This window comes from Setaria viridis, chromosome 3 (genome assembly GCF_005286985.2).
Source record: "Setaria viridis chromosome 3, Setaria_viridis_v4.0, whole genome shotgun sequence".
Lineage (NCBI taxonomy): Eukaryota > Viridiplantae > Streptophyta > Magnoliopsida > Poales > Poaceae > Setaria > Setaria viridis.
The window spans coordinates 20,551,096-20,671,570 of record NC_048265.2 but is presented as its reverse complement, the minus strand read 5'-3'; the positions used below and the strand labels follow the sequence as shown (position 1 = coordinate 20,671,570).

At 46.7% G+C, this 120,475-nt stretch overlaps 11 protein-coding genes, 1 non-coding gene and 1 pseudogene across 13 annotated transcripts; 6 read left to right on the top strand and 7 right to left on the bottom strand.

Moving 5' to 3' along the window:
• Positions 1-762: 762 nt before the first annotated feature.
• On the bottom strand, positions 763-3,169 carry LOC117850727 (uncharacterized). The gene has a single exon (XM_034732588.2). The coding sequence runs from the start codon at positions 2,898-2,900 to the stop codon at positions 1,128-1,130; it is 1,773 nt and encodes a 590-aa protein (XP_034588479.1). The 5' UTR covers positions 2,901-3,169; the 3' UTR covers positions 763-1,127.
• A 12,969-nt stretch (positions 3,170-16,138) lies between these two features.
• Positions 16,139-19,424, bottom strand: LOC117850776 (uncharacterized). The gene is made up of 2 exons (XM_034732642.2): positions 19,080-19,424; positions 16,139-16,937 (listed from the first exon to the last, which is right to left on the bottom strand). The coding sequence occupies exons 1-2, from the start codon at positions 19,218-19,220 to the stop codon at positions 16,617-16,619; spliced, it is 462 nt and encodes a 153-aa protein (XP_034588533.1). The 5' UTR covers positions 19,221-19,424; the 3' UTR covers positions 16,139-16,616.
• Positions 19,425-21,963: 2,539 nt separating this feature from the next.
• On the bottom strand, positions 21,964-26,018 carry LOC140222372 (probable E3 ubiquitin-protein ligase LUL2). Of its 2 annotated transcripts, XM_072292790.1 has the most exons (4): positions 25,354-26,018; positions 23,756-24,248; positions 23,535-23,662; positions 21,964-22,254 (listed from the first exon to the last, which is right to left on the bottom strand). In XM_072292790.1, exons 1-3 carry the CDS (start codon positions 25,788-25,790, stop codon positions 23,549-23,551), a joined length of 1,044 nt encoding a protein of 347 aa, XP_072148891.1. In that variant the 5' UTR covers positions 25,791-26,018; the 3' UTR covers positions 21,964-22,254; positions 23,535-23,548. The 2 variants fall into 2 exon arrangements, with proteins under 2 accessions (XP_072148891.1, XP_072148890.1); XM_072292789.1 differs by lacking the exon at positions 21,964-22,254 and having other exon boundaries at positions 23,393-23,662; positions 25,354-26,016.
• Positions 26,019-26,829: 811 nt separating this feature from the next.
• LOC117848881 (preprotein translocase subunit SCY2, chloroplastic) lies at positions 26,830-33,135 on the bottom strand. The gene is made up of 13 exons (XM_034730461.2): positions 32,577-33,135; positions 32,394-32,482; positions 31,694-31,773; positions 31,495-31,584; positions 31,042-31,133; positions 30,042-30,125; positions 29,724-29,865; positions 29,380-29,499; positions 29,184-29,313; positions 28,341-28,464; positions 28,129-28,235; positions 27,371-27,513; positions 26,830-27,296 (listed from the first exon to the last, which is right to left on the bottom strand). The coding sequence occupies exons 1-12, from the start codon at positions 33,040-33,042 to the stop codon at positions 27,424-27,426; spliced, it is 1,614 nt and encodes a 537-aa protein (XP_034586352.1). The 5' UTR covers positions 33,043-33,135; the 3' UTR covers positions 26,830-27,296; positions 27,371-27,423.
• Positions 33,136-37,015: 3,880 nt separating this feature from the next.
• Positions 37,016-40,830, top strand: LOC117847349 (uncharacterized). The gene is made up of 7 exons (XM_034728540.2): positions 37,016-37,380; positions 37,870-37,950; positions 38,280-38,314; positions 39,093-39,172; positions 39,612-39,695; positions 39,846-39,954; positions 40,372-40,830. The coding sequence occupies exons 1-7, from the start codon at positions 37,123-37,125 to the stop codon at positions 40,508-40,510; spliced, it is 786 nt and encodes a 261-aa protein (XP_034584431.1). The 5' UTR covers positions 37,016-37,122; the 3' UTR covers positions 40,511-40,830.
• Positions 40,831-41,743: 913 nt separating this feature from the next.
• On the top strand, positions 41,744-46,550 carry LOC117847348 (kinesin-like protein KIN-14J). The gene is made up of 13 exons (XM_034728539.2): positions 41,744-42,026; positions 42,136-42,273; positions 42,358-42,461; positions 42,669-42,762; positions 42,853-43,188; positions 43,318-43,594; positions 43,670-43,831; positions 44,251-44,466; positions 44,544-44,581; positions 44,884-45,047; positions 45,125-45,238; positions 45,333-45,374; positions 45,474-46,550. Exons 1-13 carry the CDS (start codon positions 41,948-41,950, stop codon positions 46,266-46,268), a joined length of 2,559 nt encoding a protein of 852 aa, XP_034584430.1. The 5' UTR covers positions 41,744-41,947; the 3' UTR covers positions 46,269-46,550.
• A 251-nt stretch (positions 46,551-46,801) lies between these two features.
• On the bottom strand, positions 46,802-49,859 carry LOC117847350 (cyclin-P3-1). The gene is made up of 3 exons (XM_034728541.2): positions 49,635-49,859; positions 48,291-48,715; positions 46,802-47,358 (listed from the first exon to the last, which is right to left on the bottom strand). The coding sequence occupies exons 2-3, from the start codon at positions 48,698-48,700 to the stop codon at positions 47,055-47,057; spliced, it is 714 nt and encodes a 237-aa protein (XP_034584432.1). The 5' UTR covers positions 48,701-48,715; positions 49,635-49,859; the 3' UTR covers positions 46,802-47,054.
• Positions 49,860-57,414: 7,555 nt separating this feature from the next.
• Positions 57,415-68,369, bottom strand: LOC117849258 (ARM REPEAT PROTEIN INTERACTING WITH ABF2). Its single transcript, XM_034730823.2, has 19 exons — positions 67,961-68,369; positions 67,702-67,868; positions 67,091-67,263; positions 66,890-67,010; positions 66,708-66,782; positions 64,628-64,722; positions 64,071-64,146; positions 62,505-62,612; positions 61,522-61,650; positions 61,286-61,354; positions 59,868-59,927; positions 59,653-59,776; positions 59,419-59,558; positions 58,857-58,920; positions 58,683-58,762; positions 58,460-58,524; positions 58,211-58,328; positions 58,003-58,127; positions 57,415-57,903 (listed from the first exon to the last, which is right to left on the bottom strand). The coding sequence occupies exons 1-19, from the start codon at positions 68,310-68,312 to the stop codon at positions 57,804-57,806; spliced, it is 2,241 nt and encodes a 746-aa protein (XP_034586714.1). The 5' UTR covers positions 68,313-68,369; the 3' UTR covers positions 57,415-57,803.
• Positions 68,370-83,303: 14,934 nt separating this feature from the next.
• On the top strand, positions 83,304-87,652 carry LOC117848295 (probable serine/threonine-protein kinase PBL7). Its single transcript, XM_034729641.2, has 6 exons — positions 83,304-83,945; positions 84,090-84,334; positions 86,188-86,600; positions 86,683-86,815; positions 87,004-87,093; positions 87,226-87,652. Exons 1-6 carry the CDS (start codon positions 83,591-83,593, stop codon positions 87,409-87,411), a joined length of 1,422 nt encoding a protein of 473 aa, XP_034585532.1. The 5' UTR covers positions 83,304-83,590; the 3' UTR covers positions 87,412-87,652.
• A 1,696-nt stretch (positions 87,653-89,348) lies between these two features.
• LOC117848298 (endo-1,3;1,4-beta-D-glucanase) lies at positions 89,349-92,661 on the top strand. The gene is made up of 7 exons (XM_034729643.2): positions 89,349-89,742; positions 89,850-89,871; positions 90,821-90,944; positions 91,600-91,690; positions 91,790-91,879; positions 91,968-92,068; positions 92,315-92,661. Exons 1-7 carry the CDS (start codon positions 89,592-89,594, stop codon positions 92,453-92,455), a joined length of 720 nt encoding a protein of 239 aa, XP_034585534.1. The 5' UTR covers positions 89,349-89,591; the 3' UTR covers positions 92,456-92,661.
• A 252-nt stretch (positions 92,662-92,913) lies between these two features.
• Positions 92,914-95,619, top strand: LOC117848297 (endo-1,3;1,4-beta-D-glucanase). Its single transcript, XM_034729642.1, has 7 exons — positions 92,914-93,064; positions 93,214-93,235; positions 93,779-93,905; positions 94,490-94,580; positions 94,676-94,765; positions 94,872-94,972; positions 95,204-95,619. The coding sequence occupies exons 1-7, from the start codon at positions 92,914-92,916 to the stop codon at positions 95,342-95,344; spliced, it is 723 nt and encodes a 240-aa protein (XP_034585533.1). The 3' UTR covers positions 95,345-95,619.
• A 5,662-nt stretch (positions 95,620-101,281) lies between these two features.
• Positions 101,282-101,420, top strand: LOC117851062 (small nucleolar RNA Z247). The gene has a single exon (XR_004639433.1). It is a non-coding gene; the product is annotated as a small nucleolar RNA Z247 (small nucleolar RNA).
• Positions 101,421-110,354: 8,934 nt separating this feature from the next.
• LOC140222183 (G-type lectin S-receptor-like serine/threonine-protein kinase At1g61480) lies at positions 110,355-117,122 on the bottom strand (annotated as a pseudogene).
• Between the last annotated feature and the right edge of the window lie 3,353 nt (positions 117,123-120,475).

Sequence of the window (120,475 nt, the reverse complement as noted above, 5' to 3'; positions counted from 1 at the left end):
CACTAGAAACAATCAGAGCTATTGAGTATGGGCATCTGTAGGGCACAATTTGACCTACTGAGCTGCACAAAATCTGAACATGCATTTCTCCTGCGTGTTTGAGAAAAAAAATCTGAACAGACTGAGCTGCACACATGAACTCCAGTTCATTTGGCCTTTCTCTACTCATCAATGTCGCTTCGAAACACCAAATGGAGCAAATATACAAACACCTAAAGCAATCCACTACAATAGTATTTTTACAAATACTTGCTTGTTTGCAGCTGAAGTCAGACAAAAAAGCAATGAAACAAGATGTAACATTACACTTACACGTCCATAATCTACAATCCGACCTACTCGGTTTGTGTAGTATACAATCTAATCAACTTAATTTGTGTATGCATTGAGCGGCCCTCCTCATGAACATGTCTTTGTTTGTCAATAATATGATGCTTTTAGCATGTTGCTAAGAGCTTCGAGCTTTAGATCAGAAAAGGTTACTTTCCAGATTATGGGACTGCGACGGCATCACAAAATCTGGAACAACACATAAGCTTTACTCTCATATTACTGATCAGCACTCTTTGCACTGTCAAGTAATTCCATTGTCTGTCCCTTTCTGCTTATCACATGTTACTTTACCTAAAACACATCAAACTGGAGCACACAGGGGAACATCTGTAACGCACTCCAGCCAGTTCGCATTTCTGTACTTGCATACCTGATAGTAGCTAACCACGTAATCACAAAGAACAATGAACAGAACTGAACATTGCTAAGTAAAGTAGCACTGAACAATATCATTTGACCTACTGAATTTGTACAGCATTAAGCCTCTTCAAATAGTCGTGGTATATATTTACATGTACCTGATATTTCCTCATAGGTAGCTCCAATCGAATTCTCAATCTTCCTCGCTTACTAGAGCAAGAACAGGCCAGTAACACAGCTAAAAGATCAGATGTCTAACCATACAAATTGCTTCAGCTAAACTCCAGCTCACATCTCTCTCCCCGCATCAGATGTACACATGAACTGTGCTACCGTGTGTCGATCTCATCTCGGCAAATTCAGCTCCCTACCAGCCTAACTACAGTTTACACAATTGAGCACCAGGAACTTACAGAGCACGGAACCAGCAATTCTCATCCATTGCAGATGGCATTGAGGAGCACATGGCCCAGCATCAGGTCCACGAAGTACTGGTGCCCAATCTTGCCGTCCCGCCACACCAGCCTCGCCGGTGCACGCCCGTAGTGCACACCGTCATTGCAACGGTTGTCGTAGTGCCATGGGAATGTCATGTCGAAATTGTCGATCACCCCACCAGTGAGCACCCCATGCCGCCTCATCTTCTCAACGAGCACGCCATTGAACGCCTCCATCTTGCTTGGATTGAATGCGAGGTCCCTAGCATAACCCCCAGTAGCGATCGTAGTACGGTAGAACACCCTCGGCGATGCGTGGACACGAGCACGCACTTTGGCCATGATTCCTGACCAGAACTGTGCTGCGAACTCAGCACCCTGAGCGTAGGCGCGGACACTGGTCCAGTAGCACCCGTCGTGCAGGCCGGAGTTCAGGATCACAACATCCGGGACGTGGTCACTGGACATGAAGTAGGACCGGATTAGCTGCCGGAACTCCCTGTTCCGAAGGGAATGCAGGCCGAGGTAGTTCATGCTCATGTTCCAGTGGCCGTTGAAGATGCTCGTGATCCTCAGAGTCCCCGGCCCGCCGCTGGGGTTCGTGAACACGGCGTCGAACCGGCGCGTCACGGCGGATGTGTCCGTGACGCCGAGGACGAAGGTGAGGAGGTTCCGGATGGTGTCGACGTGGTTGGAGTCGCCCCAGAAGAAGAGCCACTTGCCGTCCAGGCACCGCCACGCCGCGTCGGCGGCGAAGAGCCTGAAGGAGCAGTGCGCCGAGTACACCCACCCGTTGCTCTCCAGCGCGCCGAGCGGCCCGTCGCACCACGGCGCCTCGCACGGGTGGTCCGGCTCCAGGCACCGGTACCGGCCGGCGGCGTCGACCTCCTCGCAGTCGTCGTTCTTGGCGAGCCGCGTCCACCGGCCGGACCAGGCGTCGCGCGCGAAGTCCGCCGCGCGGCACGTCTCCAGCGCCGGGAGCGACACGTTGCTGTCCGGCCGGAACAGGAGGGGGATGCGGCGCAGCTCGGCACGGTACTTGAACCTCGCGGAGGAGAACTTGAGCCCCTCCCAGCTGCGGAAGAGGAGGACGACGGTGAGGCGGAACTCCCCCGCGGCGAAGCGGGGCGCGACCTGGAGGCGGAAAGAGTAGGAGCCGTCGCCGCGGTCCACGACGGGGGGCCGCGACTTCCACGCGTCCCCGGAAAGGTCGACCTCGAAGTAGTCCCCGCCGAGGCAGCGCCGCTTCCCTGCGTCGTCCAGGGCCCAGAACGTGAACTCGTGGATCTCGCCCGCGCGGAGCTCGGTCGCCTCCCCCCTTGCCGCGGCGCCGTCGAGGACCGGGACGGAGATGTTGGCCGTGCGCGCGTCCCGGCACGGGGTGCCCCCCGGCGCGAGCCACCGCGCGAGGAGGTCGTCGGTGAAGTTGGGGCGGTCCGGCACGGAGAGCCACGGGGGCGAGCCGGCCTCCACGCTCCCGCTGCCGACGTAATGCAGGTACTGGCGGCGCAGGCGCCGGTGCGCGCCGGCGCCGGCGAGGGAGGCGTCGGCGGCGAGGAGGACGATGACGCCGAGGAAGGACGCGAGCGCGAGCTTGGCCGCGGAGGGGCCGGGCTTCTTGGGGTGGTGGTGGTGGTGGTCGCCGCCGCCGCCGCCGAGGAGGCCGAAGCAGGAGGCCCGCTTGCTGGGGTCGGCCCCGAGGTGCGGCTGCTTCTTGGCGTCCCCGGCGGCGAGGGATGGGTGGTGGGGCGGCGAGAGGTGCGCCGACATTGCCGGGCGGGGCGGGGGGTGCTACTTAGGGCCGGGCGCGGTGTGGCCTCGCATGCGCTCCCGTTGGGCGAGGGCGAGCTGGTCGCGCGCGGGGAGCAAGGGGGTCGCGTCGGATGGGATTGCCGGATTGGGATTGGCGGCGAGGCGAGCGCGAGCGGCGGAGGATTTCGCTGGGTTTTTTGGACTTGGGGACTTGCCCTCCTCAAAGAGTAGAGGACGTCCCGTCGACACGGGGTCAGAGCGGACGTGGTGACAAGGCAAGGTGTGATCGCATCAGAATTATGGGATTGATTGCAGGATGGACGATTACAGTTGGGCCATAAATTCAGTGATTGCCTACCACGTACTCCATAGAGCCTCTCTGTCTTGAAAACAGGCGTGATGGCAATGGCAGGTACGATAGACAGTACCATGATTTTTTTTATTCATATTAATCTCGAAGCATTTTTCTAGGAGGTGGAAATTATTGTTCCAAATTTGAAGAAGTACAATTCAGCATGGATCTCACTATCTCAGCAGTGGCACCACGAGAAGACCAGAAAAAGACGGGTTTTCCTGTTTTGCATTTAGGATGTGAACTCCTCGTCTGAACTCTGAAAACAATGTGATGCATTCGTTGAATCGCGTCCGGCTAGTCAGCAGATCATCCGGACTCCGGAGGCCACGCTTCTCTTGTTCCCTTCCACCTGCAATGATCCTGGGAAATCAACCTGCCCCCGGGTACTGACGAGGGAATGATGAGTCGCTGGCTTGCTGCGGCCTCTCCCCTCGGTCCCTCCTATCTGCGGCGGGGACGCAGAGGATCCTATGCCATCACGTGGCGGGGCCCCTTCTCCTTTCAGCATTTCGAGGTGGTGTTGGGCTGTCTGTCCAGTCAGTCACCCCGTCCATCCCCAGACCCAAGCCGGCGGCGCGTCAATGGAGCTCGGCGCGCGGGCAGGTGTCGCCGCGTGCGCGTCGCAGCTCCACTTGAGCGGCCATTGCCATCTGCCAGGAAATGCGGCTCGGAAGTGGGGTGGAGCCGTGGAGTAGGTTTGGCACGAGTGGCTGTTCGTTTCCTTGCGAGTTCTACAATTTTTTTAGCTTCCGAGATGGTTTGGTCTGCTCGCATTCATGAGGGTGAATGTGGTTGGTTTGGGGTTGGTTGGGCAAGTTTCGGTGGTCGTACGGTGACAGGTCGGTTTGGTAAGCGCTTCTTGCATGCAGATTTGCAGAAAGAATGGAAGGAAAGGTTCGGGAGATCACGGTTGGTGTCTTGGTGACCGCAGTACGGTGATCTTTGTCTTCTCGGCGATCCCCGCTGTTATTGTTAATTATCGGTAGCGCTTGGCTCCTAACTATCGATTCAATGAATGGGAAATATCAATTCAAGTTTTTTTATAAGGATCAATTCAAGTTTTGAATGTGCCTAGTTCATATAGGTAAAGAAAAACGAGTAGTGATTTCGGCTCTGTGTTCCATATGTAACTTGCAATAGACATTCTGTTTGCCTTTTTAATGATTTTTTTTAAATACGTAGGAGAGCTACGTGTCTTTGTATTAAGAAGATGAAAAGAGTTACAAAATTACAACGTGGACCTACCGAGCACACGCACACGGATTCAAGATCACTTAGTACTTATACGAGTAACTAATACAACCAAAGAAGAAGCAGAGCTTAGACAGCTAGCATTCTTGCTAAGCTCTCTACCGAGCATCCCAGGGATCAGAAGACGTTGATCGCCCTCCTGCCTGAACCGCCATTAGGTCCGCGTCAGACAAGGCCAGTACCGCTGGGAAGATATCTCGGATCGCTGCGAAGTATTGAGCATCGAGAGGTCCTCTGAACACAGACGCAAGTTGGGGGCAAGTTGGGGGCGAGGTTGCCCCGGTGCCAGTCCATCCGCCTAGCAGAGTCCTAGCTTGTGCATGACAAGAATTTTCACCTTTCTTGGAGGCGCGCACCGTAAAGTTCAGCGGCTGGTTGGCCAACCGTCCACTTCACCGGAGGCCATGCGTAGGCGGCGTCGTGGGGATGGAGGCTGCCGTGCTCCCACTTCCCCTGGCTGGCATAGAGGCCAGCGGCACCTGGAGTGCCTTGGCTTTTTAATGATTTCACAATTATTTTCAATCTCCCTCCCTCACCTCTATTTTCGAGCCAATATTCCGGTAAAATTGGTAAAGGAGTTGTCTAGTTAGCGAAACATGCACTTCATCCCTCCTCCGTGCAACCACATGAGCACACCTTCTTCACCGATCTGCATATAATGCAATGCACGCGCTTGTAAGGGTAGATCTATAGCTGCAACTTAGGGGGCTTGAGCCCCCTCCCCAAAGTCAAAGGAGCATTTCATCGTGTTTTCAGATTGAAAAAGTTTGATGATGTTGTTATTTTTTCCAAATATCAAAAATCAGCCCCCTCCTTATATTTCTGTCCGTGCCTACCACCACGCGGGATATTTTTATTAAGATAATATGCTATACCATCGAACTAAACACATCCGCGATCATAGTGATATACCGGTAGTACACGGTAGTTCTTTGTACGGGCGCGTCGAGTTAGAAAAAAAAAAGAAACGGTGATGAACTTCTTTGCAAGTGCAGCACACTTTTGTAGCTTGGGGCGCTAATTTCTTAAGCTGGCCACTATAGAAAAGGATGCTCATGTTTTCGTGTTGTCAAACAAGAGGATGGCATCGAGTGCGGAAAAGGAAGAGAGCACTGAGTGGCGAGTGCCCACGCTCGTGTCAACCGAGGGTCGAGGGAATGGCATCGCCTCCCGATGCCCTAGTCGCGTGATCACGCCATTTTACGCGGGGATTATGAGAGAGCTTTATGCGGAGGAGCAAAAAGATGGCTTCGCGAAAGAATTGAAAGGTGGTGATGCGATGGACAGTTGAGAACCGGTACTGTGCTGTTTATGGCGCGTTGGTTTTGAAACCTGCTCGATCTGGACCACCACCCGTGTTATTTTACCTGAGAGTTGCCTTTGCGGCTTTGCCTCTGTGGTAGTCCTTGCATGATTCCTGTTCATTGGTTCAATGAATACGGCGCTGAGGGGTTGATCTGCTGCTATGGGCAATAAATAATGCCATGTTCTCTTCTCCCCCATACTGCACGTCATGGTAACCAGAGCGAGGTCTCGGTAGGATCTTTGCCTACCTACATATTTACTTACTGTCGTATACAAAAGCAAAAAAAAAAAAAATATCAGCCCTTAGTTTGCAATCTATTATTCCTGTGAGTTTTGTTAGGTTTTAGCCTATTGGAATCGTATTTAGCTTGCTTATCATAATTCCTTTGCGTGTCCTTTTGTGCCGTTCTTTATTTTGCTTATTTCATCGCGTCAAGTTTTCCATTCTGTTCAGTCTATAAATTTGAAAATAAAAAATAGTGAGCCAAAATTTATCCTTTAGGAAGTTGCTCGAGGGCTTTGCACATTATCATCTTTGTGAATCATATTATAAATCTGCTGTGTTAACCATAGTAGGAAAAAAAAGGAAGAAAGAAGAGAAGAAAGAAAAAGAATTCAGTAAGAAAAAAGTGCTTTGGTCACCACACTTATTACATATTTGCTGCTAATCAGATTTAATTTGCTGTTACATTGTGCAAATCTTGTAGTCCTATTTGTTAGTTTGAGCAATCAGCTAGCATCTCTCGATATCTTATGCAACGTGAGCTTTTATTTCCCGATTTCAGTTTGTATAGCTCGTTCCTTGGTTGCATCAATTATCTTTGCGTGTGAGTTGCTTATTTTCCACATATATCTTTGATCAGCAACTAGACATTGTGTTCTAGCTTGGATTATTACTTAACGAGACAATATCAAGAATACAGATTTGCTAAGATTAACACAGCACTCCAAGCTCCACATATTTACTACTTGTGCAATTACCTCTCAACTTTGAATTTACTTAACCGACACCTTTTGATTATATCACTGCCACCAGAAGTGTGATCTGTCCCTCATCTCATTGGAAGGGTAAGAACATCTATTGGTAAGAAGTGTGAAGTTGAGAGGATTCATATTTTCCCCATATATACTCATTTTAGTGTAGGAAATTATTTTTGCAACTAACCATGGCAGGTCAAAATTTTGTGAAAGTTCCATTCTACGGGAACACAATCAGTGACATGGTTCCTTTGTCTCAACAGACACCACGGCATGGCAGTTGCCGCATGTTCGTGCAATCGTACCGCACGTACGCGTCGGCCGTATACGATCATACGATGTAAAGTTTGAGCGAGGCGTGCCAACGATTAACGATTTGATCTAGATTGTCCAAGGACACAAAAAAGATCGGCGCCAAATGCCACTTGATTTGCGCGATCGACGGCCTACCACAACGATACATAGGTCAGAGGCCCTCAAAACGTGGAGCTGTGAATCCACCAAGGCAGACGAGGCAAAGCAGCAATAGGTGGATACATCATCACCGACTTGCTGGCTGTCGTCGTCTTCTCCCTTTTTATTTCGTTGCTATATTCCGATTGGGGCTCGCCTTTCCCACTGCATCCGACAGAAAAAGCCTCAGCTGGACACAAATGATCGATCGTGCCGCGTGAGGCGTGAACACGAGCACGATTCCCCTATCCATTTTGTTGGTACGCGCACGTGTGCGGCACTCGCCCGTTTGACGCGGCACCAACGTGCTCCGGCGGTGAGAACAAACAGCGCCGACGGACGGAGAGTTCATGTGGGAAAACTGAGGTGCCCCTGTGCGAGAGAATTCCAATTCAAAATGCGCGATCAACAAGCCGAGAAATGACGATCAGGCCGCCATTCGCAAGATTCGTCAATGCCGCCGACCAAGGGGGCCGAATCTGGGGCTGCAGAACAGATGTGCGGGCAGAGGGGAGAGAAATGATTAAGGCCTCGTTCGGCAGCAGGAACGGTTCCAGGCCAGAGTGGATCCGGCCCTTTCACTCATTCCCGACATGGAATGCTTCTAGGCAAGCAATTATCATGCGTTCAGCAGCAAAGGATTGGATCATGTCACTTCAGTTGTCACAATTCACTCAACTTCTAAAGTAAATTCCCAGAACCGCATCTTTCAGCCACAGATCTGTTAAACAACATGCGCATTACAGAGAAAATTGCTGATCTAGAACTGGAAGTCACCCTAACAGAACACGCTGAATTCTTTTGAAAATGCTCAACAGACGCTGGGAAGAACATACGGAGAAACAGCCCATCCTCCACATTGCTACGCCATGGAGCCAATTGAGCAACATACACCGCAGGGCCTCCCCCAAGAAACCAGAGCAAAGGGAGGGGAGAGAAGCTGAAATCGAAAATGTATTTCCAACGCGTGGAGCTGCGCTCACCTCTGGATCCAAGAGCCGAAGCAAGAAGAAGCGCCACAAGAGCAAGAGTCCGCATCTTGCTGCTTCTCACACGCGGGCCGCCGCTGCAGTGGAAAAAGAGCAAGCCCAGCAATGGCCGTCAATGCCGGCACAAATCACAACCACGCCATATCCGCCGCGCCACCGCTCCTCGCCCTACAACCGCAAGAAGCCCCTGGAGCGCGAGAAGACAATGGAGCCTAACATTTTGGCGGCACGCCATGGACGACACTAAACCCATGTGGAGGAATAGGAAGCCTGGCATCGGAAGGGAAGGAGGGGGAGGAGGGAGCGGCACCAAATCGTCTCGTCGCCTCACGCGCCGCTAGCCCGCAATGCCGCCACGCTGTCTCACGTCGGCGTCTCGCGCCGCCAGCTCCCGAGGATTCGTTCTAGAGGGGATAGGGTGGGGTTTCATTCGGGGCCTTAGAGTGAAGGGGTGAAATCGAGCCGGCCCAAGTTTGGTTTCTGTAACCAACTATCCTAATTAAACCATGAATAATCTTAAGTAAAGTTATTAGAGCCTAAGAGAACAGTGGCAGCTGTGAAACCAAGTAAAAAGACGCTTGTGCCCTCACAAGCTAAACCGCTGTTTAAAACATAACTCAAATTTTTGCTTAAAAACTTAAAAATTTGTCCAACTAAGAGTTGTAGAACTCAACTCTTCCAACAACTTTTATTTTCGGTGTTTTGTCTGAATCTGAGCAGAAGACCTTCAAAAACTCGAAATTTGAATCTGTGTCAATTTAAGAAAAACAGTTGAAGTCCCAACTTTGGGGCTCTTTATTTCGAAATTTCTAAAATAAGCTCAAGCTGAACTCTACAAAGTTTTAGAGCTTCAAGTCCTTAACAACTTTGACTAAAGAAGTAAGATCAAAATCTGCACAGAAAGCTTCCAAAACCCAGGTCAAATTCAGCCAGTTCGGTCAACCCAGCCTCAATCAGCAATATAGGCTAAGTCTGGAAGCAACTCAACCAGGCATATTGGCGTGAGCTTATTTCTCAAAAGTTGAACAGAACAGCAGAAAAAATCATTTATAAGAGTTTGAGAACTAAGTTTATACAACAACTTTATCAATTGGACTCTGGTCAATTTCGCATCAGAAGCTTTTCAAAAATTGGGCTCAAGTCAGCCAAAAACTAAAAAATTAGCCAAACCGTCGTTTTTGCCTAATTCTGAAATCCGACGTTCCTCCAAACTTTAAAGCTTTGTATCTTCAAATCTGCTATGATTTTGAACTCGGTCCAATTATGAAAGTTGATTTTGGATCTAAGGGCTACAACTTTTGTAAAGGGAGTTAAAGTTGTGCGGTTCAAGAATCGGGAGATCTTGCGCTTGGAAATCGGCCCAGAGCGCGCCACAGCATGCGCGCCACCGCCGCGTGGCGCAGCTTCACCGGCGAAGCTGTCTCACCCCGTCTACGGCCGTGACAGCACGACGCTTCGAGCGCCCCATGCCCGGTTGCGCTTCGCGCTCGCCCTGCACGCCCTGCCCGCTGCCTCGCCTTGTCTCACCTGAGGGCGCGCCTTGCCACGGCTCTGCCCGCTTGTGCCCCGCGACACCGCAGCCTCCGCCAACCGCCACCCTAGCCGTGACAGCTCCTCCTCGCCTCGCCAGTGACGCATCCTGGCAAAGCCGTTAATGCCGCGCACGCTTGCTTCGCCCGCGCCTGCACACCTCACCTGCAGCGCCCTTACCTGCCGCGCCACTCCCCCTCCTCTGTCCGCCAATGGCGCTGCCGCCATAAATGGCTGTCGCAGCGCCCCAACGCCCTCTGGTCCCATCCGCTAGCGCCGCTGCCCCCGCCTCGCTCACCGCTCCGCCCCGGCCCTATAAAAGGAGGCCCGACGCCGCCTGTGCCCCTTACCCGCTCGCCCTCGAACCTCGCCGCGCTCCCCTGCTCTCGCTCTCAGCTCCACCGCACACCCTCTCCCTGGAGCTCCCCCTTCCACACTGCCCCGCACCTCATCGACGCCACCACCAGCTTTGCCTCCCCCTCACGCAGCTCTAGAGCCCGTCCGTTGCCAGCGAAGAGTGCCGCCGCCGCCGGAACACCGCCGCCCGTAGCCACCACCGCCGCACGCCATCCGCCATTGCGTTCCACTCCCGCCGAACCTCCCTGACACCTGCAACCGCCTCAAATTGGTCGCAGGTGAGCCACCGCTCCTTCCCGGCCTCTCTCCGCCCCAAGCCCGCTGGCGCTTCGCCGGGATTTTGCCCGCCGCTCGGGGACCTGCTTGCGATTGAGAAAATCGAATCAGGGGCTTTAGTGCAAAAACTAGGGACCCCTACGCAAATAAAGTATAGACGCAAGTTAGATCGCAAGCTCACCTCGGTTTTTGTTTTATAATCGGCAGAAAATGTATTTAAACTTTGGAAATTCACCAAAACTCATAGTAAATTCAGAAAAATGTCAAACCAATTTTGCTAGACTCAGTATAAAGTGTAGTTTCTAATAAAATTAATTTTGGTACATGTCTCTACAAGGATTAATGTTATATGATTTAATCCTTGTTTAAGCTAATTAAATCATAGCAAATCACAGAAAAATGCTAAAAAGGTAAATCCAACTCTCAAGTGTTTATTTCAGAGAATGGAAGCTTATAAAAATCATGTGGAGCCTAGCTCAGATGTTTAAATCTCTATTTTAGTTTTATCATGGAAATTTAAGGTTCCTCTTGTCTTTTTGCACAATAATTAAACCAGAGATGATAAAACAGTGAAACCAATTGGAATAAGTCAGTGGTATAGATTAGTTTGTAGGAAAAATATGGAATCTAATCAGAAACAGAAAGAAAAACCACTTTCCTTTTTAGGGAAGAATAAATAGGGTAAATGTATGGAAAAAGATGCCAATCACTAAATATTATGAAAAATTCACCAAAGGTTCTGTATCACCCCTATAACTCACTGTTAAAAATTCATCCCCAATTTCATTATGGTTTCTGTTTTAAAAATGCTTAAGTGTATGCTACCTTAGGGTAATAAAGTAATTCTAATTCTTTTTATGCACCTCCAGTGGACCTTAAATTTATGCAGTAGCTTATCTATGACAAAGTTAAGTTTCTGTCAAATTTGTGGCTTCATAGCTTGCTATTTGAAGATGGAAAAAAAATTTGGAAGATGAACCTAGCTAAGTGAAAGAAAGAAACCTTGAATAATGATAAAGGTAATTTTTGGAAGAGGTACAAAAGAACATTCAAAAATAGAATAACTTTCCGATCTAGAGTTTAATAAAGTTAAGTTGTATATATGTACACAATCACCATCAAATCCACCCTAGGTTTTGTACCACAACACGCCTTACCTTATGCAGATAAAGAAGGTGTACAACTTTGTTTAAGTGAATGTGGTCATAATGTAATTTCTACTTCAGTGCTAATTCATGTTTTACATCCTACGAGAAAGCTTGGAAATTAAACTTGATGCATTTGCATTTCGTGTAGAGCTGAACCTCGCTAACAAGACATACGAGCTTCACCCGGCGCTAGAGGAAGGAGCTGTAGCTGATCTACAGCCAGTCGGAGCCGAGCCTGTGCAAGAGCAAGCCGAGGACCAGCTAACTAACTCCGAGTTTGAAGGCAAGCCCCGGAGCATGAATTCCTATTTTTAAATATATGCAATATGATTAATTACTTTGGTTGCGCATTTATGTTTCTAGGAATTGATTGAAACCATAGATGCATGACTTATTACCCTTTGATCTGAACACTAGTGTGTTAAGTCAAGTAGTTGCAATGCTTAATAGGACTCAGTAAAAGTCGAGTGATTTCCTGTCACTCGCGAGTTATAGGAGTTGATTGCTTTACTTATGTTGCAACTATAAGGACGATGGATGGGGCCGGGCTTATGTTCGGTACTCGATGGTTTGCCCCATCTGTCTACATGAAAGTGGACTAAGGTCGAGATGTGATAGTGTTCGTGATCAAGTGTTTGAAAGTATTGATCTCATACCTAGTATGGAATGGGGAAGCCTAGTACCTGATTGAACCAGGACGTGAGCGGATCGTTCCACTGTCTCTGGAATGAAGTTTCCTTGCGGCCGCATGTGGTGGCAAGTGCGGTCATAGAACGGCAGAGGCTGGGTCTATGAAGCCTTGTACCAAGGGAAGTGGGCCCGATACGGGTCTGGGAATTGATGGGGACGGCAGACAGAGGAAGCGACCCTTCGCAGTGCGCGGATGTCGTGGGATTAGGTTCACCATGCATGGTTAAGAAATTCGAATCGATTCGTCTGCCTCTCACAGTTTGGGACTGTTTGATCGCTATGCTACACTGATTAAAAATGAAAGATGATGATGATCTAATATTGTTACCTGTGTTAATTGCTTGAAAACTATGCTTGGTTTAGTATAGTTGTTAACTTAGAATGGTAAACAACAATAGAACTTGTAGCTAAAATGTTGAAAGTAAGGACCTACACTAGTCGCTTTTAGCAAAAACAAACCCCTAAGCCAAGAAGCTTGCATGTCTAGGTGTTGGTGGAGTAGTACCACCGGTCGGTTAAGTCTTGTTGAGCGTAGTCGCTCAGCCTTGTTGTGGCACATCTTTTCAGGTGATGTTGATGCCTCTGAGTTCGCTGCAAGTGGCACTTGGCCTCCCCAACTTACTCCTGGTTGGATGGTCGAGTAGGATCCCTCCTCGGATGGTGAGGGTCGGGATCATTGATGTCATGATCAGCTTAGTCATGATATCCTGCAACGACGTTTAGCTTCTGCTCAGTTATTTCGGTTGTTTGAGAACTCTGCAAACTTTGCTTGAATTTCGAACATGAAGTTGTAATAATTTAATGCACTTGTTTAATTATGAAGGACTGTTGTAATCTCTGTAACCACTCGCCTTCGTGCGAGTCTTGCTTTCTCAATCCTGAGGTAAGTGGTCTATCGGATGAAATCCGACGGACAGCCGAATTGACTTGATTAAAGTACATGATCGCGTGTTAAGCGGCTTAAGTGTGCTCTAGCCAAGTTAATTTAGGCGGTTCCGCCACAGTTTTGAGCCAGACCAACCGAACAGCAATTTCCATTGAAGCCTGACTTCATTCCGGACCGGATCAAACCATCCGGAACGAGCCTTGTTCCGGGCCGTTCCGGCCGAAATGAACGAGGCCTAAATGATCTGCGAAGCTCCTTGCAACGGGCAAATGCACGAAAGAATTCCGATAGCAATTGCTGCTGCTCAAATCCCAGTCAACCAAAGGTCACCCAACCCAGTAGTGGCCTCGCGGCGATCTAGTGGGCTGAAATATTCAGCCTGGTCCGGAGGTGCCTACTGCTAGCCAGCAGCAGTGGGCGGGCTGCTTAGAGATCTCATCGGATCACTAACTATTTCAGTCTTTGTCGCCTTTTCGGCCCAACACATAGTAGCCGGACCATTCATCGGCCTCAACACCAAGTGAAATTAGGCGCGAAACAGGAAGAAAGGAGGGAAAAAAGGGCTGGGCGGGCTCTGGCTGCGCATAGCCCAACTACTTTTCCATCGGAACTCCGGAAGACACGACGAAGCAAGGAACCGACAAATCTATGGCCAGTTCCAACCCACCACAGTTTCTACAGGTAAAGTCTATCCTGCCAAATCAGCGAGACTTTTTCATTGGAAAAAGTATCACCCAACCTAAAGTTTCTTCAAGTGGGCCCGCATCAAATTCCTTCAACATTCTCTCCTATCATCCTTCTCCCGTCATCTCCCTCCCGTCCTCTCTCCCATCACCCCTCTCGGTCTCTCCGTGCCCCTCCCTAATCCAGTGCAAAACTCATTAAAATCAGTTGCAATGGTGGTGGATTTCATCGTGGAGCAGCAGTCGTAGGTTGATTTGGTACCGCAGGTCTTGGATTTAGGTGTGGCATCGCACAAGGAGTCTTGCGCGGTGGGCGGCAGACTCCGCACGGTGGGGAGCTTGTGGAACGGGCACTCCGCGCCGGCCACAGCGGCAAGCAGGCAAGGACTGTTCGCAGCGCGGAGCATTCATGCCATGTGCAGGCGGCGAGGATGTGCGCCGACCGACAGGGCCGCAAGCAAGTTGTAGCTACGTCCACCGGCGTGCTCGAGGAAGAGTCCATGGCGGGGATGAGGCGAGGGCGAGGCCAACAGCGGCCAGGCGCGGACGGTGCATCCCGTGATCCCGTGACCCGTCCACCTATGCTGGCTACAGCAACCAAGGGTGGCGAGTGCACGTGGGGCGACACCGTGTCGATCTGGAAAGGCGGCGAGGGGATGCCAGCGGCGCAGGAGCATCTGTGCAAGTCCCCTAACTTCCTATCCTCACCTCCGTTTTGGGCAGCCACGAACAGGCGATGCGCATGAGCTGTAGGTTGCGCCGCTTGCGCATGCGGGAGGATACGCTACAACCGACGGTGCGGCTCACGGCGGTCAGCACCGGGCAAGCTCCTCGACCTCAACTTGGAGAGGACGGCGTCCGGGGCAATACCGGCCGGCCACGACGAGCACGTGGGCGGTGGGGACGAGGGCGCGCGGCCACGGCGACCTCGCGGGTAGCGAGGACGAAGGTGGGGTGGCTACGCTGTGCTGTCCGGTGGTGGAGCACTGGAGCTGAGAGTGAGCAGTTGCGTCGGCGACACCGGCAACCTCCCGATGGAGGGCCGACAAAGCGTGTGAGGAAGAAATCAACGCTCACCCTATCGCGATTTTGGCCGTGTCTTCGTCTTTAGAGCGAGTGTCGACTCAATTTCTCATCTAAGAAACCGCTTCTCTCTTTTTTCTTAGTAACTCTCTCGTCACATCACCAATTTGCTGATATGATAACCTATTTAATGCTATGAAAACTATCTGACTTGGAGGGTTAGGACTGCTCTAATTCACACAACACATGGCTGCTGCGGAACCGACCCAATCACGCATCACATGCGCCGAGCGGCGGAGCTTTGCGCAAAGGTAGAGAAAAGGCCACGTACTCCGGTACTCTCACATGACAAAGTGCAGGTGGTGCATTTTGCTGCAGGATACATTCCCCAGCTTCGGAGCCGGTGGTGGTCGTAAATGATGGCTGCTTCCGCTGCTCATACTCCTATTGCTTACGGTTTCCTTTCTCTCTTTGGGCCCATTCTCTATGTACTCCATTTGATAAGAGGGTGGACGCCTTCTCTTTATCAGTGGTAATCCTTACGGTAATGACCTGCTCATGACAATTTCCCAATACCCTATGAAATGAAAGCTCGCCTTGATTCCGCGCAAGATGCAGTTGCTGCTATGCATGTCATGTCTATCAATTGCCGGCCCGGCGTCGACGGATCAACATGTGTAACAAAACGCCACACGAAGCGTCCACCAGTTGGCCCAGCAGCATCCGGGGCTTCCCCTCCTCTGCCGCCGCGCTCTTGAGCGCAGCCGTCGTGCCGCCCATCCACCGCGAAAAATATCAACCGCCGCCGAGGGCCAAGCGCCTCCACCTGTACGTCGCTGCACGCACGTACGTACCAATCAGGCCTGTCCACGTCCTTGGCGCCCCCGACACCTGTTGACCTCGCTCGGATCCCGAGGTCCCCCGCCGGGATCCACACTGCACCGGCACCGACCACGACCCACCCGCAGATCTATCCATCTCATTCGTTTCCACCTAGCCTAGGCTACACACTGTGCCATGCCCCCTCGCGCTGCGGCGCTGCTGGTAGCCTGGACCTTTGGCAGGCCGCACGAGCCGAGACGCCCAGGCGAGGGACAGCAGCAGCGGAGGTCACCAACAACCGCCGCACTGACTCCCATGTCGCAGGGGGGCGGCACCAGGCACCAGCACTTGCGATTCCAGATCTGGATGCGTCCATGTCCCAAGAATCCACGCACGCACGGCCTGCCGGCGCGATTCCATTCCTTCCCGGGCCCTCCGGTGGAAACGAAAGAGACAGAGAGAGAAAAAAAAGAAACGAAAGGAGATCAGCACGCAGCGCGAGGCATCAAGTAGCACCAATCACTTGCACATTGACATTTCCATTCTCTTACACTAGCACTAGTACACCAATCGAATTCATTTCTTCATCATCTTACAAAAATGGGCGGAAGAAAGAAATAAAAAAGAATAATTAATAAATCGACCGAGCCAAGAGAAAAAAACTACGGCGCCACCAGCCACTCACTATACACACGGATTATTTGTGCGGTGGCGCCCCCAACCCATGTTCCCTCCCCTACCTAGGGCTCACATTATACATTTTGGACCCGGTAGGGGAGTAAACCATGGCTTATTATTTTCCATATAAGAATAGCGGCAGTAATAATACCTTAAATTAATTAATAATTAATTAAACAGATTAACTAATCCTGCTGATCCCGCTGGGCACTTCGTTTCAGTTTCAGCACTGTTGCTGTCGTCGTTGCACTGCATCTGAGTTAGTTGTGCTTTTTTTTCCTTTTCCTGTTTGATTCATGAGAAGTTCAGATCAGACGCGTTTCTTGGCGGGCGCGCCGGCGGCGAGGGCGTTCGCCGCTCCGGCCCGCGCGGCCTTGGCGGCGGCGCTGCCCCTGTTCTTGCCCTTCTTCTTGGGGTGCGCGGCCCCCGGCGTGGACCGCGGGATGAACACGCCGGTGCCCTTGCTGCCGCACTGCTGCTGCTGCCACGCCGCCGCCACCGCCCTGGCGGCGCTGTCCCCGCCGTAGCTGGCGCCGTGGTGGTACAACGTGTAGGGTGGTGGCGCCAGCAGCGAGGACGCGCCTCCCCCCTGCTGCTGCCGCGGCTGCACATGGGCGAGCGACGTGAACCCCTGCATGCGGAGGCAGAGCCCAATCAGTCTCAAGATCGTTAGCTGGATTTTCGTGTCGAGGTGGGTGGTGTTCGCACATGACGTGATGCGATCACGGCGAGCCTTTATTTACAAAAATTGAAAGAAAACAATGGAAATCGGTGGCCGATAGCTGTGTAGGATCGAGCAACTAGGTAGGCAGGGCAGGCAGGCAGGAACATGACTTCCTGGCCACTTGCGTGCATGCAAAGATTTCGGGACCGGATCTTGTCACAGCCGGGGAGGATTAAACATTTAAACAACAGGTCAACAGCATCAGGCTAACAGTTCGGCGTCGATGGCCATGATAAACACTGCTGCCAGCAACAGTGACGGCCGGCACGGGTCGCATGCATGGCATGATGATGACGAGGTGTTGTGTGCAAGCAATAATAAACGTTGATCCAAGGCTCCAAGCAACAATCGATGGGTCACTACTCGATGGGGGCAAAATACTACTCGTCATCATTCTTTTTCTATAAGAAAAACAAAGTGATTATCCTTGGCGGCAATCATGCACGGCGGAGGGGGTACGTGATGACGACCAATAATTAACTTTACTAATCGGGTGCTTTGGATTGGGCCCATGCTAATTACAACAACTAAGCGCCGTGCCCGTACGGGAGCGGGAGAGGGGAGGGCATGATTAGCATAATTAAGCAGGGTGATTAACTGGAGGTTTGGAGCCACTAAGCACGGGGCGCATGTGCGGATGAGGGATAGCCTGCAGCGACGCGGGCGGCGGACAGCCATGCGTCGCGGTGGAGGTGGAGGTGGTGGTGCCGTGGTGGGAAGGCGTACCTTGCAAGTTTCTAATTCAGGATCGGCTAAGGAAAGTGACACTGGCCGGCTGCTGGCAGCAACGCCTGTGCACGTCACGGGTGCTGGGTTGCTGCTGGGACTGGGCCCGGGCCTGGCTAGCTCATGCCTCGGAGAAGATTAGCTGTGCCCTTACAGCTGCTGCGTGCTACTGTCATTGACTCGTTGCGATCAATCAGCGTCTAGTTTGTAGCAAAACATACAGTGTACAGCAAGCTGCTGCTGCTGTGCTCCGAGAGAATTTCTGTGCTGCTACCAAGAAATGAATACGGCCGACTCGAAACATTTCCTTTTCAGCCCACATCCCTCGAGATTCGGATGGAATTTGCACAAATTTTGCTCAAAAAGCGCTTGCACAATTTCCACCAGTAGTTCACTATCACAACTGCTGACTACTGCTGATGATGATGAGGCGGGCGGGCGGCGGCCCAGTTGAGACCCTATCTATTTGAGCTTTCTGGTAGTTTCTCAACGTAAAATGTTAAAAGCTTAAATAAACAATAAACTTTTCGTGTAGCTTTCGAAAAGTCAGAAGCTCAGAAAAGTTGAGTTTATATGGGAAGTAAAACTCAGTTTTCCGAGTTTTTCGTAGCTTTTGAGCCAAAAATGCTAAACACATCTACTAAAATTTAGTGTTGTTTTTTTAGAAAAAAAGCCAACGACAGTTTTTTTTAAATAAAAAACTGCAGCTCAAACAAACAGTCGCGGTAGCTTTGGTTGGAGTACCTCCGACCGGTCAATTTTCACTGAAAAGGCGTTTTGTTTTGTCTCGCTAATTCGTACCCACTGACGTACTACCATTACACGGAAGAAAGATACACCCTGCGCATATTGCGAGTAGCTCTATAGCTCCCGCGTGAATGCTTATCCTCCGAAAATTCTGCGCGTACGCGCATGCGCAAGTGTCCCCCTAGCTAGATACTCCAGGTATACGCTGTGGTGTTCGGATGCTAATTAACCGAGGCCGCTGGAAGCCTGGAACCACAAGTACTAGGCCATGATCCAGATGCCCCTCTTCTTCTTCTTCCTGCTCTGCTTCGGATTGGGTAGGAGAAACGAGCGGTCATGGCGTTTGGTTTGGTGAGGTGGTGTGTGAGTGCATGCAGGCGTGTGTTTGTGGTCTCCAACAACCAACTAACTACCGAGAGAGAAGCTCCAGGAACGCAACAGAAGCTAGCTGGCCGGCCTGGGCCTGAAGCCCTGAACCAACCCTGATGAGCTAGCACACGTGCATGCACATGCCAGGTGATGGGACGGGACGGGGAGGGAGAGGAGGAGGGAAGGGGAGGGGAGCGGGAGGCTCACCGGGAGGGGCGCGGCGGCGGGGATGAACTGCGCGGCGGCGGCGAAGTCGGCGCCGTCGTCGTCGTCGGTGATGAGCAGCGATATCCGCTTGCTGAGCTCGGCGAAGAACACGTCGTCCTCCAGCATCGCCTCCACCTCCATCTTCTTCTTCCTCCTCCTGCTGTTGCTTGGCTTCTGCGCCGTGCTATGCTGAGGCCCTGAGGCGGCGGCGAGGAGGTCGGGAGAGCAGTGGCGGCAATGGAGGAGAGGTCAGGTGAACTGGTGAAGGAGCAGAGCAGAGGCTTTTGCTGCGGCTGTCTCTCGCGGCGGCCTCTGGCGCTGCGCTCGGCCGGAGGGTGCGTTTTAATAGCGGCCGCCCTTTTTCTGGTGTAGTAAGCTCGGGGGGCGTGGGCCCGGCGGAGCAGCTGGCCAATCCCTGCCCGGAAAGGTCGTGGGTCCCACGAATGTGGGAGCGCGGCCCTTGCACATGTTCGCAATCCGCTCCGCTCTCCCCGCGGTCCAGCCCCAGTGCGCGCCCTCATCCCCGCCACACCACTGGCCGGGACGAGACCGCGGGACCCCACCCGTCAGAAAAGACTATTCCTTCCTACTATGATCATCTTTTATCCAATTTTTTCTCTCAAGAGAAATGGGAAACGAGAAGGATAATGAGCCTGGGAGAGCCTATCGCAATTTTCTGACTTGCTACGACTGACTGAGCCTATAAGCGGCCCGACACGGTTGATGATAGGCCGGTTGCCCGGATCACCAGACGAGTTTGAACCGCAACCGCCCGATGCCGTCTGATCTTCTGCGCGATCGGGATCGCATGATGACCGGACCCGTCTTTCTCCAGCAACCTTCGCCGGGAAGTAAAAACCGTACGTGTAGGACGACGGCATGAGTGCATGGCATTAACCACTCGCGATGGATGATGTCCGAGGGAAAGGGATGGGTTGCTCCGGCATCATCCCCTTGCGAGTGAAAAAGAAAGGCGGATGAGGCAGCTCCGGCGCGGAGTCGGCCACCGAAGCCACCAGGTATCCTGCTCCGTCGTCGACTCGACTCGTCGTGGAACCCGCGATCGGGGGCCCGGGATCTCCGCTGCCCACATGGGTGGCCCGACGGCCGGCCGCCAGGGTGGCCGCGCACCGCACGGAGGCAGCGGCCGGAGCCGACCCCGCTCGGCATCAGCGGCGGGGCCGGCAGCATGTTCGTGTAGGCGACGCACTGACAACCATCGACTGTTGCGAGCACAAAAGGGCGCCCGTGTCACGTCCAGCCGTGCCGTCAGCAAAGCAGCAGCAGGTGGTGGCGGTAGTAGCAGCAACTAGCAAGTACACCTCGCCAGAAAATCGCATGTCGATCGATGCGCGCCGTGCCGTGTCTGTCCGCGCTGTGGCTGCGCTGATTGGCAGCCGATGTGGTGCTAATTATTGGTGGCGCGCCCTGGTGGAATGGAATCCACCGGAGAGCACCCGAGGGACGGACGGGCATGTGCTGCGATGGTGAATCTTTGGCTAGAATCACCGGGAATCCGGGATTAACCGGCCGGTGGTTGCCATTGCCATCACGGGCTGGGGCGACGGGCTCTGCCGCCGCCGGCCGGTTGCTGGTTCCTATCCGGAACGGAATCCGGGAGTGGATTGGGCGATGGCCGATGGGTTTGTTCGGATCGGTGGATTAGTAAACGGGGGTGCAGGCAGAGGCCGCGAGCACTCCACGTCGACCTGCTCCTCCCTCCCCGCACTGGGCTGCGGCGGAGGTCAGCGTCAGGGGTGCAGCCGCGGCGCAGGCCACCCGCTTCACCAGCCAGGGAGGTGACCACTTCGGCTCGGCGCGGGCGTGAGCGGCGGCTGTGTGTGTGTGTGTGGCTGCCGTGCGCCCGTGCGTGCGTGCGCAGTGCGCGGCCGGGCTCGCTGGTTGGGGTGGACAGCCGACGAGCCGGTGGCCGCTTGTTCTATACGGCGGCGGCGGGCCGGCCGGGTGACGACGAGGGACAAGTAGCGGCCAGCGAGATGGCTGCGGCCCGGGCGCAGCTCGCCGCTCCTACTGGTGCTGCGTGACTGTGATCGGCGACGGGTGGACGCCGCCAGTTCTGAGCCGCTCCGCGTACGGATCGCTGGTGTCGTCGGACAGGAAAGAGCTGTTAGTGACGAGGTGACAGACAGGTGCGGGTGTGCTGAGCGACCCGCGCACGTCCGTGGACCGTGCACCCCCATCCGCTGCCCGCTGGTGTTCCAGCTATCCGCTGCAGTTGGTGGTGGTGTTGCGCGGCGTTTCGTCGGCAGCCCGGCACATCGGAGCGGCGGTCGGCAGCGCAGAATTTCGTTTCGGAATGTAGCCTTCTGCCGAGGAATGTGTTTCATTTTTGTGTGCCGACGGAGAGTTTCGTGAAGGGGCTGTTTGGGAAGCATATGCTAAACTTTAGCCCCTGTCACATCGGATGTTTGGACACTAGTTACGAGTATTAAATATAGGCTAATTACAAAACTAATTACACAACCCCTAGGCTAAATCGCGAGACGAATCTATTAAGCCTAATTAGTCCATGATTTGACAATGTAGTGCTACAGTAACCATTCGCTAATGATGGATTAATTAGGCTTAATAGATTCGTCTCGCGATTTAGCCTAGGGGTTCTGCTATTAGTTTTATAATTAGCTCATGTTTAGTCCTCCTAATTAGCATCCGAACATCCGATGTGACAGGACTAAACTTTAGCCCCTGCTATCCAAACACCCTCGAAGTTGACTAGGACTTGCTGCGTGGACGTGTGTTTTCAGTACACCATTTGCAGCTAGTACCTCTTTCTAATATACAACTCCCAACTCTTTTGGCGCCCAAATGGCGCTCTTAAAACCAAAAGTACGAGGAATCTGCCAACAGTCTGAAGTACCGTGTCTTTGAAATCTACAAAAACTTTGATCCAAGTTCCATTGTACGTGCTTCCCAAAGGGATTCAACCCGTTGAACCATTGAAACCTTTTGTTCAACCATATGTACATAAAATCTGCACAGCTCATAACACTGTACAAGCGGCCAATGAAAGTGGGTGCTATTTACATCGTACACGGCGAAGAATTTAGCAACTCCTTATTTTTCAAAGACAGGCGACACGTCAATACGTCTGAATGAAGAAGCCTCCCACACGCGCCATCTCAGCTCGTTATTCAAACATCAACATGCCCGGCAACTGGAAAAATAAGAAACAAACGGCAACTAGGAATAAAAAAGCTGGGACGATTCAAATTCACTCCATTTCTGTTCATGCGAGTTGTGACCAGGCAATTTTGGTTTCTACACGTAGGCATAGGATATGCAGCAAAGTACACTAATTATGCCAAAACTTTGGTGGTACTGCACTAATCATATCTGCCAGTTATATGCTTTAGTGGAGATTTATTCCATATTCCATTGTACTTCACAAAGAGTTTGGCAAAACTTCATGACAGAGTAATGCAATCCAGGGTAAATATGTATGGCGCATCAAATGGCAACTTTGAGTGGTTTAGATCTTTCATGTTGTTTCTTCGTAGCTTAAACTTGAGCACTTGACTAATGGAGCAGTCCACCAATTTCATTCACATTTTTGTATCACACACTAACTCTATGCCACAACCACAACCCTTTGGTGGAGCTACTTACTGCACACAAACATCAACTCAGTGTCTAGATGGCACATAGCTTTTCAAGTTCATTGCAAAATATGGGTATGGATGCAACAGATCTAAAAATGAAGGACCTTAGCATATTTAAGCTAGGCCCAGGAGCACTAGTGAACTTCACTCATCTTTTCACTCCACTAATCTCAGCACAGCAGGGGACCCTATGCAGAATAGCAATGCTTTTGTTCAAACATAGCACACCACTTTTAACTGGAACATAGCACACTGCACACCACTTGTAACTCCCAAATTCAATATCGATGGTCTACCATGTATCATGAGCAGTACCCGGGTTGATATATCGTGTATCATGTAAGCAGTACACAAAAGGTTACAGTATGTAAAAATGCTTTGTTATGCACACAGAACCATCATATGCAACTATTAGGATTTGCCACCAGATAGATTGGAGTATTGGACAGAAACATCACCAATGCTTTGCCAAAAGGAAAGACAAGGATGGGCATGGAATATGGAAAGCCATGGCAAAGTCTGTGCAAGCCAAGTATAAAGATGACAGTCGACATAACAGGAAAAACGTGTCAAAATTAGCTTCGTCAAGGTACAAAAGTATGACAAGGTTTGGTTTCAGATGCCAAGGTTTGGTTTCAGATGCCATGTTCTAGATATAGTATAACAAACAGAAAAAAAAAACAAGAGATCAAGTGCCAAGTGACGATCTTCACAATTTATTACTAGACCGCATCATCACAAGTTCACAACCATCACAGAACTGTACACTTGAAGACCCATGTTGTTTACAGGATTATGGACAATATTAGATAACATTATGCAGCAGCAGCCATACCAGCAAAGTCTCATTTATGGTTCAGGACCTCTAACTCTGATCTCCATTAGTTTTTCAACAGGCTGTCGGCATATGGGGCATTTATTTGACTGAAATCGTAGAGTTTTTGCACATTCACTGCACAAACACTGACAAGAAAGGACCAATCAGATAAAAACTTTAAGGTAATGAAAGCCAGATCTACCAGAGAAAAAGTGTGATACAGCAAATCATGTACTCACCAAATGTCTACAGGGCATAACAGCAGTGTCCCTTGGCTCTGTCAAGCAGATAACGCATTCCTTTCCCGTGTCATCAGCATCAGCATCGGCAACATCCGTTTCTGTGGAGTTGACAAGACCGAAAATTTCCTGAAGCTCGTACCTCACTCCATCAATCCACAAGATTTGCTTGACAACTTTGACTCGAAGATCATCGTTATGCTTCTCCAAAACAGCAAGAGTAATCTGTGCACGAGTGGAGTTTACTGACGTGCCACCTTCCTCTGGAGATGGATATGCTTCTGCATAAACTACCAGAGGGAATACTTCCCCTGATGAATTTGAAAGCTCATCAAGAGAAAAGAATCCCAAGTCAACACCAGATCCAGAGGGTTGAATGAACCTTTGGGCCAACCCTTTCTGGAAGGGTATTTTTGTTGGCGTCTGTAATTCTGGGTATACTGAAGAGAAACTACAGCCTTTTCCTTCCTTGGCAAAGTAATATATAGCCACACTGCAAAAGATAGGATAAGTTCAACCATAGCCCCTGATCTATGATGTTAGATGTTAATTAAACACTCATATTAACAATGTTGAGCTCTTGAACTATCCTAGCATAATGCCCTTTCTTCTAACAATTGAAAAAATGTTTCACCCATGCTGCATTACTTTGGTTTGGTTGCCAAAAAAAAACGTTTTTCATTAGTCTCCTGAACTATGGCTGGGAGGTGGTTACTGGCCAGTTACATGCCCTCCTAATTTCATTTTTCTATCAAAATTTCAACAATCTAACTGGCAACAAGATCTAGCAGCAACTATATTTTTTTTAAAAATCATCAACAGGACATACTTGTAGTTCCCTGAACCCATTGGAACTTCCAATTCCTAGCAGTGAACACTGGTTGCAATAATAAAAACAAAAACAAAATGTTGTAGTTACAGGGTTGAACATGAAGCGGTGTGATCTGTAGTACCAGATTGCAACTGCTCCACATTTCTACAGAATATTTAGTAGATCATTTAAATTCTTGCTAACCCTTTAAGCTACAAATAATACCTCCCATCATCAGAATATCCTTCCGGTTTAAGCATACGATAAACCTGAAGAAGATGTTTTTGCCATTTAACATTATGGACAAATCATTAAACTTCTGGGAGTAGTACACTTTAGTCATGCTTAACTATTAGTCTTCTTCTTTTTCTCCCAGTGATTTATTATGAAAGTGGAAAATAAGTTACTGACCTATGAGATTGAAAGCATATCCCAAAAGTTTTAATGTCTAAGTCTCCAATTGTAATGAATCGCCTATACTTTTCTAAATGAAAACAGATCCATCTCCACAATCCACATAGCTCCAGTTTTTATGTTCTCTCTGTAAGCTGCTGGATCGCTACTGTATTATGGGCTTTCCACAAAAGCTAGGCGATGAGTCTTGTCTAAAGAAAGTATGCAGACCATACTAAATTCTACTAAATTTTTAGCACCCACAACCAACCGAACCCTACATTTCAACTTCCAGCGGGAAGTAGCTACACAATTCAGGTCAGCCAAACAAATCCAACACCCCCATTACAGTGTTTTGAGACACAGAGCAACAGCAGCGAGACCAGAAACTCACCTGCCGTCGGTTACCGCGTCGAAGGTGAAGGCGACGAGGCGGCGGTCGGGGTCTGCGGCGTCGGGCTCGAGCCTGATGGTGTCCTTGTGCAGGTTGACGTAGTTCTTCACCTTCTGCGCCTGCTGGTGCTCCACGTACTCGGGCGGGGGCCCCGTCAGCGCGGGCGGCTGCGGCGGCGGCGGCGGCGGCGCGGGGGCCGGGTGCCACGAGCCGTGGTACGCCTGCGGGGGCGGCGGGTGCGGGTGGTAGTAGTACGAGGAGGAGGGCGGCGGCGGCGGAGGGGGTGCCCGGTGGTGCGGCGGAGGCGGCGGGTGGTGGTGGTGATGGTGGTGGTGCGGCGGGGGCGGGGGCGGGTAGGAGGAGTAGTGGTGCGGCGGTGGCGGCGGCGGCGGCGGGTAGTAGTCGTCCCGGCGGCGGCGGCTCGATGAGGCGCCCATGGCGCGGCGCGGCGGAGGCGAGCGAGGCGCGCGGGGAGTAGCCGAGCAGGGGAGGAGGCAACCACGCGTCCGGGGAAGGGAGGAGGGGGAGGTTACTTAGGCGCGTCGCGGGGGCAGGCGGAGCGCGTCGTCGTCGGGGGCGCGCGGGCGGTGGAGTCGTCTGACGCGAGCGCGACGGGGGAGGAGGAGGACGGGCAGGACTTGGATTGACTTTTCACGGATGCTACCCACTGCGGGGGTGTTTCCGGGTGCGTTTCCCCCAAGGTTGCGCGTCGCAAGCTGCCCCTGACGGTGCCCGCGAGGAGGACCCGCGGCGCGGCGCGGAGGGCCGAGGGGAGTCGTGAACCAGAGCGGCCGTCTTGCTTGGCGCACGCGCACGGCAACGGCGACCAGTAAGTACTCCAGTAGTAACCTGTCGTCGCGGTTGCTGTTGGGGTGCTGTCTGTTGGTGCGCGTCGCCGACGGTGACCGACGGCGAGGAGGCGCGGGCAGGAGGGTGCTTGGAGCTGCCAGATGGGTGCTGTCCACACGTACGATTCTGGCGAGGGAAGTGTAAGTAAAACGACGCAGTTGACAACGTCGTAGCGCGTTCTTTCGCTCGGCGCGGTTTGTTTGCCTGCAATGTACCGGTCACCCAACAAACCGCGGCTGTGCCGCGCGTTTCAGCTCAGCGAACCTATTTTTCGCAGGCTCATTCTGCCTCAGTGGAGATGCACGGGACAGAGTTGCATTGAAGTTCTAGTATTAAACGAAGACGACAGCCCAGTAACAAGACCGGTATAAGCTTAATGTGTTAGGACGTATACCATTGACTAACCGTTTGCACAAAATGCAACAATCTCCATCCAACTACAGTAACAGCCAAGCATTCGTTCTAGGCTCGTAAATTTTTACTATGTATTTACGTATACACTGTATCTAAATATGTCAAAACGACCTACAATTTGGAATAGAGGAAGATTTTGGCCATTCGCAGGCACAACAAGCTTCAATGAGCTGCTCTTTGTCGGGAACGATTCATCTTCTTCACCTCTAGGCGTACACGAACAGAACAATCAACTATGCACCATTCAACAGTTTATGTTCACGTCTGCAAGATATTTGTACCGTGGAGAAATTACAAATCCAAGTCTCCAGTGAACAGATTAGCAATGCGACCCGCCCCCGAAATTCATACAGCATGGCAAACAGGAACCTGATATTTTCTTTCACTTGCAGCAACGGCTCCTGACGGTGTACAAATGCATGAAAGCGGTTATCTCACCCGTTCATATTTCCTACACTTGAAACAACACCTGGACGTCCTTGTTGCTTCTTCAGTTCAATTTGTCAATGAAGCCCGGTGTAAAACCACAATCCTTCCGTTCCAATCCAATCAATGAATCTAGCAGAAGTTGTGTAACCTTCTCATCATAGTGCGCTACTAAGTGTTCGCATTGGCACCATTTGAGGTTGCAACACCACGAGCTGTAACCCCAGGAGACTTTCCAATTCATGCTCTTCTTTCTAAAAGACCAAGAGAAGATGCTACAGTTAGCTTCAATTATTGATAAACCTTGGCAGCAGAGTAAAAGAAGTACCTATTGGTCTAGTGGATGGAGCTATCATCACCAACATATGTGCTTACATATGCTTAAGCACCATATCTCCTCAAAACTTTGCTTAGTGCTGGCATCACATTGTATGCTTGATACGACCTTCTCAGCTCAATAATTGAGCCCACCTGAAATCACCATTTTTCATATAATTTCATTATCCTAAGTGCATGCCAATCATGTTAATAATTACCAAATCCAAACTTATCCTTAATGCCTAAGTGGATCCATTCCAGTTTTCAGTGCTAATGCAACAGTTGCTAGTAATGATCCCCCAAATCTCCCTGTTGCAAGAAACCATGCTTCCATTGCATGAATCTGGTAGTTGCCCTTCAATAAAAAGTTGTGTTTCTTTTTTCAAGAAGAGGAAGTTAACCCAACCCCCCCCCCCCCCCTGCGCTCTCTCTCTCTCTCCAAGGAACGCTGTCCAGTTTGGAACATTTTGTATGTTTCTAGGATGTTAAGCTTCATATTTTGAAACAAATATATGCAAAGCATGGATCTCAATTCTCCTGTAAAGACATAATTAGAGTTGAAGTCACGTGATCATATTTTCAAGGTATTGGATTATTTGGAATTTTAGAGTCAGTTGCCAAGATCTGGTCCAGGGCCATGGCATCTAATGATCTAAAAGGTCAACATTAGACAAAATGGCTGATGAAGACACAGCATAAAAGCTGCAGTTCAACAACTAATTTTCATGCTAACAAGTTACATGAAGAGTGTGCTTGAGATGTACTCACAATAATTAAGACTGATGTGAATCCTATAGAAAACCCCTCATTTATATGCCTGAGATATCGATCAAGCAATAAAGAGGAAGTTGCCAGCAAGCTCAGTAGTAGGCCTCCTGCAATATAAGAGATGATTTTCCCCTTAGAGAAAAGGCGTAAAGGTGCACGACAGATCATGATGAAGTTTGACAATATGATGAGCTTTCTTCAAGGACACCTACCCCAGAAACGCGTTGATGTTTGTATCTTTGTAAGATAATCTACTGTTGCTCTTCCAGGCTTTATCCTTGGTACCCTCGCACTCATCTTATTCAGGTAGTCAGATATCTCTTTGGGTAAGTTGGCCTGCAACAAATATTTGCAGATATTATATGTGTAAATAACCATGCCACCCAATAAAAAATGACTTAGTTGCTGAAAAGAGAACATGAGTTCAACTATGACATTATTGACTACAATCATTGTAAGTTAGGGCCTATAAGTAACTTCTATTTGCATTGTCCTGCAGTGTTTCACAAGCAAGTGTTGTACTTCGTTGTGCAATTACACCAGTAATACAGATAACAAGCACCCATAAATGGTAAGCCACATCATCACAGGACAATACAAGGTACATTGTGTTTATCTGATAAAGGAAATATCAGAGCATTAAATATGCAAGTCCAATCTTTGCAAACAGATGGCATTTCCTTAAGCATGTTGATATTGTTTATGGAAAACTATGAAAAATATATCTGGAAGTATAGACATTAGATACATAACAGAACGTAGGGCAACAATGGCACTAAGAAATGTTCAAAATTTAAATTCCTAGCAACAATACCATAGGAGTAAAGATTTGCTGTCTGGTGCTATTGAAATATGAGATCATAAAAAACAAGTAGATAAATAAGATGTAAAGTTTGTAAACCACGAGTGAAGTAGAGGAGATTTAAAAGTGAGAAGTAGTTTTGTAAATAATTTTAAAGTCGTATGCACATTCTTGGATTCAATAGATCCTGTACAAGGAATACACTTATCCCTATTGGCTAAAACACAGTTATTAAGATGAGACATAGACTTACAATGTCAAAGATGTTGAAGACGAAGACAAGAAAAGCATATGTCAAATAATAGACCCAGGGACTACCACCACCTGAAGTCCTTGGATTCAAAATTTCCTTCAAGTTTTCCCAAAACGGTGAGCCAAAAATGCTGCAGTTCCATATTAGAATGTCAGGCGAAATGAAAAGACAAGAAAAGAAATAGATAATGGTTTACCTGGCCATGATGCTTGGAAAAGCTAGTAGGTATGAGGTTGTAAGCAAGGGCTGCATTCCAGTCGGATTGATGTTGAAGGGAATATATGGCTCAACCTCTGTAACTGGGGTGCTCTCTTTCCTACAAAATAAGGGTGAAATGGACAGGTCAAACATTTAATTTTATCTGAACAAAAATACAGTACAAAGCATAAGAAATAGCTTAACATTAAATTATTTATAATTAGTGTAGAAATAGGAATGATATTCCACTATTACCTGATATTATTTTGCAATTTCATGCATGTAACAACATATAGAAATAAATCACAAAAGAAAATGCAGAATTTATATTTTTTCCATTACCCTGCACCAGAAGCCAATTTGAATCCATAGTACTGAAGCTTTATCTTCCTGCATCCTTCAGTCACCAGCACAGCCCCCATGGTGAGCATCATAAAAATTCCAGCTACTCCCAGGATGTAAGGCCAACACTTGGAAAAATTCCCTGTTTCAAACGACAAGCTGGATTAAAAAGAAATTATCACAAACTAAAGCTCTCACTGTGAAGATAAAGAAGCTACAGTTAAAAGCTTAGTTTATGACAATGTGGTTTCATTTTTTAAACATAAAGAAGCAATTGATGAGTTCTTGGTTGACAAGCTCAAGGTTAAAGAAGATAACCTGAAAACTGAGTTATCATCTTATGTAGTGTCTCTGTGTAACCAGTCAAAATTCCCACACAGATAATCAAAGATGAGCCATGTCCTGGACATAAAAATATAAAAGCCAATAAACATGATAGTGCTAACCAAGTATAAGAACATAGAAATAGTAACAATAAAAATTACATAAATGAATCATGCTGTGCACATTTGTCACGTTGAATAGCTGGGACTAGAACTCATCAATCAAGCCAATGAAAGCTCCAAACATAAAAAATTTTCTTAAAATTAAAAGCCCCAGTACAGCAGAGACAGTAGTTGGAACACAAAGACCAGTTAGCAAAAGGAACAAAGTGGGGGAGTTTATTTATTTATTTCAGCCTTTCAGGAATAAGGAACTCTCTTGCAACATACACTAAAGCCTTGATGAGCCCTTCCACAATATAAATTGCAAACCACATTTCTTTCCCCCATACCAAATATATTGCTTACATGAATGAACTTTAATCAGCTAATGCGGCCCAACTTTTGCGAATAAATTTCAGTTTATTTTGTACCGAATGAATGACCAAGACAAATGGTTCAAATAAAAAAATAATCAAACAAACAGACAAATGATCCCATCAGAATGCTGATATTGGATTGGGCTGAGAATTTAAACCTATAATACTTTTCATTCTCTTTCTATCTGTACAGTGTCTTTCTCTTTCTTTTTGTTGAGCCCCCACTCTTGTAAAGTCTTTCCTTCTTTTTATTATTTTCAATATAATACCACAGTAGGGACTCCCCCACTGTTTCAACTAAAAAGGACAAATACAGTATATAGGCATATATTGGTCAGTTACTACTTACTAGAGAAATAGGATATTCAGAACAAGGTTCTTCCGAACAATTAATTAAGCACAAAGCATCTACATATGACAGAATATGAGTCAAAGTTCATACAAAACTCAAAACATTCAGACTTCAGAGCATGCGAGTCATAATAAATTACAAATAAGCATGAGGTAAAGTATTACCAAATCCAGATTCTGATATGGTGTCACAAATCCATGTCATTGACATTGCACCAAGAACAAGCAAAAGACTTGTTATAACTACATGCTTAACCCTGTAACAAATGAAAAAAAATAAATAGAGCTGTAACAAATACTAAATGAGCATTCCTTCCAGTCAAACAAACAGGCATAAAGTAACAACTTGGTCCCTAAATTTTTTATCTCCCTTTCCCAAGATGGCTCAATTAGTGGTCCCCCGCTGCTAAAAGCAGGTAATCACACGGATAAAATCAAATTTGTAGAGTAGCATGAAACTCTAATCACAGCATACACTTGCACTGAATCTAATCTGAAGCATCCCGCTCATTTATCAGCTGATAAGGCATTGGAGTGAAAAAACAGGAATGGTGTGCCAGCATGTTCATGGGGGAACGAATATTTAGAAGAATAGAAATCTAGTAGCAGGTAGTTTACCTGTAACTTGCAGCATATACTGAATACTGTAGGGAATAGCATGACACAGTAAAAGCCGCCACAGTTGCAAAACCCAAAGATAGCCACCATCTAAACACAAATAAAGGGATTCAAACTAGATGAAATGATATGTCAAAAGCCAATAATTTCCAGGAAAACAAAATCGGTCTCACTGTTCAAGATAGACAACTAGACACACATATAGCCTTTTAGCTTCTCATGCCCGTCTAATCCTTCCTTGCGGAGCTTTTCAAGTGATGGAAGAACATGACAGAGAACCTAAAACAGATAACTTTGTTATGTGTTTTTCAATAAAAAGAGATCAGTTTCTATTGCAAAAAAAGGCATCGAAAATAACAAGTTACACTTTTTTAATGGAGACCAAGTGCCAAAAGAAAGATGCTTAGACTTGTGGTGTTCCAATTAGGTCTATGAAAGTGAACATGTTGATGTAAATTTACAAGTAGATCCAGTTTAATGTCTCGTTAAACTTACACTTACTAGGATAATCGAGTGTGAAACATATAGTAAAGTCAGGGGCCTAATGTTTCTTGATACTTATGGATCTAAATAGATAAACAAAAGGCTGAATGATGTATGGTGCAATTTTCTAAAGGATTTACATGTGAGCAATTTTACAAGCTTGAAATAGCAATTTCCCAAGTCTCAATGCTGCGACAAACAAACTTCTCTCCCAAAGCTCCGGCTTATGCTAAAAATAAAATGTGCAGCCTGGCCATCTATGATAATTTACTCATAGTAGAGCCAAGACGTGGCATGGAAATGAGGTTATGAAAGTGGAGAGATTAAAAAGAATAGAAGAACTAATTCAAAAAACACGCAATTGTTGCCTTTGGGAAACAAATAAATTACTGACCAGAGGATAAGATTTACTGAACCTGCATGACAATAGATGCTGAAATTTGATGACTGATCCCGAGCTGGAAAAATGACAGTTTCAGTTCGGAGGAGAAATCGACAAGGTCATCTGCACGAAGGAATGTGGCATTACAAATACAAACCACTACATTCTCGAAACAACACTCCATGCACAACTCGCCAACGAGTACGACGATAGGGACCTGCAGGGAGCGGGGCGAAGCTGAGGTAGGAGTCGGGGATAAGGCGGCGGTCGAACCCGGGGAGCGGGATGAAGTAGCCCACGCGGCTGAGCACGATGAGCGCTGCGGTGAAGGCCAGCCGCCGCCGGATCTCGCTGCGGAAGAAGGCCTCCGCCGCGCCCTCCGCCACCGCCCCCAGCCGCGCCAGGTCCAGGAACCGGTTCCGGTACCCCGCGCCCTTCCGCCCCGCCGCCGGGACGCCGTCTCCATCTCCAGGCGCCGGTTCCGCAGCGGACGCCGAAGTCCTAGCGGCGAAAGCGAAGCAGCGAGGCGTGAGGAACGGCCGCCGGGGCGTGCACGCGAGAAGGCGGCAGTGGGCGCGGAGAGATGGGCGGTTGGGGGCGAGACAGCGGGGAGGCGGGGCGAGGAGCGCACGGCGGGGAGGGAGAAGGAGTGAGGAGTACGCCAGCGCGAGAGAGGGGGGCATGGCGGCAGCCGCCGCCGTCGTGCCGTCGCGCGCGGCGGGGAAAGGTGGGGATGGGGATTGGAATTTTGGGTGGAATCCTTCCTCCGGCGGCAACGTCGGGAACGCTCGGGCTCGGCTTTCTCTAGCCGTCTCGCGGGTGACGTGCTCGATCAGGAGCGTCGGTTTCGTTGGGCCTGTCGATCGCACGGTCGGCGATCATAACCGTCTGTCGCGTTCGTTTTCGAATCCTTTTGATTCAAAATGAATGTCTATAACTTGAAGTTGAAGGTGAAGATTTTGATTCATGGCAACCACTCCTATTGTTTAACCTAATCTACCAGTTAGCTTATTGTTTAGTTTAGATACTTGTTACTATAAGTCTACTACAACATGGTAGTAGTGGTGAAATATGCCTAGGTTCTCTGCAACGTTCCAATGATAATAATGTACAAGTCGTGGATTGTCTAAACTATCAACTATTTCTAGTGCTCATCAACTATAGGTAATAGGCACGGAGTTAACTCGAAGCAAAAGAGAGAAGAGTAATGAATCACAGTTGATCGACATATTGCTTGTTTACCAATCAACTTTGTGCCGCCAAGAGATGGTTGGTTAGGAAGAAAAAAATATAGGTTGTAGTAGGATACCTACTTAGCATTTGGTATTCTATTTTTTAATTCGCCAAGTTATTCGTGGGACTTTGCGCTCGTAACATGTTTGTTTATCACAATCAAGTTTTTTCAAAAAAAATCATAATGTAGTCACGCTGTTGATATTTGACTTTAAAATTAAAATGAGGTAATTTATATATAACCCAGAGAAATTTGATTTGAAATTCTCTAGATTCAATCAGATAATAACCAAAACCACAATGATGATTTAGGGGGTCTTTGTTTGTTTAGTCACTCCTAAAATTCCTATCACATCAAATGTTTAGATACTAATTAGGAGCATTAAACATAGATTAATTATAAAATCAAATGCACAAATGGAGACTAATTTGTGAGACGAATCTATTAAGCCTAATTAGTCAATGATTTGACAATGTGATGCTACAGTAAACATATGCTAATTATGGATTAATTAGGCTTAATAGATTCGTCTCGTGAATTAGCCTCCATCTGTGTAATTAGTTTTATAATTAGCTCATATTCAGCCTTCCTAATTAACCTCCAAATATTCGATGTGACATGAATTTTAGTCTGGACTAAAGATCCAAACACCCCCTTAGAAAAGAAAGCATCTATGATACTAGTTGTTGGGGGGAAATATTAACGACCTCTCAATATCCATGGAAACAGCAATCATAAAGGCCCAGGCCCACCTAAGGTAATAAAGACTGCCGACGGTCCAATACGGGAGGGAGGAATCACGCTTCGTCTCGCCCGACCCACTGTCCCGGGGTCGGACGTTCCCGACCCCTTGAAGACCAAGTTCCGCCTCGCCCGACCTCGGGGTCTGGGGTCAGGAGCGCCCGACCCCCCGCCGCAAAACTCCGTCTCGCCCGACTAGGGCGAGGGGGGTCGGACTCGTTTGGGCCCACATGACAAATATTCGCCTCGGGCACAGATTGGAGGATCAGGGCGCGGATCTCGTGGGTCCCCCTGTCGACCTCACCATAAATGCGCCGCGGCCCTGGCACGCCAAAAGGAGTTGGCGCTCCCAGCGCGAACCGTCACAAGTACCCATGCGCGACCGCGCGGTGCGAGCTGCAGTGGCCGCGGCTCCCTCCGATTCGCCACAGGGCACTCATGGCCCGCGCCGCTCGGCATAGGAGGGCGCTCCGCCCGTTCTCGCGCCCCGCGCTTCCGACGACAGGGACGCGACGTCCGCGTCCCACGGGTCATCAGCAAGATAACAGAACCCGCCATCCTCCCCGGCGGGCACAGACGCCACGGATAAACATCATCATCACGCCTGGCAGCAACAGCCACCAGAGAGATCATCGATAGGATTTGGAGGCAGCCGCCCTCTCCTGACGGACGCGCTGACAGGAGCCGGAGACCGGAGCGAGGGGCGGCGGCCCTGGAACTTGGTCCCTCTCCCTATGTTGTATTTTACTTAGTTTGTTTTCTTTCACTTCTCCAGGCACCAGGTCTCCTGTAACCCCAGTGGCTTCCTTGCGCTATAAAAGGAGAACCGGGGGCCTGAGACAGAGGAGGCTCAAACGAACATAACACACACACTCACTTCACGAGCACCAGTGCACACGCAAGAGATCTGGGACCGGCTCCCTCTCTCGCCTGTTTGTAACCCCTACTGCAGACCCCGCGTGGGCAACACGAGCAGCGCCTCATACTGGACGTAGGGCTTTCACTTGCCCGAACCAGTCTAAACCCGTATCCCCCACGCCACTATCCGAAGCCTTACGCGCATAAAAGAAAATTTACTGGTCTTAGTCTTGATCCGCTAATCTTGACAACGACACTAGTTGAGCTAGTCAAACTATAGAGAAAGTCATGAAGGTTGGCAAAATTCCAAGACGTTTGAATTTCAACTTAAGAGTTATCATATTTTTTTATTTTAGAACATACTTAGAATGAATCATTCACATGCACATTATTGTAAAAATGTTTCTAGATATTAAATTTATCCGATTCACATATCATATAGTTAAAATCGTTGTTCGCACTTCTATCGATGAATCTCATCTATTTACAACTCGTCTTTCCTCTCGTGCTTATATAATATATTACTCTTTTTACACAAGATGCAATATAACACGCGCATATTTTTTTCTTTTTGCTAACCTCCACTTATTTGTGGAGGCGTCCTCACTATCTATTTTCACCATCTCTAACGCATTAAATCACCTTTCTCATCTTTTTTTTTTCATCTGCGGGCTTGTGGCATTAACTTTTTTGACTGACTTATTCTCCACGGAATTAGCGCCATCGTCTAAACAACCGTTATATTCTTTTTGGTAATGCTATGACCCGGCCGTCCGATATCCGGTAGAAATATCGGACACGGCCCCAAGGGAGTCTACCTTGCCTTATCCTTTCACCCACTGCTCCTTTCACCCCACTAACCTCTCCACACTCTCTCCCCGATGCTAAGGGCAGCGGAGCTCGCCGGCGAGACAAATCGAGCAACATGGAGGAGAATCTCCAGGTGGCAGCGGGGGAGCTTCGCGGGTGGCTGCCGTGGCGGGGAAGGGCCGGGTGGCCACAAAGGAGGAGCTCCGGGCGGGCGGCCATGGCGGGGCAGCTCAGGAGGTTGCAGAGGAGGAGCTCCGAGCGAAGGCTACGACAGGGGAGCACTGGCCGCCTCCATTGCGGGTGCCGCTCGCTGGGGGCACCGTACCCACCCTATCGTTGGGGACTGCGCAACAGCTCATCAGGGACCGCATAGCCGCCTGCTTGCTGCCATCCTTCTCCACTGCGACCTAGCGCCAGATCTCGCTATGCAGTGCTCCGCCAGCCCGTGCGGCCTGCTAGGTTTTGCTGAAAGCGCATGTCACACGTGTATGTTTCAAATGTTTCAGATGTATGTTGCAAACGTTTCATACGGATGTTGCAAAAGTAGATCCAGATGTTGCATATGTTAAAATGGCTATATACTCATGTTGCAAGCATCTGTTCCAAATATTTCATCTATTTTTTCAGATGTATGTTATAAGTATTTATCCGAATATTACGTATGTTTCACATTTATGTTGCAAGTGTTGTACATGTTGTAACGGGACTCACGTACCGCAGCTGCTGGGGCGCCGCCGTGCGGGCGCAGACGGCCCCGCGTGCATGCTCGTGGCGGTGTGGGAAGCGGAGGGGGCGCAGACGGTCCCGTGTGGGGATTGAGCGGCGTGGGGCCCGCGTGGGGTGCACGAAACGAAGAGCAGGCGCGCGTCCGTCCGAACGTCCGGGTGTTAGCAACATCGTATTCTTTCCGAGTGCAACATAGAAAGCGTATAAAAAATATACACGGTTTGTTTTCATTTATTTAAATATATAAATATCCTGCAATCTGAAAGTGGTACCTCGCGGCGACGCAGCGTCGCAGGCTCGCAGCCACGCAGCAGGCTGCAGCCTGCAGGCCACACAGGTGACGGGACACAGCCACGCCAGCCGCGAAACTGCGGGAGCCTCTCACAACGATGCAATGATGTCCGCCGCCGCATCGTCCTTGCCGTCGCGCGGCCGCGCGGCCCCTTTCGGCTCGAGGGCACTGTCGCCGCCGTCCCTGAGGCGCAGAGCGGCCCTCCGCCGGCGCCAGCCCCGCGTGTCGGCTCTCGGTGGGGGCGGCGACGGAGAGGCGGGAAGGATACTGGACCCGCGCGCCACGCCCCTCCAGATCCTCGGCCTCGACGCTACCACATGCTACTCCGCCGCCCAGCTCAAAGCCGCCTTTCGCGCCCGGGTAGTGTGCCTCTTCCGCTTCCTCCGTCTCTGACGCGCGGCGGTGCGGCAGGCCCCGCCGCCAAACGCTCACTGTAGCTTATGGGGATGCTTGTGCTGCTGCACAACTTTAGCTCTTGAGGCATCCTAGAAATTACAGAATAATCTACTGTTAGTGCATCCAAAGAACTTGGCGTACCCGGTACCTCCATGATCTCCTTGAAATTACTATTCTGGCGTTTGGAACCACCGTTTTTGAGGGTTGATTACTTTGTGATTAGTGGGAAGAAGGCAGCGAATGGCAAGGCATTAAAAGAACCCACAGATTCTCCAACACTTGCATTATGAAATCTTCTCCTCATTATTTCTTTTTGGAAAGATACAGTACGTTAAGAATTAGTAGCTTTTTTTTAATCTTAAACCGTGGAGCGTTTGCTAAGCCAAAGCTTCATAGTACTATTTTTCTGGTCTAACGACCCTACATGACATGACACTGGGAGCTCTGTTACAGGTAAAGGAATTCCATCCTGATGTTTGCAAGGACCCAGAAAATGCAGATTTAATAATCAGAAGAGTGATCGAGGCCTATCAGGTAATTCTGTGTACTATGCCTGTGTTTTGTACAGGTGCTTATGGATGCTATCTAATAACTGCAATCAAATATCATCAAACAATTACAATTCAAAGTTCAATTGTGGCTTCAATGGTTTCAGAACTTTGAAGGAGCTTTTGAGATAAAGCTACAAACAACATTATGAGCAATCTAAAGTTCAATAAGAATATCTATAGCTAAAAGTTTAGAAATTAGCCTCGATGCAACCCAAAAGGTTGGTTAGTTTTACTGGAGGGAGTATTTCTTTAATTTTTTTCACCTTCTAGTTACATATCACTGTTAGTTACACTGTTTTGTTTCACACACAGATGTTATCCGGCAACCAAGAAATGATGGTTGAAAGGTAGAGAATACATCCAACAGCTTGTATTCTGGACATATATCATGCGAATAATAGCGGGGCTCCTCTCCTTTCATATGAGTTTTCAGTGTAGATGATAGAATAGGTTGCAACAGCCATTCGTCTTGGCAATCCTGAATATGTTTTGATCATAGCGAATTAAAGACCTGTGAACTGTGATTATTCCTGGTGAACTTTATAATAGCTACCAATACAGTGAAACTCTAAAACATGCGTGGCTCAAAACATAGTTGGTCAAAGGGTAGGATAATTCTGCACTAGCAATGGGGTTGCATGAGGATAATTTATTAGGAAAAGAATAGAACCAGTCGACTTACAGGTTGTGCCGATTGTACATGGTGAAAGGTTGATCACATAGTCATTATTTGGATTAGATGAGTTGCCATTGATATTTCTTTTATAAGAAGAGGGTAAGAAAACCTAGCATGCATTATGTTAAGTATACTTTTGTTGCTTGTGCTGAAAAAAAAAAGTTTGATCTACTCAACAATCTGGCAATTATCTTTTAGGGGAAAATCTGGCAATGGATCACCAGGCTTAGTTACCAACTCATCTCTCAATCCATATTCCAAAATCCAAACCCACTGGAGGATTTTATATTCTTTGTCCGCTTTTCAATTTCTTATGACATTGTAATTTCTACATTTATGAATGTTTTATTGTGAGATCTGATAGGTGCATCTAGAAAATACATAGAGCTCTTTGTTCCAGTAGTCTCAAGAAAATCCAACTCATGTGCTTATGTTACAATATTGTGCAGGAACAATGTTGACCCATTTGATGAACCTGAATGTGAAGCCGGTGACATATTTGTCAATGAACTTCTATGCATTGGCACTGGTACTTGTTGCACTTGTTTGCTTCAGTGGTTAAGGATGAGGTTTTTTCAGAACCAGTATTTTTGTCAACCATGTATTGTTAAGAATGAGGTTTGCTGCCAAACTTCATTTAGATATTAGTGTTAGAATTGGCACCAGAAGATCAAGTCTCCAAAATTTCATCATTTTTCTGATATCCCTAATATAAGAGATTAATCACCATGTTGCGCTATTTAATTGCTGGCACCAGGTATCAATTTTATTTGAACAATGCTGTAGTCCTTATTTTAGAGAACAGATGATGCATGTGATTTCTGTTCCTTCTGTTGATGCAACCGAACTCCTTCAGTTTCCTAGTTTTTACAGAGTTATAGTCTTTCATGTATTTGTTCAATATCAACCATGTGGACATGTTTTATCAACTTCATCTGACAAATTACAATTGTTGATGTCTACTGCAGGATGCCCATATTCTTGTGTTAAAAGGGCACCTCATGTATTTTCATTTTCAGATGATATTGGTACAGCCCGTGCAGTATCTCAAGGTAGGTCCACCGTAGCCACTTGGCTTCATTGTGTAGTAACCCACATAGTAGTTCTATTAAGCAGTATATGAGTAGGTCCACACCTTTATCTTTTCTAAGAAGTTCAATACTTGCTGTTAGTGACAAATGTGGTCTCGTTGGAATTTGCAGGTAATGGTGAAGATGACCTTGTTCAGCTTGCTGTTGGGCAGTGTCCAAGAAAGTGCATATACTATGTTACGCCTTGCCAACGCACTATTTTGGAGGATGTTCTTGCCAGGTACATATCCATTGTCAAAAACTACTCTTTGTCAGTTAGCATGAGGGTAAAGAGCTGATTTAGCATATCTTACCATTCATGTTGCACTAAATTGAAACCAGTGAAAGAGATCGCATTCAAATTGTCACACTTTAAATCTTTCATGGGAACATAAAATAATTCTGACCAGTAGGAACTTGTTGAACCCAACTGTTGATGAGTAGAGAGGATTTATAATCAAACCGAGGTTGATGGAGTTCATGCCCTGTATCCTAATTGGGTACAACCAATAATAAAATGTTGGTACAACCAGTTATGGCAGTAGCAAGTAACTTTCTCACCATTAAAAATTAGACTGCATTAGCCTTCTGATTTAGCATTGGCTATCCTGATCTTTTATTTCTCTGTCCCTTGCCCATGTGGATAATATGCCCACAGCGTGTTGATGGCACCTTACGATCTCGCCGAAGCAGCAGTTCTGGATTCCCTCCTTACGAAAGCAAAGTTTGAGAATAACAGGTACACGAAGCCCAAAAGAGGAGCAAAATCATCATCTGATTATGTTGGTTGGATGTGATCTGATCCTGAAGCACAACCAAGGGGGATGCCAGTCTCAGCCAGGTAGTTCAGTAGATTTTTGCTGGTTTCTCTGTGGACTGTGATCCTTGGGAGACCTGTCCCACTCGGCAGTGGAATAGCATGATGCACAGATGTATTGTAGACTTGTAGTGTACACAATAACATAAATACTCCTGCAGCGTGTAGGCCATATTCTGTGTGGCTCCGACTATTAGATAGTACTTGTATATATATCACTTCATGGATTTGTAGGTATACAAAATGGAACCGATTCATGTGAAAAAAACATCTGCATTGCAAACACCTAATTTCATTTTCTGTCAGAGAAGCCAAGCCCAGGCAAACACAGTATCTGAATCTGGTTGTTATGTAATCTAGCTTCTGGTTCTATACATTCCAACATACGAAAATCTCATTTTCTGTGAGAGTTTTACTCCATCTTTCCTTGGCGTAGAGAACTCCGGACGCCTGAGATCTTGGCCAATTTTGGAAAAGAAAATATATAGTAGCTCTTATATTTGAATTAGGGAAAAGTGTATTTTTCATCCCTCAAGTATTGCAAAAGTGTGATATCCATCCCTCGTGTTTCATTTGGTGCAAATCAACCCTTTAAATTGGTGCATTTATCATCCCACCTAAGTTTAATAATGGTTTAGTGCTATCTAATGGTGGTTTATACCATGTAATCATCCGACTAATACCTACTTAGCGATGTAATATGCTGAGTCAAAGATATAAAGCCAAAAAAACATTAAATCATCTAAATTGTCTATCCCATAAAAATTTTATCGGAAAAATTAACAGAACCGATTTACACTACCTATTATAGTGATTGACTCAACGTTAGATATGGCTAAGCAATAATTAGTAAGATGATTACATTGTGTAAACGGATGTTGTATGACATTAAACTAGTGTTGAACTAAGGTGGGGATGATAATTGCACTTATTTAGTTAGTTAAGGGGTTGATTTGCACAAAATGAAATATGAGGGATGAATGTCACACTTTTGCAATACTTGAAGGATGAAAAATACACTTTTTTTTTTAATTAATATATGTGGACTAAATACAAACGTCCCCGTTCTTGCTTACACACTAACTACAACGGTAAAACAGAACTCAAATCCAGGCTACCCATCGCAGAATCCACGGCTCCCCCCGCAACGCGGCCATCCACCCCGCAGGCGAACGCAAAAATAAATCGGCGCGGCCGCCTCCAACGGTCATCTCTCCTCTCCACAGCCAAATCCCGTCCAGGCCTTCCCCACGGATCCGTCCAATTCAAAAATCGAATCCTCCCTGTAGCTCCGCTTCTCCCCCAAGCCCCTATTCCCAAATCGCCCGCTCGTCTCCTCCTCGCGAGCCCCCGACCCCAAACCCGACGAGGCCCGGCGTGCGGATCCCCTCCTCCCCCGACCCCCCAGATCGCAGCGATGGAGCCGGATCCTGTCGCCGTGGGGGCACCCTCTTCGCCGCCGGCCGCGTCTTCACCGCCGCAGCTGCAACCGCGAGGTACGGTTTCTTAGTTCCGAGGCGAGGAGTAGGGTTTCTCGTGGGTGGATGGGTGGGGGTTGGCGTGGTGTGCGTGCTCGTCTCACGCGGCCCGGTGTTTGCTTGCCAGATGACGAGGAGCGCGGCGCGTTGGAGTGCGCGGATCCCGCGAGCCTAGACCGATGCACTGCCGGAGGAGATTCGAAAAACGACGCGCCGCCATCGCCCATGCCGGCCGCGCCGCAGCCGTCGCCTCAGCAGCCCGCAGGTTCGGTCTATCGGTCTCGTAGCGAGTAGCAGCTGGGCAGTAGGGTTTTGTCGTCGTCCGTCTCACGGGGAAATTGTTGGTCAGGTGAGGACGCGGCGGCGAGCTGCGAGGTGGAGAAGGAGCAGGCGCAGCAGCAGCAGGAGGTGGTGGTCCCAGGAGTAGGGGAGGCTCTGCGCAACTTCATGGAGGTGAGGATTTTTGGGTGCCAATCCGTGGTGACTTGGAATTCTGTAGATTTCTGCTCGTGCCTATCCTGATGGGAATTTTTGACAACTCGGGAAATCGAATTTAGGAAACCAGCACACGAAAGGGAGCGGCAAAATGTTGGTTGTCCCTTTGATTGCCAACTACTGTTGAATTTTGTTCTCTTCTGATTCCGTGTGTCTCTTCTTTAGGAGTTTGGAGATCAAGGAGAGAACTCACTTGTCCTGTCTCCGCAGCTGAAGGAGATTGCCACTCCTGACCGCCCTGCTGCCCTCCGCTTCCTCGGTACACAAATAATCATACACATGCCTTGCTTAAGCATTTGAAGCATTTGTCTCATATAATTAATGGTGTTTGATCGTTGTTTGTTTATAGGGGAAAAGTATAACAGCCTCATGGAGAGGTACAAACAGCAGGTGACAAAGTGCGCTGATGAGTGCACGCCTAGATATGAATATGATGGCCTGAAGAAGAAGTACACAGATGAGTGTGCAGAGAGGAGGCGTCTATACAATGAAATTATTGAGCTGAGGGGGAACATTAGGGTATTCTGCAGATGCAGGCCTCTGAGCTCTGATGAAGTCACTCGTGGGTGCTCGTCTGTGATCGAGATTGACCCATCACAGGAGACTGAGCTGCAGTTCGTCCCCTCTGAAAAAGAAAGAAAGGCCTTCAAATTTGATCGTGTGTTTGGCCCAGAGGATGACCAAGGTAGATTTGTGAATAGTTACATAAAGTCTACCTAGCTGACTTGTCCTGTATGCTAGTAGTATTCCAGTAGTGTCTCATATGCTACTAATACACATTTTTGAGGATGATGAACTTAAATTCTTTTTTCAGAGGCTGTATTTGTAGAGACTGTGCCTGTTGTTAGGTCAGTGATGGATGGCTTCAACGTATGCATATTCGCTTATGGACAGACAGGGACTGGGAAAACTTTCACAATGGAAGGGGTTCCAGAAAATAGAGGTGTAAATTATAGAGCTTTGGAAGAACTGTTCAGAATGTCCGAGAAGAGAAGCACGTCCGTTACCTACACATTTTCTGTAAGCATATTGGAAGTCTACAATGAGAAAATCAGAGACCTGCTTGATGAGAGCAACGATCAATCAAAAAGGTACATTTCCTTTCTTTGTCCTTTGGTTGAGGAAAGAATTTGTTGCTGATGCATGGTATCTTGTTGCATTTCAAGGTTGGATATTAAGCAAAGTGCTGATGGAATGCAAGAGGTTTCTGGCTTAGTTGAGGCTCCAATCTGTAATATTGATGGGGTGTGGGAGAAACTCAAATTCGGCGCCAGAAATAGATCTGTTGGAACGACCAATGCTAATGAACTCAGCAGCCGCTCGCACAGGTGACTGCTGTGGTGTTGTTTTACCTCTTGTTTATTCATTCAAATTAATTGAAATCATAATCTAGAATATGCTTCCATTTTTCAAGATTGCTCACTACCAATTAGATTCAGTTTGTCAACTTGGCATAGGACTGTCATTCCTACAGCACGGAGATAAAACATTTCACCTCATTTGATATGTACCTGAACTTGTGTTCCATTTGCACTTTGGTAAGGGTTACTGTTAGGAGCGAGCATTTGGTGGCGGCTGTGTTTATTCATTCAAATTAATTGACATTATAATCTAGAATATGCTTCCATTTTTCAAGATTGCTCATTACCATTTAGATTCAGTTTGTCAACTTGGCATAGAACTGTCATTCCGACAGCACCGAGATTAAACATTTCACCTCATGATAGAACTTGTGTTCTATTTGCAGTTTGGTGAGGGTTACCGTTAGGAGCGAGCATTTGGTGACGGGTCAGAGGAGCAGAAGCCATATGTGGTTGGTTGACCTTGCGGGAAGTGAAAGAATTGCTAAAACTGGAGTACAAGGAGATAGGCTGAAGGAGTCACAGTTCATCAACAAATCACTATCTGCCTTGGGTGATGTTATATCTGCCCTTGCCTCAAAAAATTCCCATATCCCATACAGGTTAGTCCTATTCACACAATCTTGCTTAGCTGCTTAAATTATCTTGGTCTCACCATTTCCTTTTTGCTGTCAAATAGGAACTCCAAGTTGACTCATTTGCTCCAAAGCTCATTAGGTAATTTTTCTCCTTTTATTAGTTGCAATTACGCTGGTTTTGAGCGAAATGATGGAGTTTCATTTCCTTCTAAATGGTGGAGTTTCATTTCCTTCTACTGAGTTGTATTCATGCACTAGAATGTCCAAAACAAAAACAAATAAAGAGACAACCTTGTCCATTCAGCTTTTACAGAGACCACCTTATTGCAATGGTTTTTAGCTAAATGATAGAATTTCGTTTGTACTGATTTTCATTCATCTACTAGAGTGTCCAAACCCCCCAAAAAGAGGGAGACAGCCTTATTCGTTCAACTTTTACAGGTGGAGATTGCAAGACTCTAATGTTCGTGCAGATAAGTCCAAGCTCCACAGATTCAGGAGAAACTCTCTGTTCCCTCAATTTTGCTAGTAGAGTCCGGGCGGTAGAACATGGCCCTGCTCGTAAGCAAGCGGATCCAGCAGAAAGTTTGAAGTTCAAACAGATGGTATTTTGACTCTTCCACCACACTGAAAAGTTATGACACGATATAAACTGTTATATTAACTATAAAGTCCATTCCAGTCCGAGAAACTACGGCACGAGGAAAAGGAAAATGCACAGCTGAATCAAAGCTTGCAGTTGATGCAGCTCAAGTATACGTCTCGTGAGAATGTATTTAGGACACTAAATGAAAAGGTTTCGCCTCGAATCTCACTGTGTTGATTTTTATCATATTAGCTACCTACTATCATGGAATTAGATGTTGATGCAAGAAAATGTTTTGCAACAGGTGAAGGATGCTGAGCAAGCATGCCGAAATTATCAGCAGCGGGTAAGTAGGAGAGTCTGTCCTTTCTAATCCCAAAAAGGCCTAGTCTTCCATGAATTATATAACATGTGCTCATGAATATACCTTTTTTTCTCTGTACAGATTAGAGAGCTGGAAAATGAATTAGGTAATGAGAGGAAGGCTGCTAGGGATTCTGCTAGATCCTCGAGGCCACCACTTGTTCCTATGAGGCAGAGGCAACCTCAGGGAAGGAATAACAACTATCCACCACCTTCAGGCCCTTCTAGGTCGAGGTTCAGTAAAGCACCCGCAGTTCAAAACAAGGAGAACATTCCTGTGATGACTAACAAAGCACATCTTGGGGCTGATAATAAGGCTGTCGGCAAAGCAAGGCGTGTATCTCTTACTCCGGTGATCCGACAGATCCCTATCCAGCCCAAGAGGCGATCCTCAATGGCAATCCTACCATCTCTGAGCGAGCAGCTGTCTGTGCTCAATGAAAAGAGAGCAGCGTCTCGACTGTCTCATGTTTATGTGCCAAGAAGATCAGTAGCAGCATTTGGATCAATCCCATCAACACCCCTAGCAGGACATGGGGCAGTTGATGCAACCCCAGATGGAGCTAAGTTAAGGAGAATTGATTTCGGCAGCAGCAGCAAGTTCACAAGTCCCCCTCCTTTTGGCATGTTGAACAAATTGTTAACACCGCAGCATAAGCAGGGAATGGCACCAACAGGAGGTCCTGGGAACACAAGCAGGCTGTGTTTCAGCATCCAGAAAAAAGTTGCGGTTTCACTTAATTCACCTGGTCGGGCCAAACCCAGTGTGCCCTCTGGTACGGGCATCTTCAACCCAGCTTTGCGTGAGCAGATGGTGGTGGGGAGAACAGGAAATGCACTGAGGGTGCTCAACAAGAGAAGACAATCTGTCATCTAATTCTAGTGTTCTGGAAGCGAAAGATACAGCTCATGTTTGGACGTTCAAACGGAGCTGCGGAACTGAAGCGAAAGATGTAGCTCATGCCCTGGGAAGTGAGCGTGTTGATAAGGAAACTGTGTTAGGACTCGAGATGTTGTTCTTTCCATGATTATTATATGCATTGTACTTAGTTATGAGTTGATAATAATACCATGTTAGCATTGTTCATGGAAGCCGTTCATTGTATTCATTTGTTACTAAGAATCGCTTGCTTGAATTTCGACTCGTCTGTTTGTTTCATGGCATAGCTTGATTTTACTGCCGACTGAATATTTGTTGTTCAGTCTGGACCTCAGGCTCAGTCAAGATAGAGATTTTCAGAAGCTACTGCTTGCAGTTGGAGAAGGAAGCAGTAGCTCATGCCCTAGGAGTAGTGAGCGTGCTGATGAGGAAACCGTTTTAGGACTCAAGATGTTGTTCTTTTCATCATTATTATATGGAATGTCGCAGGTTCAGCAATCAGGCATCCATACCTGACGATTTCCAAAAAATAAACTGCAAGACTGGATGGCATCACTGAACTGAACGTGCCCAGACCATCCGAAGATCATGTTCATAGAATGTCGTTTTCAGCATGGCTCACAAGAATTACGGTGCTCTAGAAAAGTAAAGAAAAAAAAACACAACTACACTAACTAATTGCAGAACAATATTAAGTCATTCGGATGCACATTGTCAAATAAAAGAATTATCAGTACTCGGCCCCACCACACTTTTTCAAAACTGTCTGCCGTAAATCCAATTTTACCAGCTACATCCTTGGAGAGCCTGGCTGCTGTACCTTTCACGCACGAACTCATGCTTGCAAGTCTCATCAACACTCCCGTTACAAATCAAGGGCTTGGTCCCGTTGGTGGCGTGGACTTTGATCGGTCTCTCTAGAACAAGAGCTAGTGCTTCCTTCTCCAACTGCAAGCAGTAGCTTCTGAAAGTCTCTAAGTTGACTTTGAGCCTGAAGTCCAGACTGAACAACAAATCCAGTTCAAGCCTATTCATCTCTCTCGTGCTAATTCCTCCAACTCTTCCATAGTATGCATTGTTGAAAAACCTGCAAAAATGTATTGCAAAAGTTAATCTGATGCACTTTGGTTATCAGCACCTGCCTCTTGCACCTTTATCTTCCCCTTTCCTCACCCCAATATTATTATTGCCTGTTACTACTGATTGATTGATGCATTCCTGTTACTAGGACAAACATGAACAGCAGCAACAACAACAACATAGCCTTCCAGTCCCAAGCAAGTTGAGATAGGCTAGTCCATTAGAATGGCTAGGTTTAACGCTGGCTCGCCAAGCCTATCACAACCCTCTTCCTTTACCAGGGGCTTGGGACCTGCTATGTTGAGAACACTAGGACAAACATGAAACCCCTTTGAAATACAAATGGGCAGGTAATTGGGGAAAAGAGTTTAGCATTCAGATATAAAGATGCTTCTTATATATGATATAAAGAAGGCAAAATTGCCTCCATACCATTATGATACAAAGAAGGTAGACCACAAACCAATGTAAAGTTATTCCACATGGTAAAAGATCATATTTGGCATTTCCTAGTTATGCTAGTTTCTTGAGTTAGCTAAACTTGAGGTTGCATCTCTGGTCTACACATTGAAGGCCTACTTTGAAGTGTAATTGTGATTTTGCCCTTATTTTTTAAAAAAATTGTGAATTTTTCCCTTTATGATTCATGAGTCAACGCGATTTCCCCCCTAGTCAAATGATCAAAACAGGGGCAAAAGCGCATAGATCAAGGACAAAATTGCGTAGACTTGTGAATAGTGAAGGGCAAAAATCACAAAGTTAAAAAAAATGAACGCAAAACCACAATTGCACTTCAAAATAGGGGCAAGAACACCAAAAAACCAATATGAACCTAAGGCTCACAGACTCTCAGCATGCCAACAGTGCGGAAGAGCATACTTTCATACAAAGTAGATATGAGAAAAATGTAACTGAAAACCTGTTATGGTGGGTACTTACGAATCATCTATGAATTTGGCAGCAACAACAACACTTGTAATCAGCAAGCGATGAACACTAAATGATGTCATGTAAATGTTTGGTTGTTGTAGATATCTCTCCATGTAGATGAGTGCCAACACAAAGCAAGATGGGCTGCACTGTGCATACTTGAAAATGCGTTCTGCATAGAGCTTTATACTAAGTTCTGGCACCCTCTGACCATGAAAGATAGTGGTTGACTCCTTTACTTTACTGGAATCTAGTAACTCTTCATTCTGCTGAACTGTCTTATCAAGATACGTCGACAGAAGCAACAGAACCTTTGGAAATTCTGCGTTGCCTTTCTGTGAGTGTGGTACTGTCAAACCCAAGGACGAGTAGCTCTCCAGTTCATCACCAGCGTCAGTTGTAGGTGGTGCCATTGCCATAGGCAGACATTAGTGCTGTAAAGACAAAGCAATTTTTATTCAACAAACGTTCTGTTGAAGGAAGGGACAACACAAGTAGAAAACTCAGATACTGATGCATAAATCACAACTACTAAATTTGGATAAAAGGCTCCAACATCCATGGAGAAGCTAGTCTTTCTGGTTGCACAAAATTTTTAATATGTTCATTGCTTCCCAAGTTCCCATAAAATGTTGCTGTGAGCTGGAACATGAGTTGCCGCAAGTTTGTTCTCTTTATATTTGATGAACTTGTAGTGCCATTATGAAGTCTAGGTGTTCTGTATGGATGCATGTGAAACACCACACGGACAAATAACAACATGAGGTTGCTCCACACTGAATCAGCACTTGCCAAGACGCCAAGTAGGGAAGTACCAAACATTGCAGGCAAAGGGATATATCATGTAGCACAGTTTCAGCATAGCACGCATGGTTCAGTACCGTCGGGAGATGGACAGCGGTTTCTATTCCCTTGTATGAAACAAGAAACAAAAAGGGCAAAAGGTTCCAAATATACAGAAACCATACTCTTTTTCTTTTTTGCGGGTAACCATACTCCTTTTTTGGCATCTTCTACCTTCCTCAACTAGTAAATCGTCCATGAAAAAACAAACACAAGTTGAAAAGGAACACGAAAATGCGGTTGGGAGCTGCACGAATCTACACCATTTCCCCCAGGACCAGGAGCTCACGGCGCACGAGCCTCAAATCTAGAGTACAAGTAAATCTCGCTCCTTTTGTGCGCACCTAAATTTGGTCGAGATCGACAGCGACTGCGCCAAGCTTGCTCGAATCTAGTTGGTGCCGGAACGGCATCTTAACCCCGAAAAACTCACGAATCGAGCAAGTAGCCAGCAGCGCGTTCTGTAACCAGAGATCTAGGAGAGGGAGAAAGAGAGAGTGGTTCTCTTACATCTTGCTCTAGCTCGGGAGGAGGCATCCGGGCTTGAGGTCCAGCTCCACCCCCCTGGAGGAGCCAGGCGAGTCGAGGAGCAGCCGCTCCGCAGATGCTGCTGAAGCAAAGCACAGATGCACAAGAACACCACCAACAGACCAGAGAGAGAGAGAGAGAGAGAGACGGTTAAGAGAGAGAAGGGCGGCACTCACTGTTCACTCAGAGAGTGGATATGATACGAGACATGTCATTATCATATGACAAGGCGCACACAATAATGCGGCTTTAGTAGCTTGTCTCTTAAGACTAACAAAAGCCATCTCAATTAGGACTACACGTACTAGTGATTAGAATTGGTAGCAGCAATCAGTAGTTATTGGAGAAACGATTCAAGTGGCAATCTAATCCATGTCACAACTCACCATGTGAGGAGCCGCGGCGCTCGGTTTCGTGGCTGCTTCAGCGTCAGCGAGGCCGCTCTCGTTAATTGGTTTCCCTCGGTTCTTCCTTATCCCCGGCCGCAAAATATTCGTGTCGGTGCGGCGGATCGGAACATCGAGGGCTAGATCGAGGTTGGGCCAGGCCCAGCTGGTGCCACACCAGCTGTGTTTGCTAGCCTGATCAGCCTCCTAAGCTAGGCCCGTGCGGTGCAAAAACGACCCGCCAGCCTGCACCGCGTGGAACGCAAAAACCGGTCGTTTCACGCGGTGCAGGCTCACCAGCGCATTTTGCCGCACGGGGAGGGAAGGAGGGAGACGAGCCGACCTTTGGTGCCACAAATCGGGTCGGCTAGGGTTACCTCCCGCCGGTATAAAGCGGTGTCCGCCCGGTCGTGTTGCCTCCTTCCCCGTAGACCCGCCGCCTCCACCGACTCCTCCACTCCTGTCTCCCTTTCGCACTCGACTCCTCCACTCCTCTCCTCTCGTCCCGGTGACTGGGAGGCGACGGCGTGGCTGGTGGCGGGGCGCCTGATTCGGAAGCATCCATGGTCGCCTGCACCGGCAGCCGTGGGTACTTCACCGGCGAGCGCTGGGTCTTCGTCAGCAACGAGCCCTGGATCCATGCTTCATCTTCGTCACCTAGCAGATCTGCTACCTCTTCGTCCCCGACCACTTGAGCAACATCTTCGTCCCTGGCGTGACCTACTTCTTCCTCTCCACCGAGCAGACCTGTCTCGTCTACTTGCTGTTCGAGTCATCCTTCGGGTCCTCCACCGGCGCACGCCTGTTCCTCATCTTCCCCAGGACGGTCGTCTTCATCTTCGCGGAGGTAAGGCTCCGATCTATGCTTCTGTTCTAGTTAGGGTTGCGGTTGTTGTTCGTTGCGAAAGGGTTGGGTCTCCTACGATGGAGTCTTGCTATTTTTGCTCTATCTTTTATGATCTGTTGGATGGAATCCTGTTACATGCGTGAAGGGTTAGGGTTCCTATGGAGGGGATCTGACATTTAGGTTTATTTGTGCCCTTAATGGGGTATCCTCGCCGGATCTGCATGTGTTCTTGACGAACTATCCTGTTTTCTAATGTGTTCGCTTGTTGTTATAGTCCATTCATGAGCTTATTTACGATTCATGTGGAGTTACCGCGTGGATGTGAATTTGTTACCATGAACCTATCTCTAATGTGGGTCTGTGTTGCCGAGGAGGAGCCTGCCCGTGGCTAATATAGTTGTTGAGTGATGTCTATTGAGCCTCTGAGAGGCTACCTTGGGTAGTAGTCGTGGCAGTTATGTGATGCTAGCTGGAACTTGCTGAGATCTCTACTGTACTAAATTTAATTTGCTTTCTCCCTACATCTGATATTCTTCAAATGCTGTTTCTATCTACACATTTGCTTTCAATTTTGTTTTCATCACCTTGAGGTTACTTTGCTGTTGCTTTGGAGACACAAAGGGCTGCAATGACCTAACCTATCATGTGTCTGGTACTTAACGGTGTGTGCTGGGATCTTTGCTATTGGTTACCTAAGCCAATGGCTGTGGAGGACGTGTTCTTTGGTTCTGCTGCTGTTGGGTTTGGTAGTGCTGGTCCGCTACTTGCTGGTCATGGTGTTGTTGCTGCTGCCTCTGGCCTGGGTCAGGCTACTGGTGTTGGTGGTGTGGCTGGTGCAGGTGCTGGTGTTGGTGGTGTTGCTCAGGTCCTTGGTGGTGGTGGTGTTGTTGGTGGTGGTGATCCTATAGGACTGGGGGTGCTACTGCTGGTGGTGCTTATAGGTGGCCAACCGAGCCGCACGGCACGCCACGGGCACGGGCATGACGCGACACGACACTATACGACACGGCACTATGCGACACGGTGGCTTAGCCGTGCCGTGCCTCGTAGTGCCGTTGTGCCGACATCTCAGCACGGGCACGACCCTCAAGCCGATTAGCCGTGCCGTGCCGGCACGACAGCCCATCGTGCTCGCGCCCCTCCACAACTCCGCTCCTCCCGACCGCGGTGGACCTGGCGGCGGTGAGGCCCCTCCACTCCTCCTGGCGGCGGCGGGCGGGGGGGAGGGGGGGGGAGGGGGGGCTCTACTCCTCCAGGCGGTCGCGCCTCCCGGCCGCAGGGTCGCGCCCCGGCGGCGACGGCGGCCCCCGCGGGCGGCCACAGGAGAGAGCCAGAGAGGGAGGGGAGGAGCCGCGGCCGTGCTCCGGCGGCGTCGGCGGTGGCCCCCTGCGGGCAGGCGGGCGTCCACGGGAGAGAAGCAGGGAGCCAGGGAGTTGGGGTTCTAGGCACATATTTCTTTATATGTGTCACTCTCTGCTCATCTAACGGTGCTGGTGCATCCTGATGGCATCCAACGGTCGGGAGGAATTGGACCGCTATCGTGCCGGCCTATTAAGCGTGCCCTGCCCGTGCCGGCACTACAGGCCGAAATGGCAGCATAGGCACGACACTAAGGCCGTGCCGTGCCAGGCATTGGCACTATGAGTCACGGGCCGTGCCATTCTTGGGCCGTGCTTTTTTGTGTCGTGCTTGGGCTGGCCCATAGTGCTAGTGCCAAATGGCCAGCTATACTGGTGCTCTGGGACAGGGTGCTGGTGATGGTGCTCAGGGACAGGGTGGTGTTGTTGGTGGTGTTCCTCGTCCTTCTATGAGTTGGACCACGGCCACCTCTAGGTTTGTGCTGTGTCGCATGTGTGAGTTGATTGGCACTGGTGTGAGGCTTGAGAAGGGCTTCAAGGAGGTGCATGTGAATAAGATGGCAAAGGCGCTGAGGGACTGGACTGGGGAGCATGTCACCGCCACTCAGGTGTACAACCACCTGCGTAAGTGGCGGCAAAGGTGGGGAGGGTGTGCAAGCTGAGGGACCTCAGTAGTGCTCTTTGGGATGGTGACACCTGTAGCATCACTCTTGAGCAAGAGCACTACCTAGGCCACTGCAATGTTAGTGCCATATTATGCATTCTGTTTTTTTTTCAATAACGGTCCTCATTTTTTATTGCTAAGTTCTAACTCAATTTTTTGTTGGTCTTCTGTTTTGCAGGATCATCCCAAAGACGTAGAGCTGCTCAACAAGCTCATTGAGCACTACGCTCAGATGGAGATCATCTCTGGAGGGGGCATGGCAACAAGTCGCTGGGCCATGGGTTTTGGTGAAGCGCTTGATGTTTTCTCTGGGTTGGGGATACGACTGAGAAGAAGGTAGACAAGCAGCACCTGGTTGACTTGACTTCGACTGAGCAGCAAGTGGACCAGAAGACGGTCAACAAGCCTACTGGCTCCGGAGAGGGTTCCAAGGCCCCTGCATGCTGCGCTGGGAGCAAGAGGAAGAGGGCTACCATGTCCGAGGAGGAGGTACTTGTCCTTACCAACATGACTGATGTTGTGAACAATGTGGCAACTGCACTGAGAAAGACTGGGCCTGAGCAGGTGCACCCTGACCTCTACAATGCTGTTATGCTGACCCTGGCTTCTCTTAGGAGGCCCTGATCGTTGCTTTTAGCTACCTCTTGGACAACAAGTCCGAGGGCAATGCATTTGTCAAGATGGCGGACAACCACCGCACCCTTTGGCTCAGAACCTGGCTGGGCAAGCACTACTACTAGTCATATGGTAGTTGTTGGTGCCTTCTAGCTCAGGGAAAATAGTTGAGCAAGTCTCCATCCTTGACTACTCCCTTCTTTTGCATAGATCTCTATATACATAGGTCTGACCTGTTAGGGTGTAGCCTCACTTGCAGCTAACCTTTTGTAGTGGTTTTTAGTTTCACATGGGGGTGGCTAATTACTAATTAAGTTTTATGGCAGCATGGCAAGGTTAAGAACATTGCTACTAACTATTTGCTAAGGAACTGCATGGTAAGTAAGTATAGTAATATGATGGATCTAGTACTGCTATATGCCTGTGATGCTTGTGATGTGATGCCATGTATGCCTGTTTAGATGATATCATATTTACTTTACCTAATTTGTTGCTATGTTTGACTTTTTTCTGCTCTGCTTTAACTTGCTGTTTCATATGCTATCAAGTTGTTAACATGTTTCAGTTACTTTTTTCCTATTGCCGTTTTCCTGTTCTTTGTCTTGTGATGATTAGTAATGGGTAGGACAATGATGAAGTGGCACTTCTATTCTGGTTGTTCTTCATGCTATTCTTTGTTTGGTGTCTATAAGCTTTATTGTCTCTGTTATACTCTTTCTTTCTGCTCTTTTCGTGCCACTTTTGAGTCCACTTGTCTGTATGACATTAGGTGGAGATTTAATTTCTAATCTGAGGCCCAACATACTACTTTCCATGCCTGTGATGCACTTGTACTTGGGCAATCTCATGTTGGCTGCTTTTTTGTTATGTCTGCTTGTTTGGGGATGATGAGTCTAAATTGTTTGCTCTGACCTAGCTAGATGTGGATCTAACCTTGTCGCTTTTTGTGATCGAACTGCAGTTGTTTGAATGCAAGTGTTTAAGGCAGGATATTAGATTGGTGAAGCAAATGCTTTCATTATGGTGAGGCTTATAAGTTTTTGGTATTTGTGTTAAGGTTTTACTGTAATGTATGCGGATGATGATAGGCTTGCGAGTGCGCTTGGTAGGTTGTATTCCCCAAGCTCAATGTGGACCTTGGTCAAGTTGCCTTATGGTGACTTGAGCAACATCCACTCGAGCTTGGCGAGTAGGACCTCTCAATATGGCACAAGCAACCCTCTCTGATGCCTCCATGTAATTCTTGGTGATGATGTAAAGATGGTAGCATGCATGCCGCAAAATGCTGCCTACATACTAAGGCCAACAAGGTATACCCTGCATTGATTGCCTCACTATTAGGCAGCTCCTTGGCGCATGCATCTGCACCTGAGCTGAGCCTAAATAAGAACCCACTTGTCTCTTATGTTGTTGCCTTGTTGATTTGCTTTACAGTAGTGTTGTTTTTGTGGATGGCAATGATGATGACGATGCTCACACCGCCTACCAAACACACCCCTTAGGACCCTAGCAGGTGTTAGCTCCTAGTGATGCGGTCAGGGGTTCCTCTGACTGCCTCACTAGAAGGCAACTCCTGCATCTATCCTATTTGTTAGGCAAGTACTACACTTGATCTGAGCCATGCATCCTTTTGTAGCCAATGATGACTGACCAAATAGGTTATGTAGGTTTTTGTTCACTCTTGTCTGATTTCACTAACTTGACTTTGGTTATGTTGTCCATGTTGATGATTTTCGTTTGGCAATGAGGCTTGGAGATGTTGCCTGCTGCTAAGGCACATGAGAACCTGCTCAGGTTCTTATGCTTACTAGCCTGAGCCATTTTGAGGCGATGATGAGTTGGTTTTATACAATTCTCATAAATTGGTTGTCATTTTCTTGCTCAATCCTGATCAATTTGTTGTTCACATTGTAGATTCATAGCTTGGTGTACATGCTTCGATCTCAATTTTGCTGTCGTTGTGGTTCTCCTTGTGTGGTGTTTGATCCATGTTGGAATTTTGCAAGTAACTATTGTCCCCTGCCATGTTCCTGCTTCAATTTGCTTACAACTGTCATGCAAGAAAGGCACTAATTATGTTATGTTGGATACTAATTACCTTCTGAAGTTGATGTAAATACGTTCCTCTGTAAATCTGGTTCACATTTGTACTGTTGACCTCCCTATTTAGTTATGAATTAATTCAGTTTAAGTGTACATCATTTCTTCAGTGTGTTTCTAGGTGCCTGAGGAGGAGGGGTAACCTTCACCAGCGCCTGCGCGTGGTGAGGGAACCTCTCCCCTATGCAGGCTACCAAACGCCATCTTTAGATGGCAATTTGAGTTAGTTAGGGAGGGCCCACTCCACCCTAACAAACATCCTTCTAGTCCAGCTAGCACCATGGGGGTGCAGATTTGCCGATCAACATCTCTGCACCCCATGGGCCTGACCCGTCTGGCTGGAACCTGGCTCACGGGTCCGACTAAAGCAGCCCAGACTACCAAACGCACCCTGAGAGAGACAAAAGGCAAAAGCATACTAGACGGATCAGAGACGACTAGCAGCAGAAGAAGAAGCTGGAAACAGAATCGGACGGGCTCGGAGTAGTAGTCGGCTAGTTGCCCAATCGTGGGGGAGACTGGCAGCGAGGGCCCACCCGACCGACATGATGGAGTAAGGAGTACAGAAGGAGAAAAAAAAGCTAGCGTGGGTTGCGGATTTTTTATGTTCATGCGCATATAATAATAGGAGGTTTCTAATCAGCGCGCACTAGAAACTTCCCCAGCCATCGATTCTCGATCGACCTCCCCTTCCTCCGAACTTTCTATTTTTTGGAAACCTCTGATTCACGCAACTTTCCATTTTTATAATATTATAATTTATACACATAATTTTAACACATAACTTTTTATTATGAGATAAATTTTTAGCATAACTTTGATGACAAGGGTAACTTATACGCATGACTTTTACGTACAAATTATAAATGATAATTTCAAAGTTTTCACTTTTTTAGAGAGTTATAACTTGCACACACAAATTATATGTAAAGCTTGTTTCTCGCAACTTCTTACATGATAATTTTATAGCACAACTTTCATAAAAATTTATAATTTATGCGAATAATTTTTGTTATAATATTTATAAAAGTATTATTAGACAACTTATGCACTAAAAAATGATTGAACGAAAAAAGAAAATGAAAAAACAAACACTTGAATACGCATACCCGTTACGCGATAGTACGTTAGAAAGGTGCATGCACGCGGCCGCCGGGAACTTCACGCGGGTCGCGAGCGCAGCTCCCATGGACACATCATCGTGTCGTGCGTCAGCGTCACGCGCGCCTTCGGGAAAGCAACCGTCGCGGTCGGATCGATGGCTTGGTAGAAAAACAGCGCGTGAGCGTAACATTAGCTTTGCGATAGGTAATAGCCGGTGAATTATCGGATGGAGTACAACGGCAGTCTGCATGTTAAGAAATGTCTTTTGCTCTGAGACTGTCGTGTGGGACCCAGTCGGGTAGCTTTGCATTTAATAATTCGAACAAACTTTGCAGTAGATTTTGGAGAATAAATAACCCCAGTTGCCGCTGGCTGCTGGTTGCTGCCCATGGTCAATTCATCCTAGCTGTGACTGATCCGAGCACCATTCAGAGAGTAGAGATAAGGCTTTGCCTACTCCGGTCCCTGTCTTATGTTTCCATCATGCCAGCCCGTAGCGCAAAGGTGGCAGCTCCACGCCGCTTTGCGTGACATCCATCACACACCATCACGCCCCGCTGGAGCCTTGGAACAAGAATGACTACGAAATCAGAGGCATACCATCTCTTTTCTACCCGCATTCTTGTCCTCAACAGTGCCAGAAAGCAGTAAACAGGCAGGATGTAAAATAAAAACTGAGGGGCAAATGTTTAACACAGGAGATAACACCACAGCTGACTATTACATCGCTGCTCAAGCTCATACGTTTGACAGACGCGCAGCACACTGAACTGGAAACTGTAAACGACACTAGACTCGGAACTGTAACCAAGACTGACAAAGTTCGGTCAGGACCGACCAACTACCCCTATTCCAGCATAAGCTGGTTAACACACGACATGACTCTTTTAGCCACACACCCTCTGTTAAATGAACAGAAGTTTGTTACATTATCGATGTTAATTTTAACGAACCCGCTACCACGTACCCACAATAGATACCATCGAACGCTCAGCGCCAGAAACTTTAGCTGTACAGGATCTCCAGCTGCATTGGTCAGATGACAGTAGCGATGTCAATGAATGTGAACGAACTTAATCATGTCTGCATGTTCTTGTCGCTTGGACTTCTTGAACTCAGCGCCTTGGTAAGGAAATTGCGGAGCTCCGGGATAACACGCTGGATCAGCTGAGCCGAACTGAATGGAAAGATTTCATGTTCAGATTGAGTTAGCTGAAGTGCACTAAGTAGGAGAGTACTGGTCTTAGATCAAAAGGTTGGTAGCGAGAGAAAGTACCCGGCTCTGGTGCAGATCTTGTTAAAATGCTCCAGAATGTACAGGATGCATGTATGTCTCAGTGACACCGCATGGAAGGCTTCAGACAAGTCATACATGTCGGAGACGTTATCTAGATTCACATCCTGCGACAGCACGAATTATATAGTTAAGTTGTATCTAATCAGTGGTTTAAACACAAAACTAAAGAGTGGATTTCCTAAATCACCTTTGCAATCGTATATTCACATAGGCGTTTGAGGCCTTCTAAGAGATACTGATCAGCGGCTCTAAGAACATCCTGAGCAATTTCACTGGTAACCTGCACTGACCCTGTATAGATAAATCTGCACAAAATAGGATGATTTCAAACATTAATCAAAGAAGACACTGACCCATATGACAAAACAAAAAGTTGCAGATTCAACAGAAAAACAAACTGTGGCTAAGCAAGAAAGGAAGGCAATGACTTTCTAACCTCATCATGAGTTCAAAAACGTCCCATCTGATATTGGGAATTTCAATATCTCTTGCATCCTTTTCCTGGTTAAGAAAACAACCTTTTATTAGACATATATGAGATTCAAGGTTTATTCAAAACCAATGTACTATTTACAGCAGCAATAAGTCAACTAGGAAAAGAGATCCACAGATTCCAACCAGCAAAAAGCAAGTTATGGTGTGCCAAGCTCAAAACTCACCCTGTACCCACCATCGAACATTGCACGAAATGCATCTGAAGAAGCAAGCAAGGCAATTCTGTGTGCATAAAAACGCTTCCCTGTAGAAGAAAGGATTAATATTGTTAGGGACCCAATAAAAAGGGATATTTACAGTAACTACTGATAAAATCAGAGCCCTGAAATAGTACCAACCTTCCACCAAGAAGTTAACATCTGAAAGTGTTGAACTATTCACATATTGCTCCCCAAGATAAACCTGCAATGGAATATATATTCAGTAACAGTGGCCAGTGCCACAGCGGTTACCAGAGTTATGGACAGAACAATCCCTCAATGTCATAATTGCATTCTATACAAGATTGCAAAAAAGCAAGAATTATTTGGAAACCTTTCTACAGAAAAAAAAGGGTAAGGACTACTAAATTGTGGCCACAACTGCGAACAGACTGCCAAGCAATTAAAATAATCAACATAGTATTTGCCTCCAGCAGGTTGTACAAGCTATCCTGGTATCCTGTGTTCATGACCATGTTGGACTACAAGAGAAACTCGTTTGGGCCCACCTTATTTAACCAACATCCCTTTCCCACAATGGTTTTATCAAACTAAATTCATGTGCATCCAAGAAAATCCACACTGAAAATCATGCCATTGTGATACTAGTTTTAATTACTACATTGAGCTCTACTCACTGCTATCAACTTGTGCATATAATACAAGGTAAAATTGAACTAAATTTAATTCCTTCACCTACCTGTGGTGTTGGAGATGGAGGGGCAGCATCCATAGGAGAAAGTGCTGCAGCTTTGTTGGCCAATTTGTACAGTGCTGCTGAACCATCTTGTTGATGTTTCGAGCTCATGGAAGTCAGAAGATCAAGAAGCAAGTCGAGACCTGGATTAAACAAAAATTTAATCCATGCAGAACATCAAAACGTCGAATGAAAATGAAAATATACCATTTTCAGTGGATGCAAAATTGTTTATACCATTATTATCAATGAAAATTGTGCTTTGATCTTCAGGGGCACAAAGGTGCGCCAGAGCCAGAGCAACACGTCTCTGCACAGTTTTCTCTCCTACTCGCATCATGTAAAGCAAGTGTTTCAGCACCTGTAAACCATCACATGGGATCCAGCGGTATAAATACTAGTCTAGCACATTGCAAACAAAAAAAATATATAAACCTTGTGACCAAGCTTACTCGCCCATTTATCTTCTCCTCTAACCTCTTCAATGTTTTTGCCACACAGTCCTTTGTTGCCTGAAAGTAAACATAACCAAATCAAAAACAGTCACAACAAAGCGAACAATTTATGTTTGTATTAATCTCAGACTTGTTATCTCCACTTGGTGCTGATTGGGTGAAGAAAACAAGGGTGCGAACATTTAAGAGTGAGTTTGAGGCTCTAATGGTGAAGGAAATTGAGTCTGTCGATGAGTTTGCTGGGAAGATTAGGGTGTGTTCGGCTCCTGGGTTAGCTTGCCTCACCTCACCTTATCAGGCTAGGCAAGCAGAGGCGAGCCAAAAACGCTCTCCTGCAAAAGCCAGGCAAGAGCGCTCATCTAGCAACCAAACACGTCCTTAGTACCCTGGCAAGCAAATTTGAAGCTCCAGGGGCTGGCTTGGAGTGAATGTGTAACCGACTAAAAGCATATGAAGAGAGCATACAGCTGAGGCACATGCGCAGATATCAGCTCCTTCTCACTCATGCGGAGTGCCAGGCATGTATGAAGTCCAGAGGCTCATTGTCTAGCAGCAGTCACAAGAAGTCTAGCAACAGCTGGGGTGGCAGAAAGTCCCACAGCTATGGACATGAATGCGGCAAGGGTGGCTGCAGTGGCCAGGAAGATGATGGGAGTTGCAATTCCAGCACAAACTGTGACAAGAGAAAGATCCAAGTGTTTTAACTATCAGTCTAAGTGCAAGGACGGTGATGGGAATCGTCATTCCAGTACAAGCCAGGACAAAACAAAAATCAAGTGTTTTTAACAGCAGGAATTTTGGCCACCTCATTGCTACTGTGAAGAGAGGAACCAGCCTAGATTATGGCTGTTTCATATAAGGGAAAAGAAACAGAGCTCATGCTCAATGAGAAAGGTATGAAGCCTGATCCTCGTGGAGATGCAGAGTTGTATACTGTATTACTGATGTGTCGAACCTTGACACTGCTGCTAACAATCACATGATGAGTTTATTAAGTGCTCTCAGAAACAAAAGTTTGTAGCACTACCCTCATGTGAAGCAAAGTTTATGTCGGTAACAGTTGCTGCTCGTCAAGCATTGCTGATGAGGAGTTTGCTAAGTGCAGTGGCCGGTTCTGAGCCCAAACCAGTCGAGTTGTTTGTTGATTACAAGGCTGCCATAGCATTGATGAAGAATCTCATGTTTCACGACCGCAACAAGCATATTGGCACTCCCCTATCATTTCATTTGTGTGATTGTTGAAAAGAGAAGCAGATTAAGGTTGATTATGTATGCACTCGTGAGCAGCATGCAGACATTCTTACAAAGTTTCTTGCAAATATCGAGACTGCTGAGATGCAGCATTTACTTTATACAAAAGATCGCAAGCTAAGTCTAGATTAGAAGGGAGAATGTTACTACAACCTTCAACGTACCTGAACAATAAATTCCCCATCTTGCAACTTTTGGACACCTCCCACTTTAATGAAATCGGAGACATAGTCCTACAGTGAAGTAAAATGAGAAATACAAGAGAAACATGTTTCTGTACCCTCTCTCTCACAAGAGCGCGCGCAAAGAAGGAATTGTGTGAAATGAATAACCAAAAAGTGGGAAAACAAGCTTTTCAGAAATATGGGCACCCTTCTTTTGAAAATAAATCATGAATTACCTCATTATCTGCAACTCCGTAAAGGGCAAATGCAGCGTTATGTTGCAGAGATCCATTTTTTGAATCAAGAAGTTTTAACAAAGGCAACAAACCACCGTTATATGCAATACCTGCTTGGTTATGTGTGTCCTGGAAAAAAATCTTTAGATCAGATTACAAGTAATAACGAAGCTAAAAAACAAACTAACGACTCCACTAACCCATAAGTAAAAGGGAAAGGTGTATCTGGATGCCTCTTTATATTATATCGAATTAGTCAAACAATCTCACAAGGAAGTTATGTGCTGAGGTTTGCTACGAGTCTATGATAAATATTATCTACCACTGACAAATTGGGTCTTTCCTAGTGCTCCACATGGCGCTAGTTGCACAGTAGACCAGCTCCTAGCACCTAATCAGCGATTAGGCAGGCCTAGGGAGGATAAATCAGCTAGGTGTCTAGGCAGACAGTGTCACCTAGGACCTAACGCCTAGGCGGATGCCAATGAGTACACTGATCTTCCCCTTCAAACCACATTTAGGCCTTACACAGGTTCAAAAGTTCTGCTAAGATAGGTATAGGTAGGGTTAGTTGTCAGAGTATATGGTGGAGCGAAGAACAAAAGACAGTATTCTATGCAGCCAACATTCAGGTTCTTGAAGCTCTGCTATTTTATGGACAAAAGCTAAATAACTTCAGTTTTCCAAGGTGCACTACACCTAACCAGCAGACAAACTCAGGTTGATTCTTTCAAGAACGAACACACTGGCTACAATTTTTGGCCTGACTATATCATGATATTTGCATCCCCACAAGTAGTTTCCATCAACACGAAAGAGCGAGAGAACAAATTTGAAAAAGTTATGTGGTTTTTATGAGAGAGCAACAAATATTATCTAAGTTGTTTTACTTTCACTGCTACACTGATTCTCCATAACAGATAACGGTAACGTAACTGACAAACATAAAAAAGAACATGCTAAACAAAAAATGAAAACTAAACCTGGGCAAGTCTCCCAAGTGCAAAAGCAGACATCTCTCGCAGTTGGACATCAGCTGACTGTAGCATTTCAATTAGTGGTCGGACTGCACCCCTTTGCACAATATGGACCTGTAAACAAATCTATGAAGTTAAGAAAAGAACAACTAAAAACCATCCTAATTCTGTTAAAGCGTTCCCGTTCCTTGAGATATATTATTCCAGATTTCCTTGTACTTGTATACTATAAAAGATTCAAGAGTTAAATACGCCGGAGGTCCTTAAACTTGTCCCGCCGTGCCACATAGGTCCACAAACTCTCAAAATCGAAATCTAGCACCCTAAACTTCTTAAGTGATTCACTGGAAGTCCATATCGCTTCGTCAGCGCTTTGTTGCTGATGTGGCATGCCTTGGTGGAATGTGTTTTTGCATTATCCCCCTCACCTTGCTTGTTCCCTATCATCTTTCCCCCTTGCGATCTCTATCCCCTCTCCTTCCTGTTCTGCAGCTGGATTCACGGAGGCGCAGGAAGATCAGTTTGGATTCAGACGGCACACAAGATCCGTCGAGGCAATGACAGCACTCGTCGTTCTTCGCATGGAGCCGTGGAGGAGAGGCAAGTATTTCTCGTGGATGAGCCGTGAGCGAGCTCATCTGCACGATTCCGTGGAGGGTGAGCTCATGCAGCGATGAGGATTGAGCTTTGTTCCTCCTGCAGCTCATGGGCCGAACGTTGCCAGCCTCAATCCTGCCGAAGACGTCGAAGCCACGCTGGCAACGGCAAGCGGAGGGCGGAGGGTGCTGACGGTGCAGCCACTAGGAGAAGAACTCGCCCATGGTATTGCAGTCTCAGGTGGCCGCCACCAGCACCCTTGGGGGACAAGGTCGTGGAAGCTGTGCGTGCGGCTGCGCTGGTGAAACGGCACCCACACGTTGCTTTGACCTTCACGACAGCGGTTGTACAGCGGCGCCCACGCGTCGACAAGCACAGCCATCTCAGTAGTTGCAGGAGGCAAACTCAATGGAGGGTAAGCCGACATGCTGGAGCAGCAGTGGGGGGCGGAGCTCAGGGGGAGAAAGAGGTAGCTGAGCTAGAAGATGACAAAAACTAAGGTCTTTTTTGCATATATCCATCCATGTGGCACCACGTTGGCATGCCACGTCAGATCTAAAAGTCCATTGAAGGGGTATGGACCTCCGGTGAATCACTTAACAAGTTTAAGGTGGTGGATTTCGATTTTGAGAGTTTGTGGACCTAAATGGCGGGACAAGTTTATTGGCCGCTGGTGCATTTAACTCAAGATTCAATTGGTTAGTTCATTCTTTTTCTATCTTTCCCTCACTCCCCAAAGATAAGGATCAGTCTGCAGTTCATTAAAAATTTCATTTCCATCACAATATGTAATTCGCATAAATTGAAAGCTATATATGCAACTACCAGTTGTTTTCCACTGAAAATTTTATCCCCACTGCAGTTTGCAATTCGCACCTCATAGAGATGCAGTTGCCAACAGTGTTGACTAACAACCAGTAGATTTGTAAAATTTACTAAGACTTGTAAACAATGAGTGAGGCATTTGTCAAGCACCTTGCAATCAGAGTCGGCAGAAGCAAATTGCCCTAGCAACAAAGCAGCCTCTCGTTGGCTTTCTGTACAAGAAGAACTGAAAAACGAAGTGTTTCATTCATCAACCAGATATTCTTGAGATGAGTTAGACCAGCATAGATCCCAAACTAGAGCAAATCATAGTAATACCCTTTGAAAATTTAAGCAACAGTGAAGAAAACCTTCTCAGATGAATAAGATGATGTTCTAGACTACGAACGTTAAGGATATGGAAATGGAACAGGAGTAAGTAAGAATGTACAATCTTACAATTGAAGGTTTCTTAATATATAATAATTAGCTTTTTTTAGTTGCTTAAATCAGTAAAGTTTATGCATTCAGAAAAAAACATGTACACTGGTGTCCTCACAGTACTTGACAATTAATAAGGTATATTCAACAGAGCAATTAGTCTATATTATAATAATTCAAAGTTCCCATGCACAACTAAAGAATCAATAATTTCAGCAGAAACCAACTAATATTGTAAAACATTTCTTTGTGTGCGATAAAGCTGCACCTTCGTATCATGACCATACCTTAATAATCCAATCACAGGTTGCAGTGCCCCGGCATTAAGAACCTCCTTCTTGATGTTTGGTGACGAATGAACCAAATTTCCAATAACACCAACCTAACGTGTCAGCAGAGAGTATTTATTAGAGTACATTGCAACAAACATTAAATAGATCATGAATATAATAGTTCCAAGACTATGGTCATATTCCACCCACTCATTTTTTATTGTTAAAAAGTTGATATAGACAGGTAGTCTTGCACTTGTAGAAGTACAAATGAGCATAGAAGTGACCTTATGGGTAAATGAGCATAGAACATCATGCTTGAAATATAAGCATATAACTCAGACCAACTTCATGCAACTTATTGTTTTGCACAAGCAAAGAGGTGCAGATTGATATTTCTAAACATGATCCAAGTAGCTGGTGCCGAATGGTTTTTGCAATATTCCATGAAACAAGTAAATAGCTTCACCCTCTAGTGTAATATGTAACACCCCACACCCCATCAAATTAGTAGTCTGTTAGCAGTGGTATTGTTGGCTTATTTGGTCCTGTTGTGTCGGTGTGGTGGCTTACTACTATCTTGGGAGTTTAGGCATGTGAGGGCAAAGTTATAAGCCTTGATGCTCCAAACTAGCATCTCTTGGTTAACCCTTTTACACAAAAGCAAGGATGAAAGTGTAAGAGGTGCTATGCGGATGCATGAGCCCACCCCACATGGGGGAAGCAAATTTTGGGCATAGCACTGCTCACCAAGAATCAAATACAATAACAACAACAACATAGCCTTTCAGTCCCAAGCAAGTTGGGGTAGGCTAGAGTTGAAACCCAACAAGAGCCACAAATCAGTGTTCGGGCACATGAATAGCTGTTTTCCAAGCACTCCTATCCAGGGCTAAATCTTTGGGTATATTCTATCCCTTCAAATCTCCTTTTATTGCCTCTTCCCATGTCAATTTTGGTCTTCCTCTGCCTCTCTTCACATTATTGTCACGCCTTAGGGTTCCACTACGCACCAGTGCCTCCGGAGGCCTTCGTTGGACATGTCCAAACCATCTCAGCCGGTGTTGGATAAGCTTTTCTTCAATTGGTGCTACCCCTAATCTATCACGTATATTCTCATTCCGGACTTGATCCCTTCTCGTATGACCACAAATCCAACGCAACATACGCATTTCCGCAACACTTATCTGCTGGACATGTCGTCTTTTTGTAGGACAACATTTTGCACCATACAGCATTGCATGTCTAATCGCCGTCCTATAAAACTTTCCTTTTAGCTTCAAAGTAATCAAATGCACTAAAAAAATTAATAAATTTTCCAAGTAATCCATGTATGTGTACCATGACAAAGACTAGCCTGCACCAGAGCCCAAAGGTCCCAAAATTATTTAGTTGTGTTGCCAAGGCTCCTAACCTTCAATTTTAGCATCAGAGGTCCCTGAACTAGCTTAATTCAGCCACTAACGCTTATCACAATTGACATAAAAGTGACATGGCGACCATGGAAGGGACCTCAAAGGCGCTTAACTCTATGGCTCTGTCAATCCAATAAGCCCCACTAGTTTGGCTAAAGTCGGCTCTATGTTATATCAATATCAATGCACGAACCAAATTAATATAATGTCATGGATGATGATCAGAAAAATGGCACCTTATACATGACAACAAACGCTTAAGAAATTATGCAACGCCCCAGGTGAAAATGTGTTGTGTAGCAACATACAATCTGGAAGGTAACTGCAGCCAACTAAATTAAGTTTCATTCAGCCTTCGGAAATACACCTAGAAATTTTCCATGCAAACCAGGATGGAGTCCAGCATGAAATTTTTCTAGCTAAATGTACAATGCTAACTAAATGCACAATGCTATGGTCCAGCATTAAGCTTTCAGTATGGAATGTTAAAAATTTACATTCCATGCAGCCTTAAAACAAATGTTGATTAAGTATTGTACAAAATTGGAGAAAAACAGCACCAGACAGAAGCATATGACCATTTCTCTATAACAAACTAACTCTAATAGATGGATAACATGGTGTAAAAACACTGTTAGAGAAGTGGAGTACACAAAAAATCAGAGTATTCAGTGTCTTACTGCTTCATAGTGAATTGCAGCATCCTCTGACCGCAGCATTAAGATCAAAGTTGGCAAAGCGTTGCATTGAACAATCTGCATAAAAGGGAAACTTTACCATGCTGTATAGGCATAAAATCATATGCAAGTTCAGATGTCAAAATCTAAAATAAATGTTGGCTTCATTTATTTTGATGTCTCACCAGGGCTTTGTTCTCATCATTTTTAAAAGCTAGAGTACGCAAGGCCCCTGCAGCTGCTCTCTGCACCTTAAGATCCTGCGATTCAAGCAATTCAACAAGGGGTGGTATTCCACCTTCCATTCTGCAGTGGAACAAAACCCTCAGCAACAAGTGAAAAATTCCCAAGGAACGTCGAAGATCAAAGAGGCGTAGAACAAAAACCTGACGCTAGTTTTGATGTTGCTATTTTCATGAGCGAGATTGGTAATTGCATCAGCTGCTCTCTTGATGACACTGTTAACTACCCTCGAGTTTGTAGTATTTTTCTGCCTTCTCAAGAGGTTCACAAGCGGAGGTAGGGCACCAGCATCAACAATAAGTTGTTGATGTTCAGGCTGTTGCAGCAAGACACCGAGTAAATGACTAAATTGCTCAAAGCACAATTATAACTTGATGAAAACTGTAACAGTGAAGCATACACACTCAAAGCATAATTATTCAAGGATTCCTATAGGGTATTGGAGACTAGGATATGCTTTTCCTAAGTTTCTATGTAAACGGTACTAGAGATGACTAGCGATACACCAAGTAAGGATCACTTTGGTAGGTTGGATGTTACTACAGTTTAAAAGAAATGCAGACGCGTCAGGATGCGGGCTAGGAGGTTCAGGATTACTGTGTATGGGGAAGTTGAAGTCCCTAACTATGTCACAGGAAACTTGAATTTAAATTCACAGCCCTATGTAGAGCACAAATTTGACAGTAATACAAGCAATTGCAGTAGAAGGGAAGAAAAATTTAGACTAGAACTCAATTAGGAAATCAGAAGGAACCTTTACAGCTAGGAGACCCAGAGCGAAGGCAGCGCCCTTCTCGACCTCATGCTCGAACGGCCGCAGCTGCTGATCCTCCTGCGCCGCCGCCGCCGCCGCAGGCTCCTCCAGGTGGCCCACCAAGGCCGGCACGGCGCCGCCCTCTACGATCACGTTGGCAACCTCCTCTGCGCAATTGACAACCACCAGATCCGCCTCAGTAAGGGTGCGGGCGCACGGATCGGCGCGGCCGGCGTGCGGTTGGGCGAAGGGAGGTTACCGTTTTTGGCGAGCTCGGCGAGGACGTGGGTGGCGCGCTTGGCGGCGACGCGGTCGGCGTGGCGCCATGAGGAGGCGCAGCGGAGGAGGACGTCGACCTGCGTGCGGACCTCGCGGGCAATCGCTGCTTGGGAGGAGTGGCGGCAGCAGATCTCTGAGGCCGCCGCCGAGCCGTCCTCCTCCTCCTCGTTGTCATCGTCGGCGCCCGCGCTGCCGAGCGAGGACGCCGCGGCCGCTGCCGCTGCCGCTGCCGCCGCGGCGACGGCGGCGGCGGCCGCCTCGTCCTCCAACTTCCGCTTCTGCCCCTTGCGGCGCGGGCGCTGGGGCTGCTGCTTCTGCTGCTCCGCCTCCATCCGAGAGGTCGACGGCGGCGGGGTGAGCGTGTCGGAGGTTGAGGAGGAAAAGGCGGAAGGAAGGAGTTTGCGCCCAGCGCGATAGGGTATATTTCGTGTTCGGTGGAAAACTAGAAATGGGCATTTGCTGTAAAAAACGGTTCAGTTTTTCTCACATTTTGTGCTTTACTTCGATCAGATATATTAGAGTTGTACATATGTTGAAGTTTAATTTAAAAGGCAGCTAGTATTTGAATAAGTAAAGTGTACGGAGATTTCATTTAGTCTATCCGGAGGTTTCATTTAGCCTCCGCTCCAGTTTTTCCAACTCCGCTCCCAAACCATCTTACCAAATATCTCCATCTCCAACAATCCTGACTTCAGAAAAAAGATGAATCTAGAAGGCAACTCTAAGGTTTTTCTAGAGCACATCAAAGGATACTCCGAAAGCACAGGTTTCGTACCTTCTCTTGGAGTTGGGTGGAAACTACCCACCAATACCACTTATTACGCATACCGGTTCGAGAGTACAATAGATCGACGCCCCCTCCTCCCCCCGACTGTTCATTGGCGCCCCCCTCCCCTTCCCTCTCGCGACTGTTCTGTGCTGCCGCCTCCTCCTCCCCTCCCTCCGGCGCCCAAAACACCGGCAGCCTCCTGTGGGCTCTCGAGGAGCGGTACGACTTCAGCCCTACCTGGAGCTTGCACGTGGTCGTCTGTGATCCCCTCGAGCGGCGTTACAAGGCGATCCCTCCCTTGGTCAAGCCCGACCGCTACCACATCCACTCCGGGCCATTCCTCCTTGACGTCGACGGTCGGCGGCAGCGGCGGCGGCATCGACTTGTTGAGCTTCAGGGTGATGTGCGTGATCCGTGACCGCCGCCGCTGCTACCGTGGCTCCATGTTCACCTTGCGTAAGCGTGACTGCGGCTCGTGGCACAGGTACAGCGTGGACGGGCAGAGGATGAGGCTCTTCATGGGGCACACTAGGGCGTCCCTGTACTGGCACGGCGAAGGGAAGATGGTGACGACTCTTGACCGGAGCACGGTAGAGCTCTCGTGTTCCGAGCTACCGAGTACGGAAGACTGGGACGGGCGGAGCACGGCATTGAGTGTGGCCACCGGCTGGGACGGCGAGGCATGCATCCTTACCACTTGGCCCGGCGGCGTTCTGAAGGTCTTCGCTCTGCCCCAGGGCGGCGGCGTGTGGGCGCACGAGAAGACGATAGATCTATCGGCGATAGTGCGCGGGCTGCCGGGGTACCGTCCGACGTATTTCTCCGGCGAGGTGGCGGTGTGGACCAATGTGACTGGCACGATACTGGTGGTGCTATGGTGGCAAAAGGAATCATGGATTGTGCTTGCTTTTGACATGATAGGTTCCAGATTGCTTTTGGTGTGTGTATTTCTGCAGGTAATTTTGGCCTGTGCATCAGTGTATATGTGTGAAGGTGTAAAATTAGCATTGAAAGGACCATGTCAAATTAGCCTTGTTCTGATCTGTCTTCGGTTTCATGAATGATGTATTTGATGTACAATTGGTACTTGTGACACATATTTCTTTAGATAGATGCCAAATTATTTGGTTCAATCTGCTTGTTAGTTCAATATGGTCAGTCTAGTTACTCTATAGATTTTTCTAGTACGTCGATCTTCATGCAAAAAATTAGGCAAAGAACTGTAGCAAATGGGTACCGTAGCTCGCACAAAAAACACCAACCCCAACCAAGGGTGAGAAAGACTATTTCCAACGATTCTTACAATTTCTAGAGCTGGAGTTTACACCATTAGCCAAACAGGTTCATAGCTCCCTATTTTCCTAGAGTTGGTGGAGTGGAGCTAAAAAAAGGTGAAGTTGGTGGAGTGGAGCTATTTTTTCTGGAGCGGAGCAGTCCCAAACACGCTCTAAATACTCGGCGTCCAAATTAGCTACACGTGGGATTAGATCAAGCGTGGCATGTTCATCCTAGATTTGGTAGGTTTTTGATGTTGTTGGTGATTAATGCATTTGGGTCGTTGAGATGAACTCCTACTTTCTCCTTACCCCCTTCACCCCTTCCTTCCGCAGACATCAAGCCTTCCCTTCGAACCCCTAGCCTCCCCCGTCCCTACCCAATTCCGTAAGTACCATCTATCGTGCTAGCCCATAGGCATCCTTCTGCACAATACGCATTAAGATAGCTACTCTATCCCAAATATTGCATTCAATTATTGCTTTCCTCAGGACCTCATCTGTTTCAAGTGTTTGCCCACCATGAATGTAAAATTCTCCTAGTCCTGTTACCTAAAACCTTTAAACCTCTTACTACTTAGTCCTTCATCATCTAAATTTAGAAGCTGCAATCATTCCTCATATGTAGAAAGTTCCATCCCCATTGTCAACATTCTCTAACCCGCAGCCTATCATTTGAGTTTACTACAGATATCTTTTCGCAGCTTTCAATTTTTTGCCTTTGGCAGCATCTTCATCAATCACACCTCCATCCATATTTCTCCAAAAAAGGTGATCATCTCCATCTTAAATATCATAGTCAATGTCTACAAAGTCAATCATCATCATTTCCACTTGTAGGTTCAACTTCTATTTCTTTGAGCTACACATCATCCATCATTAAGCTCGTTAGTAGTTTTGGTAAAGTGTATCTCCGGTCTTCAAACTTGTTTGGGACGTTACTTAAACTTGTTATATCACTTGAGCACTAAATATCAACAACTAACACATGATTACCTATAGAAATATGGCCATCTCTCTTACTCCACCCATCAGGAGTGACTTGGAGCTCTCTTCCCGACCATCGACAGAGAAAATAAGAAAGAAGTTAGCATATGGCATACATGTCGTGATGTATTTTTTTCATTGGTTGTTATTTGGAAAAAAAAATTATATGTATGACAAGTTGAAAAAAATTAAATGATATGGATTCCACATGGAGGCCAAGTAGGCATATTGAAGTTGAATACATACATTGAATCTTGAGTGAACCACTTAGTAAATTTAGGGACCTAGATCTGCAAATTGCTAGTTCGAGGAGCTAGGTGTCATCCACGAACAAGTTTGAAGTTTGAGGATCATCTGTGTAGTTTGTTCTTCTACAATAACAACCATCAATCGATTATATTTCCTAAAATAATTACCAACATCCACCACTATAAAAAATAACTATATAACTCCTCATCTAAAGCATCAAGTAATGACCTTATATAAATAATATATAGTAACTCCTAAATTTACATCAAAATTATCCACCTATAGTGTTTTTGAAAACAGACTAAAGTGATCCCATAAATATGCATCTAATTAACTACATTTGGCAATGTTAAAAGTATCCCAAAGTACACCTACATATACTTTTGTATTACCTAATTCTATGACATATCCCTTGTGGTTGTCATGGGCTTACCCAGATTCGTATCTTAGAATTAGCGGAGGTTCTCACATTTTTCTTGGAGTTATTTGATGAATTAATGACAACATTCTTCCAATGATAGGAGAGGTGCTGGTCGACAATGAGATGCTTATGGTGATTTTGTAAATCTCAAGATATCTTGATCTAGTCTCTTTATTGGTGCTCATAGGATAGGTTGTGCATGCACATGATTCATAGGGATTGTCGGATTTAGTGACCGACAGTCCACCAGGGGGTTATCCAGGTGGTAGATTTGTAGGCGGGGGAGATTGTGAGACTAAGAGCTCGAATGGTAACACAGGGGCGCAAGGTTTAGACAGGTTCGGACCTCCAGAGAGTAATGCCCTACGTCGTGTGTTCTGGTGGATTGTATTGCTGGTATGGGATGCGAAGAGTTAACGTGAGGTGGGATGAGTTGAGGTGCGTTACCCTCGGGGGGCGCTCCTGGCTGCCTTATATAGGCTGATGGCCTAGGATTACAATCGGATAGGATCTAATCCTAGTCGGTTGCTACATGGAAAGCAATCTGAGTCGGTTTACAACAAGTAGCCCGTGATATTCGGCAGAATTCGTTTGCCCGGCCTCCGGACTTGTGCTCCATGTATCTTCATGACTTGGCCCGCATGGCATGGTCGAGCGAGCCCACCTGTCAGGGCCAACTAGTATCCTGATCCATGGGGACCCGTGGGTACCCTTATGTAACAGCTGCCATTTCAGTCATTAAAAGTGACTTTGAAAAGTTGGAAGCAAGTCAAGAAGAAAAGAAAACGAAATTGGCCGAAAATCAAATTCGGATCAAATTTGACCGAAATTTGGATTTTGAATTTGAAATTCAGGAAAATTCGGCAAAAATGTGGAATACAAGTGTAAGAGTAACTAGAACTTAAGGATCAAGAAATTGGAGCCAAACTGGTCCAAAATATCTCAAAGGAATTGAAGAAAGAAAATGGAAAACTGAAGTTACTGTTCCTCGTCTGAAAACAGAAATTCAGAAAAACAGCCTCAGAGTCCATTTTAGAAATTGAATTCTGATAAATTTTTCAAATAAGTGAATTAGAACAACTACACCATATTAAAGTATGGACCTTGGACTACAAGATTTGGGTGTTGTTGATCAAGAATAGCAGAGGGAGCTATTTCAAATAAAGGCCTAAAGTCGGCATCTTATCACTTTAAACAGCATCACTGAAACAACTAAGTCTGAAATTGACAGTGGATGGCCGACTTTGGATTTGATTTCAGGGAGATGTAGATCAAGAGGTGTACATGTTCATGAGCAAAATGGAACCTTGGGATGTTATAGAACACATTTGGGAAGAAGTTGCACTGGAAAAGAAGGATTTGGATCACAAAATTCAATCACAAAGTAAGGCAAATATCACTGTTATGTTACTGACGAACTGAATGCCGATTTCAGTCAAGTTCAGGCAAACACGAGAAACAATTCAAAATTCAGCTATGTTTGATGCTTATCTCGGGTCAGAGCCAAAATAAAAAGTGAAGGGTTCAAGTTTATCTCCAACTTTGTTTAAGCAACTTGGGGACCGTCGGATTTGGAATCGACCGTGGTAGAGCTCTGAAGTTTCGGGCGTTAAAAGAAAAGGGGGGAGGCGATGACAGAGCAGGCAGGACGTGTCGCCGCCGCCGTCGTCGGTCGCTCACCAGCGCAACGGCTAGGCCACCTCCTCACCACGCAAGCCTATGGGTAGACCACGGTGGCAACCATGCGTGCGGTAAGTCGTTTGTATAATTACCGCTCCCGCGCCGCCGTTTCACCGCCGTCTTTTTCTTACCGCCGCCGCCTTCTCTGTCAAACACCGTCGCCGAGTAAAATTCCACCGCCACACCGCACCTCCCGTCGATTCCCTCCGTCAACACCTCCGCCCACATCCCACCAGCAACCCTAGCAGCTTGTTGCCTAGCTTCTTCGTCGGCACGCCTTGAACCGCCGCCGCTTCTGTCCGCCGTCGCCGCGCCTCCCGCTCACGGTGAGCACCACCTTGCGCCGGTTCTCTTCTTTCTTGAGTAGTCGTAGGCAAGTCCCTAGGATGCCAGGATGGTGTAAGAGTAGTTGTTCGAGTAGTTTGTGCCGTCGTCGTGAGTAGTCGCGACCGGCCGAAGGTGTCGCCGCCCGCCGCCGTGGAGGGAATGGCTCTGGCCATCTCCCGAGGAGCTGTTGCCGCGCACGAGTGCATGAAGGTGTAGAGGTGCTGTCCTGACCTAGCTTCGCCGCCGGTGGGGCGCCGGCCGGCGAGTCGCGCCGCCCCCTGTCGCGCGCGCGTTTTGGCGGGAGGAAGAAGAAGGCGCTGGAGCCTTGGGCCCGCGCATCAGTGAGGAAGAGAGGGAGAAAGTGGTCGGTCGGCGGGGCGCGGAGGCCAGTGGGCCGCGGCCTTGAAGCCCAGGAGCGCGCGCGCAGTTAACCGAAGAAAGAAAAAGGGCCGGAGGCCCAGTGGGAAGCAGGCCGCGCTCGCAAAAGAAAGAGAAAAAGAAAAAGAGGGCCGTGGGCCGGTGTCGGACCGGAGAAAGGGAAAGAAAAAGAAAGCGGCCCAAAGGGCCCGTTAGGAAGAGAAAGAGGCCGGCGGGTACGTGGAACAGGGAAGAGTGGGTCCGCGCCGTGGGGCCCAGCGCGCGTGCGAGAGGGTAGGTTGGAGCCGCGTAAGAAAAGTTTTTCCGGGTGTTTTTCGGGAAAATTAGATTTCCTTTGTAGAATAATTAGTTTAAATCCGAATTTCACCATTTAAATCACAAAAATTTCTAGGAGTGTCCAAAATTAGTGAAACCAATTTTGTTAGGCTTGTTTTATTTTCCTTTATGCATTAAAATTTTTACACCCTAGAAAAATAATAAAAATTTGGGTATTTATTTAATGCCTTCCTTTTAAGGTAATTAAATAAATACTTAATATTTATAAAATGTATAAAATACGGAATAACATTTTCTTAATCACAAATTATTCTTAACTCATAGGAAATTAGGTTTTCAAGTTAGAAGTTAATTATAACTTTTTCTAAAAATAAAAGAAAAAGCCTTAAGTAGGGTTAAGTAAGAAAATAAAATTGAAGGCTAATCTTCTTGGGTTTTTGTGTGTTGACTTGCAACTTTATCATGATAAATTGTATAGTCCTTGTTGGCTTGCAACTTTATCATGAAGGAAAGTTATATAGTCTGTTATTCAAAATTTTGCATTCCTAACCCCTGCATGTATTGTGCTATAGATCCTGAAGCACCAGAAGGAGATTATTTGGAATTTTCAGAAGGATCTTCGGAGTTCGAAGAAGTCTTTGAATTAGTCCCCTGTGAAGCCAACCCGTCAGAGAATACTAACCTTTTAAGCGAACAAGGCAAGCCTCGGTGCATTTATACCTATCTATTTTGGAGTCATTATCGCATGTGTCCAATTATTGGTTATTTGCTATATGTATGCACTAAGTCTAGGAGTTGCTTGAAACCTATTCTTGTGTATGATCATGCCTTGTTTTAAGGACATCTTTGCCACTTGTTCAAACCTTAGAAGATACCCAAGTCTAGAATTGCTTACTTGCTTACATACTTGGTTTACCAACCTTAAGGAAAACTTTTGAGTCATACATGCTTTTTATGAGGAGATGATTTGGAAATAGAGAAGCGGACAGAAGCTAGAGATGTAGTTCTGTCTGCTAGATTAATTTGGTTAAGGCCCGATTCGTTGTCTTAACCTTTGATCAAGTGATAAGCATCTGATCACTTACTGGGTATGGGACCAGTAAAGCCCGGTAGGTTAGTAAACTCTATGATCGGGAATACTTCGTACCCGCGCTTGACGTGCTGGAGATTGGCGGGGGTGTAGCCTGAAACTCACATGGTGATCGGGCCAGACGTGGGGTCCCATGTGGGGGTGCATCCCTGGGTCCGGGTAGTCTTATTCCCAATCATTGATTTTGCTAATCAAAAGGTTGTTATGTACGACCTGGACAGTCGTATAAAGCTGGTGATCAGGGTACTCTCCTGCAGGATGTAAATGGATCCGGATCGCCGCAATTCTCGGTTATGAATGCACTTGATCATTGTTGAGCATTGTAGTTTAAATTCATGATATATATATCTTTGTGCTAATATTTGATGTATGACTTAACATCTACTGTTGCTTTTACCTTCTGCTCATCATTTAGAATGGTTAGGTAATAACTTAACCCAAATAAAAGATAAAACTAAGGCATCACTTGTAGTAAGCTTTTCGGCAAAAGTTGTATTAGCCAAGTACACCAAAAAGGCTAGCATACACTTTCCAAGAAAGCTATTATATTGGTTAGTCGGGTAAGACTTGCTGAGTACCCCGTACTTAGGGTTATCCCTTGTGGTTATCTTTCAGAAGCTCCGCAGGAGTCTACAGAGGAGGAAGCCCCGAAGCCCTAGGGTATTGTTATGAGTCTCACAATACCCTTAAGAAGAAGTTTTTAAACGCTCATCTCCTCCTGAACTGTTTATGTTTAATTCTTAGAACTCTGTCTAACACTGCACTGCTAAGTTTGCTTCAATCTATGTTCTGTAAATAACTCGTACCTTCTATATGTATGTAAAAATGTAATATTTGTTGATATTATCCCATCGCGGATATTATCCTGATGTATGGCTATGAAACACAACGTGGATCTTTCGAGGAGTCCTAGGAACACTCGACGGACGACCGGATTTATACCGTTTTAAATGCGTTTCGAATAATTGCTGCGTCGGTAGCAATTAGGCGCATTTAAACCAGTTTAAGTTGGACGGTTCCGCCACACCTTATCCCTCAAGCCCCCGAGCAATGTGGAGTCGAACTATAGCCTGACAGATGCGCAATGAAGCTTGTAATGTACTCGACTGAAGTGGCGGTGTCGTCATAGTGATGGAGAGGCTGCAACTCAAAAAAGAAAGAAAAATTGAAGCTTTCACAGGCGTATGGCCAAAGGCGCATTGCTATGCGACTGCCGAGCTCCAGGATGTCTGGCATCATGTAGATCGAAGGGAAGCACATGGAGGGCATCGCAAGTCGACTCCATATGGAGTAGCCCCCGAGCATTGAAGCAATTAAAGTAATTGGTCCAATGACAAGAATCTGATGTATTGTTTCTGTCGTAAAAGTGATCCACTATAGCGTCCAACCCTCAAGCGCGAGGACTGGCGAAGCCAAGGAGGCACGCTAACTTGGAATAGGCGCTCAGCCCCCAAGCTTGGGAGCCAAACGAGCCGCAGAAGCACTCCAAGTCGCCTCCCGCTCCTAGCCCCCGAACCTGGGAGGTCGGCTAGGTGGCAGGAAGCACGCCAAGTAGTTTCTGAGCTGTAAAAGTAGAATGCAAATATTATGTAAGCATATTGTAGAACATTTAATAATTAAATAGCTCGAAGTTTTATTCGGCGTATAAATAAATCCTTGCGCGTCCTGCTCTTGTGGGCCATGTAATTTCCTTAGGTAGTTAGCCTGTTATGTTTAAGCACCAGCCTTGCTTAGCTAGTAGTTTGTTGAGAGCGGATCTCGAGTTTGTAGACAGGGCATCACAAAATGAGTCGAGGTTTCACGAATTAAAGCGTGTGCTACCCATGTACTTTAGCAACCGTTAAAAGAGACGGACAAGCTGCAAAGCAATCAGAACTGTGCGGAAAAAAAAGAGCGTGCGCTGGGCACTCATAGGGCGCAACCCCCAACTGCTCGTGTAGTGGATGGACCAAGCTGTATAAGCAGTCGGAGGTGTGACCAAGGTGGTCGGCAAAAGTCACGGAGACATAGAAAAATTGAGTCATGTGGAGATATACGGAAGCCATAAAATATTTAAATGAATATATGACTTAGCTTGGTTTGTGGCCGAGTCAAAGAATGCGCCAAGTCAGTACTGTGAAGTGCGCCAAGAATGTCATGGCACTTCTGACGACACACTTCCCCCGGCTGGCCGTGGAGCGCGTCAGAACGGGCGTTGCCGAGACTTTGATGCTGGTAATCTCCCGGAGCTGGCCGAGCAATATCAACATGCCGTGGAGGACGTAGTTAAGGAACTGGACATGTAACGAAAAAACTGTAAAATGTATCAATCTGTGTCGTGGGGTAAGAAAATTTGTTGATTAACTCATGTAAAGGCAAAACTTCTTCCCTCCCTTGGTATGTTTGACAGGACACCGTGTGGCCTAGGCCTGTAGCTGCTAAGCATCTAGCCTTTCCTGGCTAGCACTCTACTGAGAGCGAATCTCGAGCTTGTAGAGGGGGCGAACGTAAGGTTGTCTAGGTTTCACATGCTAGGACGCCGTCCACATGAGTTAGTCGCACAACCTTAAGAGGGGTAGGAGAAAAGTTGGGACCTAGAGGTCGGCACGTAGCGAGGGAAGCCCTCGAGCGTAAAGGCGAGGTTATGGTATGTCGAACAGGTCAGACAACCCCTGAGCGTGATTAAGAGCTCGGATAAGAAAGCGAAAAGGTAGTAGGTACGCAAAGAACCTTTGAGGTTTTATTTATTCAATATAAAAATGTAAAGAGAGTACATATCTTTTAGGTTGTAAGGGTAGAAGCGCCGAAGGTGTTGGATATTCGCCACAGTCCGAAAATTGGGTGGGTTCAGGTGGGTCATCAGATTAGATCTGGAAAGACTGCACGAGTTTTTCGAAAAACACGGTAGCCGAGGTCTTGATGCCAAAAGGGGCACGGGAAGAGCCCTGCGCCAACCTTTCGAGGCGAAGTGCCATCTCGGAGAGGTTGATGCAGTCAGCAATGGTGTTGCTAATGCGATCTAGCCCTGCAATTAGATCGGAGAGTGTAGGTGGGCGGGTTGCCGCGATGATACGTTAGATCCTCTCTGAGCGAGAGATCGCTGACCTGCAGGGCAAGCGACATGATGATCCTCGGGTGAAGGTCTTGCTCCGTCGATGCAAGTCCGACGGATGCCAAGCTGGCGGTGGACACCGAGTCGGCGATGTAGGCGGTGGAGTCGAAGTCCACCGGCATGCTCCCAAAGCGAAGTTGGATCGGATTGGCGAGAAAGTCCTTCATGCTCTCGGGGAAAATGACGCCGGGGCGGGATGCCATCGAGCTCGCTGGGGAGGATCTCACGATCACCCCTACCTGGCGTGCCAACCGTCGGATTTAGTGATTGATAGTCCACCAGGGGGTTACCCAGGTGGTAGATTTGTAGGCGGGGGAGATCATGAGATCAAGAGCTCGAATGGTAACACAGGGGTGCAAGGTTTAGACAGGTTTGGGCCTCCAGAGAGTAATGTCCTATGTCCTGTGTTTTGGTGGATTGTATTGCTGGCATGGGATGCGAAGAGTCAACGTGAGGTGGGATGAGTTGAGGTGCGTTACCCTCGGGGGACGCCCCTGGCTGCCTTATATAGGCTGATGACCTAGGATTACAATCGGATAGGATCTAATCCTAGTCAGTTGTTACATGGAAAACAATCTGAGTCGGTTTACCACAAGTATCTCGTGATATCCGGGCATAATCCGTTCGTCCGGCCTTCAGACTTGTGCTTCATATATCTTCATGCATTGACCCGCACGGCGTGGTCGGGCGGGCCCACCTATCAGGAACCAGTATCCTGATCGGTGGGGACCCGTGGGTATGCTTATCCCTCAGGGATAAAGTGCACCCACGTGTGAGCGCATATGTATATAACGGGTTTCGCTAAAAACATTTCTTCCATTGTTAATAGGAGAAAACTAACTCGAATATACGTGCATAATCAGTATTATCATGCATACCACATGTATATATGCATCTAGGTAAGATTTCAATTGAATAATGCATGCAAATCACGCATACATATAGGTATGATGCAAAAGGAAAAACTATGAAAGGGTAAGAAAAAAACAAACTAATCCATAGTATATCGTAACCAGATAAAAGTAAAGTATTATGTTAGAATATGAGAAAATTAAAGGAGACAGCAGTGATAGGCAATTTTAATTAGCTGTAGGCCACAAAATTATCCATGAACGTCACCTAACATGTATGCGCATATCTTAAAATTTACTACAAGGATGCACATCTCTTATAATTTATTAGCTGGCAAGACTACACGGTGATGAATAAGCTTAAACCAACTTAGAAAGAGGTTTCGTCATGATTGATATGTAATTATTTCATGCCATTCGCTAGTTTTAGGCCGTTTTAAATATAGAATTCTCGAACAAGAGAAATAGGTAAGGCTCATGATTGAAGCTTAAACCCTCGAATATTGTGGAAGTGGAAACACATAAATTACCCACATTACCTATCTCATAGTCACATGTCACTAGCAAGAGAGGCGGATCGAGCATATTCAGCTAGTTAGTTACTTATGACGGATCGCTCATATTTTTCTAAGGTTTATTTCAAGAATTAATGGCTATTCTTTCAGCGCTATGTGCAAGCTCGTCGACAGATAGGTACTTGCGGTACTTTTCAATCTTAAGATTTTCCAACCCAACTTCTTGGAAGTGCTTGTAGGAGAACGTTCCAAGATTGAGTGTATGCGCGTATATAAGGCTAGTTTTAATGGGAGTTTCATGAGCATTAAATTTGTTGCACATCAATAAAATTGCTGACTTGGCAAAATCATTATGAGAGGGAGTTTCATCAGAAGAGAGATGATTTTCATCCCCATGACACTCAACTGGCATAATTATCAAGTTCTTAGTCTTAGTAACCGTGTAATGAAATTGTCCACTGAGACTGGCTACATCTGTAGTGTGTTTTAAAAAAAGGGAGTGAAAGAAAAGAGAGTATCTATAAATTGAAAACTCCTAAAGTAGTCGGAAGAATGAGATGTGATCCCATGCTAGAACTCCTCTGTAATTTACATGAAACTTTCTTATACTCTAAAATCCTATGATGTCATCCTATAATCTAAACAACATGCATAGGGATTTTTCCTTTTCTTTTGAATTTACCTACCTTTTTATTTAAAATTTCTTTACTCAAAAATGAGTCGTTAGCCAAGGAACCGTGTTTGGCAAATGGCATTCGCTCGTTTCCTTGCTAGGCACTGATTCAGCTCACATATCAAAGAACCGTGTTTGGCAGGACAGCAGTTTTCCTCGCTTTGCCCAGCAAGCGAGCAAGGAACCCGTGCGGCCAATCCTCGTTGACACAGCGCCTCAACGAGCCAACGTGAGCGACTTCCACGAGCTCTACTCCACATCCAGGAAGAAACCAAAATTAAGGTCCTGTTTGGCATGGCTCCAGCTCTGGGTGGAGCTGCTCTACTCCAAAACTCCTGGTAGAGTCAGCTCCACTCCAAAACTCCAGAAATAAAATGGGGTGTTTGGCTAGATGGGTACTCTCAGCTCCAAAAAAATCAATTTCAGTGTTAATTGCCATTGTTGCCCCCAATTCAGGCCCCACTTGTCATCCTCTCCCCCTCCTTTCTTCCTCCTTTCTTTTTCCTCTCTCTGTCGTTGCCCACTGGTCACCCGAAGGAAGAGGAGGGGAAGGCACCAACAGGTGGGTGGTGCTGCCGGCGGCGGGAGGTGCGGCCGGCGGCGGGGCTCGGGCGGGCGGCGGTGTGGGCGGCCGGCGGCGGGGCTTGGGCAGGCGGCGGTGGGGGCGAGCGGCGGTGTGGGCGGCCGGCGGCGGGAGCGACGGGCAGCGCTAGCGCGGTGGAGTACCGGTGGAGACGAGCACGTGGAGTCTCGGAGGAAAATAGAACGAACCGTTTTTTCTATGTAACCAGTGGCATTGGTGGGTAATTATCCACCAACTCCACGAGGAGGTTCAAAAGAGTGGTTTCTGGAGTAGCAAAAGAGGTGCTCCAAAACTCCACTTCCATTTGCACTACAGCTCCATGGAGTTGGCAACTCCATGGAGTTTTGGAGTTGGGGTGTTTGGTTGAATTTTTTGATGGAGTTGCTAGAGTTTAGGAGTGGAGTTGTGCCAAACAGGACCTAAAACTCAAAAAGTATGTTTTGAGCTCCATGGCCGTTCTTCTTCTTCTTTTTTTTAAAAAAAAAAGAAAAGCTCCATGGCCGTTTTGTCGTGTGACTGTAGTAGGATTTTGCACTACGCTACCTCTACCTGTTGTATCTGCTTGCCTCTCTCGGTTCTTCTTTTTTTTTAAAAAAAAAGAAAAGCTCCATGGCCGTTTTGTCGTGTGACTGTAGTAGGATTTTGCACTACGCTACCTCTACCTGTTGTATCTGCTTGCCTCTCTCGGCTGTCGGACCTTGAGGAGATGGCTGAATCCCATCGAAATGATATGCTCCATCTCTTGTGGACAGAGGATGGAGAGGCAAGAGAGCAAATCGATCGGCGAGGAAACCAGAGAAGGAGCCTATCCTTTGCTGGGTCATCTCTCCTTGCTCAGCGAGGCGAGGAACCAAATCATGAGCATGAGTAGCGTAGTACCAGTTGATTTTTTTTTAAAAAAGCATAGTAGTGTGAGATAATCAGATAAACAATACCACTAACCACACACGCGTAGGGTCCTGGTGGTATATGCTGGGCACTAGAATTTTCAGAAGTTTGAGAGGCTGGGACAGTGCGAGATTGCGAGGTCTGTGTGTAATAATGTGTGCACGTACTTGTTGCTCGCAGGTACTCCGAGTCTCCGATTAACTGTGAAGCACCATTTATTTCTCTGTAACCCTCACACAGATCTACCAAACACGATAGCAAAGCAGAGCTCAAAAAGGTGTTTTCTTGCACGAAATACGCATGCACGCCTTTAATTTACTTGCGAAACATTTCCCGTACAACGCTCGGAGCGCCACTGCGTTACACCCACCAAAGATGTGTCCTTCCAACCACGGCGCCCGGCTAGATATTCAGACATTTCTGTTTCAATGCAGGATGATGCGTCTAAACAGATCCGGTGCAAAATTCACTCAAATCCCAAGAACAGCCTGCCTCGAGTTTCGCGCCGATGGAATGCAGCGACCAGTTCAGTTCTGGTATCCCCCCGTGCGCTGTGTACTCGCCGCGAACCTGTACAAAATTCCCACCTGGCTACAAGAATCTGCAGGGAATACCAGGACGCTCTCTACTTTACCACCCTCCTGCTGGACCAGCGTGTTTTCTTCTTCCCTCCAAGAGTGCAAGTCCGCAAGGCCACGGCGCGCGCTCGCGAGCGCAAGCGGACGAAGCCCACGAGTCACGAGACGGTGACGGGGGCCGCATGTGATCTCGGCCGTTTTGGCGCCTTGCCCCCGCCCGGATTTGAGATTTTCCCACCCGGTTGACTTGTCTCGCGGTAGCTCGCCGTGCCGCGGAGGCTGGCTGCATTATATGCTAGTGCAAAAGCCATCGCGCGCCGTACACATGGTCGCATCTACCGTCAGAGGACGAACCCACTTACCCACCTAGTTTTACCTGCGAGTTTTGGCATCGGGCATCATCAGTTCGAGTGTCTCGCTGCGTGGTCCATTTCGTTCCATGACAACGGAAGAAACCGTCCGAGAGCGCGATCGTTGCCATCAGACAGCGTAGCCACGGCGTTAAAACCGAACTGAGACCTACGGAGAATCTAGACCAAGTTCTACACTTCTACCGGCCTGTCACATGGACGCCACGGTGACTGGTGAATGCCGAGCGCCGACCGATGCCAGTGCTGCCGCCCCCCAGTTCGTTGGAAGACGCGGGGTGTAGCCGCCGGGTACAAGTAGCAGCTGGTGCTGTTCCATTAGTACATTCCTCTGCGTGCACTGCAGGGTCTGCAGCAGCGCAGGGAATACCTGCTCAGGTCTGAGTAAAACCAAACAACAGCTACTGTCCAGTAGATTCGGAGAGTTTCTACTCTACGCTAATGGCCAATTCTCTTCTCTCACTGCAGCCACCCCCTTGTAGCTAGCGATCGAGAGTATATGTATATCTGTACGCTCGTTGCCTTTCCTTATCTCCCTGTGCACGCGCGCTGTCTCCACGAACCTGTCCCGGCTACGTACCCGGCCGGGCCGTCCTGGAGGGCCGCCGGGATATGATGGCGGACGATGCGTTCTCCCCGCCTTCTCCACCGCCGGCGCCGTCACCTCTCGCCGCGGAGGACCTCGCGGACGCGCGCCTCGCGCCGTGGCAGCCCTCCCCGTGGCCGGCGCCCCGCCGGAACGACGGTGGAGGCGGGCGGGTGAACCCCCTGTTCACCATACTTCCCGTCTCGGCGCTGGCGATAGGCCTCGTGCTGCTTGTCGCCGTGGCCGTCATCCTGGTGGTGACCCGCCGCGCGAGGCCGCGGAAGGTGGACGCCGGCGGCAGCTGCAACGGCGACGACAAGCCCGGCGCGCCCACGTCCAGCTGCGGCAGCCATAACGCCAGGTGCGGCTACGCCGCCGCCGGTAAGTAGCTGAAAACCCCGATGCGAGCGAGCGAGCGAGCGAGTCATGCGTGTAATCAGCATGTCCCTTGCATTATCTTGGTGCTGAATTCTGATGGCTCGTCTCTTTCATTTCGGTCCTCTGCCGCGGCGGCGGTGTGCGCAGGCGTCGGGTGCATATACGCCGGGCGGCTGGGCTTCTCGGCGGCGGCGCCGCGGAGCCGGGGCGCGCAGGTGTTCACGTACCGGGAGCTGGAGCGCGCGACGGACGGGTTCAGCGAGGCCAACGTGGTGGGGCGGGGCGCGTCCGGCGCGGTCTTCCGCGGCCGGCTCGCCGACGGCACCCCTGCCGCCATCAAGCGCCTGCGGCTCGACCATCGGCGCCAGGGCGAGCGCGAGTTCCGCATCGAGGTAACCCAAGCAACCCCACCGCACCACACACCCCCGCCCCGCCCCAGCTAGCGCGCGCGCACGCACGCCGCACACACACGTCGCCGTCGGCTCACGCCACCGTCCATGTGCACGTACGTGTACGTCCACCTCCGTCGCCCTCCGCGTCGCGCACGGCGCACCAACCTTATTACCCGTTGCCGCCGCGAGCAGAGCAGAGCAGCGCAGCGGGTACGGGTAGTTCGAGCCCCAGCGGTTGGTGCCGCCTGGGATCAGCCGTTGGGGCGGGCGGTGTGGCGTGGCGTGGCGTGGCGCCGGGACGTAACCTGGAAGGAAGGCAATTAACTGCGCCCGCCTGCCCGCTCGCTCGCTTCGGTGCGTCAGTGGTGGAAAGGCCAGAGCGTTCGTGCGTGAGCGTGACCGCGAGTGCGAGCCGCCTCCGGTGACAGACTGTTTCATCTCGTCTCTAGCCGGGCGCATGACCGAAGCCGATGGGGTCGGGCTCGTCCGTTGCGCGCGGATGCCTTGGCGGACGCGCGACCAGCTTGCCGAGGCACGGGAAAAAGCTTGCTCGCTTCCGAGGAGAGCTTGCGTTTCGCGGTGGGTGAGGCCCTGGCCCTGGCTCCGGTTGGTCGCGGCCGTTCGGCGGGCGGGAGGCGCGTGAGCCACGCCGATCCCGATCCTGTCGGGTACGGTGCCGCTGCTTGCCTGCACCAGCACGCCGTTCCGGGGCGCAGCACTGAAGCGCCCTGCGGCCGGCAGGGCGTGCGTACGGCGACCGGTTCCGTGGTCTTCTGGTTGGGCGCGTCACGCGCGGCGTGTGCGCTAACGAATAGTGTTCGTTGCGTCCCGGCTCGGCCATTAGGCTTTCACGATGTGTGGGCACGGGACCAATGTCACGAGCGTAATCTAGGTTTGGGTCTAGGACCTTTGGAAGCTTACGCTGGGCAATCATTGGGTGCCATGGGCCAAACTACCTTTGGCCTTGCATTTCATATTCCTAATGAGCCATCAAACGCTATCACGTTCGCTGTTTAGGGCCATGTACTAGGAGCCGCGGATGGCAGCTTGATTTACTGTGCTGTTGTTTGCTTGCGTTTCCGGTGGCGTAAGCTTGTCTCAAGACTTTCCGAGTAGTAGACTCGTTCAGAGATGGGCGCGACGTTGCAAACAGCTGCAGATCGTCAACAGAGACGTTTGTGTACCCTGCGTGGGACTGGGATCTGCCGGCAACGCATTCGCACCAGGGTGGCCGTGGACCGCTGCTGGCCCTGCTCGTTCGGCCCGGTCATTTTGACCCAAACATCTCGCAGAGTAGGAGTAGCCGAGTAGGATCCACCAACACTAGCCGTGTCCGAGAGCCCGACACCTGCACGGCTGCACTGCACACATCGATCTGTCCGTTTGGTTGCCTGACATGGTCCAGTTTCTCGATCACACGTTCACCAGTGCCAGCAATAAAGCCCGGCGGCCACAGATCATGGCAGATGCACGCAAAGCCAATACGTTGTGTGCTAATGCATGCCATGGAAGCACAGTGGGTTCATCCAGCCATTAAGGATATCTCAGGTACCGTACCAGTTGACACCGGCACGGCCGCATGGCTCACCTGCTTTGAGAGCTGAGATGAGGTCGAGCCGGTGATCGAGTTGGATCGGGGACGAAATTAACCCGTGCATGTGCTGTGTGGGTCTGTCGACGCGCGATGCTGGCTGCATTGCTTTTGCTTAGCTTTCACATTTCCTGGAACCCAGATGGAGCACAGTACAGTCCTTGTGTACCCTGCAAACCGAACTTGACTTGGCGATCTCATTGTTGGTTGCAGCAGTAATACCAATAACTGAAAAGAAACTAACTGCAAAAATGCAATGCAGGTGGACCTGCTGAGCCGGATGGAGTCGCCGTACCTGGTGGGGCTGCTGGGCTACTGCGCCGACCAGAGCCACCGGCTGCTGGTGTTCGAGTTCATGCCCAACGGCAGCCTCCGGAGCCACCTCCACCCGCCGCCCCGGCCGGCCACGGCGGCCGGAGGCCTCCCGCCGCGGCAGCCGCTGGACTGGCAGACGCGGCTGGGCATCGCGCTGGACTGCGCGCGCGCGCTCGAGTTCCTGCACGAGCACAGCACCCCCGCCGTGATCCACCGCGACTTCAACTGCAGCAACGTCCTGCTCGACCACAACTACCGCGCCCGCGTCTCCGACTTCGGCATGGCCAAGGTCGGCTCCAACAAGGCCGACGGCCAGGTCGTCACCCGCGTGATCGGCACCACCGGCTACCTCGCCCCAGAGTACGCGTGCCCCCCCTGCTTGCTTTTCGCTCTATAGGTCACTAGTTTTGTCATCGATGGATTGATCGCGGATTGCTTGCAGGTACGCATCGACGGGAAAGCTGACGACCAAGTCGGACGTGTACAGCTACGGGGTCGTGCTCCTGGAGCTGCTCACCGGCCGGGTGCCGGTCGACACGCAGCGGCCGCCCGGCCAGCACGTCCTGGTCTCATGGGTCAGTGCGTCACCACCACTGCTTACTGTCTGATCGTTCAGTTCAGCAATCATGCACGAAATGATGATTTAGGATGACGGATGGGAGGACGCTCTGAATCAATATAACAACCTACCACTGTACTGCACGTACACTAGGCTGTGTGTTTCATGTTTGACTGAACGAGTGTTTTCTTCCCGTCTCGACAGGCCCTTCCACGACTCACGGATCGCCAGAAGCTCGCGCAGATGGTGGACCCTGCCCTGAAAGGCCAGTTTGCCCTCAAGGATCTGATCCAGGTCCCGTTTCTGCTCTGCTTAGCCTGTTATTCTCCTCCATAGTCAATCTATTCTAACGATTTACCAAAGCCGCGCGCTCTCCAAATCCACTGATACAAATGCAAATGGGCAACAAAAATGGATACGATGCAGGTCGCCGCCATCGCCGCGATGTGCATCCAGACGAAGGCGGAGTACCGGCCGCTGATGACGGACGTGGTGCAGTCGCTGATCCCCATCGCCAAGCCGTCCATGTCCTGCTCCTCCACGCCACTCAGACCGGCCCTGGAGCACGTCATCTTCATGAGCTCCTCTCAGTGCGCCAACAAGACCTCATAGTCTTGGCCGTGGCTGGTACAATGGTATCCAAGACTGGGGCTGGCCATCCACAAAGCGCGTTACAGGGTTTCCTTAATGTATAGAGCTCCCCTCTTCTCCTGGGCTTGCAAAGGCATGATCGCAAGTAGTGCATCGTGATTATATTGGCGAAAGCGTACGGTGTGCTCTACCATTTTTTTTTGGATGAACTACTTTAAAGATATAAGATGAAAATAGAAATAATCTCTCTTTCTTCTGCTCATGAGCTCTCTGGGCTCTTGAACATTTGTGCAACAAGAAGAGATGGGATGGCTGAAAAGGCTCAGAAGCCCACAGATAATCAATTTATCCATGTGACAGAAAGAGATCTTCCATCGCCAAACCAACACACACTACACTACCAAGCAAAAAAACAAGCATTGGGAACGGGCCTCTAGCGAAGAGGAGGATTGGGCCGCGGTGCAAATGAGGTAGGGGCGGGCCGAATACTTGACGCCCGGGAGGGAGGGAATGGGCTGCCGAGTGAACACCGGCTGCGGATACATTCTTTCCCCTCCTACTTGAGCCCAACAAACATCTGTGCACTGTGAGTGAGACAGCCGTTGAGAACAGGAACGCATCGAGCCGCCGACAACTGCACAACAGCGAGCACCAGATCCTCTCTCGGAACTTCGGAAGGGGCAACAGCACGGTGAGTAGGTGACATCACTGCTGATCCAACCCCGGTTGATTTGCTGCGGTAATTCCTCCGCGTATTGTGAGCCTGTTTGGCTTCAGGGTGCTTTAGCACCCGTCACATCATATGTTTAAATACTAATTAGGAGTATTAAATATAAACTAATTATAAAACTAATTGCACAGATGGAGTCTAATTCGCGAGACGAATATATTAAGCCTAATTAGTCTATGATTTGACAATGTGGTGCTACAGTAACCATTTGCTAATGATGGATTAATTAGCCTTAATAGATTCGTCTCGCGAATTAGACTCCATATGTGTAATTAGTTTTGTAATTAGCTCATGTTTAGTCCTCCTAATTAGCATCCGAACATTCAATGTGACACTGCTAAAGTTTAGCACCTAGTATCAAATACCCTCTAGCGCGGTGATGCTGGTGAACGGTGATCCCTGATCGAGGGCGGATTGCGAATACGCATCGTGTCATTAGGGGGTGTTTGGTTTGAGTTGCTTATGCATAAGCAACTAAAATAAGCAACTTTTAGCCTAAAAATACCAAACACCCTTGCTTATGAGGTTGCTTATGGGGCTGCTTATTTTTAGCCCATAAGCAACACAAGAGTTGCTTATGGGGACTAAAAGATGCATTTTACACCTCTTGCCCTCATTGAATGCCTAGTTGCCCTCCCTCTCTCTCCATGATTAGGGACAAACATGATAATGTCCATCTCATTCAATACTTATAAGGGCAAGTACATTAGTGTCGTCTAATAGGCGGTCTCATGCATTGACACGTAATCTTGAGACAATTCAACAGGTAACATGTACAATAGGTTGTCATGTAAGTTGTCTGGTAGTGGTACATAATTCCTTAATTTATGCATAAGAAAAATAAAATATTATAAGTTGCATGGCAACAATAACTCGTACAATGATTGTTAAGTTATCTCGTAGTCCTACAATTTAGCTCATAAGTGGTTGTTTCGTGAAGCAACGACCTCTTTCTCTCTCCTCGCTCTCTCCTCCACATCATCAAAAATCCTACGTGGCACTGCATGAGACGACCTGTAAGACCGCTGACGTGCAGCAATGTACTTACCCGGTATCCAAACAGATGGACTGGCAACTGCACACTTCCGCCCCCTCCTCCATCGGCGCAGGACCCGGCCACGTCCTCCCGTAGATTCCTGACCTCGGGTACGATAGGCCATCATTAGCCTACTGGACCCTTCCGCCGCGACCGAAACCCCCAGCAGTCTCGAACCTTCTCATCTCCCGGTCTCCCCGCCGGCCGGCCGGCCGGCCGGGCCCCCTCCGCTCGTTCCCCACGCAATTTGGAATCTCGAATCGCCGCTCAGCGCTCGCCATCCCTCGATGGAAAAACCCACGCGATCACGGCACTCTCTCTACGTGTCCCCCATTTATACCATCCCCCGTCCGTTGCTCCCGTCTCGTCCCTTCTGCTGCGCCCATCTTTGCCTCAGCCCACCACCATATTCCGACAGAGTGGACAGAGAGAGGAATGGCGAGCTCTCAGTGCTGCGAGAACCCGCCGGCGCTGGACCCGGCCGGCGGGGCGGGGAAGGTCGTGGACAGCTTCGGCGGGCTCAAGGCGTACGTCGCCGGCGCCGAGGACTCCAAGGCCGCCGTCGTCCTCATCGCCGACGTCTTCGGTACTTGATTGCTTCCTTTCCATGCCCCCTTCGAATCCGGCTCGCTCCCCGGATCTTTCGCTTGGGATCGTGACGAGTAACAAGTGTTGGTCCTCCTCCTCTTGCAGGGTTCGAAGCGCCGAATCTGAGGTATGAATCATTGTGAGAAGTGATGAAGTGATACTGGGTTTCCTTTTGCGCTCATTATTTTCTTCTTCTTATTTTTTTTGGGGGCAAAACTCTGTGCATCGATAGTTCTGTAGAATCACCAGGATAGGTGGAGATGGATCTTGGTGGAGTTTTTTGGGGGATATATGTGATATCAAGACTGGAAATTTTGTGCTGGAGTGGTTGCAGAGTGGAAATTTTGTGCTGGAGTGGTTGTATCCTCTTGCTTGGTGCTGCGGTCAAGTTGGCGTTATTTATTTAGGATTCAGGTTTATGGCAGTGGGTCCTCAAGTCACCATCTCCTGCTGGTTCGGTGTGGAAATTCGTTGCCACGAGATGGAGAAATCCTTTTCAACAAAAAAAAAACCTTTTAGGAAAAAAACGATATGGAGAAAGGTCCTGTAAATCATAGAAACCGTACCTATACCTAGTTCTCTACTACTCCTAATTTGGAAGTCGTTTTGGCTTTTAATATATAGCAAACACTATGTATCTAGAAAAGCTAAAACGACATGCAATTTGAAACGGAGGGAGTAGTAAACAGCTTGCTTATATAAGCCTACTGGTAAACTACCTCGGTCATCATTATATGATGTTTTGGACTGCAAAAAGAAAAAAAAAGAACTGCAAGAAAGCTAAATTCGTTTTTGAAAATACCATTTAAAGTTGAGTGGAGGGAGTATTATATATGTGCATTTTCCTGTGAATTTTGACAAATGGATCATTGGAATGTGATTCACAAACTTTGGGACTGGACGACCATGCGTGCTGTTACTGTGTTGGGTATTTTAAAGTTGTTTCCAAATGCCAGTACTAAAGTTCAATGGTGGCCTCTGGTTGTGACCTCTTAAATACTACCAAAGTTGATATAATCATTGAGCATCACTTATAAACAAATATCTGATAGTAATGTTTACCTTATCTCATGAAGGAAGATAGCCGACAAGGTTGCTTTATCAGGATACTTTGTTGTGGTGCCAGATTTCTTTCATGGGGATGCTTACATACCTGAGAATGAGAAGCCCATACATGAGTGGCTAAAGTCGCATGCTCCGGTTTGTTGCCCCAGCCCCTTTTCTGAACTATTTCTGCAAATATTTTGTGTACCTTGTTTCTATTTATGCTGATTCAAATGAGAAATCAAATTAAGATGATAATGAAGAAAGTAATAGGTAATTAGAGAATGTTTCTAACCCGTAAGAGTAAATATCTTTATGTCATGATATATAAGATGACTTTCTAATGACAGCGATTCTCTCTCCAATTTTTTATGAGTGAAGCTCTCTTGGAACCTTGAAATTGCTGTCTCTAATGTTATTGCCTACCAATAGAGTGCCGAGGATGCCTCTTTTCATATAAATGGTGACTAAAACTAAGATTGCCTACATGCTTAGTAACTTTTCAATGACAAATTGACAATACATTCTTTCTGGTGCTATGAGATTTTCATCTCTGGTTCAAAATCTGTAGGTTGACTGACTATTTCGTATGTTTATATGATGATAGGAGTATAGGACACAAGTTATATTACACTAGTTAGGAAGGCTATGTCAGTATGTCTAATCAGCTCTGTAATGTCATATCCTTATTTTCTCTTACCCTATTTCTTGCAAAAGCATGTATTGGATTGGAACTGTTACATATTGGTTTCTTTCCTTTCTTTCTTTTGCTGCACAAATTTCATCAACAAAGAAGGTATTTCTTTGCTAGGAAAAAGGGTTTGAAGATGCAAAACCAGTTATTGCTGCTCTAAAGGAGCAGGGAGTGTCTGCTATTGGAGCTGCAGGTTATTGCTGGGGTGGTAAGTAGCATTTTTCAATGCTCATGTGGTTCTGTAATAGTCATATTGACATCTGAAGTTTTGGCCCACTGAGCTTTTTCTTTCTTCCCTCACATTCAGCGAAGGTTGTTGTGGAGTTGTCAAAAGCTCAGGAGATCCAGGCTGCTGTACTGTTGCACCCTTCGTTTGTTAGCGTTGATGATATGAAAGGTCAAGATTCTTTCTTTGAATTCTGGAGATGCACAAACATTGTTCTATTGCAAATGGTTCATTTGTTAACTCTGTGATACTTCATCAGAGGTCAAGTGCCCTATTTCTATACTGGGAGCTGAGGTTGACAAAATGTCCCCACCAGAATTAGTCAAGCAATTCGAGCAGGTCCTTTCTGCGAAATCAGGGGTAAGTTCTCATTTTAAGCAACTTAATCCGCATTTGCTTGAGTTACAGGAATCAGCCAAATTATAATTATTCTAGTGCCAAACGTGTCATTTGTGCAAATGTGCTACTACCTTCACAGACTCCTTCCAAATCATGCTGGACACATTTGTCATTAATTTTCATTGATTCTTCTCTAGATGCTGATATGCGTTATAATTCATTGGAGCTTCTGATCTTGAATTGGTTTTCACCTTATGTTCTCTACAGGTTGGTCACTTTGTCAAGGTTTTCCCTGGTGTGTCTCATGGATGGAGCGTGCGGTACAGCCACGATGATGCAGCTGCCGTGAAAAGTGCTGAGGAAGCCCTGGCGGACATGATCGATTGGTTTAACAAGAACCTGAAATGAACTCTGCAGTTCCATCCCGCCTTGTAATAAAGCACATCCCAGTGCGCTCATTGTTCGAGCATTGTGGGTTTATCTGTTGTTTTAGGGCTTGCGCCGTCGGATAATTGGAGTTCTCAGTCTTTATGCCCGTACACATTCGCTGTAGACTGGTTGTGCTGAATCCGTAATAAAACGAGGTAAATCACGACGGCGATATGCGTCCATAACACTGACTGTTTTTCTGAATTGTGTTAAAAAATATATTTCATGCGCGAGATCATACGTCACTTGTCAGTTGTCACGTACTCGCGCGAAATGAATAACATGCCAGCTGGTCAATCATGTCGTTGTCTGGCTCTGGCTCTCTCTCCCAAGTCCCACCTCTCGCTGTCTCCATTTCCATTTACACTGGCTTCCACTACGGCCGTCTTGTGATCTTGTCGCTTCCATTCCACGCACGCCAGCCTCGGCTCAGCATCATGGCAGGTTCGCAGTGCTGCGACAACCCTCCGGCGCTGAACCCCACCGGCGGGGAGGGCAAGGTCGTCGACAGCTTCGGCGGGCTCAAGGCCTACGTCGCCGGCTCCGACGAGTCCAAGGCAGCCGTCATCCTCATCTCCGATATCTTCGGTAATTGCTCCTCTGTTTTTTGAGATGATGGGCAACTGCTCCTCTCTGATCCCCCACTTCAAAATCAATCGATCTCCTGCTCTATGGCCTCCGATTCTTTTGGTCGGGATAGGAACGAGTTGCAAATGACAGCGCTTCTCCTTTTGCAGGGTTCCAATCACCGAATCTGAGGTATGAATTTCTGTGCCAACCGACGGTTGACCTTTTGTTTTTATGTTCGTTATATCTGTGGTTTTTGCAAAGGTCCGTGCCTCTGGAGATCTGTAAAATTGCTAGGTTAGTTGCAAATAGTTTTACTCTGATTTTCTACAATATGTGTCTTTGGGTGGTCATTCACCGTGTTCTACTACTTGTCTGTGGAAAATCATCACTGTGACTACTACATATTCGGATAATCGGATATTCCTCATTCTCTACTTTGTGAACCAACCATTTATACAATCCGTGCACTTTGGATAAATGATTTTCATCTGAATGTTTTCACAGACTGGGGACTGGATGCCACGCAGTTTGTTACTGTGCTAAACTTGAACCTGGTTCTTAAATCTGGTCACTAAAGTTTCATAATGTCCTATGGCCTCTTTAAAGTGTAGTTCTAAAGTCTGCAGTACTTCCAAGTTTTTTCTATGCACTAATAAGTTTCAGTGATAAATGGACCTTGATAGTAATCTATAATTGCTTATCTCGAGTAATCGAATCACTTATCTCATGAAGGAAGATAGCCGACAAGGTTGCTTTGTCTGGTTACTTTGTTGTGGTACCAGATTTCCTACATGGAGATCCTTACACACCTGAGAACGCTGAGAGGCCTCTACCTGTGTGGATAAAGTCACATTCTCCGGTTTGTTTTCCCCTGGCCATTTTGTGAATCTGTAAATATTAGGGGACACCTTTTTCATTTTTTCCCTAGCAGAAGTATTTGGTTTCTATGCAAGTGAGAAACCAAGTTGAGATAATAATAAGAAAAAAGAGTGAAAAAGGTAGCGAAGAATGGCAATACAATAACTGATGACTTCCCAATAACATGTACAGTACGGGGTAGTTTGGTTCTGTCTGTTACTGCACAGTCACAATAATCTGCTTAGGATGCCTCTTATTGACTAAAGTTTTCTTAATTGCATGCCCTCACTGTTAAGTGAGAAATATGAAAAATTCCCATCAAGTTCAAAATCAATTGGGTGCTAAAGTTCACTGATTCTAATTTCTAGCATGCTTTGGAAGTTTTTAGATTTAAGTAGGCGCGCACACACGCAACATATATATATGAATCTTGGTTACAATGGTTAACATGATATATCTACACATCTCTTCAAGCACAATATGAATTGTGTAGGAATTATTGTGCAGTGGTTTTTTCGCATCTCTTTTTTTTGTTTAAATTATTTCTGGAACAAAGTCATAGCAAAAATATGTATCTTTTGCTAGAAAAAAGGGTTTGAAGAGGCAAAACCTGTTATTGCTGCTCTCAAGGAGAAGGGAGTGTCTTCTGTTGGGGCTGCAGGCTACTGCTGGGGCGGTAAGTACCATCTTTTGTTTGTACGGTGCTTATTTAGTTGTGAACTTAAAATTTTAAAGTTTTGGCTGCTGAGCATTTTGCTTTCTCACATTCAGGAGTTGTTGTTGTGGAGTTGGCAAAAGCTCATGAAATCCATGCTGCTGTAGTATTGCACCCTGGGCCTATTGCCGTTGATGATATCAAAGGTCAATCTTATTTCTCTTTAATTTTGGAGATACTCTTTAACACTTATCTATAATTCTATTGCATATGACTCAAAAACTAACTATATTACTTGCTATTTAACATCAGAGGTCAAGTGCCCAATTTCGATACTTGGAGCCGAGTTTGACCATACTGCTCCACCAGAATTAGTCAAGCAATTCGAGCAGGTCCTTTTAGCAAACTCACGAGTAAGTACTCACCTTCAGCAGCTTAATTGACAAGCTAGACCATTTAATAGAGTTACAGAATCAGCCAAAATTAAATTATTCTAGTGCTAAACCATGCCACTCGTGTATATGCACTAGCATCCTGGGCTCCTTCCAAATCATTTCAGCCATGCGTTTGATTCTTTTCTAGCTGGTATTATTGCTTCTGTGTAACTTTTGATCCTGAATTGCTTTTGCTTTTATGGTCAACAGGTTGCTCACTTTGTGAAGATTTTCCCTGGTGTGGCGCATGGGTGGAGCGTGAGATACAACCATGATGATCCGGCTGCCGTGAAGAGTGCTGAGGAAGCACTGGGGGACACAATCGACTGGTTTAACAAGAACCTGAAATGAACTCTGAAGTCACAGCTTTAAATTCTATAAGCCCTTGCTACTCTACTCACTGTTGCAAGTATTCTTGGTTATCTGCAATTCAGGTCCTCCATCTTCAGTTATTTGGTGACTCATGCTGATTTCTCGTCATGTATACTTATAGCAGCAGATTGTGAACGCAATAGAACTAGCAATTATTACAAGTATACGTATCTGTAACAAATGGGCTCTATATTTCTCAGTGTATACTTGTTTCCATGGATGTGAAGTAAAATATACTGAACTTATGGTAAAAATTAGGCTGAGAGTTTCAGAAAGAAAATTAATCTGGGGTGTGGCTGAGTTGAGGACTCAATGCTCAACCTTTAGTCCCTCGGAGAAGCTGTGCATAACTGTCAAGCTATTAGAGTTGCTGTCAGAGATGGACTTGCAGAACTGAAGTGCTGCTCCGTGGCACAAAGCAAAGCACAATGCATCGTGAGCTCTCGGCAAAAGTTTAACCACGCTTTAGTTTGCGTTGCCATTGAAGTTACCCTCAGCCTCGACTTATAAATTTAAGACGAATTCGAAGTTTTTTATGACTGACCCAAAAACCAGGATCCACCTGATTCCCATTTCTGTCGCGCTGGAGCTTTGATTTGAGTTGGCTTTGACCTTCTGGTGTACTGCTCGATCACTTTGTAAAGATTTTCCCTGGTGCAGCAAACGACTGTGAAGAGTGCTGAGGAGAACCTGGACTGCATTCTGAAGTTGCAGCCTTCCATCTAACAAGCAAACACTACTTTTCTGGGATATCTGTTTAAAGTCGGCACTATCAGTTGATTCGAAGTCTCACTTCGTCTTTCATGCTCTGAAACAAGAAGAGAACTACAGCCTTTACACGACGCTAGGCTCGCTAAGATGGTGAATCGATGCTATTACGTGAACGAAAACGACTACGGCTAGAACTACAAAAAACTTCCTGAAATTATTCTCACCCGCACCGGATTTGGCTATTTTTTTTGATTTTTTTTTTGCGACCAACCGGATTTGGCGATTTGCCATGGCACAGCGGCACAGGGCTCTGCTCTGCTAAGCAATGCTCTGTTTTGCGTTGTCCGGTTGAAAAACAAAATGGTAACTTCATTGATGTTAGTTTCGCCAGTTTACCACCATTAATCACTTCGAATCTGCACGATGCAGTACCCGATCTGCATTAGCGTGTTTTGCGTCGCTGCATCTACGTAACCAAGTCGGTGAAGTTGCGTGGCCGGTTAATTTTCCGTGGCTTGCTCGGAGTCCGAAAGCCTTTCCGATGAATGGACATGGCCTCGATCCGATCGGAGCAGCAGCCAACCGCGTCCTGCCGCCGCCATCTCACCCTGACTTCGAGTCGGAATCACTCGTCGGCGCGATAAATAGCCACCGTCTCCTACCTCCTACCCATCCGATCCATCCGTCCCCCCACCTTCCTCTCCCTCCCTCCGGCGATCGGCTTCAACGGGCAAGGTCTCGCCGTGCTCGCTCGCTTCTGGTGCAGCAAACCATGTGCAGCCTGGCTCCTCCCACCGCTCTCTGTCTCGACTTCGGCGACACCGCCGGCGCGCGCACGTCTCTCGACCGGCGTCGGGGCGCGCCCGAGGCTTGCGGCGCGATGGCCAGGGGTCCGGTCCGCCGCGTCGGCGCCGTGGTGTCCTCTGCGCTCACGCACAAGCGCTATGGCGACGGCTTCGACGGCAAGGCGTCCGTCATCCCTGCGCTGGGGCAGCAGCGACTCCAGGAGCGGATGAGGGCGGAGCTCGACGCCATCCGCGTCCTGCACAGGAAGGCCGTGCTCTTGTCCCGCGGCGCGGCCCCCGGCTCCAAGTCCAATGACGGCGCGCGTTTCTCGGCTGCCGGAGCACGATCGGTTGCGCCGATGGAGGTACTAACAGCGAAGAGGAGGAATACGTCGCCAGTGAAGCGCGTATCGGAGGCGGCGCAGCAGAGCACGGAACCAGCGATGAAGCAGCAGCAGCGCCCGCTCGTCCAGAGTGCCACGCCGCCGCCGACCAAGCGCTCGTTGGCCAAACCGGTCGACAAGGCTCGGGAGAAGTGTCGCCAGGAGGTGGTCGAGATGGAGAGGGCGGCGCTCCCCGACGAAACCATATACCCGTGGGACTTGCAGGAGCTCGGCATCGCGTTTGAGTACGCTGTGACTCGGACGAGGAGGCAAGCGCACGGCTGAACGGCGGGGAGCAAAGATGATGGGGAGCTGGGGTAGGATTGTAGGCAGCATGTCTAGTGCAAGTGACAAGACGATATTGATTTAATATAATCAGTAGGGGATATTGATTTTGTAACATTGGTTAACACTTAACAAGATTTGCATTATATGGATTCTGTACGTTGAACATACTTTTGAACTGTGACAAGTGACAAGATGCCTCGATGCAAGTGACAAGATGAAAATGATTTTGTAACATTGGTTAACACTTAACAAGAAAGGCATTATATTGATTCTGTACGTGAATATACTTTTGAGCTGTGATTTTTGAGTCTGTGTGATGGGGTGGTTTTGCAAAATCTTTAGTTCTACTCAACCAACGTATTGTTTAATAGAGCTATTTCAGCGGAGAATAATGGTCTCCCATCTTGGACGTGCAACCTTGACTTCAGTTGAGCATGCACATGTGTGCTGGGTATTTTAGCACTCTACCCGCGTCTACTACTTCTACTAGAGCGCGTTTGGCGCGACTCCTACCAGCTCCGGCTCCAGCACGTGCACCACTGTGACGGAGCGGCGGGATCCATTCCAACCCAGCTCCTCCTGTCCCTGGGCAAAAAACGAGTGGAGCCGGTACCCTTTTTTCACTGCTGCAGGGCAAAACAGTAGCGCACAAGTGCAGCAGGAGTCGGAGCTATTTCGCATGAAGCCACGCCAAACTATTAGTTGAGTTTGGTGTTCATTATCTACAATTTGCTATATATTTTCCCATTCCAGATATATGCGTGTGGCACTTCTGCTGGGATCATTTGTGATTGGTAAACAAATGCATCTTCAATCTGTATAGGTCCAAATTTGCACCTCCCAATTCAAAGGTGTCATTGCACCAACATAAATGAGGACATTCGATGTGATCAACTACTAGCAGAGCTTCCAGAGCTGATTCTCTGCTGAATTCAGTAGGAGCTCTACCAAAACAGTTTTTCAGAGAGAAGTAATTCTCTGTTGATTCCGTGAAATGATTCTCTGAAATGAACTAAGAGGCTGAGAGCTGGAAAAAGTAGCTTCTCTTGATTCTGTGAAGTGATTATCCATCCTGATTGTAAGAGTTTATGCTAGATAATCAAAGAGAATCACGTTCAACCATAGAATCAGTTCTCTCAGAGAATCAACTCTCATAGAGAATCAAAATCAGATGGAGCTCTACCAAACATATCCTAGATGTCTACATGCCTGAATAACGCCACTGGTTGCAAAACCACGAGAAGATCACTTGCTGCATGTTGATTATAGTGGAAAATGCTAGAAAGGACGCCATTAGTTATTGGCAGTGCTGTTCAGGTTGGCAGCGAGGTGGTTGCCATCGTCCATGAAGCGCTTCCAGAACCAGTGCTGCCTCCACACCCTCTCAGCCATCTCCTCGATGGGCACGTTCTTGTTCTCCGGGAGGAAGAAAAGCACAAAGAGCGACATGATGAGGATCCAGACGACAAAGAATGTGAAGATGGTGTGCTTTAGCCGTCAGAGCATGGAGAGGAACGCCTGCGCCATGACGAAGGTGAGGAGCAGGTTGGTGCAGACGGCGACGCTTTGCCCCGCGGCGTGCGCCTCGAGCGAGAACGTCTTGCTGGGTATGAGCTGGCCAAGTGGGCTCTAGGACCAGGCAAAGGAGGAGATGAAGGTGCATGCCACATCCAAAACACCTATGGTCATTGTTAGAGATACTAGAGTTATTTCCCTGTGAATCAGTTGTAATATTTATGTGGTAGCCGGCCTGGAGTTTGTTGTAACAACTCAAGGCTGGCTGCCGAATCTCATCTGTAAACGCCACGGTGATAGCTGTTATTGTAGGGATACGAGGTAGGCTACACTAGCGCAAATCAAAATTTCTACCGCGTAAACCAGGAAAACTGCCGTATAAGGATCACGGGATTACCACTCGACGCACTGGTGCGGAAGATATAGATTCGCGTCGATGCGGCGAAGTCGTACGTAGTCGATCACGTTGACGTCCAGCAGCTCCTCAGCAGCTCGTCCACGTGCAACAAGATCGCCCTCATGCCGCGGCTCGTTGTGGCTCGTCGGCGGCTCGTCGTGGCTCGTCGGCGGCTCGTCCAAGTGCTGCAGGCGCAACACCTCCAAGGTATCCACACGTGCAGGGAAGAAGCGTCGCAAGCCGGACTACTAGATCCGTGAGTTGCAACAGTCAAGGGTGTGGGAGGTGCGGCAGATGTGTTTCGCCAAAAGGTGTAAACCCTAGGGCGCCCCCACCCCTCTATTTATAGAGGTTCCTAACGGGCCTCTGGGTCCGAGGCCCATTAGTACTTCTAAACCTAATCCAACTCGGATCACATCCGAATTGGGCTTCCAGCCCCTTAAGTGTGTGACCCTATGGGTTCGGATACGTATAGACATGGCCCGAGTACTTCTACTCGGCCCAATAGTCGGTAGCGGCCTCTAGCAAGACGTGCCAACTCCTATACGCACACGAAGATCATATCAGACGAACCATCACAACATTATATACATGCTATTCCCTTTGCCTCACGATATTTGGTCTAGCTTCAAGCCGACCGCTCTTTCTCGATCCTGTGATTCGGAATCCCTTTGTAGGTTAACTCTTAACCGTACGTAGCATGGCCATGCATTTTCGGATCCGATCACTCGAGGGGCCCAGAGATATCACTCTCAATCAGAGAGGGGCAAATCCCATCTTGATTGACCATGTCTCATAGCATGCTTCTTGACAAACCCGAAAGCTACCTTTATAACTACCCTGTTACGGCGTAGCGTTTGATAGCCCCTAAGTAGGTCGATCCACATCTTGGATACATGCGACAATCTCAGGTCTAAGGACAAAGCGTATATGTTGTGTAAAGAGAGAACTACTTCTCATGTTGGGTCAGTCCTAACACATGTCTCCACATGTGCCCACATTATTAGTTCAACATCTCCATGTCCATGACTTGTGAAACATAGTCATCAACTAATACATGCGCTAGTCTAATATTCATGTGTGTCCTCACGTGAACTCCGACTAGGGATAACTTTAGAATAACCATACAAGTAAAAGAGTTTCACACACAATTCACATAATTGCAAATCAATTCAAGTAGCCTTTAATGGATATTCAAGGAACACAATATAAATCATGGATACAAATGGAATATCATCATCTCTATGATTGCCTCTAGGGCAGACCTACAACAGTTATCTCCTATGTAAATAAAGGTGCGGCCTCTATTGAGGTTCAATGCTTCAGAGCCTACCTCAACATACACATCTAGATTAGAATGGCGAGCTCCAGCAACATCTTCGCTGCTCCTCTGCTCAACTATCCAATCTCTGAGAAGCTAGCCAAGAACAATCTTGGGCTATGGAAGATGCAAGTGCTTACTGCTATTCGAGGCGCCCAGCTTAAGGGGTTCCTTGATGGCATTGACCGTGCTCCACCGGCGACGGTCGATGAGAAGAAAGGAGACAAGACGATGGCCATGCCAAACCCTGAGTACGCAAGATGGGTTGCACTTGATTAGCAGGTTCTAAGATACATGCTGACCACCATCTCTCGCGGCGTCCTAATGTAGGTCGGCATAGCCAAGAACGCAGTGGAGCTGTGGTCAACCGTGGAGGTGATCTTCTTCTCCACGACACGGGCGCGAGCGGTGAATACCCACATCACGCTAGCCACCACCAAGAAGGGGAACATGACCGTCACCGAGTACTGCAACAAGATGAAGATATTAGCAGATGAGATGGAGGCGGCTGGGAAACCTCTCGGTGAAGAAGAGCTCACCTCGTACATCCTGATGGGGCTCGACATGGAGTACAACCAGCTCGTGTATGTTGTCCTGGCACGGGTGGAACCCATCTCCGTCAATGATTTGATGGTGCAGCTGTTGAGCTTTGAGGGCTGCCTTGATCTTTGGCAAAGGAGGCTCTCAGTCCTCGGTGAACTCCGTAGCTAGAGGTCGTGGTGGCTTCAGCAGAGGAGGTGGCGTCCATGGAGGCTCTGGCTGTGGCCGGGGCAGTGGTGGCCGAGGAGGACGTGGCAAAAATAACAGTGCACAAAGGCAACTCCAACACTAGCAAGAAACCAAGGTACAATGGTAGATGCTAGGTATGCTTCAAGGAAGGACATAGTGCTGTTAATTGTTGGCATCGTTTTGAACTTGATTTCATTCCGGATGAGAGGAACGTTAGTGCTGCAACTCACTTCTATGGCATTGACACCAACTGGTACACTAACACGGGCGCCACTGACCACATCACCAGCGAGCTTGACAAGATGACCGTCCATGACAAGTACCACAGCAACGACCAGATTCGCAGTGCGAGTGGTGCAGGTATGAAAATTAACCATATTGGTCATGCTATTGTTCGTACCCCAAATCAAAATTTGCATCTAAATAACATCCTTCATGTTTCCCTAGCCAAGAAAAATCTAGTTTCTATTCATCGCGAATTTAATTTAGCGGCTCTTTCTAAAAGGCCGCCTTGCTTCCGATAACCAAACCTTTCTTGAATTTCACCCTAATTTTTTCTTAATCAAGGATCAGGCAATAAGGAGAATCATTTTGGGTGGAAAGTGTAAGGGAGGTCTCTATCCTCTCCCTGCATTGCATAAGGAAGCATTGAGTGTGGTCAAACCGACCGTGTCTAGGTGGCATAGTAGATTGGGTCATATAGCTTTTCCTATTGTTCAAAGAGTTATTAGTGAGAATAAGCTTCCATGTTCTAAATAAGTCAATAAAGAGTTTGTGTGATGATTGTCAACAAGCAAAGAGTCATCAACTCCCATACCCCCATTCTATGAGCGACTCTAAATTCCCATTAGATTTGATATTTTCTGATGTACGGGGTCCTGCTCCTGATTCTGTTGGGAGAAAGAAATATAATGTGAGTTTTATCGATGACTATAGCAAATTCACTTGGATTTATCTTCTTACGCATAAATCTGAAGTTTTTCAAATAGTTCATGAATTTCAGACTCTTGTTGAGCAATGCTTTGATCATAAAATTATTGCTATGCAAATTGATTGGGGAGGTGAATATGAGAAACTCAATTCTTTTTTTCAACAAGTTGGCTTTGCTCATCTTGTTTCTTGTCCGCATGCCCAGCAACAGAATGGGGCAGCGGAACAAAAACAATACTATATAGTTGAAGTTGGCTTAACGCTCCTATCTATTGCATTAATGCCCTTAATATTTTGGGGCGAAGCTTTTCTTGCCACCACCTATTTAATTAATCGCACACCTAGCAAGGTCATCCAGTTCAGTACCCCTCTCAAGCGTCTCTTTCAAGAGAAACCGGATTACTCTATGCTTCGTGTGTTTGGCTGCGCATACTGGCCACATCTTCATCCCTATAATCATCATAAGCTCACTTTTCACTCAAAACGGTGTACCTTCTTAGGCTATAGCAATCTTCATAAATGTTTTAAATGCCTCGACATATCCACTGGACGTGTTTACATCTCCTGTGATGTACACTTTTGATGAATCGGTGTTCCCCTTTTCCATGCTCCATGAGAATGCTAGCAAAAGATTACAAGTTGAAGTCCAACTTCTTCCTTCCCATCTCCATCTACTCTTTTCAGGGGTACAACTATACATGCATCTGATATGGCTAATGATTCACTTGATTTGATTTCACTCCCTGATGAAATTTGAGAAAATTCAGCTCTAGAAGAAGGTGTTCCTGGTGATTTTATGCAGGAAGGGAGCGGCGCAGGAAGTGAAGATGAGCTACCTGCACCTGCTGTCGTGATCCTTGGTGAATCCTCCTCGGGATTGCCTCCTCCAACCTCAGTGTGGTCGAACCCACTAGAGGCTACCACGGTGGGGGACAGGAGCTGCGCATGCCGGCTTCAACCGCGCGGAGCCAACCCGCGATCGCCACACCCCGACGACTAGATTCGATGGGACCCACAAGCCCGTCTAGTCTGTCCTCCTCAGACGCACCTGCGCGCACGGACGCGCCAGTCGTGCCAGGCATGGGATCTTTTGCGCTGGCCACCAACACCATCGGATCACCTACTCCATCAGCCTCCACAGAAGTACCAGTGACAGCAATAGAGTCTTCTGTTCCCTTATGACTCCTGCGCCTGCTCCAAAGGAACAACCTCAACCACGCACGCGTGCACTGTCAGGAATTCGCAAGCCCAAGGGCTACACAGAAGGAATAATAAGGTATGGATATGGATGTCTTGTTTCTATTCATGAAGAACCAACATGTCTAAATGAGGCACTTCAAAATAAAAACTGGAAATCTGCCATGGATATTGAATATGGAGCTCTCATTAAGAACAAGACTTGGCACTTAGTACTACCAACACATAACAATAAAATCATTGATTGTAAATGGGTTTATAAAGTGAAAAGAAAAGCAGATGGCTCAGTTGACAGGTACAAGGCATGTCTTGTTGCAAAGGGATTCAAACAGAGATATGGAATTGACTATGAGGACACATTCAGTCATGTAGTTAAAGCTGCCACCATTAGGCTTGTGTTGTCTATTGCAGTATCAAATGGCTAGAGCCTTCCTCAGCTAGATGTGCAGAATGCATTTTTTCATGGTATTCTTGAGGAAGAAGTGTTCATGAGGCAACCACCTGGGTATGTTGATAAGAACTGGCCAGATTATGTATGTAAGTTGGACAAAACCTTGTATGGTTTAAAACAAGCATCTAGAGTGTGGTATTCTTGTCTGTCGGTGTTTAGACCCAGCAATCTACTGAGGGGGTACCCAAGGCAGTGTTTTATGTGTGGGGCTCGTTGAGATCAGGAACTCGAAGGTGAACTCGAACACACAATTTAGATAGGTTCGGGCTGCTTATGCCTCGTAATACCCTACGTCCTGTGTGTTGGTTATATTGTATTGATTGGACTTGTTTGGAGGGTGTCCCTTCCTCACCTTATATTGCGGGCGGGGGGGGGGGGGGGGGAGGGTAGGGTTATAGGTCGGTTGTTTACAAGAATACTAGTCAGATTCGACTAGAGAGTCCTACTCTAATTTCTACGAGTAGTTTCCTAATCCTTGACTAGTTCTTGTCCTCCACATAGACTACGCTATCCTGCACTGTAGTCTCCATATCTGACATGTTTCGGTGTACAAGCCTGTATCTAGAACTGTCCAAACCTTCTGGTGGCCCCATAGATGTATGGACGACATCGTCTTAGTGTTAAATTGCAGAATTTGAGGTTTTGCTATGTTTCTTAGCTCTGATCTTATTTCATGGAGTGCACGAAAGCAAGCCATTGTTTCACGCTCAAGCACTGAGGCAGAATATAAATCTATGGCCAATGCAACTGCAGAAATCATGTGGGTACAAACATTGTTGACTGAGCTAGGGATTAAAAGCCCACCAGCAGCTCGGCTTTGGTGTGATAATATTGGTGCTACATATATGTCTGCAAACTCTATTTTTCATGCTCGAACAAAATATATTGTAGTTGATTTTTACTTTGTCAAAGAAAGGGTTGCGCAAGGTTTACTGCAGATTCGTCTTGTGTCTACTACTGATCAGGTTGCGGATGGGTTTACTAAGCCATTGGTAGTTCGTCAACTTGAAGGATTTAGACACAATCTAAACTTCAATAAGTTATGATTGAGGGGAAGTATTAGAGATATTAGAGATATTTCCCTATGAATCAGTTGTAATCTTTATCGGGTAGCCAACCTAGAATTGTTGAGTTGTTTATTGTATTTCCTAGGATATTTGAGCGTGTAATCTTGGGTTAGTTGTAGATAACAACAACTCAAGGCTGGCCGCCAGATCTCATCTATAAATGACACGATGATGGCTTTTATCACCTATATAAACAAAGGTGCGGCCTCTACGGAGGTTTAACATTTCCTATTTTACAGTCGTTCCATCTCTTGATCAATTTAGACCAAAGGATGAAGATGAAGAGTTATTGGGACTAGAAGTTCCATATCTAAGTGCCATTGGAGCGCTAATGTATATTACGAATTGCACAAGGCCCAATATTGCATTTGCAGTAAACTTACTAGCTAGATATAACGCAGCTCCAACAAAACATCATTGGGGCAGGAGTTAAGAATATCTTCAGATATCTCCAAGGAAGAATAGATCTTGGTTTATTCTATAAATTTGACAAGATAAAAATATAATTGGATATATAGATGCTTGCTATTTATCAGATCTCCATAATGCTAGATCTCAAATAGGCTTTGTATTTTTACATGGTGGAACGGCTATATCATGGAAGTCATCAAAACAGACTCTTGTAGCCACATCCACAAATCATTCTGAAATAATCGCATTATATGAAGCTTCATGTGAGTGTGTATGGCTTCGTAGAATGATCTATCACATACAACAATCATGTGATGTAGGTTCAATCACATATCCTACAATTATCTATGAAGATAATTATGCTTGTATAGCATGAATGGATGCATGTTATATAAAGAGCAATATCACAAAACACATTGCTCCTAAATTATTCTATCCTCACGAATTATAGAAAAATGGGGAAATAGAAATCTTGCAAACTAAATCATGTGATAATCCTGCTAATTTATTCACAAAGTCTTTACCAACATCATTATTTCAAAATAATATTTTTGGAATAGGTATGAGACAACTCAAAGCAAATAATATGAGGAGGAGTAAATCCTTGATATAACCTATATATAATCTTCTGATTATGAATATTGCATTCTTTTCCTAATGAGTTTTTTCAATCAAGGTTTTTTTCTCGTACATGGATTTTAATGAGGCAATATGCATTACAAAGCAATCACATATGTCATATAACATTTTCTCCTATATTTTCATTAAGGGGTTTTAAAAGAATTCGGATCTTGCTCTGATCACAAGCAAGCCAAATCAAGTGTATTGTTACTCCACTAAATCGAGAGTTATCCTCACTTGACTCTTGATGGAAGATCAAGCACCCTAGTTGTCATTACATGGATGGAGCATGAGGCACATGCACAATGATGTCTTTGCCGTGAATAGCGCTAAGGAAACCCTAACGGACATGATTGGCTGGTTTAACAAGAACCTAAAATTAACGCTAAAGTTGAAGCTATCCCTGTATATATCCTCGTCATGAGATCATCCTACAAGCAATGAGGGTGCGGATGACCCTTTGTTTTGCTATGCCCTGACAAGTTGCAATGTGCCAGGATGTCATTGATGGTGGTGAACAAGATGGCCTGCAACTCTGCAAGGTGAAGTGTTTTCACTTGAACACATCCCAAACCTTGGCAACACCTCTCTAGAGTAATAACTTTAGATCATCTACCAATTGCTTGAGGTGCACATCAATTTTATTGCAAGGTTGCTTGGGACCTAATATTAGGATTGACAATAGCATCATGTATATTTTCATTTCTTACAAAGCCAGGGTGGAAGGTTGTAGATTGACAATACAACAGGCAAGACGGTATGTGTGAAACTTTGATTACTAAATGGATTCATGCCATCTGTGCTCATAGCAAACCTACTATAGTGGGCGTGCAAGTTTCCACATTTAGTGACATTGACATATCATTGGTTCCTTTTCCTGGAAACCCTCCTTATGCAAACATGAGTTTCAGCTGGGAAAATACAAGAAATAAACCATGCCACCCTCTTAGGAGCCTCTTTATTACTTTTTTTTGTTGCCTTTGCTCTTATTGGTCCAATCCCCATCATCCCTGTCATTGCCACCATCTTTTCTACACTTGCACCGAGAGAGAAGGCAAATTCTCCCTGGAATGACACAACTTTCCTTATAGGCGTTCATTTTTTCTAATTCTAGTCCAAAAGTACAAATGATCTTCTTTGCCTCATACACAGACTTGACAATCTCGTTCCCCTTCCAGTAGTATTTTCTTCAGCAGAAGCGATAATGCTTTGAAACTGCTATCCGTCCAACCATGGGTTGCCTTCAGTTGCAAAAGCTTTATGTCCCAAGATAGGCATGAGAACTTCATACAGTCAGCATAAAGGGGTTTCTTGGAATCTTCCATCAACTATTTGAGTTTCTGTAACTCAGCAATGGTGTGCACATCATGGAAATCTGCATCCATCACCATCTACCTCACATTCTTGGAACCTAGTGTATCCTCATCATGAGATCATCCTATAAGCAATGAGGGCAAGGTTGACCCTTTCTTTTGCTCTTCCATGACAAGTTGCAATGTGCCGGGATGTCATTCATGGTGTGAAGTGTTGTCACTTGAACACATCCCAAACCTTGGCAACACCCCTCCATAGCAAAAACTTTAGATCATCAACCAATTGCTTGAGGTGCACGTATTTATTGCATAGTTACTAGGGATGACCTAATATTAGGATCGACAACATCATGTATTTTTGTTTCTTAAAAGGCGTGGTGGAAGGTTGTAGATTGACAACACAACATGCAATGTGATATGCATGAAACTCTAATTACCAAATGGATTCATGCCATATGTGCTCATAGCAAACCTATTATAGTGGGGGTGGAAGTTTCCACATTTAGCGGCATCTGCCGGGTGACATATCATTGGTTCGTTTTCCTAGCAACCCTCCCTATGCCAACACAATAATTAGGCCTCCTTTTTGGTGGGAAACACACATTCTAGATGGGAAATTGAATAAAATACCATGCCACCCTCTTAGGAGCCTCTTTATTACTCGTCTTGCCTTTACTCTTATTATTGGTGTAATCTTATTATTGGTGTAATCAAGGGCGGACCCAAGAGACAACTCCAAAGGGGACTGACCTCTTCTTCTTCTTCCTCTCCCATGCCTCCTCTCTCTTCTTCTTCTTCTTCTTCTTCTTCTTCTTCTTCTTTTCCTCTCACCTTTCTCTTCCCCTAGCTCCCCTTGCTCAAATGGAGGATGCGGCCTGTAAGGGGGGCTGCAACCCCCCAACCCCTGGATTCGCCACTGGGTGTATTCCCTATCATTGCCATCGCCACCACCTTTTCTACCTTTATATCGGGAGAGCCTACATTCAAGGAAATTATCATGCTTGCATATTCTCCCCAGAATGACACAACTCTCCTTATAGGCATGCATTTTTCTACTTCCAGTCCCAAAGGACAAATGATCTTCTTTGCCTCATACACGAACTTGGCAATCTCATTCAACCTCCAGTAATATTTTGTTTAGTAGAAGCAACAATGCTTTAAAACTTCTATCTATCCAACCATGGGTTGCCTTCGGTTGCAAAAGCTTTATGTTGCAAGATAGGCAGTCGACATAAAGGGATTTCTTGGAATCTTCCATAAACTACTTGAGTTTCTTTAACTCAACAATGGTGTACACACCTTGCAACTCTACATCCATCACCATCTGGCTCACATTACTCCATGTGTTCCCTAACATCACCATTATTGAAATCTACTATATCCTCATCATGAGATCATCCTTCATAGGTGGGGTTTCTTGATCTCCATTGTCATCCTCAAACCCACCCTCCCCTTTACCCTTGCCTTCAGCCTCATCTTTTCCTTTGTTACGGCTCATCTTCCTCTTTGTTATAGCTGTCCTTGCCGTGCTTGTTCTAGCATGTATATTTGTCTCTGAATCCATGCATTATCAAATTAGAGAAAATATTTCCAGATTACCGAAAATTCTTTTGATTATGACAATCTTGGCACAGACAATAAATTGTTTGTGCCTCTTGAGCAATCATATACACCTCCACGGCATCAATGAAATACTTAACCTCCATCATAAAGTCTGCACAACGACAAGACTCAAGGTATATCCAACTTCTATACGCCATTTACATAATTAAAAATCTCTAATCATTAATGATTAAATAATACACGTGGTATTAAAACACGAGATTTATGGTAGATCGGGTAAGCCTATAACCAAATCTAACATGCATGGCATCTCCTTAGACCAAAAAATGAGAGGAAATGGCAAAATTCAACTTTTCTCAATTAGGAGCAAGAGGAGGAGGGTGGATAGGAGAAAAGGGAGGAAAAGGGCCATAAAACATGAGGATCCATAGAGGCAAACTGATGGGGACATCACCTTGCTGGACACACACGAGTCATGGTCTTCCCCAAGTCACAAGTCGTCACCAACTCGGTCATCGCGTTCAGTTCGGATTCAGCCGACACCCTTGTACGGTTTCGGCCATATGTCCCTCATACAACATCGAAACGAGGTGTTCTTTAATGCGTTGGAAAGGGGATGCCACCGCCGTTCTTTTGGTCCTAGTACTAGCTCCAGAAGGTTCGTGGATTATTCTGTGTGACCATGACAAGGTGCTACATCACCTGTTTGGACCAACTTGACCTTGTATCATGTCGGGCCTTAAGCCCATGTTGTGGGCGCCTCCCCCCTGGTCGCCCCCAACCCTAGGATGCCCCTTTGGGTATAAAACTCAGTAGCCGCTCCCTTTAGAACGCGGGTTTTGTTTGGTTCTTATTTTTCATCGAGAAACTGAGATTGATTCATTGTAACTGTGATGCCAAATCCGTTTACAGTGATCCAAGGCCCATGTTCTTGTCCTCCTCACCTGTGACGACTAGTCCGTTCGAATCGAGAGCTTAAACCCCATATTGATCTTTGCTTCATCCATATTTGCAATTTCAGATTGCGTGTTTACTGTTCTCTTACTTGTGTTCTTCGATTCGCTTGCAGGGAAAGCCTTTTCGGCGAGGTCAATCAAGTTGTGCTTGGCTGATAACCAACGGAGCAGTGGTGTAGCGGTTGTAGGGTTTGAATCATGTTTGATTTGAAGCCGGATCGTCAACGTCGAGTCTCCATCAAATCAAGTTTATCTATACCTATCGGAAGATCGGGCCAGTGCTACATCACAAACCTTTAGGGGTGCCAAGGTGGAATCCAACTTCAATCACACAAATATGGCAAAAATTGCCTAAATTGCTAGCCGCGGGCTGCTATAGTAGTGAGAAGCAACAGTGTCTGCCTGCGAGCAGCAGCTGGCGAGCTCTAATAATGGAGCTAGAAGAAATGTAACTGTCATAGAAAGTGCCCGTTACACATTATGAAAACATGTAATGGCGATAATGCCCATTACAAGTGTTTACCAAATACCGCGGCGGAGCTCGCTCAAATTTTTAGCTAGGGCAGCTGCCCGTATGGGGAGCTCCACCTATGACCACATAGGTAACGGGCAAATGCCCATTACAAATATTAACCACATCTGTAAATGGTTTTATTAAAGACTGTTACAAGTATTTTAGCCTTTGTTTGCATAAAAAGGTAACATGCACCAACATAACCGGGGCTGGCCTATCCTAGGACTTACATGTACCTACAATGCATTTTCACGCAGTGCTAGGTAGATGGAGATTTTAATCTATCAATAAAGACGTAGTTACAAGGTAGTAGAAATTTACATATCAAATAAATCAGATTTGAACTCACTGACAACCAGGCGTAAGGACATCCAGGCTTCATTTATAACCTAAATAAATTGGTTACATTATCCAGAAAGCTTGGATTTATTTGTAAAGCCAGACTTTGTGGCTTTCATCTCTAAAAAAAAGCCAATTTGTTGGCTCCGTCGTGGACAAGCATTCACACACTACTTGCTTGACTAAAAACAAGCATCAGGTCAAAGCAAATGTGATTTCAGCCCGACTCAAGTGCCTGAGGCAGCAGGGCTTTCAGCACGTGTAATAAATATATAAATAGACCAAAGGCCCTGCTTGTTTTAGTTTTTGCTAAAGTGAAAAAAAACAAACAGCTTTTGAAATTGGCTTCGGAGAAGCAACAGCTGTATAGGTGTTAGAAGTCAAAAGTAGGCCCAGATGTGGTTTTGCTGGCTTATGTGGGATGCTATATGAAGAGTATTACATGTAGTATATGTCTTATTTATTCAACAGTCAATCAATTTAAAAGCAAATGCTCAAACAAATGGACCCTAACTGAGTGGAAGATACTCATAGTGTCTATCGGCATCTAAAACTAGAACAACATAAAGTATTAAGAATGAACTTTGCCATGCAGTCCACGGCCAAATATCCACTACCTTTATGAAGATACTTGATCCTTTCACCTAGAATGGTTACTTGATGTAGAAGGTCATGGTAAGTTGCTGCCTGCAAACATTCGACATGGCCATGGTAACCTGGAATTTTATTTTGAAGCAGGTGTAGTTGGATCAATGGAACAATGATGATTTCACAGCGAGCAACCCACTTTCTTGAGAACCCTGGTACTATTAGGCCTTTGCCAAGTGTAACTGCATCCAAGATCACACTTACGCATCACAAAGATCAAATGGCCTGTTACAGATTAGATACAGACACAAAGGTGACTCTTGGATTCTGGGTTTGGGTACAGGTAATAAGCAATAACAGAAAGGAGGGTAAATGAATTGCTAATTTCCACAAAAAGAGATATAAAATCAACAATCACATACATCAAAATAGCCCCGGATAAGCTGTTCGGCATGCTTGTGAAAGTGCAATTACATGGGAACTATGTGGCTGCTGTACCATATATAAGAGTAGCAAACTAAAAAAGAAAAAAAAAACAAAGGTACTACACAAAAGTGTGAAGAATATTTCAGATTCCTGGGTGAAAAAACTACTCCAAGGTGCAAATATCCAGTATCATTATATTAATTACAGCATATGAACTGAATGCACATATAGCACACAGAAACACTTAAGCTACAGCTACAAAAAATTAATACAATTTGAACGGAGTATGCAATGAGTACTTCACCTACGATAACCTATTCTTGCAAGAGAGTCATACAAAATTAGCAAATGCTTAGCAAGAGTTACCCATCCTCCACTATAAATGAACTAGAGAGTTGTAAATATGTTGCATTACATATGGCGAATAAATCATTCAGTAAAAGGTCTCTCTTTCCAAAATAAGAGAGGGTAACCTTTCTGCATCTCGATTGCACTTCTTGCATGAGTTGTATTATTATTTCAAAATGCAATTTAAGATTCTCTTCCTCAAATGGTCCTTGAAATCGCTGGAATAGTTGCCTTGCACTACCCAGACGGGCATATATATGAAGATCATTGTTAGAGAAACAAAGTCTGTGATGTACACGCTCAAAAAAGCTATGCTCTTCATAACAGTGTGGATAAAAGCTGCAACTGAAAGGGGATAAATAAATGGCTCTACATGACAATGTGCAGATCTTAACTTCCCCATGTGGACTTCATTTTAACCAATACATCATGAAAGAGTGCTGAAATGAAGTTACTTTTTGGAAGTTTGGCAAACCGAGGGTTTTTTCGGCAAAATTGCAGTAGTAAGATCTTAGTGTACACAACTTTGAGAGGAGTTTGGTTCACTTGTTCTCCAGAGTTAGGTGATTGGAGCTTCCCCTAAATCTCGATATTCACATCGCTTCTCAATGGAAGCATACATTTATACATGGTCCATGTGGTGACCTAGTGACACATCATGCATATATACCTTAAGTTAGTATTATCTACATTAATAATGATAGAAACATATAATTTAGAATCACATATTGGTGTACTTTCTTTTTAATGACACATGTAGGTAATTTAGATTCTGATTTAGAAATTACTTTAGATTATGTTACTTAAAAAATTAGCAGCTATACATTTTTATATATATATTTTAATAACGATAGAAGTGTGTAATTGAGATACAATTTAGAGGGTTATTTTTAATTTATTTTCTACATATAGAAATAACTTAAAATAATGACATATGCGGATAATTTAGATGAAGATTATGGGGTACTTTAGATTATTTCTCATAGTGGCAGTGGTGGGTAATTTATATATCTAGATTTAGGGGGTTATTTTAGACTATTTTCATAATAAATCTAACGGCTATGATGATAAGAGCATACCGAATTGATAGTTAGATGTTTCTAATTTTTGTGAGAATTTGTAGAATTTATCTTTTTTCATAACACTTCTCGTGAGAATTAACGTGGAGGCTGAGAGGGAGTTTTCAATTAGTAATAGTAAGATTTGCTCAAGTTTGGTGCAGTTTGCTTGAGTTGACACTTGAAGCATGACATACATGGGTGATTTGATATGTTGATGATTATCTTGGGGAATTGCAGTATGATCTTCTAGTGAGCTATTCTATCAGGTATTATCTTGTGCAGACTGGACAGATGTTCTGGTGAATGTGATGCCAAGAGGCTGTTTCTTTGTATGCACACAAAGCGTTTGGTGACGTGCTTGTGAGGAATCACCGCATTAAATTGTACTGCTTCCATAGTGGAGTTTCACTTCCCCTTTGTGCTAACATTCAAGCAGTAAAACCTACTTAAAAAACTTAGTGTAGGAGCATGCCTTCGGAATACCAGGTAGTAGAGTATTATAGTACTCTTCATTACTAGCACCATCACTAGAACTTCTATCCACAAAAACCTTCTGGCGTTTTTTGCTTCTAGTTTGTATTTGTACGGTCTGCATAGATAGGATACAACAATACAAAGGAACCCAAAAAATATTAAAAAAGATTAACAGTGGCTAATATTATTATCAAAACCTAATAACACATGATATCATTTCAAATTAAAGAAAATGTAACTATATAATTATTCCATGCTTAGAGCACCCATTCAAAGAAACCTAACTTATGTTGAAGGGTACGTACTACATATATACCAACAAAAATCAAAGCATAGGACTGGAAATAAATCAAAATTATTTGAAAAAAATGATAAAATCATACATGGCTGAAAAGTTCACGCTAAACTACACAATGCCATTAACCACATGGGTTACTATAGCTCCCAGTTTTGGGCCAAGTACACAGTAGGGCCTGTTCGTTTATCTGAGAGCACCAAGTTCACATTAAGGTCTAACTGAATTGACATTACCTAGTAGGTTGGAACAACAGAGCAATGAAATTGGAGATGTACGCATAGCCTGAGATTCCATGTTGCATGAACTTAATTACCTTTGCTCTTGATAAGTTACTCACGACAGTCTTGAGAGACCAATCCATACTTTCTGCTTTATCCAGCCTATCGACTATATGCCGTGCATCTGGTCTCTGGGTCATAGTTAGTGCATTCTTTCCCTATCTGAATGCATACCCGTAATTCTTCCAGCTGTGTGTATTCTAATCTGTATCTCCAACTTTCGAGTACCTACCAGGTGCAATAGTGAGTAGTGATTTACGAAATGAAGCAACTAGATGGAAACTGAGGTATGTACTCACTCATCCCAAAATACTATTTGTTTTGACTTTTCTAGATACATAACTTTTACTATGTATCTGGACATAAGTATATATCTAGATGCATATCAAAAGCTATGTACTTAGAAAAGTCAAAACGAATAGTAATTTAGGATGGAGGGAGTAGTATATTAGACTCGCATGGTTAACGTAGAATCCAAAAAAAATAAAGTACACCCAAAGTTCAAGTCTATACTCTTTTTTTCTCCCTTTGCATATTTAAGTGCAGTACTGATACTCAGGAAATAAGAAGTTTGATCCTTTTGCAGCAAATTTGTGCTTTGCTCTATTCAATGTGCTTCCAAGAATGGTGTCTAAAAATGGGAAAATGATATTATACAATATAAAAGCGTGATAAGTTTTTTTAAACATCTACTCCTTTCGTCCCAAATTATAGGTAATTTTAGCATTTCTAGCTTCATAGCTTTTGCTATGTACCTATATATACACTATGTCTAGATACATACTAAATTATGAATCAAAAATATCAAAACGAACTGCAATTTGGGACAGAGGAAGTAGCATTTATCTTGAAACAATCGCATAAGCTGTTCTTACATCATAATCCTCAGGACAAACCTTGTGTCCTGTCAGTATCTCTGTAATTATAACACCAAGACTGTATATGTCTCACTTGAACGTGATTATCCCACAGTGGAATTCAGGTGCTAAATACCCCCTGCATGGAAATGCATAGAGCCCAATCAACTGACGGTAAAAGAGAACATAGAGCCCTCCTTCCTCCCAAAGGAAAGCACCACCGCATCCAAAAAAGGGCTTTCGACAGTCATAGGCAGCTTACAATGATCCGCAGAGTTTTGAAGTTATAGCCTGCCTTTGCTTTTCATCAAAGCACCTTGAAAGACCAAAGTCTGCTATTTTCGGCACCATATTATCGTCCAGCAATGTATTAGAAGGCTTGAGGTCTAAGTGAACAATACGATTCTGATGGAGATAATGTAAACCTTCGCAGATGCCTTTGATTATTTGATAGCGTTGTCTCCGTTCAAGTTCATAGGATGCATCTATAAAGGCGAGTAATAAAGCTACTTTAGTACTTTAGATACTTTTGCAATATAGTATTTTATAAAGTCTAGGTAGTATGATAAAGTGAAGGTACATATTTCTTATTATATGTTTGGGATGCTTGAAGTAAATAATCTTTAATAGAGAAAACAGAGATGGAAAGATCAACACTACCTGCCACACATTATCCTACCGGTGATTTGATCACGGAGACTCCCATTAGGTAGATATTCAAAGCAGAGCAGTCTTTGTTGTACATCAGCCGTGACAAGCTTCCGGTTGAAGCTCTCCATTTTCACTTGTGTGTCAGCACAGCACCCAAGAAATCGTACTATATTTTTGTGCTTTACCTTCATCATACATTCAACCTCTTGCTGGAATTTCTGCTCGTGGATATGCGTGTGAAACAACTTCTTCACAACGATCGTCCCATTCTGAAGCATTCCCTGCACTCACAGAAAGGCTTGTCAGTATCAACATGAGTTTTCAGACCAACTGTGACTAAGGGCCAGTTTGGGAGGGCTCCGGCTCCTCTGAAAATGGCTCCGGCTCTAGCTCCACCGGTGGAGTGGCTTCTCCGGCTCTGGCTCCTCCTTTTGAAAAATCGTTTGGTAAAACGGCTCTTCTATGTAGTTCAAAATGGTTAGATAAAATGAAATACCCATAATACCCTTTCCTTTTCCTTTTTTTATTTTTCTCTTTTCCCTTCCTATTTCTCTCCCTATTTTCCCTTCCTATTTCTTTCACCTCCCACCATCGGCTCCCTATCTGCTCCCTTTCTTCCCTATCCGCTTCCAGCCCCCGTCGCCCAGCTCCCATCTCCGGCCGCCGGCCCGCGGCTGGCCCCCACCTCCCGCCGTCACTGTTAGCCACCTCCACCCTTGCCTCCCGGCTGTCGCCGATGCCGTCTCCACCTGCCCCCACCTCCCTGCCGCCGGTTACCTCCCGGCCATCGCCGTCTCCACCCGCCCCCACCTCCCCGCCGCCGGCAGCCTCCCGCCGGTCGCCGCCTCCCGACCTACCTGCTGCTGGCTCCGCTGCCTGCGGGCCCTCCCCCGAGGGCACGGTGGGAAACAGCTGAGGAGGAGCCGTGGGAGCCGATTTTTTGGCCTCCGCCTCCCCGAAATAGCTCCTCTCAGCAGGATTCATGGGGCTTCGGAGCCGGTGCCAGAGCCCTTTCACCCGGAGTGCGCCCTTTGGCAGGGCTTCGGGAGAAGCCGCAGGTGGAGCCGCTCCTGGAGCCCTGCCAAACGGGGCCTAAGACTGATCGACTTGAGAGCCATGATACCTTGTAAACCACTGCAAACCCACCTATGCCAATTTTCTTATCATCAGAGAAACCATTGGTGATGTCTTTCAAAAGTGATAATGGCATGTCAATAGGCTCTACGCTTTCATTGAGTAGCATGCGCTCAAGGACTTCACGCTTTGTAGTTGTTGCTCGATCCATGTACCACAATCTTCTTTAAACAGGAACAAAAACAAATGTGCAATTACTCAGTTGAACACTCTTCCGTTTTAGTGTTGTTCACTTAATGGCAAACATTGTAAAACAAAAGTTCTATGTGAACAAAAACAAGTACTGCATAGAGGGACAAATATATCTCCCCTAGACGTACATGATTAATTTGTTGCTTACCTGTCGACTGGCCAACTTTGATAGCATTGGTGACAATAACAAGGTTGAACTAAAACATAGTAGGGCTATAATGATCCAGCATAATAAATGAAAGAAATTGTTGAGAAATCGGCGGCCAAATCTTGACACTGACTCCCTAGAAGTGGCACCAAAGTGGTATAACATCACTTCTTCTGTGGACCTTATATCCACACTACTCTGAAAAGACCTTCACACCAACACCAACGTGGGAGATCAACTCTCTATAAGTGAACTCAAATCTTTTATTCACCTATTCACAACTTGATACAACACTCACTCTTACACTCTTGATGTGGCTACCCTACCATAACACTACTACACTACATGACAACCTTGCCATCTCTTCACCTATGGCTCACATACCATGGTAGGACTAGGGGGGAGGAGAGCACATCTATTTATAGGTGCTCATGATCATTGTGGTGTTGCCATGTGGCAACTTTCACACTCTTCCATACAAAATATCCTAACTCTAGAACCCTCCTCATCCTTATCTAGTTTCTTATATTTCTACCATGCTAAAATATCTAGTTCTAGAGTATTCTACACTTCACCATGAAGCATGACAACTATGGCTCATGCATTCTCTCCAATTTTCTAGAACCTTCTTACATTTCCATGATCTTATCCTTATACATGGTGTTGACGCCAGATTTCGTCACTAGTAGAATCGGCGCCAAGAAGAGAGGAAATTGGAAAAGTACAGTTGGGAATCGGCCGAATGGTGCTACAGTTCGAGATCGGTTGGTTGGCGCCACAGTCCAAGATCGGCCAATGCTACAGTACGAGATCGGCCGATGACTTCTGCCTCGCTTAACCCTTGGGGTTCGGATCGAACGCGCCGGGTTCCCGATCGATTGCCTTTTGCCGATAAGGAATCGGCCGATTAGGAGGTTGGGATAATTGGGCCGGTATGGGCTTGGAAAAGAATAGAAGGATAAGGGGGAGATCAGCCCATGAAGCGTATAATAACCAACCTAGCACGAATCGTGCTTGTAAATATTCGTTTTCTATTTGAATTAGGGATAGAATTCTAGTCAGTTAAGGAGTCATCTGTACGGGGCTATAAATAGCTACCTTTGTAAATCTGTAATCATCAACAAATCAATACAACCAACTACTTTTTCCTCGTACTTACTTTCAAGCAGGCGACTTCGCCAAATACTTTCCCCTTTTTCACGAGTTCGTACGGGTTGGCAGGGCTGCATCAACTTGATCTCCGACCGATCTTGTAAGTTCCGTTTACCGAGTAAATTCTAAGCTTTAGCTTCGGGCGCATCGCTGTTGTTTCGTTTAGATTTATTCACTAGTTATCGATATTTACTAGAATCATAGGTTTTACCTGTCTTTCTAGTTTTATCACCAGTTATCCAGCTAGGAATCGGTGGTTTCGGCTTTCTTTACATTCTGCTATTAAATTCGCTTATTTCACATATTGCCGATTAGATCTATTCCTAGTGTTGTTACTATAGCATTGTATCGATTACTCTAGTAGTTTTCTGTCTACAAGGCTACAGTGATCGGCTGCCTTATAGCCGATTTCTTTATTACGGCAAATCGGCCGATTCGCTGATAAGCTCTCTCGAGATCGGAAACTTAGCCGATCATGATTTCTGGACCTGACACGTATTCTTCCTTGCCAATCAACAGGTCAGATTGGCTGGCACGTCGCGTGAACCGCACCAGGGCAATCACCCGAATAGGAGTTAAGCAGATTCTCCCGGGTCGTGTGTCAGACGCTGGGGATTCGGTTGACCGATTTCTAGCGCCAACATAGTTTTGGCACGCCCAGTGGGACCAATACAATCGCCGCCATGTCGAAAGCTGCTGAAGTCTCCGAAGATAACGTCATCGAAGTGACGGAAGCAGATCTAAAGGACGACCAGAAGGAAGAACTGGATAAGCATATGGCACAGTTCCGGAAAGCTTGCCTGCAGTCTTTCAGTCGCTCCAGAAGCGGGGAGACTATCAAGAAGTCTCCGTTTCCAACTCCCCGCCAGATCACAATCTCTGAGGACTCAGACAAGATGGCCGATATGGTCCAACAGTCCGTTTATCACGCCTTCATTGATCAATCCCCGGTGCTTGCAAATACAGTGTACAATGCCGTTGTCAACTCCTTCGCTAGTGGGGTACCTCAAGGATACAGGGGACCGGCTTATACTCAGCTGATTCCACCGAACAAGGCTTATTTGAATTCGGTTTCTCAGCCGATCCAATTTTCTGTTGGAGGAATAGGCGCTTCATCATCATCGGGTCCTATGGGGTATGGTGGCACGCAACACTTTTAGCCACACCCCGTCCAGCTGTCCTCTGCGCCATTCCCTCCAGTTAGTCCATCGCCTTGGGGGGCACCATCAGCTACGACCATTCAGGATCAATCGGCCGGTTAGGGAAGTCCCCAATTCCAGGCATCATTCCAAGCGGCCACTCGACCAACCATGCCGCCGTACCAGCCTGTTGCGCCAGAACTGAGTAAAACAGAAGAGCTCGTTCTATATGATGAAGCAAGTGGCTCATTCAAACAGCCGACCCTGAATACACAGTCGGCTTTCACCCAGATGCCACCTGCTTTCACTCAGCATCAGGCCATTCCACCTCCGGTATACCAGCACGTGCCAATACCTCAGCCGACGGTTCACCAGCAACAACCGGATTGGTCAACACGTATTGCTGAGGTGATTCAGGAACAATTCGGCTTAAAGCCGAAGGTACAAACTTACACCTATAGGACACCATACCCGTCTACATACGATCTACTGCCGTTTCCCCATCGGTATAAAGTTCCTGACTTCACCAAGTTCTCGGGGATGGATGACACTTCAACCGTGGAGCACGTAAATAGATTTATTATCCAATGCGGAGAAGCGGCCACGCAAGACGCTCTACGAGTGCGGCTATTCTCATCATCCTTGTCCGGATCGGCCTTCCAGTGGTTCATGACTTTACCGCCGAATTCGATTATTACATGGGCCGATTTGGAAAGACAGTTTCATAAATACTTCTACGCCGGGGTACATGAGATGAAGCTGTCCGATTTGACCAGCCTCAAGTAGAGAAGCGACGAGCCGATATCCTCATATGTACAGAGGTTTCGGGAAATCAGGAACAAGTGCTATTCCCTGGCTCTAAATGACGCGCAA

Excerpts from the sequence above, each read along its gene's own strand:
- LOC117848298 (XM_034729643.2), top strand. The coding sequence starts at position 89,592 with ATGGCGAGCTCTCAGTGCTGCGAGAACCCGCCGGCGCTGGACCCGGCC. Across the intron at positions 90,945-91,599 it reads GGCTAAAGTCGCATGCTCCG|GAAAAAGGGTTTGAAGATGC; the intron begins GTTTGTTGCCCC and ends TTTCTTTGCTAG. Across the intron at positions 91,691-91,789 it reads TGCAGGTTATTGCTGGGGTG|CGAAGGTTGTTGTGGAGTTG; the intron begins GTAAGTAGCATT and ends CCTCACATTCAG.
- LOC117850776 (XM_034732642.2), bottom strand. The coding sequence starts at position 19,220 with ATGGAGGTGGAGGCGATGCTGGAGGACGACGTGTTCTTCGCCGAGCTC. Across the intron at positions 16,938-19,079 it reads CCGCCGCCGCGCCCCTCCCG|GGGTTCACGTCGCTCGCCCA; the intron begins GTGAGCCTCCCG and ends CTCCGCATGCAG.
- LOC117848881 (XM_034730461.2), bottom strand. The coding sequence starts at position 33,042 with ATGCCCCCCTCTCTCGCGCTGGCGTACTCCTCACTCCTTCTCCCTCCC. Across the intron at positions 29,500-29,723 it reads AAATTGGCTTCTGGTGCAGG|GAAAGAGAGCACCCCAGTTA; the intron begins GTAATGGAAAAA and ends CTTATTTTGTAG. Across the intron at positions 27,514-28,128 it reads TCACATCAGTCTTAATTATT|GTGGGCTCAATTATTGAGCT; the intron begins GTGAGTACATCT and ends TGGTGATTTCAG.
- LOC140222372 (XM_072292790.1), bottom strand. The coding sequence starts at position 25,790 with ATGGGCGCCTCATCGAGCCGCCGCCGCCGGGACGACTACTACCCGCCG. Across the intron at positions 24,249-25,353 it reads GACGCGGTAACCGACGGCAG|TGTGGCTATATATTACTTTG; the intron begins GTGAGTTTCTGG and ends TATCTTTTGCAG. Across the intron at positions 23,663-23,755 it reads TTATGCCCTGTAGACATTTG|TGTTTGTGCAGTGAATGTGC; the intron begins GTGAGTACATGA and ends CTTTCTTGTCAG.
- LOC117849258 (XM_034730823.2), bottom strand. The coding sequence starts at position 68,312 with ATGGAGGCGGAGCAGCAGAAGCAGCAGCCCCAGCGCCCGCGCCGCAAG. Across the intron at positions 62,613-64,070 it reads CTGCCGACTCTGATTGCAAG|GTCCATATTGTGCAAAGGGG; the intron begins GTGCTTGACAAA and ends ATTTGTTTACAG. Across the intron at positions 58,329-58,459 it reads GTTTTTGAACTCATGATGAG|ATTTATCTATACAGGGTCAG; the intron begins GTTAGAAAGTCA and ends TATTTTGTGCAG.
- LOC117847349 (XM_034728540.2), top strand. The coding sequence starts at position 37,123 with ATGATGTCCGCCGCCGCATCGTCCTTGCCGTCGCGCGGCCGCGCGGCC. Across the intron at positions 37,951-38,279 it reads GAGTGATCGAGGCCTATCAG|ATGTTATCCGGCAACCAAGA; the intron begins GTAATTCTGTGT and ends TTTCACACACAG. Across the intron at positions 38,315-39,092 it reads CAAGAAATGATGGTTGAAAG|GAACAATGTTGACCCATTTG; the intron begins GTAGAGAATACA and ends AATATTGTGCAG.
- LOC117848295 (XM_034729641.2), top strand. The coding sequence starts at position 83,591 with ATGATGGCGGACGATGCGTTCTCCCCGCCTTCTCCACCGCCGGCGCCG. Across the intron at positions 83,946-84,089 it reads GTGCGGCTACGCCGCCGCCG|GCGTCGGGTGCATATACGCC; the intron begins GTAAGTAGCTGA and ends CGGTGTGCGCAG. Across the intron at positions 87,094-87,225 it reads CCCTCAAGGATCTGATCCAG|GTCGCCGCCATCGCCGCGAT; the intron begins GTCCCGTTTCTG and ends GATACGATGCAG.
- LOC117847350 (XM_034728541.2), bottom strand. The coding sequence starts at position 48,700 with ATGGCAATGGCACCACCTACAACTGACGCTGGTGATGAACTGGAGAGC. Across the intron at positions 47,359-48,290 it reads GCCAAATTCATAGATGATTC|GTTTTTCAACAATGCATACT; the intron begins GTAAGTACCCAC and ends ACATTTTTGCAG.
- LOC117847348 (XM_034728539.2), top strand. The coding sequence starts at position 41,948 with ATGGAGCCGGATCCTGTCGCCGTGGGGGCACCCTCTTCGCCGCCGGCC. Across the intron at positions 42,027-42,135 it reads GCCGCAGCTGCAACCGCGAG|ATGACGAGGAGCGCGGCGCG; the intron begins GTACGGTTTCTT and ends TTTGCTTGCCAG. Across the intron at positions 45,048-45,124 it reads GTTTGAAGTTCAAACAGATG|TCCGAGAAACTACGGCACGA; the intron begins GTATTTTGACTC and ends AGTCCATTCCAG.
- LOC117848297 (XM_034729642.1), top strand. The coding sequence starts at position 92,914 with ATGGCAGGTTCGCAGTGCTGCGACAACCCTCCGGCGCTGAACCCCACC. Across the intron at positions 93,236-93,778 it reads TTCCAATCACCGAATCTGAG|GAAGATAGCCGACAAGGTTG; the intron begins GTATGAATTTCT and ends TATCTCATGAAG. Across the intron at positions 94,581-94,675 it reads TGCAGGCTACTGCTGGGGCG|GAGTTGTTGTTGTGGAGTTG; the intron begins GTAAGTACCATC and ends TCTCACATTCAG.
- LOC117850727 (XM_034732588.2), bottom strand. The coding sequence starts at position 2,900 with ATGTCGGCGCACCTCTCGCCGCCCCACCACCCATCCCTCGCCGCCGGG.